Source organism: Papaver somniferum, chromosome 10, assembly GCF_003573695.1.
Source record: "Papaver somniferum cultivar HN1 chromosome 10, ASM357369v1, whole genome shotgun sequence".
Lineage (NCBI taxonomy): Eukaryota > Viridiplantae > Streptophyta > Magnoliopsida > Ranunculales > Papaveraceae > Papaver > Papaver somniferum.
Window position 1 is genome coordinate 33,603,971 of NC_039367.1, and position 144,179 is coordinate 33,748,149.

Below are 144,179 nucleotides of genomic sequence, written 5' to 3' on the forward strand. Positions count from 1 at the left end.
CTACCGTAAACTTAGCATGAGTGAGGGTGAAAATGATATGTACAAGATTGCTCGGCTAAGGGAAAGGAGGACGCACGATGTAATCCAGGTAAAATGCATTAAGGATGCGGACAAACGAGTTTTGGTAGAAACGAAGAGATAAGGGAGCGATGTAAGCAGTATTTCGACGTGCTTTTCAACTCAGGGAGATACACTTTTCAAGTTTATCTTTGGGGCCACCCCGGCCTTGCGGACTCGAGATTTAACACCCTTGTCCGAGACATCCACGAGAGCGAAGTAAAGGAAGCTTTAAAAGGGACCAAAAGAGGGAAGGCGTTGGGACCTGACAACATCCCTATCGAGGTTTGGAAGTGTCTGGGAGATGAAGGAATATCAATATAATATTTCATAGAAATTGGATGCCATATGAATGGAGAAAAAGCGTTACCGCCTCGATCTTCAAGAACAAAGGCGATATTCAGAACTGCTCAAATTACAGAGGCATCAAGTTGATGAGCCATACCATGAAGCTTTGGGAAAGAATTATCAATCGACGTCTTCGAAAGAAAACATGCGTAATGAAGAATCAGTTTGGATTTATGCCCGACATATCGACAACGGAAGAAATTTTCCGAGTAAGACAACTAATGGAAAGACATTGGAGCAAAAGCGAGACTTACACATGGTTTTCACAACCTAGAGAAAGCATACGATAAAGTGACGTGCGAGGTGTTATGGTGGACTTTGGAAAAGAATATGGTATCACTGAAGTACATAAACCTAACTAAGGATATGTACGATGGAGCTATTACTGACTTCCGGGCATGCGATGGTATTTCAAGCGACTTTTCGATAATGATTGGGCTACACCAAGGATCGGCCTTGAGTCCTTACTTATTTTCACTAGTAATAGATCAAGTAACACGAGACATACAAGGTGAAATCCCATGGTGTGTGCTTTTTGCAGATGATGTAGCGCTAATTAGAGAGTCCAAGTCAGATGTAAAGGAGAAACTAGAATGCTTGCGACAAACTCTAGAATCGAAGGGATTCAGACTTAGTATGCCCAAGACTCAATATCTGAGCTACGAATTCAATAATTCCATGCAGGATGATATGGATGTTTTGCTCGACGGATATCTAGTGCTTAGGAAGGATTCTTTTCGATAGTTGATATCGATGATCCAAAGCGATGGCGGGATTGAAGATGACATTCGACATCGGACCCAGGCAGTATGGGAAAAATGGAGATTGGATTCGGGTGTCTTGTGCGACCGAAAATTTCCCTTAAAGTTGAAATAAAATTTCTACAAAACTGCGATACTTTATTGCGCTGAGTGTTGGGCGACAAAGGACCGGGACATCAGACAACTGAGTACAACTGAGATGCGTATGCTAAGATGGGTATGCAAATATATAAGGCACGATCGTATCAGGAATGATTACTTGCAAGAAGTTGTAGGTAGCAGAAATTAAGTAGATGCTCGCCCAATATCGATTGCGCTGGTTTGGGCACCTACATCGAAGACCTCCTGATGCACCAGTTCGCGTAGGACGCATCTTGCGCGCTGAGGGTAGGATGAAGTGTAGAGGCCGCTAAAACTTACGTGGGACGTGTCAGTGAAGCGTGACTTGGAGAAACGAAATTTAACGGAAGAAGATGCGTTGGATAGACATAAGTGGAGAGCAGTGATCCACGTGACATAGGTAGGGTTTCAATTTCCGGACTGAGTTGGACCGTCTACGACAACATGTTCGTGCACATCGTGCCCATTCAGAATGATCTGTCTCGGGAGATCGTGTTTCTCTTGTCATCACTGACTTGAGTTGCTAGTTCTTTCCGAGACGGTTGTTGCTCGATGGACAATACGTGTTGGCGTATGAGTGGTGTTTGGTAACTGGGTGCTTTTTGTATCTCCGCACCTAGCGGCGAACGACAAACCAGACTACCTCTTCATGCATGTCCCGTATTCCCATTTGGTTCCTGTGTTACCTATTTATAGAGGAGGTATCAACGGTGTCCCCCTCGACTGTTGCTTAATCTTACCTATCGTTGGTAAGATAAATCTTTCGCGCACAGCGTATCCGCTTGGAACAACTTGTACCTGATGCTCGTGCTTGCCTGGCCTTCAATGGCTTGGATGGCTTGTTCTACTAGAGAATGTTGTTTCTTGATGGACACGTGTTTGCGTATGAGTGGGTTTGGTTCTTGGGTACTGGTTGGCTCCACGCTCCGAGCTTTGAACTACAAGACCGATTACCTTTTCAGCATCTTCCCAGACTCATCTTCGGGAAAGACCCATCTGGTCCCTATGCCTATCTATCGAGAAGGTATCGATTATTGTCCCTCTAAGTTTTGAACATGTGAAACCATAGTAGCATATTGTGAAGGGGGTACTTCCTCCCGTGGCTATGCAGGAAGCATGATTGTGAAATGGGGGACTCTTCCCTGTATCCCTGCAGCACGGACATGGATATAGTGGGTATGCTACTTTAACGGCCGCGAATGCGTAAACCCTACTAGAGTAGTGTGTCCACGACCTGTTCCACCTGCGGCGCAGAATGTGCCAAGGATTTTCTACTGTTTCTGAACAGGTTTCTCAGGCAGGCGAGCCAGCGTACAAATCCAGCCATATTTTAGGAGATAAGATCTTCACGATATATCTCTGCTCTAACCTGACTTTCTCGAGACTAAAGAGCTTGATTTTGGTTTTGGGGTGAGTGAAGCACTCACTACTTGCGTTATTGGGTGACTTTTCAAGGTCCTTTGTGTATTCAGGAATCTTATATTTTCTGGTTCTTCTGCTCCGTTCTCTCCTCGGCTTTGAAGTGCTTGGACTGTTCTTCAAGAGTTGACTCATTTTGTGCATGCCATTCTAACAATTTTTGTGTTATTCTTCTTGAATTTCCAACATTTTTCCTGAACATGTCCCTTACTTCCACAAAAGGAGAAATACATAGAGAGCTCAACATTAAAGGATTCAGCTACCTGTTTATCACAACAAAATGTTTTCTCTTTATACGAACCAACATGAATGAAATAGTTGTTGGTGATTAAGGTCTTTCTATAGAACCCAATGCCATTAGTGTTACCAAAGGACTTTTGCCTAAACAATATAGCTGAGATCTTGTCAGAGCTTCCTGAGAGCCTTTGTAAATCACACTTGAGGGTATTAATCTCATTCTCTTTGATAGATAAGGTTTCAATGAACTTCTCATTAAGTTTCTACAACTCATGATTTTTCACTTTAGCAGATTATTCAATTTTTTCCAAGGTTTTCTCGATGAATTACTTCACTTTTATTCAAGAATTCTAAAATATCCTTTTCTGACTCGGACTCAGATTCAGAATCAGAATCAACATATATTTCTGCAAATGGGGCTAAATTTCATCCTGATTTTCATAAACAAGTTCATGTGTGTTAACAAGAGAAACTGTGAGAGCATTAGTTGATCTTTGAAGAGAATTTCCATATATAATAGTTAAATCATCTTGGGTTCCGGTTCGGGAATCCTGTTTTCCAGTTTGTTTGTTCATTCTCAATATATTTTTGACTTGTTGTATGATCATGGATATATTTTATTCATCGTGATCAACACAAAACTCGTCATCCCAAAACAAGCTTTCCTTCGTGGAAGTTATGCTTGCTTTGGTTGTGGCTTCAAGTGCAAAGGCTTTTTCTTAGCCATATTATGCTCGGGATAAAAAAATCCTTAACTTTCCAACGAGACTGTTTCTGGAAAGAGTTTCAAGGTTATTTCCTTCCATGATGGCATGCCTGTTAGAATCGTACATTGCTGGTAGAGATCGGAGAATTTTTATCACAATGTCTTTTTGAGGGATGGTCTTCCCTAATGAAAAACAAGCATTAATAATTCTACACACCTTTTGATTAAATTCATCAAACGACTCTTAAAAGACATGCGAAGACTTTCGTAGTCAGAATTTAGGTTTTGATGCCTAGATTATTTCTCCGAGGTATCTCCTTCGAATACAGTTTCTAAGATATCCCAAGCATCTTTATACCTATTGCACGAAGTTACATGGTCCTGAAGATCTGAACTTATGGCATGAATAATATCGTTTAACCTATTAGAATTATGTTTTACAACACTTATCTCGGTCTCACTATATTCTCCTAATGGTTTCACAATAGTGGTTCTGTCTCTAACAACTGTTGGTGCTTCGTATCTAATAACTACAAGTTTTCATGTCTCAAAGTCACAGGTTTGTAAAAAGGAATGCATATAAATTTTCCATCATAATTAATTTGTGACATCAAAGGATAGAGGTACGTTTATCGAGATTGTACTCTTGTCCATATAATCAATTGCAATAAATACAGACTTATTATGTCTTTAACGTGTTTGCCTGCTCTGATACCAATTGAAAATGCGAAGGGTACCATAATAGGCCACCAAATTTTTCTAAGGAAACTGTATGGACTAAACCCAAATACAATAGTGAGAGTTCAATTCAATGAATCTCAATTGAGGAATAATATTCAAAGTTACATCTCCAATTCTCATAAATATAATAATCAAAAAGTTTACAGAACCGAAATCGTGAACTTGATTTATATGTGAGAGAACTTGGACGATCTCAAAAATCAATATCCAAGTATCAATCAAGTCGTATCCAACAAACAAGGTTGGATGTATCTATTTTGATTGATTTACGTACAACCTGTGGTATTTCAATTATAAAGATAAACAATATAATGCGGAAAAGGAAATAACACAGACACAAGAAATTTTGTTAACAATGAAACCACAAATGCAGAAAACCCCGGGACCTAGTCCAGATTGAACACAAAACTGTATTAAGACGCTACAGGCAATATCCTACTATCAATTAACTTCAGACTGGAATGTAGTTGAGACCAAATTAAACCCTCACAACAATTATAGTCGCGTTACTTATGCCTCTTGAATTCCATGAGGATTACAGTGAAAAAGCGGGGGTCAAACAACCTCACCCAATATTTCGATTAGCAATCTGTATGGACTAACTCCATTATACTTTCTAGAGAATCAACTAAACAGTCAGACTCAATCTAGAGAAAAGTATACCGAGGAGTTAATATCCCAATCTCTTGATTTGATCTTTACTCAAGCAAATAGAAATCTGCGAGTCCTTATCAAATACAAGGATAAAAACTTGAATGGTTCCAAAGACCAATATCCAAGGATCAATCAATTTCCAATCAACAACCAAAGGTTGGATTTCACAATTGATCGATACAACGCACAACCTGTGATATTTCAATTATATAACAAAATATAATGCAGAATAGAAATAACACGGACACCATAAATTTTGTTAACGAGGAAACTGCAAATACATAAAACCCCCGAGACCTAGCCCAGATTGAACACCACACTGTATTAAGCCGCTACAGACACTAGCCTACTACAAACTAACTTCGGTCTGGATTGTTGTTGAACCCTAATCAATCTCACACTGATTCAAGGTATCGTAACGCTCCTTACGTCTCTGATCCCGGCAGGATACTATGGACTTGATTCCCTTAGCTGATCTCACCCACAACTAAGAGTTACTACGACCCAAAGTCGAAGATTTGATAGACAAATATGTCTCACACAGAAAAGTCTATAGAATTGAATAAATCTGTCTCCCACAGAAATATCCAAGAGTTTTCGTTCCGTCTTTTGATAAATCAAGGTGAACATGAACTAATTGATAAAAGGTCTTATATTCCCGAAGAACAACCTAGTATTATCAATCACCTCACAATAATCTAAATCGTATGGTAGCGAAATTAGATATTGTGGAATCACAAATGATGAGACGAAAATGTTTGTGATTTCTTTTTATTTTGCCCTATCGGAGATATAATCTCAAGCCAATTATTCAATTGAACTCGTACGATAGAAAATGGCAAGATCAGATCGCTCAACTAGAAGAAAAGTAGTTTCGCCTGGCTTCACAATCCCAATGAAGTCTTTCAGTCATTAACCTACAGGGTCTCGAGAAGAAACCTAAGGTTAAAGGAGAATCGACTCTAGCAAACCAGCTAGTATCACACAGGAGGTGTGGGGATTAGTTTTTCCAGATGTTAGATGTCTCCTTTATATAGTTTTCAAATCAGGGTTTGCAATCTAAGTTACCTTGGTAACAAAGCATTCAATATTCATCGTTAGATAAAAAAACCTGATTCAACCAAGCTAATATCTTTCAACCGTTAGATCGTAACTTAGCTTGTCACACACACAAATGAAATGTATTCATTTAGGTTTGAGTAACCGTACCTAAACGTGTACACTTAGTTGGTTCACAAATAATTAACCAATGGTTACCCATATGAGCACTTTCATATTGACCGTATTCAGCTTTCTCATAACTAGTTCAAATGACTTATAAGAACTAGTTGAAGAGTTGTTCAATTGCTTAGGTTTTTATTCATAGACACAATTGAAACAAAATAGGTTTAATCCACTTGAATCAATTCATGAACAATATAGCCATTGTTTTCAAAGATTGCATTCCTTATAATTTATTGTTCTAAGTTCATAAACTACTGATTTGAGATATCACCATCTTGAGTATGCGTACCTTAGCTACCGGATTTGAGTTTACAAACTCAGCAGAAATTTTCGGTTCGAAAACTTCCGTGAGTACGCGTACTTAAGGTGACTGGTTTACTAGTTTGCAAACTTACAAACTCCAACAGAAATTTTCGGTATGAAAACTTTTGTGGGTACGCGTACTCAACCTGTCTCCTTCACCAATACCGGATGCACACATATGCACACACTTGGCTTCCGGCACATGGATTTATACACTAATATGCGAACACACTATATATGATTATATCCATAGATGGTAATCTCAACTGTACATTTCAATCATTGAAACATTCTTCTATAATGCTATAACAATCATTATTCACGACTATCGTCATCAAAGCTATTTTCAAGATTGAAACGTCATCATGACTTTCGTCACGGGTAAAGATGAAAATGGTAAAAGCGAAAGCTTACCAACACATATTTCGAGAAAAACATAGGCGAGTAAACTCGGCTCGAAATAACAAATGTGTATGTATGAAAACTATCATACCTATACGACTTTGTCTCAAGAGTAGGAGATAGAATAGACTTTTGAGTGATAGATAAGTTCAAGTCTCCATATACCTTTTAGTCGGATGAAGTTCCACCGATTCCTCGAGTAGTTCTTCGTCTTCGTAAGATGATCGCCATGGAGTCTGGAGCTTCAACTACACTTAACTATCCTAGACCGAGACTTAGTCATAAGTAAACTATAAATCAAGACATATAGTTTTGATCACTAATATTGACAAACATGCTTGAGATAGCAACGCATGCGAGTTCGACCGATCAATGCTCTAACAATCTCCCCCTTTGTCAATTTTATTGGCAAAACTATCAATACATATGGATTACAAAAAAAGAAAAACTTTGTAACTTCTTGTCCACATGCTTGATCTCCTTGGTGCTTCAACATTACTCAAAATCTTCGTCACTTCCAAGTACTCCAATGATTCCAAAGGTTGTAAGTTTAGCATCATCATTGTTGAAGTTTTGTAGCCATAACAATGAGAAAACAAAATCTGTCGATCATTGTTATACAGTGTCATAGTATTATTACACAACATCAAAGTTCTCATATCACAACTTCGACGACAATACTATGGTGATATGTATCACTCCTCCTTAGTCAATACTTTTTCCCAACACGAAAACCAATCCCCCTTACATAATGATCTATAAAACACGTAAACCATATGTAATTGTAATATGAACTACATATTAATTCTCCATCTTTTTGTCAATAAAATTGGCAAAGGTACGAAAACGGGATCCTAATGAAATTCTCATGGAGACACTTCAAGACCAAAGAAAAGTACATATCAACTTTTTTTGATGCAATCATAAATCCGAAGCTAAATGCATTCATGATGGAGTTTATAAAGATACAAGATAACTCCTCAAATATTCCACAGCCGCACTCCCCACAAAGATATGGAAATTAAGCGCAAGTTCAAAAGAACTCTCCCCCATTTGATGTCATTCCCGAAAGAACAACAAGAGCGACCTTTATTTCAAAATGAAAAGAATGACTTCTTTGGACATAACAAATCTCATACGAATATGAATTTGAATCCAAAAATACTCAGTTAGATTAATCACAATAGAACACCAAATTAATCTAATTAGAAATATACAACCAAATTAACCGCAAAAAATGATGAATTTAATTGGTTATGCTCGACATAAGAGAACTTACGGAGCCTCACAGTATATACATAAAATATGGATTAGGGAAGATCAATACTGCGGAATATACAAGGATTCATTCTATTTTCCATCACTATTCGCACAATTACATACAATAGACATAATCTTTGTCAACAAAATATTTTAACATATCTTCCATCAAAAAATGACATAATAGGCTTAACTTTTGTATTTGTCAAAAGTTCATTCATTCTTTTATCAATACATGCATATCGACTTACAAAAAACTTAACTTTTGACAAGGTATGGGACAATCATAGTTCACGAACGCAAACACACATATCCCATAAAATATTGCAATATATAAACTATAAAGATTAATACTGCAAAAATCATCTTCCAAACAATTTTTTAGAATTTAAATAAATAAACCTAAAAACATGACGATAAAAACGTTGGACATAGTTATGTGCAATAACAATAATGGCTATTCCAAACTCTAGTAATCCTTCTCAAAAACAAGAATAAATTATCATAAGAAGTTTCCTAGGTATCAAGACAAACTCGTAATGCACATGAAAGATGATTTGTCCTTAGAGTGTAGAATCAATCTTTTTCGCCCGGATTTAAACCAAGAATACCTACCAAAGGCATATAAAAAGATTTTCTTAACAAAGAAGAACATACAAAGTCATTAAAATCCATGCATCGTAGTTCACATAAGATGATTGTGAACATTCAAGAATCCCATAGAAATGCGTACTACTGCCTATTCTTGAACTTCCTTCTTTGTGATTCACCAACATCATTCTTGTAAAAGCTATAAGTGATCTTATAAGAGAATTACTACAAGAATTTAAGTTCCAAAGTCCAACAGAAGTAGAACAAGTGCGACGAAACGGAGCAAACTACTCAAAAACAAGATACGAGACAAATACTAACCTCAGCTCATTCAAATTTAGGATTTCATAACCATTTTGAATAGAATTCAAAGAGGAAGAGAATGCAAAAAGAATGAGGTCATTCCGAGTTCGTACGAAGAAGTTACGGCCAAAACAATTTTACCGAATATCGACGTCAAGTATGCATACGGATTTGCAAACAAATTTTCGTATCCTGGAGCAGTATGCAAACGGGTATGCGTACTTAAACCCCTGGATTTTGATTTTAATTGATATTATGCTTACCAGGTAGGTGTACCATGAAGCCCAAACATCCCGAACTACTATTTTCAAACCTAAAATTTTAAGAACCTTAAACACAGATCAGGTTAGGTAGAAATGAGCAATAAGCAAGGTACATGAATCATTATAAGTAGTAAGTACTCTAAGCAAATAAAAAAATGAATCTTGCTCAGGTTTATAGACATACCTTTTTAGAAGAATCCAGTCGAATTCTACAGCCTTACCGAACATAATCTGTGTGCCCCAATTCTCGTGCTTCCCTCACCGTATACATAGCAGGGCATTCCTTGGTGAGGATGCACTTACAACACAATCAAGTTGTGTTGAGGTGAACAATGTCTTGCTCACCATGGCACCAAGAAATAGTTTCTTTCCAGCAACTCTTACATCTCGTAGTGTTGAGAAATACCCAAGGAACTATTTTTATAAGTCTATCAAAGAACTTCAAGAGAACCCAAAAAGATTTGTGTTTCTGATTTCTCGATTTCCAACTTATAAAAACAATTTTTGCAGATAGTTTTTAGTACTGAGAACGGAAACTATTTTGATAAAAAGAGACGTCCTAGCTTCTTCATAAGAGAAGATAATACTACTATCTTGATATGAAGCATCGGGAGTTGAGCAATGAATTGATTCATGCTTTGAGGTGATAAACTCAGAAGACTGAGATTTAAACTCCTCTTGTAATTCGTTTAGTTTTTACAACTAATTGGATTACGCAGAGGAGGAGCATTGCTCTCACTGATTAGTAAATCAATATCAACCTCAACATAAATATTATTCATCATAACTTAATTTATCCTGTCAAGAGATTCTTGTTCTTTCTGGAGATATAAATCAACATCAGAAGATAAGCTTTCAAGTTTATTTTCAAGACCTGAATACACTTCAAGGGATTTTAAACTTGGTGGAGGTTTAGCCAGAATTTCTTCTATGGATTTAATTAAATCATCCATGGAAGCAACTTCTGGAATCCTTGGATTTGGTGGTGCATTTATTGAGATAACACTTCTGTCCATAGATTCAGATTGCTACAAACACAAACTTGTAAGGTCTTTGAACATGTTTGGATGTTCTGATACTAATTGAAAAAGCGGGGGTCTAACAACCTCGCCCAATATTTCGATTAGCAATCTTTATGGTCTAACTCCAGTATACTTTCTAGAGAATCAACTAGACAGTCAGACTCAATTTGGAGAAAAGTATATCGAGGAGTTAATATCTCAATCTCTTGATTTGATCTTTACCCAAGCAAATAGAAATATGCGAGTCTTTATCAAATACAAGGATAAAAACTTAGATGGTACCAAAGACCAATATCCAAGGATCAATGAAATTCCAATCAACAACCAAAGGTTGGATTTCACAATTGACGATACAACGCACAACCTGTGATATTTCAATTATATAACAAAATATAATGCGGAATAGAAATAACACAGACACCATAAATTTTGTTAACCAGGAAACCACAAACGCATAAAAACCCCGGGACCTAGTCCAGATTGAACACCACACTGTATTAAGCCGCTACATACACTAGCCTGCTACAAACTAACTTCGGTCCGGACTGTTGTTGAACCCTAATCAATCTCACACTGATTCAAGGTACAGTTGCGCTCCTTACGTCTATGATCCCAGCAGGATACTACGCACTTTATTCCCTTAGATGATCTCACCCACAACTAAGAGTTGCTACAACCCAAAGTCGAATACTTGATAGACAAATCTGTCTCACACAGAAAAGTCTATAGAATTAAATAAATCTGTCTCCCACATAAATACCCAAGAGTTTTTGTTCCGTCTTTTGATAAATCAAGGTGAACATGAACAAATTAATAAACCGGTCTTATATTCCCGAAGAACAACCTAGTATTATCAATCACCTCACAATAATCTAAATCGTATGGTAATGAAACTAGATATTGTGGAATCACAAACGATGAGATGAAGATGTTTGTGATTTATTTTTATCTTGCCCTATCGGATATATAATCTCAAGCCATTTCTTCAATTGAACTAGTATGATAGAAAATGGAAAATCAGATCGCTCAAATAGAGGAAAAGTAGTTTCGTCTGGCATCACAATCCCAATGCAGTCTTTCAGTCGTTAACCTACAGGGTTTCGAGAAGAAACCTAAGGTTAAAGGAGAATCGACTCTAGCAAACCAACTAGTATCACACAGGAGGTGTGGGGATTAGTTTTTCCAGATGCTAGATGTCTCCTTTATATAGTTTTCAAATCAGGGTTTGCAATCTAAGTTACCTTGGTAACAAAGCATTCAATATTCATCGTTAGATAAAAAAACCTGATTCAACCAAGCTAATATCTTTCAACCGTTAGATCGAAACTTAGTTTGTCACACACAAAAATGAAATGTATTCATTTAGGTTTTAGTAACCGTACCTAAACGTGTACACTTAGTTGGTTCACAAATAGTTAACCAATAGTTAGCCATATGAGCACTTTCATATTAACCGTATTCATCTTTCTCATAACTCATTCAAATGACTCATAAGAACTAGTTGAAGAGTTGTTCAATTTCTTAGGTCTTTATTCATAGACACAATTGAAACAAAATCGATTTGATCCACTTGAATCAATTCATGAACAATATAAACACGGTTTGCAAAGATTGCATTCCTTATAATTTATTGTTCTAAGTTCATGAACTACTGATTTGAGATATCACCAGCTTGAGTACGCGTACATTAGCAACCGGATTTGAGTTTACAAACTCAGCAGAAATTTTTGGTTCAAAAACTTCCGTGAGTGCGCGTACGGGTACGCGTACCTAAGCTGACTGGTTTACTAATTTGCAAACTTACAAACTCCAGCAGAAATTTTCGGTATGAAAACTTCCATGGGTACGCGTATGGGTACGCGTACTCAACCTGTCTCCTTCACCAAGCATACACACATATGCACACACTTGGCTTCCGGCACATGGATTTATACACTAATACGCGAACACACTATATATGCTTATATCCATAGATGGTAATCTAAACTCTACATTTCAATCATTGAAACATTCTTCTATAATGTTATAACAATCGTTATTCACGACTATCATCATCAAAGCTATTTTCAATATTGAAACGTCATCATGACTTTCATCACTGGTATGCGTACTTAAACCCCTGGATTTTGATTTTAGTTGATATTATGCTTACCAGGTAGGTGTACCATGAAGCCCAAACATCCTGAACTACTATTTTCAAACCTAAACTTTTAAGAACCTTAAACACAGATCAGGTTAGGTAGAAATGAGCAATAAGCAAGGTACATGAATCATTATAAGTAGTAAGTACTCTAAGCAAATAAAAACATGAATCTTGCTCAGGTTTACAGACATACCTTTTTAGAAGAATCCAGTCGAATTCTACAGCCTTACCGAACATAATCTGTGTGCCCCAATTCTCGTGCTTCCCTCACCGTATACATAGCAGGGCATTCCTTGGTGAGGATGCACTTACAACACAATCAAGTTGTGTTGAGGTGAACAATGTCTTGCTCACCATGGCACCAAGAAATAGTTTCTTTCCAGCAACTCTTACATCTTGTAGTGTTGAGAAATACCCAAGGAACTGTTTTTATAAGTCTATCAAAGAACTTCAAGAGAACCCAAAAAGATTTGTGTTTCTGATTTCTCGATTTTCAACTTATAAAAAACAATTTCTGCAGATAGTTTTTAGTACTGCGAAGGGAAACTCTTTTGATAAAAAGAGACGTCCTAGCTTCTTCATAAGAGAAGATAATACTACTATCTTGATATGAAGCATTAGGAGTTGAGCAATGAATTGATTCATGCTTTGAGGTGATACACTCAGAAGACTGAGATTTAAACTCCTCTTGTTATTCGTTTAGTTTGTTACAACTAATTGGATTATGCAGAGGAGGAGCATTGCTCTCACTGATTAGTAAATAAATATCAACCTCAACATAAATATTATTCATCATAACTTGATTTAGCCTGTCAAGAGATTCTTGTTCTTTCTGGAGATATAAATCAACATCAGAAGATAAGCTTTCAAGTTTATTTTCAAGACCTGAATACACTTCAAAGGATTTTAAACTTGGTGGAGGTTTAGCCAGAATTTCTTCAATTGATTTAATTATATCATCCATGGAAGAAACTTCTGGAATCCTTGGATTTGGTGGTGCATTTATTGAGATAACACTTCTGTCCATAGATTCAGATTGCTACAAACACAGACTTGTAAGGTCTTTGAACGTGTTTGGCTGCTCTGATACCAATTGAAAAAGCGGGGGTCTAACAACCTCGCCCAATATTTCGATTAGCAATCTTTATGGTCTAACTCCAATATACTTTCTAGAGAATCAACTAGACAGTCAGACTCAATCTAGAGAAAAGTTTATCGAGGAGTTAATATCTCAGTCTCTTGATTTGATCTTTACCCAAGCAAATGGAAATATGCGAGTCTTTATCAAATACAAGGATAAAAACTTAGATGGTACCAAAGACCAATATCCAAGGATCAATGAATTTCCAATCAACAACCAAGGGTTGGATTTCACAATTGATCGATACAACTTACAACTTGTGATATTTCAATTATATGACAAAATATAATGTGGAATAGAAATAACACAGATACCATAAATTTTGTTAACCAGGAAAACACAAACGCATAAAAACCCCGGGACCTAGTCCAGATTGAACACCACACTGTATTAAGCCGCTACATACACTAGCCTGCTACAAACTAACTTCGGTCTGTACTGTAGTTGAACCCTAATCAATCTCACACTGATTCAAGGTACAGTTACACTCCTTACGTCTCTGATCCCAGCAGGATACTACGCACTTGATTCCCTTAGCTGATCTCACCCACAACTAAGAGTTGCTACAACCCAAATTCGAAGACTTGATAGGCAAATATGTCTCACACAGAAAAGTATATAGAACTAAATAAATCTGTCTCCCACAGAAATACCCAAGAGTTTTTGTTCTGTCTTTTGATAAATCAAGGTGAACATGAACAAATTGATAAACCGGTCTTATATTCCCGAAGAACAACCCAGTATTATCAATCACCTCACAATAATCTAAATCGTATGGTAATGAAACTAGATATTGTGGAATCACAAACGATGAGATGAAGATGTTTGTGATTTATTTTTATATTGCCGTATCGGATATATAATCTCAAGTCAATTCTTCAATTGAACTCGTACGATAGAAAATGGAAAATCAGATCGCTCAAATACAGGAAAAGTAGTTTCGTCTGGCATCACAATCCCAATGAAGTCTTTCAGTCGTCAACCTACAGAGTTTCGAGAAGAAACCTAAGGTTAAAGGAGATTCGACTCTATCAAACCAACTAGTATCACACAGGAGGTGTGGGGATTAGTTTTTCCAGATGCTAGATGTCTCCTTTATATAGTTTTCAAATCAGGATGTGCAATATTCATCGTTAGATAAAAAAACCTGATTCAACCAAGCTAATATCTTTCAACCGTTATATCGAAACTTAGCTTGTCACACACAAAAATGAAATGTATTCATTTAGGTTTGAGTAACCGTACCTAAACGTGTACACTTAGTTGGTTCACAAATAGTTAACCAATGGTTAGCCATATGAGAACTTTCATATTAACTGTATTCATCTTTCTCATAACTCATTCAAATGACTCATATGAACTAGTTGAATAGTTGTTCAATTTCTTAGGTCTTTATTCGTAGACACAATTGAAACAAAATCGATTTGATCCACTTGAATCAATTCATGAACAATATAGCCACGGTTTGCAAAGATTGCATTCCTTATAATCTATTGTTCTAAGTTCATGAACTACTGATTTGAGATATCACCAGCTTGAGTACGCGTACATTAGCTATCGGATTTGAGTTTACAAACTCAGCAGAAATTTTTGGTTCGAAAAATTCCGTGAGTACACGTACGGGTACGCTAGCTAAGGTGACTGGTTTACTAATCTGCAAACTTACAAACTCCGGCAGAAATTTTCGGTATGAAAACTTCCATGGGTACGCGTATGGGTACGCGTACTCAACCCGTCTCCTTCACCAAGCATGCACACATATGCACGCACTTGGATTCCGGCACATGGATTTATACACTAATACGCGAACACACTATATATGCTTATATCCATAGATGGTAATCTAAACTCTACATTTCAATCATTGAAACATTCTTCTATAATGTTATAACAATCGTTATTCACGACTATCATCATCAAAGCTATTTTCAATATTGAAACGTCATCATGACTTTCATCACGGGTAAAGATAAAAATGGTTAAAGCGAAAGCTTATAAACACACATTTCGAGAAAAACATAGGCGAGTAAACTCGGCTCGAAATAGCAAATGTGTATGTATGAAAACTATCATACTTATACGAATTTGTCTCAAGAGTAGGAGATAGAATAGACTTTTGAGTGATAGATAAGTTCAAGTCTCCATATACCTTTTAGTCGGATGAAGTTTCATCGGTTCCTCGAGTAGTTCTCCGTCTTTGTAAGATGATCGTCATGGAGTCTGGAGCTTCAACTACACTTGACTATCCTAGACCGAGACTTAGTCTTAAGTAAACTAGAAATCAAGACATATAGTTTTGATCACTAATATTGACAAACATGCCTGAGATAGCAACGCATGCGAGTTCGACCGACTAATGCTCTAACAATCTCCCCTTTTGTCAATTTTAGTGGCAAAACTATCAATACATATGGATTAAAAAAAAAAAAAAACTTTGTAGCTTCTTGTCCACATGTTTTATCTCCTTGGTGCTTCAACATTACTCGAAATCTGTGTCACTTCCAAGTACTCCAATGATTCCAAAGGTTGTAAGTTTAGCATCATCGTTGTTGAAGTTTTGTATCCATAACAATGAGAAAACAAAATTTGTCGATCATTGTTATACAGTGTCATAGTATTATACAACATCAAAGTTCTCATATCACAACTTCGACAACAGTACTATGGTGATATGTATCACTCCTCCTTAGTCAATACTTTTTCCCAACACGAAAACCACTCCCCCTTACATAATGATCTGTAAAACACGTAAACCATATGTAATTGTAATGTGGACTACATACAAATTCTCCCTCTTTTTGTCAATAAAATTGGCAAAGGTACGAAAACGGGATCCTAATGAAATTCTCATGGAGACACTTCAAGACCAAAGAAAAGTACATATCAACTTTTTTTTGATGCAATCATAAAGACGAAGCTAAATGCATTCATGATGGAGTTCATAAAGATACAAGATAACTCCTCAAATATTCCACAGCCGCACTCCCCCACAAAGATATGGAAATTAAGCGTAAGTTCAAAAGAACTCTCCCCCATTTGATGTCATTCCCGAAAGAACAACAAGAGCGACTTTTATTTCAAAATGAAAAGAAGGATTTCTTTGGACATAACAAATCTCATACGAATATGAATTTGAATCCAAAAATACTCAGTTAGATTAATCACAATAGAACACCAAATTAATCTAATTGGAAATATACAACCAAATTAACCACAAAAAGTGATGAATTTAATTGGTTATGCTCGACATAAGAGAACTTACGGAGCCTCACAGTATATACATAAAATATGGATCAGGGAAGATCAATACTGCGGAATATACAAGTATTCATTCTATTTTCCATCACTATTCGCACAATGACATACAATAGACATAATCTTTTTCAACAAAATATTTTAACATATCTTCCATCAAAAAATGACATAATAGGCTTAAATTTTGTATTTGTCAAAAGTTCATTCATTCTTTTATCAATACATGCATATCGACTTACGAAAAACTTAACTTTTGACAAGGTATGGGACAATCATAGTTCACGAACGCAAACACACATATCCCATAACATATTGCAATATATAAACTATAATGATTAATACTGCAAAAATCATCTTCCAAACAATTTTTTAGAATTTAAACAAATAAACCTAAAATCATGACGATGAAAACGTTGGACATAGCTATGTGTAATCACAATAATTGCTATTCCAAACTCTAGTAATCCTTCTAAAAAACAAGAATAAATTCTCATAAGAAGTTTCCTAGGCAAGACAAACTCGTAATGCACATGTAAGATGATTTGTCCTTAGAGGGTAGAATCAATCTTTTTCGCCCGGATTTATACCAAGAATAGCTACCAAAGGCATATAAAAAGATTTTCTTAACAAAGAAGAATATACAAAGTCATTAAAAACCATGTATCGTAGTTCACATAAGATGATTGTGAACATTCAAGAATCCCATAGAAATACGTACTACTGCCTATTCTTGAACTTCCTTCTTTTTGATTCACCGACATCATTCTTTTAAAAGCTATAAATGAGCTTATAAGAGAATTAGTCCAAGAATTTAAGTGCCAAAGTCCAACAGAAGTAGAACAAGTGCGACAAAACGGAGCAAACTACTCAAAAACAAGATACGGGACAAATACTAACCTCAACTCATACAAATTTAGGATTTCTCATCACCATTTTGAATAGAATTGAAAGAGGAAGAGAATGCAAAAATATTGAGGTCATTCCGAGTTCGTACGAAGAAGTTACGGCCAAAACAATTTTACCGAATATCGACGTCAAGTATGCATACGGATTTGCAAACAAATTTTCGTATCCTGGAGCAGTATGCAAATGGGTATGCGTACTTAAACCCCTGGATTTTGATTTTAAATGATATTATTCTTACCAGGTAGGTGTACCATGAAGTCCAAACATCCCGAACTATTATTTTCAAACCTAAACTTTTAAGAACCTTAAACACATATCAGGTTAGGTAGAAATGAACAATAAGCAAGGTACATGGATCATTATAATAAGTACTCTAAGCAAATAAAAACATTAATCTTGCTCAGGTTTGTAGACATACCTTTTTAGAAGAATCCAGTCGAATTCTACAGCCTTACCGAACATAATATGTGTGCCCCAATTCTCGTGCTTCCCTCACCGTATACATAGCAGGGCATTCCTTGGTGAGGATGCACTTACAACACAATCAAGTTGTGTTGAGGTGAACAATGTCTTGCTCACCATGGCACCAAGAAATAGTTTCTTTCCAACAACTCTTACATCTTGTAGTGTTGAGAAATACCCAAGGAACTGTTTTTATAAGTCTATCAAAGAACTTCAAGAGAACCCAAAAAGATTTGTGTTTCTGATTTCTCGATTTCCAACTTATAAAAAACAATTTCTGCAGATAGTTTTTAGTAATGCGAAAGGAAACTCTTTTGATAAAAAGAGACGTCCTAGCTTCTTCATAAGAGAAGACAATACTACTATCTTGATAGGAAGCATCAGGAATTGAGCAATGAATTGATTCATGCTTTGAGGTGATACACTCAGAAGACTGAGATTTAAAATCCTCTTGTAATTCGTTTAGTTTGTTACAACTAATTGGATTACGCAGAGGAGGAGAATTGCTCTCACTGATTAATAAATCAATATCAACCTCAACATAAATATTATTCATCAAACTTGATTTAGCCTGTCAAGAGATTCTTGTTTTTTCTGGAGATATAAATCAACATCAGAAGATAAGCTTTCAAGTGTATTTTCAAGACCTGAATACACTTCAAGGGATTTTAAACTTGGTGGAGGTTTAGCCAGAATTTCTTCAATTGATTTAATTATATCATCCATGGAAGCAACTTCTGGAATACTTGGATTTGGTGGTGCATTTATTGAGATAGCACTTCTGTCCATAGATTCAGATTGCTACAAACATAGACTTGTAAGGTCTTTGAACGTGTTTGGCTGCTCTGATACCAATTGAAAAAGCTGGGGTCTAACAATCTCACCCAATATTTTGATTAGCAATCTGTATGGACTAACTCCAATATACTTTCTAGAGAATCAACTAGACAGTCAGACTCAGGCACGTATGAGATACATCAATTAAATACAATATCGCATGCTACTCCTCTAAACAGAGAGATGATATAGCCATTGACAAGTTATCCTAAGGCGCTAGAGCATTGCTTGGTTGAACCACGAGTTTTTCTATATCAATATTGTTGTCAATGCTAGGTAATCAAAACTATATATTGATTTCCAGTATATTAAGCCAAGTTTCAGATAGGTTATAATTGTAGTTAACTATAGAGATCACCCTTGAAGACTGAAGATCGACGAAGAAATTTGGAGAACTTCTATATCAGGTATGTGAAGACTGAAACATTCTATTTTACTCATTATACTATCGTTCTATCTATTGAGACTATGTCGTATGACTTACAGTAGAATTACAAAGAAGATGTTTCGAGCCAAGCTTGTCTTGTGGAAGATCCTGAAATATAATTTAGTGATTAGTGCTCAAAGGTACTTAACAATATTAGTTCGATGAATTAATTTGTGGATCAATTGAAAAATTCCCATACAAATGATTATATCACTTGGGAATGTTTCAAACATTCTAAGAGAGAAATATGAACTTAATGATATTTTTACTCAGGGTAGGTTAGCGAACCTGTTCGCAAACAATAGATATCTGAGATACAAAAATACAGGAAGGTTGTGAACCAGTTTGCAAACCGTAAGTTCAGTTGAAAACAATTCACGGACCTGGTCGGATAACCCTAATGAATTTGGTTCGCCAGTATGCGAACGAGTACGCATACCTTCCAAACTCAGTTGAATTTACGGAAATGAACTTACGCTAGTACGCATACGGGTATGCATACTAAGTTCCCGGACTTTCATTAAACCAACTAGTACGCATACGATTATGCATATTATGGTTACCCGACTTGGAATAACCTTCAACAGTTAGCATACAATCACGCATACTATGCTATATCCGATCATGGTTAATTGTTCTAAACTCCCATTTCAATCATTGAAACATTCTTTAGGTATGCGTACCCGGATGCATACTTTAGTAGGTTATTTTCTAAAATATGTTTGTTCATAAACTAATACATTTATATATTAAGGAATGAAATATTTTGTAAATCATGGCTATAATGTTCATGAATTGATTCGAGTGAACCAAAATCGATTTTGCTTCAATCGTGTCTTGTATACTTCTATGAGAATATAAACAATTGAACAACTCTAGAACTAGTTTTTAGTTATGGTTAAGATGAATACGGTTGATATGAAAGTGTTCATATGGCTAACTTAGGTTAACTAATGTTGAGCCAACAAAGGTGTACACGTTTAGGTACGGTTACTCATATCTAAATGAAGTCACTTTTCATTTGTGTGTAACAAGCTAAGTTCGATCTAACAGTTGAAAGATATTAACTTGAGTCTAATCAGGTTTTCATCTAACGGTGAATATTGAATGCTTTGTTATCAAGGTAACATTGATTGCAAACCCTGATTTGAAGACTATATAAGGGAGAAGTCTAGCAACTAGACCTCCTATGTGATACTAGTTGCGACTAGAGTCGATGCTCCTTTAACCTTAGGTTTTTCCAGAACCCAGTAGGTTAACTACTTAAAGACTTCATTGGTATTGTGAGGCCAGACCCAACTATTTTCTCTCTAGTTGCGCGTTCTGATCTTGCTTTTTTCTATCGTGTTGAGTATTATCTTCTCTAAGATTTTCTCGAGATTTAATCTCTTATAGGCAAGATAAAAAGTAGTCAAAAACATCTTCGTCTCATCGTTTGTGATTCCACAATATCTTGTTTCGCTACCATACGATTAAGATTATTGTGAGGTGATTGATATTACTAGGTTGTTCTTTGGGAATATAAGTCCGGTGTATCAATTGGTTCATGTTCACCTTGATTTATGAAAAGACGGAACAAAAATCACAGGTATATCTGTGGGAGGCAGATTTATCTATTAAATAGACTTTTCTGTGTGAGACAGATTGGTTTATCAAGTCTTCGACTTTGGGTCGTAGAAACTCTTAGTTGTGGGTAAGATCATCTAAGGGAATCAAGTGCGCAGAATCCGGCGTGGTTCTAGAGGCGTAAGGAACGCGACTGTACCTTGATCAGTGTGAGACAGATTTATCTATCAGAATAGACTTTTCTGTGGGAGACCAATTTCTTTATAAAGTCTTCGACTTTGGGTCGTAGCAATTCTTAGTTTTGGGTGATATCATCTAAGGGAATCAAGTGCGTAGAGTCCTGCTAGTATTCAGAGACGTAAGGAACGCGACAGTACCTTAATCGGCGTGAGACTTGGTTAAGGCTCAACTACATTCCAGTCCGAAGTTAACTTGTAGTAGGATAGTGTCTGTAGAGTCTTAATATAATGCGGTGTTCAAATATGGAAAAGCTCCCGACGTTTTTCTGCGTTTGAGGTTTCCTCGTTAACAAAACTTCTAGTGTCTGTGTTACTTCTTTTCCGCATTATATTTGTTTATATAATTGAATATCACAGGTTATGCGTAGTTCAATCAATTGGTAAATCCAACATTTGGTTGTTGATTGAAATTGATTGACACTTGAACATTGGTCTTTGGTAGCGTTAAAGTTATTTGTCATAATAATCAGGCTCACGGATTCTATCTGTTTAATTTTCTGATTACATTGAGAAACAGAGATATAACTCTTGGATATATTTCCTTGATTAAGTCTGGATGTCTAGTTGATTCTCTTGGAATTATATTGGAGTTTGTCCATACAGATTGCCGAACAAAATATTAGGTGTGGTTGTTAGACCCCCGTTTTTCACTAGGGTACCCCAATCTTAAACTATCCCTAGCATTCTTCTGAAATTGATTTTGCATATAATTAAGCTCAAATATAGTAAGCTCCGTAGAATTAAGATAAAGTAGATTTATTCCACCCCCTGAGTTTAGGTGCAACTAGGTTGAATTAAGTGACTATATTTTAGAACCATCGAGAAAACACCCATACACAAGAACATAAACTTTAGACAAATCATTGTAGGAAGGAAAATAGTTGCCAGTTTAGGTCCAACTAGGTAGAATTAAGTGACTATATTTTAACGTCAATTGGAAATATTTTGATAAATGATCGTGGGAAGGAAAATAATTACTGATTATATAAATTTATTTACACAATATTCTTAAATTCTTGGAGATCTTAGGATTAAATAAGGTAGTTTTAGTCTCTCTAAGAAAATTTTCTTCTGAGGGTTTGGTTGTTAGAGATTTTTCATGATATGAAATCTGTTTTGGTCTTATAGAGTATTCCCTATTTAAATAGATTATAGTATTTTTTTGAGACTCATTTCTCCGTAGATAATTCAAATTCAGATAATAACTTATACCCAGGATAATTTTAGTTTTCTCCCATCCTTGATATTTGGAGTAACAAAGTTGAACTATGTAACTACCCAGCAAAGTCAATAGGAAGATACCATTACACATAAACATAAACTTTAGAAACCAGTACTTTCTAAACACAAAAGATAGACAACAACTTTAAATCCAAAAAGATAGGACTGAACTTAGTAAGATTCAACCAAATTTTCATCATTTAGCTTTAATCTTCTTAAAAAGCTATTTCACCTCTGGCATCAGCTTGCTCAGCCTCCTCAAAGTTTCCTTTCCTTTTCTTCCAGTTATATCTAGCTTCAATTCGCAGAACATAATCATATACATAACCCGGTTGGCATTTCACTATATAAAATAGAAGCATCAATATGAATACCCCGCTCAAGGTCATATTGAATCTCTATCCTAGTCCTTGCATCAAGCTTTTCCTTCTCTTCTAGTCTCGTGTTACAGTAGGCAAGAAGCTTAGCTTGTTCTGCATGAAAAAATTGATCAGTTCCATATAGATAACAAAAGTAATATTGTACCCTATGAAGATGATCCTCCTGCATCGCATCACCCTATAAATGGAAACAAGAGCATTCTCAGGTACTCTGGTGTGATTACAAGCTATTGTTTAAAACTAGTTACTCTCTTTTCTCTAAAATCTCCGGAATAGAAGTGTTTCTCTCTTAGACTATAGAACATTATATATAATGGTAATTAACCTAGTTCTTTCTAGATTTTTGAGCATGCGTGTAGACCCTTGCACTTCTATTTCTTTTAAATATGGTAAACCTCTAGTATTCTTATCTTAAAGATTTGCATTGATTTTTCTCTTACTCAAATCTATTCGATCTTTGTGGTAATCTATGAAACACGCTAAAAATATTTTGAGTCTGTGAAACATTAAGTTTAATCAAATCAGTTAAGTCATATTTTTTTATCTTCTCAATACAAATAGGTTTTAATAGAGTAATACACCCCTAATAAGTTTAGGTATGTTTAGGTTCTTATTTTACAAGATTACTATGCACTCCTTCTACATCTTTCCTTCTCATTGGAAGTGACAGAATGCCTTCCTATATTGTCATAGTCTAGTAAAGAAAATCAGTAACATATTAGCTAGATGAATTATTAAATAATATTCAGCATTAATGAGATATTCAGCATTAATGAGATATTTAGTTTTAAGATATTTAATTTATTCTTTGTATAAATGGAAGAGTTTCCAAAGGTTAAACAGTAGCTCCTTAATTAGGCCTATGCCATGTACTTATAGGACTGCTTTTCACGATTCCCTTTCTATGGTTTTTGAGCTATCAGTTCATAGTTATATCTCAATCTTTAGAATGTAATAGAGTAAGGTAGCATTGGTATTTTGAGGATACCTTGTAATATTTTTAGCTTAATTATAGTGAGGATTGAACACAATAGGACCACCGATTCTATCTAAATTAATTTTCCATGCTTAGGAAGGATCATTCTTAAATTGGACAATGATCAATTAATATTTGTTCAAACCATGGTTTTGGAACATTTCTAAGGTATACCTTTCCTTTATTAGTTAGAGAACCCTACTCTGTCCCGTGTGTACTCCTCTCCTTTGTCTTGCTAACTAGTATCTCAGAGGATTCCAAGGAAAAGTTTAAGAGCTAAATAAATACTACCTTTGTAATATCTTAATCTCAATAAAATTAATTTGTTAAGGGTCTCTCATCCCATAAAATTATTTAGAATTACACTTTCTTTGTATTGTGCCCTTAGCTTGCTCAGCTACCTCACTTTCAAACCTCCCTGATATTGTTTTTCACTTTTCCGTGCATTGTTCTTTTAAGAAAACATAGCAATGTCAGTGTCATCCAACCTCGTATTGTTGGACTCTGTTCCTAGGATAATACATATCCCAATAAATAGTTTAGTCAAAGTCTTGCTACTAACCTTTCCTTAAGGTATCATTCCTATCAGTTTAAATTTGAATCTTGAAGTTGTCGATTGCTGATAGGCTATGATATAAGAAAATCTTCTTCTCGAACTCATCATCATTCACTAGTCCTGCAACATGATAATTCTCATAAATTATTCATCTAAAAATTTATCGTCACTCTCTCTATATAAACCATTGTCATAACATTTAGTTACCAAAAATCTGCTTCCTCCCTGAAATCTAACTTCTTTCTCAATGGGATATCACTTAAATCTCTACAAACACCTCAGTGGCCCCTCATTAGCATAACATTTTGCAAACCACGGTAATACTGGGCTTCTCCCTACTCCACCTTCCTTTATTAGAGACTATAGCATTAAACCATTTAGTATCTTAGCTAGGGTTTTTTCAACATCTATTCTGAAACAATGAGGGGTTAGAGGAGCTTTGAATAACTTATGAGGTGTGCATCTAGGTTTTCAAATAAGGGAAGTAGATCCGAACCTCTTCGTTATCACCTTTAAAACAGAAGATGATTTCATTTGGATCTCAACAAATGGTATGTGGTATCCATATGGTTATGTTCTTGCTGCAACTACTGCTTATCAAGGAATGGGTATTTCAATTGACAAAGTTAAAGAAATCCCGATATGGGCTACCATCTCAAAAACTAAATATGATCATAGGAAAAGTCATGAAATGTTAGGATTATTTTCCAACAAGATTGGACAAGTTTCAAGAGTATGCAAAGGTAGTGAAACATCTAATTGCCAACCTAGATTTTTAGTTTGGGTAAACATTGAAAAACCCCTTATAGATCATTTGTTAGTCAAAGTGGGAAGATACCCAGTCACTTCTATATATTTCAATTACTTAAATCTTCCTTCCAAGTTTTGCTGCCACTGCCTGCGTTTTGGGCACAAAGTAGGAAATTGTGTTATTCTCAAAGGTATCCCTTTAGAAGATATCTATGATATATCAGTCGACTCACCCTATCCAAGTTATGACATGAACTGGTAGAATGATGAGCTCGTTCAAATTTGGACATGAACTGGTTGTTGGCTCAAGTATAGGTAACCGAAGTTAGTCATATGAACACTTTCATATCAACATTGTTCATCTTAACAAAACTAGTTCAAATGACTCAAATGAAACTAGTTCTAGATTTGTTCAATTGTTTATATTCTCATAGAAGTATACAAGACACAATTGAAGCAAAATTGATTTTGATTCACTCGAATCAATTCATGAACATTATAGCCACAGTTTGCAAAAGATTGCATTCCTTGTTATATAAATGTATTAGTTCATGAACAAACCGATTTTAGAACTTAACCTACTCAAGTATCAAACGGGTACGCATACCTAAGTGTCCGTACTTAGTTTGGGTTCGACAATATGCGAATGGGTACGCATACCTCCCAACTCAGTTGAATTTCCGGACATGAACTTACGCCAGTACGCATACGGGTATGCATACTAAGTTCCCGGACTTTCGTTAAACCAACCAGCACGCGTACGGGTATGCATACTATGGTTCCCGGACTTGGAATAACTTGCAACAGTTAGCATACAAGTACGCATACTGTGCTATATCCGATCATGGTTAATTGTTCTAAACTCCCATTTCATTCATTGAAACATTCTCGGAAGACGACAATAGCTGTCTCATACAAACTATTAGCTTCAAAGTAATTTTCAAGTGATCGATAGATCAATACGAAACACTCCAAGTCTACATCAAATGATTGTCTCACACAAATCATGTAAGATGTTACCAGGCGATTTTCACATGATCATCTTTTGACTTTCGTCAAGAATATAAATTGAACTTGGTTAAGACGAAAGCTTACCAACACATACTTCGAGAAATATGTAAGCGAGTTAAACTCAGCTCAAAATACCAAATGTGTATAATCGAAGTTTATATAGATATATGACTTTTGTCTCAAATAGGATATATAGTAGATAGACTTTTGACCGATAGATGAGTTCAAGTCTCCACATACCTTTTGTGGATGAAGTTCCACAAGCTCCCCTTAGTAGTTCTTCGTCTTCAACCGATGAACGCCATGAATTTTAAATCTCAACTACACTTTCTATCCTAATCCCAGACTTAGCTATAAGTAGACTAGAAATCAAGAATTATAGTTTTGGCAACTAAACTTGACAAACAAGCTTGATATAGCAACGCTTGCGAGTTCGGCCGAGCATTGCTCTAACAATCTCTCCATTTTTCAATTTTAGTGACAAAACTATCAATACATATGGATTACAAAATAAATAAACTTTGTATCTTCTCATCCAAATGCTTGATTTCCTTGGTTCTTCAACATTACTCGAAATTTTCGTCACTTCCAAGTAATCTAGTGATTCTGAACATGTTCAACTCAGCATCATAGTTTTGATCATTCGATCACTTGAAAATTGCTTCAAAGCTAATAGTTTGTGTGAGACATATGTTGTCGTATTCTAAGAATATTTCAATCATTGAAATGGGAGTTTAGAAAAAATAACCATGGTTGCATATAGCATAGTATGCGTACTTGTATGATAATTGTTGCAAGTTATTCCAAGTCCGGGAACCATAGTATGCATACTGATTGGTTAATGAAAGCCCGGGAACTTAGTATGCATACATGTATGCGTACTGGCGTGAGTTTCAAGTTCCGGAAATTCAACTGAGTTTGGAAGGTATGCGTACCCGTTCGCATACTGGCGAACCCAAACATAGTCCGGCCATTTAGGTATGCGTACCCGTATGTATACTTGAGTAGGTTATTTTCTAAAATCGGTTTGTTTATGAACTAATACATTTATATATTAAGGAATGAAATATTTTGCAAACCGTGGTTATAATTTTCATGAATTCATTCGAGTGAATCAAAATCGATTTTGCTTTAATTGTGTCTTGTATACTTCTATGACAATATAAGCAATTGAACAAGTCTAGAACTAGTTTTTAATTATCGTTAAGATGAATACGGTTGATATGAAAGTGTTCATATGGCTAACTTCGGTTTACTATTGTTTAGACAACAAAGGTGTACACGTTTAGGTATGGTTACTCATATCTAAATGAAGTCACTTTTCATTTGTGTGTAACAAGCTAAGTTCGATCTAACGGTTGAAAGATATTAACTTGAGTCTAATCAGGTTTTCATATAACGATGAATATTGAATGCTTTGTTATCAAGGTAACATTGATTGCAAACCCTGATTTGAAGACTATATAAGGGAGAAGTCTAGCAACTGGGAAACCTAATCCCCACACCTCCTGTGTGATACTAGTTGCGATTAGAGTCGATTCTCCCTTAACCTTAGGTTTTTTTAAAACCCAGTAGGTTAACGACTTAAAGACTTCATTGGTATTGTGAGGCCAGACCCAACTATTTTCTTTCTAGTTGCGCGTTCTGATCTTGCTTTTTTCTATCGTGTTGAGTATTATCTTCTCTAAGATTTTCTCGAGATTTAATCTCTGACAGGAAAGATAAAAAGTAGTCAAAAACATCTTCGTCTCATCTTTTGTGATTCCACAATATCTTGTTTCGCTACCATACGATTAAGATTATTGTGAGGTAATTGATATTACTAGGCTGTTCTTCGGGAATATAAGTCCGGTGTATGAATTTGTTCCTGTTCACCTTGATTTATCAAAAGATGGAACAAAAAACACATGTATATCTGTGGGAGACAGATTTATCTATTCAATAGACTTTTCTGTGTGAGGAAAATTGGTTTATCAAGTCTTCGACTTTGGGTCGTAGCAACTCTTAGTTGTGGGTGAGATCATATAAGGGAATCAAGTGCACAGAATCTGGCGTGGTTCTAGAGGCGTAAGGAACACGACTGTACCTTGATAGTTGTAAGATTGGTTAGGGCTCAACTACATTCTAGACCAAAGTTAACCTCGAGTAGACTAGTGTCTGTATCAGCTTAATGCAGTGTGGTGTTCAAATATGGACTAGGCCCCGAGGTTTTTTTTGCATTTACGGTTTCCTCGTTAACAAAATTTCTGGTGTCTGTGTTATTTCTTTTCTGCATTATATTTTCTATATAAAATGAAATATCACAGGTTGTGCATAAGTTCAATTAATTGTGAATCCAACCTTTGGTTGTTGATTAAATTGATTGACACTTGGATATTGGTTTTTGATACCGTCCAAGTTATTTCTTCTATTCAATCGGGTTCGCAAATTCCTATTTGTTTGATTGCAGATTTAATTAAGAAATTGAGATATAAATCTTGGATATACTTTTTTTAAGATTAAGTCTGACTGTCTAGTTCATTCTCTTGAAAGTATATTGGAGTTAGACATAAAGATTTCCTAAACGAATTATTGGGTGAGGTTGTTAGACCCCCGCTTTTTCAATTGGTATCAGAGCAGGCAAACACGTTTAAAACCTCATAAGTCTGTGTTTGTAGTGATCTGACTTTATGGACATAAGTGTTATCTCTATAAACGTACCACAAGTCTTCGATGGCTCCAATTACTTATGGTGGAAAATTTCTATGCGTGCCTTTCTTCAAGCGCGTGATTTTCAATCATGGGTTTATGTTGTTAATGGCTATATCCTCTGGTTGTTACGTAAGGCGATGTAACTGTTCCAAAGGATATCGGAGATTATTATGCTGTCGAGATTCTTGTCGCAAAGAAAAATACTAATGGATTGAATGCAATCATCCATGCCATTACCGCAGATCTTCAGCACCATGTGACTATGTGCACACGGTCTAAAGATGCGTGGGATATCATAGAAACCGTATTTGAAGGGAATACCTGTGAAAAAGAATCTAGGCTTCGAAACCTAAATTCTGATTGGGAAAACCTTTGTATAGCAGATGAAGATTCATTAGATGAGTTTAATCACTAAGTATATGAAATTGGTAATGCATATTTTGTGTTGGGTAATATTATTCCTGAAAAGGATATTGTGATGAAAATTCTCAGATCATTGCCATCTTGATACAATTCTAAGAAACATGACATCGTTGAAGGAAATAACCTTAAAACTCTTTCCATAAATACTCTTGTTGGGAAGTTAAAGATCTTTGATCATGAACATGTATCAATCTGGAAAGGATATCGCTTTTAAATCACAAAAGAACACTAAATTACTTGATAAAAGTAAAAGTGTTGGCATCTCTGAAGATGATCCTACTGAGACTGATTCATCAGATGAAGATCTTGACAAGTCAGTCTATTTGATCACAAGACAATTTAGAGATCTTCTTTTGAAGAGAAGTAAACGGTTCACCAGAGATAAACCTAGGTCATCAGTTAAACCACATAATTGTGTTCCTCCTAAAAATAGGGATACTGACGATACTGATGATGAGGATATGCCACAGTGCTTCAAGTGTAAATGATTTAGTCATTTTGCAAATAAGTGTCTGAATCGTAGAAAATACACTGGAAACAAAGGTCTTTCTTCAACTCTTGATGAAATGTCTGACCACTATGATTCTAATAAAGACGAGAAATAAAGTGTTGCACTCCTCTATGAAAATTTTGATTTTGATAATTGTAGCAATACTCATATCAATTTGATATTTTTCTTGGAGAAACTTCTTCAACTATTATGGAGGATAAAATGGATTTTTCTGTTGGAAATCATATTTCCAATGTTTCAGATACCACAATTTGTCTAGCAGCTTGCTCCGCTATGGTGTCTGAACCATCTCCACCTTGACATGTTCTTACTGTACTATTAAGGGACACGGGCTCTCTAATTGTTTCAAGTATAAGCATAAAGTAAGATATGTCAACAAACTTCAACGGAGAGCAAATCGATTAGCAAACAAGCTTAAACTTGTTCAGAAGTCGTCTAAGGTATGTAAACTCAGCTCTTCTCCAAAGAAGTTAATTTCTAAAGAAAAAGTTAGACCACTTTAGAAAAGAACACGGTCTAAACATTCTGTAAAGGAGAATTTTAGGAACTCTTTCCAAAAAGTTCATGGTGTATGTGTTGGTTGTGTATCTTGTCTTAAGTACATGATCCTAAAGAAACAAGAGTTAAGCACTTACAGGTCTTAAGAATTTTTTTTTTTTTTGCTTTGTTTCTCTTTGTTTTGGTTTCGATTGATCTTTTCATATCCTAGATTGGTATTGGAAAGAGGTTTCCATGTTTGTTCATTAAAAGAGGGGTAAAGTCGATAATTATGCCTTATTTAGGGTTGTGAGTTGTGTGTACGTGAGTCTTCTTACTTTGTATAAGGATTCCCTAACCCTACATTCCTTTTTCCTTCCTTGTAAAACTCTTTTTATCACAAGTTTGCTTGTAGAGCTTTCTTTGTGAATTTCTCTCACAAACCCATATTTGTAAGGAGACTCCAAGCATTATTATTTCTGATGGAAAAGTGGTTAATATGATTGTCAAGCCATCAATCATGAAGGAAAATGATAAATCTCCGGTAAGAAAAAGGAGGAATGTGAGGAAACCAAGGGTTGTCCCTTCAAATCTTCAGAAGTTTTCTGGTGTTCTTGAAGAGTTGAAGGAAACAAGAAAGGAGATACTGCCAATAAATGCTATTGTTTTTAGGACTCTTGAAATTCAGAAGGCCCTTTTTCGGCATCAGTCAAGAAGGTTTATTGGAATTGACTCCTATCTTCATGAACCTTATTCCAATGGATGTTGACGACAAGGAGTTCGGGGACGATAAAGAATTTTTCAAATGTCTTAATGTCTAGGAAACTTCTTCTGAGAATTTACTCTTGTGTTTTAATAAGGATAACTAGGGTTTGGGATAGCAATTATTGTGAGTACACATAGCTATTTCCAACGATTTTCATCTTGCAATGTTTTTAGATTTATTTATTTAAATTCTAAAGTTTATTTGGAAGATGATTTTGCAGTATAAATCTTTATTGGTTTTATATATTGCAAAAATTGTTATAGGATATGCGTGTTTGCGTCCGTGAACTAGGATTGTCCCATATATGTCAAAAGTTAAGCCTATTATGTCATTATGAAAATATTGATGGAAGATAGGATGAACTTTTATTGCAGATTAAGTCTAATATATGTCTTTATGCAAATATTGATGAAAATAGAATGAATGTTTGAATATTCCGCAGCACTGGTCTTTCCCTGATCCAATTCTATGTGAAAGTACTGTGCGGCTCCGTAAGTTCTCTTATGTTGAGCATTTCCGATTAAAAATCATGGGTTCTCTTGTGGTTAATTTAATTTAGTTTTCTGGATAAATATTCATGTTTCATGTGATTTGTTAATGTCCAAAAAAAATCCTTCTTTTCTTGTAAAAGTAAGGTCGCTCATGTTGTTCATTCGGGAATGTCATTTTATGGGGTAAAGTTCATAATTGAACTTGTGCTTAATTGCCAAATCTTTGTGGGGAATGCAGCTGTGAAATATTGTAGGAGTTTTCTTGTATCTTTATAAACTCCTTGATGAATACACTAAGTTTCGACAATGTGAAATCATCGAAACAAAGTTGATATGTTCTCTTTTAGTCATGAAGTATCTCTATGAGAATTTCATTATGATCCCACTCGTTTTCGTACCATTGCCAATTTATATTGACGAAAAGGGGGAGAATTAATGTGTAGTTCACACTACATATACATATAGTTTACTGGGGAGTGATACATATCACCATAGTATTGTTGTGAAAGTTGTGATACAATTGGACTTTGATGTTGTGTAATAATACAATGATTGAGAGATATTATTTTCTTATTGTTATAGCTACAGATCTTCAAAAAATATGATGCTGAGTTGAACACGTTCAGAATCACTGGAGTACTTGAAAGTGACGAAGATTTCGAGTAATGTTGAAGAACCAAGGTAATCAAGCATTTGGATGAGAAGCTACAAATTTTATTTAGCACTGCTCGGTCGAACTCGCAAGCGTTGCAATCGCAAGCTTGTTGTCAAGTTTAGTTTCCAAAACTATAAGTCTTGATTTCTAGTCTACTTATAGCTGAGTCCCGGATTAGGATAAAAAGTGTAGTTGAGCATTAGACTTCACGGAGTTCATCGATTGAAGACGAAGAACTACTAAGGGGATCTTGTGAAACTTCATCAACAAAATGTATGTGGAGACTTGAACTCATCTATCACTCAAAAGTCTATCTCCTTTGTCTCATATTTGAGACAAAAGTCGTATAGCTATATAGACTTCGATTATACACATTTGATATTTCGATCTGAGTTTGACTCGCTTACATATTTCTCAAAATATGCGTTAGTAAGCTTTCTCTTTAACCAAGTTCATCTTATATTCTTGACGAAAGTCAAAAGATGATCATGTGAAAATCGCCTCGTAACATCTTACATGATTTGTGAGACAGTCATTTGATGTAGGCTCGGAATGTTTCGTATTGATCATTCGATCACTTGAAAATTGCTTCGAAGCTAATAGTTTATGTGAGACAACTGTTGTCGTCTTCTAAGAATGTTTCAATGATTGAAATGCGAGTTTAGAACAAATAACCATGATTGGATATAACACAATATGTGTACTTTTATGCTAACTGTTGCAAGTTATTCCAAGTCCGGGAACCATAGTATGCATACCCGTATGCGTACTGGTTGGTTACTGAAAGTCCGGGAACTTAGTATACATACCGGTATGCGTACTGGCGTGAGTTTCAAGTTCCGTAAATTCAACTGAGTTTGGAAGGTATGCGTACCCTTTCACATACCAGCAAACCCAAACATAGTCTGGCCACTTAGGTATGCGTACCTGTATGCATACTTGAGTAGGTTATGTTCAAAAATCGGTTTGTTCATGAACTAATACATTTATATATTAAAGAATACAATCTTTTGAAAACCGTGGCTATAATGTTCATGCATTAATTCGAGTGAACCAAAATCGATTTTGCTTCAATTGTGTCTTGTATACTTCTATGAGAATACAAATGATTGAACAACTCTAGAACTAGTTTCTATCATTTGAATTAGTTACGGTTAAGATGAATAAGGTTGATTTTAAAGTGTTCATATGGATAACTTCGGTTAACTATTATTGAGCCAAAAAAGGTGTATACGTTTAGGTACGGTTACTCATATCTAAATGAAGTCACTTTTCATTTGTGTGTAACAAGCTAAGTTCGATCTAATGGTTGAAAGATATTAGCTTGAGTCTAATCAGGTTTTCATCTTATGGTGAATATTGAATGCTTTGTTACCAAGGTAACATTAATTGCAAACCCTGATTTGAAGACTATATAATGGAGAACTCTAGCAACTGGGAAACCTAATCCCCACACCTCTTGTGTGATACTAGTTGCGACTAAAGTCGATTCTCTTTTAACCTTAGGTTTTTCTAAAACCCAGTAGGTTAACGAATTAAGGCCAGACACAACTATTTTCTATGTAGTTGCGCGTTCTGATCTTGTTGTTTTCTATCGTGTTGAGTACTATCTTCTCTAATATTTTCTCGAGATTTAATCTCCGATAGGAAAGATAAAAAATAGTCACAAACATCTTCGTCTCATCGTTTGTGATTCTGCAATATCTTGTTTCTCTACAATACGATTAAGATTATTGTGAGGTGATTGATATTACTAAGTTGTTCTTCGGGAATATAAGTCTGGTATATCAATTGGATCATGTTGACCTTGATTTATCTAAAGACGGAAAAAACTCATAGGTATATCTGCGGGAGACATATTTATCTATTCAATATACTTTTTTGTGTGAGACAGATTGGTTTATAAAGCCTTCGACTTTGGGTCGTAGCAACACTTAGTTGTGGGTGAGATAAGCTAGGGGAATCAAGTGCGCAGAATTCGTCATGGTTCTAGAGGCGTAAGGAATGTGACTGTACCTTGATCAATGTGAGATTGGTTGGGGCTCAAATACATTCCAGTTCGAAGTGAACTTGGAGTAGGCTAGTGTCTGTAGCGGCTTAAAATACAGTGTGGTGTTCAAATATTGACTAGGTTCTGGGGTTTTTATGCATTTGCGGTTTCCTCGTTAACAAAACTTCTGGTGTCTGTGTTATTTCTTTTCCGTATTATATTTTCTATATAATTGAAATATCACAGGTTGTGCATAAGTTCAATCAATTGTGAATCCAACCTTTGGTTGTTGATTAAATTGATTGACACTTGGATATTAGTTTTTGATACCGTCCAAGTTATTTATTCTATTCAATCGAGCTCGCAAATTCCTATTTGTTTGATTGCAGATTGAATTAAGAAATTGAGATATAACTCTTGGATACTTTTCATAAGATTAAGTCTGACTGTCTAGTTGATTCTATTGAAAGTATATTGGATTTAGTCCATACGATCTTTCTCTAAAAGTTCCGCTCGAGAAATACTAGCACTTACTTTGTCCTCAATATTCTGTATATGTTGAGAATTATTTTCAACCTTTGAGGAGGCAAGATCAATAATAAGTTGATAATTCTTAGCTTGCAAACATCTTATATTGTCTAGAATCTTTCCTTCTCTTTCTAATGCATGAATTAGTTTGGTTGAACATAAAAGAAAATTTTCATATAATGCTTTTGACTGAGATGTTTCTATATTTGAAGAATCGTTTTTTTCTCTTCATCAAGAGTTAATTCAAAACTCTTGGTATCTTGTATTATGTTAACATAATCAGTCATTAGATTCAATTCTTATAGGTTGGATCGCACCAAACACAGATTGTTAGATATTTTCGTGTTTTCCCGCGCTGATACCAATTGAAAAGACGAGGGTACCCAAATACACCACAATATTTTTGTTTTCAACCTATAAGTCCTTTTACCGAAAGTGATCGTCTATGGAAATAGTTGAGACAATATAACAAATCGGTATTCACATGTTGTGTGATTGTCTATGGATATGGGATCGAGACAATACGACTACCAAAGTGTGATGCTTGGTAATAGGTTCAGACTTAACCAAACTCTATAGGATCACTATCAAGTATATCAGAGTTAACGTCTGTGTAATTTACTTTAAATTATATAAATAAAAATATAACTGCGAAAAACAAAATTAAATACGTAACAAGATTTTGTTAACGAGGAAAACTGCAAGTGCAGAGAAACCCCGAGACCTAGTCCAGAATTAAATACTCTCATAATTAAGCCGCTACACAAAATCTATACCAACTTCGTATAGTTGAGACCAGACAACTACCCCTAGTTCACTTATTTTCCTCAGTATTCCTGCGCTTCCGACTTTGAAGGTTCCTTTGGATCGTATTCCAAACAGTAAAGAAACAGTAAATCTGTTTGGTAACAACTCTATTGATTATTTCAAGATAAAATATCTTAAGTCATATGCAAAGGCTCTTCTATTTAATCTAATAAACTCATTTGCCTGGTTAGATCAATCTATCCAATAACTACAAAATTAGTTAAGTTTAGATTTGCACTCAATCAAAATAAATCTCAAAGAGATATATTGAGAATGCCGATCTCAAGAAACTAATCAATCGAATAAATATGATTCTAGTTGGACCCCAGCCGATCAAGGTTTGTGCACACACAAATATATGATACTAAGAAATCTTCTTTGTCTTCAAATCTTCTTTAATCTTCAATAATAACCTGCACAACACCACTTGAATCTCTTGTGATCAATCACACACAGAATAGAGTCTGTTAATAATGATTATCACAAGATGTCTTTAGATCTACAAACAGTTCTAAAGATCCTGTCGATACTTCGATCTAGTTTGAGTGAATCTTATATCAGAAGAGAATATTCTCAAGAATAAAGAAACTAGGTGCAATCAAAGTTTTAACATATGTTAGTCAATCAAATCGAAACTAATAACACTGCAATTATCTAGTTTCCCACCAACGATACTCGTACAGCTTCTTGATCCCACAAAAGTTTTTAAACGAGCGGTCGTAAGAGATTTCACCTAATTAGGATACTTTCCTCTCCGATTATACGGCTCCACCAGAAACAACAAGAATGAAGTTTTCCTGGCTCTAGGATAGTTTGCTAGAAATGAAAACTCAGGTATTCATAGACCAAGGATGTTTGGACACCAAGAATTTTCCAAAACCGAAAATATTCTCAAGATATGTAATGAATAAACAAAATTCGTTTTTCCTAATTCCAATAAATGCTTGTCCAAAATTTCCGAAATCTCTCAATAGAAACTCTCCAATTAGGAAATGCATATTACTAATTTTATTCTCTAGAGATATACATCTAATTGCTAGTAATTAAAGCACAAAAAACCAAAAACCTTAATTAAAAGATTCTTAATTTATTTCGGCACATGATCTCCTTAGGTACTAAGGAATATCTTTGAACAATAAATAATAAGAGTTACTGTACGTGTTCAAAGTATGTCGACATCTCTTTACTGTAAATCCTTATTCATATTTACATGGATTTACATTCTTGGAATCGGTTATACCATACTTCCAAACAAGTTTAGAATTGGTTGACCTGTATTCCAAAATAACTATTTGATTGATAAAATCAAATTACATACAAGGGTTCAATCGGTTCTACCAATCACTAGGATCGATTATACCTTAATATGGAAATACTTATGGTCAGTCACACAAGTTACCAGGATCGATTACATCAGTTATGAGGACCGGTTACCATATTCTCATGGTATTGCTTGTGATCGGTTACACCAGTTACCAAGATCGGTTACACCAATTACCATGACCGGTTACCAATTACAAGGATCGATTACACAATATTCTGTGATCGGTCACACTAATTACTAGGATCGGTTACACCAATTACTAAAAACTAGTCATACCAAATCATAAGTCAAGCATTGTGATTAGTTGTACCAAGATACATAACAAAGTTACGATCGGTTCTACCATCTCACACATATTGGTAATCCAAAGATTTGCAATGAATAGCCGTACCAATAAGCCTAATAATTCCCTTTCGATTCATAAAACAAGTTCGTGAATGTACTTCCTTTAAAGGAATGTAAAGCATTGTTTTCTAGGATGAAATCTTCACCATAACCCATTCACATAATCATAACAGTATATACAAGATTATGTCGATGTCATATCTAAGAAGTTCAAAAGATAAGTGTTATACTTTGAAGTCTAATTTCCTAATACTATGATCATATAATTATGACCATGTCACATCACTAGAGTATTATACAATATATATAGCTTCGTAGTTATGTTTTCAATATAGCACGACTTGAAAGATACGTTAGAAATGAAACAGTTCAAGTCAATATTACTAACCTCACGAGGAAGGATGGTGTCGTCGTTGTAGTTCGTTTATTCTTTACATTCTTCAGGTCTTCGGTGTAATACTTGTATGTCTCAACATTCCTAAACTTTCTAGTCTAACCTAAACGAAGTTGACTCTAGTTTTTAATCAAGCGACTTTAGATGAGTTTTGACACACTAAAATATGACAACCAAACTTGACATATCAACGCTTGGTGAATTCAACCGAGCTATGCTCTAACAATTGTTAACTCTGCTTTTGACACCAAACAATGGGCTCTAACATGTTTTTATGGTAGTCTTTATCTCTCTAATAGAAACATAGCTTGGGACTTCTTAGAAGAAATAAGTGTACAAATAATTAGGATAAATATTTTGTGGATAGTTCTAGGAGACTTTAACATGATATTTAATCAATCTGAAAAGTTAGGAGGTCCGCCTTTCAATAAATCCAACAGTGAATACTATTACAACTTTCTAGAAAGAGCTGGCTTATATGATTTAGGTTTCTCTAGTTCAGACTACACTTGGGATAATCATAGAGAAGGAAGTCACAATTAACATTCAAAAAAGGCTAGTTAGAGCAGTAATTAATGCTGAGTGGATCTCTCAATTTCCTAAAGCTGCCCTGAGACATCTTGTAGCCATAGGCTCTGATCACTGCCCTATTATGCTTTCTACAAATAACATAACAACTAAAATGGAATGGGTCTTTAAATTTCACGATACTTGGTTGAAAGAGGGTTACTGTATTCAAGTCATCAAAGAAACATGGAAAGATCATAATACAGATGATAGTTTTCAAAATCTAGTGACTAATTTGAACACTGTAGGAACTAACTTACTGGACTGGAAAAGAAATATCTTTGGGCTTCCCTCAAAGAAGATTAAAAAACTTCTTAAAGACATTGAAAGGCAAAAAGAAGGTGAATATACAGAATATCAACAAAAAATACTAAAAGAAAAATTAATAGAATTGGAACTCCTGAATGATACTCAAGAAGCCATAGCAAAGCAGCAATCTAGGGATAACATTATTGAACTAGAGGAAATAAATACTAAATACTTTCGTACAATTACCTTGAGAATAAGAAAATGGAACAACATATAAAGTTTACTAAATGCTCAAAATATGGCTACTATAAATAGAACCGAGATTAGCACAGTTTTAACTGATTATTTTCAAACCCTTTTTACTGAAGCTCCCCCAGATCAGCACACTAATGATCACCTATTTGAGGACATCATCCCAGTTTTATTTGCTCAAGATAACTTTAGCATCTTGAACCCCTACTAGAGAGGAAATCTTTCTAGTTTTAATAAATATGAAACCTAATAAATCACCAGGACGATGGTTTCCTAGTTAATTTTTCTTGCAAAAAATTGGAACATAGTAGGCCCTCAACTCACTCTGACAATTCAAAATTTCTTTATACATAAGAAATGCATTTTGAAATAAAACAGAACTCATCTTTTTTTAATTCCTAAGATAAAACAACCTAAGACTCCCAGCTATTTCAGGCCAATAGGTCTGTGTAATATTGTATATAAAGTAATAGGAAAGATTATTGCCAATATAATTAAACCCTTTTTGGAAAGAATAATCTCCCCATACCAATTAGCCTTTCTTTCCTCTAGACAAATTTCTGATAATAATATAATTTCACATGAAATTATTCATTCCTTCAAAAATAAGAAAGCCAGAACTGGTGGCTTAGGTTTAAAAATAAATACGTCTAAAGTTTTTGATAGGGGCAATTGGAAATTTCTCCTTTCAGCTTTGACTTCATTTGGTTTTAGTAAGGATGTCTGTCTGCTAATAGAACGATGTATTTCAACAACTACTATCTCTGTTCTTTTAAGTGGATCTCCTGAGGAGGCTTTTAACCCTTCTAGAGGTTTACGCCAAGGAGATCCTCACTCACCATACTTATCCATTATATGTATGGATATTTTTTCTAGACTTCTTATTAACCAAGAGAATAAGAAGATCTTTCATGGGGTTAAGATAACCCCTAAGAGTGAACTTATCTCACATCTCTTCTTCGCAGATGACTGTCTTCTCTTTGTGAGATGATCTTGTAGAATATATGAACTTACTAGACACTATTGCAACCTTTAGTAAAGCTTCTGGCCAACTTATCAACTTTAAAAAGTCAGGTGTTTTCTTTGGTAGGAAAGTACCAAAACATCAAAGAATGATGTTTAAACTCCTAAAATAAAGCATATAAGCCTTAAGTATCCAAGTGCTATATGCACCTTGAAGTTGTTACTATCCCCAATTTAGGAGAAATTGCATAAACCATTATTGTTGATAGTGGAAGATTTTTCCGTGGGTTTTTTACGCTTCGCATTTGGGGAGTTTTTCCACGTAATCCTTGGTTTTGTGTGATTGTTTCTATATCATCTTAGTTGTATTATTCCGCATTGTGTTTCATTGCTTGTGTATGTTTCGTATTGTGCATACAAACTCGGATTTGTAAGCCTCCCTCGACAAGTGGTATCAAAGCTTTTGGGTTGAGCTAATCCTGCGCAATTACGGAATCTAGCACTTGTAATAAATTGTTAGCTTGACCGGTGAGAACTATATGATATGGAAGGCGAAGATGAAAAACTGATTATATTCTAAAGAACTCTATGGTATAATAGAGACTAAGGGATAAAGGTCTGAGAAGACGGAAGAAGAAGAAGTTTGGTGTATTACTAACCATAAAGCAGTTGGTTTTAGTTGAATTCATTGACGCCAAAATATTATTTCAAACCAAAAAAAACCCTGAGAATTCAACTGTCATTTGTGATTAGGTTTTAGATTTTGATTTTAATGAAATTTGAAAAAAAGAAAGATTTTAATCAAAAGTTGGATTGTTAATAGAAATGATTAAAGTTTCTTATTTTAACATATTTTAAACAACCCATATACCCTTTTGTATAATTAATTCCTTTAAAAGCCTAACTCATATAAGCCCCCAAGTTGCGCGGTGAGAATACCCACCCTTTTGGTGGTTTTATGAAATTTGTTATTTTCGATTTTATGTGAGATTTTTGATGAATTTTGTAGCTTTTATTTACTGATTCATGTTTGTATTACTCATCAAAATTGGGTCATTAAGGTTAATTTTTCTTTTTATGTTATCCATCCGCTCTAATGGTTACAAATGGTTCTAGCGACTTGACGGGAACAAGATCACAACTATTGACGCTCTAAAAAGAAACCTTATATGGTCTCTATACAAATGGTACACTACTGTATTTTTCTTTTCTTGTTGTTTAATTAAGAAGTTAAATTAACAAGTGATTTAATGTGGTGTAATTTGATATAAATGGTAGCAGTTTTACGGGTTTTATCATTTAGACGTATTGATAAAAATCAGAACTGCATGATTTTATTTTTCCCGTCTATAGGTTTATTGACAGGAAAGTTTATTCTAAATACTACTGAATCACCGTATTATTAATGAAACATTTTTTAACATCTAGAAGTGCATATTCAGCTATAATTGATGGCGTTTTTTTATATTGTTTGTAGGGTTTGAGGTGCGATCAGGTCCAATTGCATTCTGGAGTTATTGGTGTAAATTTTTTGCTGAGTTGCTTATCCTAGCCACTACTGCTAACCTTGTTCTCTTGAACCTTTCTGTTATTAGCAGAAGCTACTAGGTCAAGACAACTTGGTGGTCGTCACCTATGCAAAACTAAGGAAGGGTTAGAGAAATCTGTTACGTTTATTGTTCACTGCATAAGTTTGTACAAGCTCCTATGGTAGATCGGTTAATATATACTTCATAAAAGCTTCAAGTTCTTTCAATTATAAATCGATTAGTAGTCCGGCTACTCCGAACCTATTCAAGTAATATTGAGTGAAATGTTGTGTAAATATTGGTCCAAATGGCTGATCCACCTGTGGACAGATCTTTACGTGGGACCCACACTAATCACCAAGCGTATGACACATGGGCCGTGACATGGCATCTATACGTTAATAGTTATATTTCTATGGGGATGTTTATCCCATGCTGTAACTAGTATAAATAATCCTCAAGGGTTCGTCTCATGTATGGTTTTTGCGAGAAGTAATAAAAACTTCATTTCTCGTTGACATTTCTTTCATCTTCTCCATTCGCCTTATGCTAATTAAATTAGATTATTTGTCTTGTGTGCACGAGTGTTTTATTTAACTGTGTAACTGAATGAGGTGACTACAGAACATAGAATAGATGATTACGTAAAACGTTATCAGCACGAATTGCTCTGCGGCAATCGGCATGGGGGAGGACGATATGGAAAAGGATAATTCTTCAACCCTTGCATATTTGATTTAACTATTGTTGAATAGTTTTATGCATGTAGTGTTTAACTTTGTTTCCTATTTTGATTAGGACTTGTTAAAGAGAAAGTTAGACATTGTATATGCTATTTGGAGCACATGTAATTATACGGTATATGAAGATATATCCAAAATAGGTACGTATTAGCAATGACTCATATTTGTGACATTATTCGATTTTCCGAACTTAGCCAAATATTTGAGTTTTGTAGCGTTTTGTTATTTTCCTCTTTATCCAACCAATAGAAGGTTTTTCCGCGTCCTTTTTGGATAGCGTGGAGAATAAAATTGCCTTTTGTTGGTACACCAATGATTTATGTGGTGTTAACAGTTTTAATACTGGCAAAGCGAGGAATTGTTGCATCCTAAGGGATAGAAAAATTTTAATATTCCTTTTCTATAGTAATCTCCAGAATTCAAAGTAGTTCCACCTAAAATTGGAATATGATGAAAAATGGACGACGGGTTAACACGGTTAGCCAGTGTGTATCAACGGCCCTTGAAGCGATCTGCAATTGATATCGAGACAGATTCTTTTAAGGTATGAAGAATGTATTCATATTTTAACTTTGATAAATTAATATTTAGTCGACCCTAATAAAAGAATTTGGAGATTCGTCGGGATTGTGTTAGACCGTGTATATTACATTTTTGAATGTTGTCTTCCTTGTTTTCGCCGTTGATTTTTAGAGTAAATAGTTCGTATCGATTTTTAGAGAATCTATATGCACCGTATATAACTTTGCGGCGAGCAATAAGGAGAGTCGCATATTTTACGCTATTACGTGTTCCTACTAGTTTTACGGCGTGCATAATATGCATCGACGAGCAATTTAAAGGGCTAGTGCTTAATCTGCACTTTGTATATGTTGTGACACCATCAATCGAGTGTTGCATGTTTTAACTGCGCCTCGTATGATATACAAACGTCAATCAATAATGAGTGTCGCATTTCTTTAAATGATATTTAGAGTTAATATCAAGTCTTTCTGTCGCCTGAGCTATTACCTAAAATCATGGATTTGGTGAATTAGGTTTTCACTTGTACCTATACAAATATTAGTCTATTTCTCACAGACTAATAGACAAGGCAAATGAGGAAAATACAATTGTGGTAGACATATTTGATTATGGGAACCACAATAGTTATCGGGTTTGAAAAATCTGGTAAACCCCGTACCGCCAGAAGTGGAAAAATATGGGACGATAGCATAATGATTGGTTTGAATAAGCTATCTTTGAGCTTGGAAGAGCTCTGCTATCGCTGTGACATAAAAGACATAGTACGTACATTTGAAATGTTGTTCATTGTTGTTAATCTCTATCAGTCGTCTTGGCAGGACTAGTATTGGTATTGAGATAATGTCTATGGTCAAAAAATTCGTTTACAGTTTACTATTAATTTTACATAGCAATGTAAATTATTAAAATTATTCCAGCTGGACAGTAAATGAGAGAGGAAACCTGATCAGTTACCTCTCCTGGGCTGCGTGTTATTGTTTTTTTCTGCACCCAGTTGCCCCCTTCATAGGTATAGTCCTGCAGAATTGAGTATTCTGTTAATGACACATTCCCGCCTACGGATCAGGGAAAGAATTTTCAACGACATTCGTTAATTCCAATTATGTATCATCTAAATTCTCACACCAAGAAATGCCTGAGGTGTTGGAGATTACTCTGTTGCTAGGTCTATCAAGAGTATGTTTGCTTGATTCGGCGTAAATTAAAAGTCCTTGCAAGTCATGCCATGGAATCGCATCGATTGTTTTGTCTGAAAACATGCTTAGAAGCATAGACTAAAAACCTCTTGTACGAGGTATGCCAATCTAATCAGATAACGTCCATATTCTCTTTGAGTTATGAGTTGATATCTCCTGACGAGGACATGTCCATGAAAATTGCGTTGATATCTCATGGAGAAGAATATCTGCATATTGAATTTTGGTACCAAATGGATTAGAATATCCTCCTACTCGAGAGAATGATGTGAGATCGTTCTTAACTTATTGTTAACTGGTTGTCGATAATGTTCAGAGTAGCTACTGAAATCGATGTGGATGGATATCCCTCCTTTGCAAAGTAATTATCGACTAAGTTCTTATGATTGGAAAATATGGATCTCAATCTATATTGGGTTGTTCTCTCACTTGTATTTGCTTTTAGGACCTCAATCTTAGCATTAACGAACTTTAGTTCGAAATTTGATGTTTATAAGAAAGCGTGATGAGAGAATTAAAGTCGATCGTTGTATAGCGCCAACCTTGACAACGAGTTTCCACGGACACTAACCAGGTTCATGAAAGTATGGTCTGGTTGTCATGCATGACTCGACACATCACCCGAGTGGTAACTGTGTATCTATACTCATATAGATTCTAATAAAACTCATGTTTGTCAATCGTTGATGTTGTATCATTCTAGTGATGCTCTGGGCATTGATGGTGAGTATTTTATTGTTCTTATGCATTCGTTGAATGGTTTTGTTATTCATTCATCAAGCATTTTGAACTTATTATTCATGCAACCATTGTCATGTTTTCTTGTTTGACACGTGCTAAATCCACTATGGTTACTAGTACTACTAAAAGATTTGCAAATTTGATGAGAAAGTCTTCCCACAGTTCGGGGGAGGAAAGGCTGTTGTCTGAAAAATGGCGTGAAGTATTCTGGTTTGCACAAGATAAACCAGGATGTATCTCATCTTGATGTTTTCAGCAATGAAAGACATGCAGAAGACTTGATATCTTCAGAAATTGCTAATCAATTTGCTTCCTTGAGAAGCTGTGAATGTAGTATCAAGTGTGTCACATAAAACACACCTTCAGCGTGGATGACTAGTTGACTTAAAATATTATGCGCCTCCTAAAAGGAAAAACCGGTCATCTAATCATTTAAAGATAGTGCTCTCGAAGAGATTATCAAAATAAGATCTGATTTTTCTTAGTATAGTTCTCCTAATAAGAGAATGTCTGTGCAAAGGCTGTGAAACCTCAAATTGAGAGGATTTCCATAAGGCATGCATACAATAGAGAAATTTGCAGTCGCAATAAAATGATTGTTGGTGACATACTCAAAAGTATCTAATGATGTTGGTGTTAAACCACTCTCTATAGGGGAATGTCATCAAAGGTATGATTGGTTAAATGAGAGTTCGAAGCAGAATAACAACTTTCTTGCAACATGCATAACGTTGGTACTGTAACCCGAACACTCGATAATGTGAGTCACTCTTAGCCATAGGTGGGTGTTTGCAGTTCCGACATCGGATAATGTAACCACGAGTGGGTACGAGTAGGTGTGTGTGCATAATAAGAAAAGTAAAGTCAACTAATGGCACAAAGTCTTTCACAAAAACCTGAGATAGATTGCAAAGAAAAATATTCCCTGTTGTGGATGAAAATACCTCTTTTGGTATTCTTCTGGCAATCCCTATGGACTCGATTTGCATCTAGTTGATGTGGTTACTGCAGATCTGTATGAAAGACTAGATACAGATAACTGCATACAAATTCCAAAAAGATTTTTCACCTATCAGTAGAATTACCATGTCATATCCATTCGCTCAATATAGACGAAAGTGGTCAATCGTCTGAGTGAATGCTTATATTATCCAGGGATATGTGAACCATCTTGTATGCTCATATACTGTGCATTTACTAGATCTGATTTATGCAACATCTATTTGATTGGAACTCCTGAAAAGTTATCAAAGCACAAAAATGCTTAAAGCAGGAGTTCGAGATAAATTCTCGGTAAAACATGGTCTCAATCTGTTGGTTGAGCGTTGTAGCTGGAAGTCCATTAATTTCGTCAACATTAAAGGTTTAGACATATTTAAATGAAAGAGTTGACACAATTGCATCTACGCGATCCCTTACTTTTTAATATTGATCGGTTTACATCTCAGTAAAGGAAATGCATCACTCTGTGGTTCGCATTACACAAAAGATGTGTAAATGGTACATCAACTGAGATATGCTATGGGTACCTGATATTGGGTTTGACTAAACATGTAAGTCTGGTTCCATCCAGCACCAATATCGAGACATTGGTCCGACGAAAGTTCCTCTCATCTTCGTGGTACCATTAAGCTGAATCTTTTGCACAAAAGATTGCAGAATGTCTCCCAGGAGCAAAACTAATCAGACTGTTTGAGTTTTTGAATTTTAGAAGGTTTGTTGAAGCAGCTAAACATTTTCCTAGCTAATAGTCTGGTAATAGAGGATAGTTGTTTTTCCTCCAATCGGTTACGATTGTTCAGACAAAGCTAGTGGAGAATAAAAGGTTGTAATATCAGAATATCATTGAGAAGTTGCACAAAGGAAAATCATACCGACTCTCTTAACTAAACTAAGATGAAGCAGTTGAAGGCATTAGACGATGGCTTGTGATCTCTATGCAATTGAATCGAACAAAATGATAGAATGATCAACTGAGAGGGCTACCCATCAGGGGGAGTAAAGTCATAGAAGACTACGGATATTGGGAGTGTTGGATATTACGCCGTGTACTCTTTTTCTTAGTCAAGGTTTTGTCCCACTGGGTTTTCCTTGTTAAGTTTTAATGAGGCATGCGAGTCCAATATCCACAGTTCGACATGTTGTACTCTTTTTCCTTTGTCCCGGTTTTTGTCCCTCTACGTTTTTCCGGGTAAGGTTTGAACGAGGCAACATCTGCGGGTTTATCATTGTTCTGAGAACTCATGTTTTCCTACGATCAGGTTTTTGTCCCTCTGGGTTTTCCTGATGAGGTTTTTAATGAGATAACAACTTAGAACGATGATCATCATCAAAAGATATGTATATGCGTAGAGTTTCTTGAGATGGTTATTATCCATTTCAGGTTTTTACTGCGCACGGTTTTTCCTGACAAGTTTAACAAGATAACAAGACCACAACAATTTGAAGCTTTGTTCGGATTTTGTCCCAAGCGGTTTTCCCGGAAAACTTTAACGAAGGGAGAAAATTATTCCACCATCGTTTCAAAGACACCAGTATTGTACTCATTATCTTTCGACTAGTTTTTGTTTCAGGCGGATTTTTCTGGCGAAGTTTTAATGGGGCAATATCTTGAATGGTGGATCATCCAGGGGGGGTGTTGTGTAAATATTGGTCCAAGTGGCTAATCCAGCTGTGGACAGATCTTTATGTGGGACCCACACTAATCACCTAGCATATGGAACATGGGTCGTGACATGGCATATATACGTTAATAGTTATCTTTCTATGGGGATGTTTATCCCATGTTGTAACTAGTATAAATAACCCTCAAGGGTTCGTCTCATGTATGGTTTTTGCGAGAAGTAATAAAAACTTCATTTCTCGTTGACATTTCTTTCATCTTTTCCATTCTCCTTATGTTAATTAAATTAGCTTATTTGTCTTGTGTGCACAAGTGTTTTATTTAACTGTGTAACTGAATAAGGTGACTACATAACATAGAATAGATGATTACATAAAATGAAAGATGTTTTTTCTGTCATTGTTTGGTTTGATTCTTCAAATTCAAAGGTTTCCTCTTTATATTGTGTGAATGGGATAACTGGGTTTGCTTGACCAACCTGAGATTATGAAAAGTTTGTTGACCCATCATAGAGAAGGTGATAGGATTCGACCAGTAGGATGTTTCCAGATGTGCTCACAAGAATTATTAATGCCAAAAAGTCCCCTTTGTTGATTGCAGGCTGATACTTACCGAGAACTTGAGAACTGACGGATAGGATTTCTGATTTAACAAATACGGTTGACGCTTTTGTCGTTTTTGTGCAGGCGCTCTTTTTATTGACTTTTTACAAGTGCTTTTGTTGATTGTAAGACTTTGGCCAACTCTTTCCCAAATCATTTTAAAGCTGAAGTTAACAGATATGGAAGCAACCTCTTCTCAGGTAAGACGTATCAGGGACTCAAGGAACCATCTTCTGGTAGCGCAATCTTTTATCCTAAGAAAAACAACAAGCTACTTTAGGAATGGCTTCTCTTCACCAGTTAAGAATTAATATTATGAATTGTATCAGTAAATTGAGGTAGATGACTAATATCTACTCCCTCCGTTTTTAAAAAATAGGGTTGTTTGCTTTTTGGTGGCTTTCTAAAAGAGTCACAGAAATGATACCTGCAAGTGCACAGGGTCTTTTGTAGTGAGTGTGCAAGGCAGGGTCGAACCACAGAGACTTGGGTGTATAGTTGAAGTTTTTAAGCTAGTTATCTAAATTAACAAGGCAGTAACTAAAGCAATGAGGTAACAGTGACAGAGAACAAAGAAAGTGAAATTCAGTGGCAGTGAATAAGAAACATTGAAACAAAGATAAACAAACCAAGGCTGTGAGCCAAGGGCAGTGATAAAGAAACAAAGGAAGGTCCTCCAGCTATGTTCTTGTCCCTTGTTAGTTATCAGTCAGCTTCCAGGCTTTCTGAATAACTAGATGACAATTGTGGTTCAAAGCCGGCTGTTCATCTAAGGGTTGGTCTAGAAAGGAGGCTAAAGGCACTAAGATGAATTCTAAACCTTGTGATAGTTGGGGCTCTCACACTGCAACTACCCGCAGAGAAGCTTGCTTAGTGTTTTAACAACCTATAAGGATATTCAATCCTAGACAATTCAAGCACAACAAGATCAAAGCATGGATAGGATAAAAACAATTGAAATTTACAACATCATTTAAAATAAAAACTAACCCTTGAGGCACTGGCTATTCCAGTCCTCTTGGGTGAAGCACTGGCTAGTCCAGGCATACCCCAATTACATCACCAACACATCTATTTATAGTTACAATCAATTCCCCCAAAACAGGACCAAAACAGTCCCCATTAAGGTTTGGTGAAAATCAAAATTAAATCACAATAATCCTAGCTAATGTTGATAACAACCCTAATAGACTATCCCATACCTCAATTTAACATTCAATTGATTTCCCCCAAAAATTTCCCAAATCAGAAAAATTAGGGTTTTAGAAATTAAAATTAGAAATTTACCTAATCTCTGACTCCAATCAAACTTCGACCCATGCTTAGAATTAGTCTTCTCTTGCTTCCCATACCTTCAATTTGCCTCTAGATCGACCTAATTTACCTATTTCACACTTTAGGGTTTCGGTTGAAAATGTGTGGAATAAGTAAAGTAGACGGACTAGGGAGAGGGGAACAATGATGGGTTATCATTGTTTGACGCTGTGGTAGTTATGGTGGTGATGGCGGAGCAGTTGGGATAGCAGGTGGAGGAGATGGTGGTGACAGACGGAGCAGGTGGTGGTGATGGCGACAGCGTCGCTGTGCAGAGAAGGGAGGAGAAGAAGATGGGTTCGATATTTTTGGAGTAGGGGGTGTTTGGTTGGGTTAATAGATTTGGGTTCTTGGGTGTTGAGAAGGCTCATCAAGTCTTGATGTTTGGATGGTGAAAGGCGTAGGATGAAAAGATGAAAGAATGATCCAACGGCTCGATGGAAATGGATATGAAGCGACCTTTGGATCTGGGATACATCAAAACTGACGGTCTGAGATGAAGTTGGGTGCTATAGTGTTAGACAGGAACATCAAAACTCGATGCACTCTGATGGAGCGACCGTTGGATGATGGAATGGATTCAATCTGACGGTGAAGGAGAGAAACGGGTTTGGGTATTGATTTTAGGCTTAGAAAATGGGTTTTGGGCTTAAACAATCTTGAGCCCACTTCTTCTTTAAGAACAATTTCTTCCTTTGTGAGCCCATTTTCATCCTTGAGTCTTCCATACCGCATTTTGCACTTCTTTTCCTCTAGAGTTTCCGCCGGCTTTCTCCGTGTCTTTGCACTTTTCGCTCCGCAACTCATCTAGTCTTTATTTATTACCTAAAAATGCAAAATTAATTAATAAAAATATTTATTCTTGAAAACAAAGAAAATACAGAATATGGGATAAAATGTAGAATTAATGCACAAAAGATGAGTTAAATGCCAAGAAAAATATATAGAAATATGCACTTTTTAGCACTCATCACTTTTCACAAAAATTAAGAAAACCAATCATTGTAGACATTTTTTCATGTTTTTTTTCTTATCTATCCTTGGTCCCCACTCATTTGATATAAGAGAAAGAAAGAGAGATACAGTGACAGTCCTCTTTTTATATTAAGAGAGAAAATGGAGAGAGAAAAGTGGTCCCTCTATGGGTACACTAGTAAAATCATAACATTTGACTTTCCATATATGGAAAGAAACCTATTTTTTTGACATAACCAAATAAAAGAACAAGCCTATTTTTTAGAAACGGAAGGAATATTATTCTTTAAGAAATAGAGGTTCCTTAGATTCACTGCCAAAGCGGAAATAACTACTTAACTTTCTCCACAAAAATGCCCCATCGCTTAACAAAAGTGACATCCAGTCTGTGTTGAGTATGGGTTTGTTGGATTACTGTCATGTTCTACGACACATTGGATGCTCCTAAGATAAGAAAAGGTTATCTTATTTCTTTTGTTGTTTCCTTCTTCAAAAACCTTGGCGGCGAAAGTTTTTCATTCAAAATGCATTTCCTTATTATCTTTATTTGTTTCTTTTCCATTTGTTATGATTGTTTACTTCTTCTTTTCATGATTTGAACGAAAAATAATTTATTTCCCATTATATATGTGTGCTAACTCATTCTTTATATTTTTTCCGCTCTTTCATTTTATTTTTACAGGTGCAAGTAGGGCTGCACACTAACCGAACCGAAATCGCAACAACCGAACCGTAGCTGCACCGAACCGATGATCCAACGGTCGGTCACGGTTTTCATTTTAATAGTCGTTAGATCTACGGTTCGGTCAACGGTTTTACCCATAACCGCACATTAACCGTATCTATTAACTGAATATATCTATAACCATTGATTTTATAAATTATTTTAATCCTAACCCTTCATTTATTGTATATAAGCAACTAATCTAAACCCTAGACTAACACAGTAACACTCGCTCACTTCTCAGACTCTCTTTTATCTTCTTCTTATCTTCTTCAAAGAGCATCTGCCTCTTTCTCTTTTCTTTTTTTCCCTTCTTTTAGTTACAGTCACTACCATTTAAGATCAAGATCATCACTACAATCACCAAATCCTCATTTTTTTTCTTCTTTGATTGATTCTTTTTCTTCTTTATGTGTACCAACCACATGCAGCATCATCAGCACAACCGCCTGCTACACCACCATCATCAGCACCACCGCCTGCTACAAGTCCATCACCAGCACCACCGCTTTTTTTGATTAGGAAAATTAGAGATTGATTGTTTGAAGATAATAATTTTAGGTTTCTTAGAAAATTGATCTTTTCTTTCTGTTTTGGGTTTCTTTGAGGAGATTCTATGTGTTGATTTAGGATTTTTAAGATTGTATTTTCATTTTCAATTTTACTTTGTTTTCTAATAGGATTTTTGTGTTGGGTTGTTTGAGGAATCGAATTGATATGTAAAATGGAATGATGAATCTATGTCCGTTGGATTTGTTTGAGAAAATAAATTGGCATGTAAACTAATTTGAGTAGATGACATTGAGAGATAAATTTCACCACCGCCTGCTACACCACCATCATCAGCACCACCGCCTGCTACACCACCAGCACCAACACCACCGACTTTTGATTGGGGAAATTAGAGATTGATTGTTTGAACATTATAATTTTAGGGTTCTTAGAAATTGATTTTGTTCTGTGTTAGGTTTTCCTGGGGAGATGATATTGATCTTCTCTGTGTTGATTTAGGATTTCTAAGAAAATTGTATCTTCATTTTAATTTTTACTTTGTTTTCTAATAAGATCTGTGTGTTGGGTTGTTTGAGAAATTAAATTGAGATGCAAAATAAATTGTTGAATCTTTGTTCGATTTGTTTGAGAAAGTGATGTTGCTCCCATGATGATATGTGCAAGGAAGAAGCCAGAGTATTTTTGTTGATTTTAAATCGGCCAAAAACCGTAACCGACTGATTAAATATGGTTCAGTTTTGAAACCGAACCGATTGTTACTCGGTGCGGTGACAGTTTGAGAATTAGTAACCATGCTATACACGGTTAGGTGAACGGTTTTACGCATAACCGCACCATGTGCACCCCTAGGTGCAAGTGCTGTAATTCGATCTAATACATCTTAACTGTCTCCGCAGGTTAACAGATGTCTCTTTCTTTCTGCATATAGGCATTTATATATCTTTATAGTTGTTATTTTTCCCAACTACGGGTGGAAATCACCAAGGTTTGGCTGCTTTTTGGTAATGCAGCTTCGTTTTCGGTTTGCCGAGTTTGTGGGGACCCTTAAATAGCGGGAGGCAATAACTATCATAGAAAATGGGTCATTTGTCCAAATATTTTTAAAACATGGTTTTAATGGTGCATCCTGATGTAAATTAAAATAAGAAAAAATATTTGAAAATGGATAGGATGAAACTGTTGCATCCCGGATATTTTTACATTCTCGTCCATTTAAACAGTACCAAATTTTGTACATCTTTTTCACCTAGAAATTATTGATTTTGATTTTTTTAACCAAATTTGTGTAATTACCATTGGCAAGCTTGCGGGTACTAGAAATGTCTTCCTTAGACCCATGCAATGGAGAGATCGGTTGAGAAGCTGGTGATAGAGGTGTCCTATTTGATGCGGGAGATGCTAGAAATGATACACGTTATGGGGCGAACGGTGATTTGATACTGAATCTAAGGTGGGACGTCGATGGGATTTTGTATTTGGTTGTAGTGATGGTGGTGATTTCGAGAGTTTTAGGAAGTCTATAATTTCCTGTTATGATTAAACAAAGTCATAACTCTACATAATGCGATTGCTTTATATATGCTATAATTTTAGCTGCATCAAAATTATGGGAAAAATACGGGTTAGTTCAAAATTCCATCCAAATGTATTAATTAGTCCTGATCCATTCAACTAGGTATAAGTTAGCCCTTTATTTATTTGAAATATGGAAAATACATAAATAACCTTCTTATTTACAACTTAGTCCAAATGTTTAGATTTCTGAAGTGATTTATCATGACTTCGTCAACTTTAAATAATATAAAAAAGGTTTAAAAAAAATGATTTATCTTCCGAACCGCTCGTCCAAAATTAGCAAACTTTATATATTCGGAAAGCTCTTTCCGAGACGAGTAAAACCCATATGACTATATAATTTTCACTTTTTAAGATTTTTAGTTTACGTTGGTGTACAAATATGTATACAGCTATAAAAATCCTGAAAATTCACATCAATACTCGCGTAACAATCAGTATATCCATGAGAAGGGACGAAGGTGTACAACTATGTACACACCTACAAAATCCAGAAAATCCAACATTCGCGCAACAAAATAGATCACATATTCATGAGACGGGAAAATGGTATACAACTATGTACACGTCTATAAAATCCAGGAGATCCAACATTTATACGCACAAAGTAGCTCGTATATTCATGAGAAGAGACAAGGTGCATGAGTTTGTACACACATACAATTTGAATCGACTACCCAAGCACCAACAACACTATCCACATTGAATAAACATAACATTGAAACTCAGATAGATTTGAACCATCAACCTCCGCGAACCTTGTGATAGGCCGGACGCTCAACCATTTTGAGCTTATGAGTCCCATTACAAACTAAAATTGGAATTTTATGATCATTTCAACCAAGAAAAAGACTGTGCAAGCGATGTCAAATCTAATTTGTGTGGTCGTGTTACATGGATATGAGAAGACAAAAAAGAAAACTCATACACTTGTATCAACCTTAAATAAGAACCAGGGGACTCCTTACTGATCCATCCATGCAACATGTCCATTGTCTGTGTGCACTCATTAACAATCAAAAGGTGTACGATTATTTATTGATCTATCCACGCAACATTCCCATTGTCTATGTGCACTTATTAACAATCAAAAGTGTACAGTTATGTGTATAACTATGTGCACGCTAACGATCAATAAGCGTACAACTCTACGCACATTAAAGATCACATATTGTCAATTATTTACACATTAAAAATCACCATTATACAATTATGTATAGAGATTGATGTAATAATGTAGTAGGCACACGTATTCTGTCACATATTCTGCGGTAATAGCCTAATATACTAAAATAGGTATTGGAAAATAGATTTATCAACCGATACTAAGATGTGTTCGGTGACTCAAAAATTATTTTTGTGTAGCAAGGAAACCCAACTCTTCGCTTAATGTCTAAAAAAAGATACCTAGACAAGCAATGTAATCCACAATGACAAATGAACAAGCAAGACATCAAGCAATATAACGAAGTAGTGGCATTTGTGTTGCACTGCGTATAACTGGTCTACATTCAAATACACCTTGTGTACGAAGTACAAAAAAAAAGTAAATGCATGTAACTGGTGTACAAGAAAATACACCTTGTAGAGCCAGTACAAAAATTTGTATTACATACAAAATACACCTTGTAAAGCCAGTACAAACTTGCCTTAGTAGGAGTTTCCAGCAAACTTTCTCTAAACCTTCTTGCATTCTCCACCACTGCCAGACTCCCTAATCTTAAACCATGATACAAAATTCTCCTAAGCAACACTAGAAATCCTCATTAATTCACCAGAGCTAGTACCTTTCTGATCATCAAAACTCAAAAAATGAATAAAAGATCAAAGGGTTTCAACGAAAGTATAGGTACCACAGGGCATATACATAGTTGTTAATACTAAGTACCTAAAAATTACTACCTAAATAAGACTCGGGGATGATGATATCCGATACATGAATTATACTTTGTTGTGAATAGATAAGTCTAAATACAAGTACTAGTTTGTTAGATTCAGGTTCATAATCAATGCAGAAACAAAGTACACGACTTACAACGATAAAGCTAGTGCACTAAAAAGTACACTGCGCATAACTGGTGTACAAACAAGTGCACCTCGTACAGCCGGTATAATAAAAACAATGCACATAAAGACTCTACCAGTCTTTAACCTTTAGGAAGAATATATTCACAGATCTCACAAGTAAAGGAAATGGTTAGAAAGGGCACAAGTGAATAATTTACCTTGCCGACTTTACTATTCAGAGATGCAACTCATTTTCTTGATAAGCAAAGAAATCTTACAATCACTTTTAAATCAAGTTCTTCTTTCCTTGTTGATGTTCCTGTAGTAACATTATCATCAAGGTGACCTCTAATACGTCTTTTCTCATTAAGAAAATTAGTTCTCCATACAAAAAGAATACAATAAACAACCATTAAGATTATCCCACAAACGAAAGCGACCAATTTTGTTTGATTATCAATGTAGAATTCTGGAATCCATGAATTACCCTTGTCGCTTTGAGTAAAGTTATATGGAAGTAATGAAAGTGTTAGTATGCGTTAACTAATAGGTGTACGACCATGTGCACATTAACGATCAACGAGTGTACAACAATGTGCAAGTTAACATGGGTACAATTATGTATACATTAAAAATCAACATAAGCACAACTGTGTACACATTACCCTAGATACTTAGTATGGTGTTGGTAAGCTAATCATTAACTGAAGAATCAGATAATAAACTAGAAAGCGGAATGTTGCCTAGGATTTTGCAAATATCGGGCACCAGCCCTCTCGAAGAAGAATTTTTTTGTTTTGGTAACATCAAAATTAAGCATATTCAAAGTATTATGCTTTCTACTTTCTAACCTAGAAACTAGATGGTATAGAAAAGTAAAAATATCTGGGTCATAGGCAACCAAATTTGGAAGTACTAAAAGAGATTGAAGTCACCTTAGTTAATCTTTACTTAATCAAGGTGTACAATTATGTACACATCAAGAATCAACAGGTGTACAACTATGTACACATTGACATACAATGAATCTTAAACATTTAATACTCGGGTGAAGCATCAATTTCTTATTGGAACACGAATGTCATTTAAATAAGCATCAAGTATCAAGGCATTGCATGAGGTTACAAATTTTTTTTTGGAAGAAAGGTATCTCCATGATATTAAAATGTGTTCATGTGGTGCGAGGTGGTTTCATTTGCAGAGGAAAAGCAGTCTCCTAGACGTAAGCGTCAACCACTTCGCACTTTAAAGCAATATAATTAACTAACTAATGTTTGAATAAATATATCATGTTACATTATATACTGGTTTTCTTTTCAAGGTTAGATAATTCATTTTTTATGGTTAGACCATTCATTTTTTCTATTGCTATGATAAATTCAAGTTTCTCACCAAATTCCAAAAGAGAGATAATAGTTAGAATTAAAAAAAACACTGGGAAGACCAATTAGGACATTCTTGATTAAAGTGTAGTCAGCTCCACTTACAGGGACACATATATTTAGAAATCCTATAAGGATCACATTCACCTAGCACATAACACAAAACCTAACGTGTTCCTGGCCATTTCTTATAACTAATGATAGTCTGGGGTATTGCAGACATGACATATCCTTTTACTTACGTGAGTTCCTTACAAACTTCAACAGTAGGTGGCTAGTATAAGATTATCTGTGGTCTATATATAATTGTTCTGCCGGACATGCCATACGAAGAATACTTATTATTTTAAATTTGCGAGCAAAAAAATATATTTAATTATCTGGACACGGTAAGCATCAATGGTGAAAGGCAATAATGAGCGGCAATGGTGTCATAAACAACTTTAGCAGGAAGGGGTGATTTTGAGAAAGCCCAATGTGGTATCACTACGCTAATTGAAACTAGAATTAACAAATGAATTCAGCCTATGCAACAAATCAACACTTCTCAACCAAGTACTTAAAATCAAAATACAAAGGACATAGATAAACATCTCTAAAGGAGCTAAAAAATAAGGAAAAACATTAAAAATTGTTAATATGTACAGCTATGCACATAGACCATAAAAATGTGTATAATTATGTATACATTAGTATTCAGCATGTGTATACCTATGTACACATTAATAATTAACGGGTGTACAATTATGTACACATTAATAATCAACATATGTACAACTTTGTGCACATTACCAAAAAAAAGTAGTTCAAAAGCTAATTAAGACGCGATGTAGGCATACTAGCTACAAGGGATCACAATCTCATTTTCAGAAGCTACAAGACAATAGCCATCCTAAGCTTTATTTATTCTCTCCACTTTAGAGTTAAGGTATGAAATTCTTGGCTTTACATACCTAAGAGACGTCAACTGAAGTTGGTATGTTGGTTAACTGGTGCAAGTTTAATTTAAAAGAACTTCCATGTCAAAATGATTGAATACTCTCACCTAAAATCTATTTGAGAAACACTACAGGTCCCCCGCACTGTGCTTGAGTTGTACCTTGGTCCAATCATCACTTGTACAATTTGCTAAATTAAAGCACATAAATTTTCTTAAAAGTTTAAAACACGTCTGCCATTTTATGTAAACCCTCGTCTACAAATCTCCATACTGGAATTAAAGAAGTGGTACAACCAACGAATAGCAAAAGAAACAATCTCCCAAAATAACTTACTAAAGCCCCAAAGTATATGAAACCAAAAGCACAGCAACCACAAAGGAACCCCCTTAAGTCATTATATACGTATCAAAGAAAGTAATAAGCACGGACAAGTCCTAGATCTAAGTCGTTATTGCATTAGAATCTTTCATTTCCACAACCCAATGAGCAGCCTATAACTCCTAATATTAGTAAAGTCATCGAACTCATTTATCAATAAGATTTTTTCTTTGCGTACATAGCTTAAAATGTTTCTTTGTACACTTGTATTACAGAGATGATAAATTATAAAAGGCACAAAAGGGCTTTACTGACATAGTTACCTGAAACTCTAGTTAACTTGATTCTTTAGCCAAACCAACTAACAACAAAGGTTCTTTCAGAACTTACAGATAATCTGATATGTTAATGTTAATTTTAAATATAAGAAATAAAAATACCAGCAAGAAAACCAAAGTGATGCTTCTCAACATAATCAATACCATACTTCCTTGTACTCTTCCAATGAAACCATGCCAACTCATACATTACAGAATTTATCAAGCTAAAATGAGCAAGGTTTTATGAATAAGGTAAGGAAGATGATGACTTTGATGACATAATTATCAAAGCTCGTGTTGGCCTTGTACCTCCACAACACATGGTTTACATGATGTAATTTGGTATTAACATTTGTAACAGTTACCAACATATAAGAAATGAAAACAACAAAGATACTTACTACCATTAAAGCAAATGAATCACAATATTGAAACAGAAGCAAATGAATCACAATATTGAAACAAGATAAATCGAAACAGGATGAATCACAATATTGAGTCTCAATATAGAGATGGTATGTAAGAAACTTTGTGAAATTTTTATATCAAAAGAAATATTAACATGAGATGATTATAGATCTAAACTCTCACCACGAATCGAATAAGAAATTCCAACTGAAATCGAAGGAATTAGGTTTATGAGATCGTTTTTTTTTCTTCCTAAAATCGATTTTGAATCAATAAATTAACGCAATCAAATTAAACAATAAAAGTAGTTTCAACTTATCTTTCGAATAACTTTTAATGACGAAATCTTCGTTTCGGTTTGCTGAAACAGAATCTCATTATCTATTCCCCTCCATTTCAAATTAATCTTCAAGAAAATGAACTTATGATGCAAATCTAGGCTTTTCAAGTAGAATTGATTTGATTGACATGTTTGTTTGATTATCATATGTATGTTTAGGGATTGAATTTTTATCGAGACGAGATTAAGTTTTTGGATTTGTTCTCCGAGAGTCGAGAGAGTTGTTTCGAGTTTCGCCGGAAAAGAGAAACAGAAACTAAATAATGAAAATGGAATATATCTTCTGGTTGATGGGTAATATTGTCATGAAAAGAAAAAGATTTGGACTAAATCGTCTATAAAAGGACTGACTCGTTTATAATTTTTTAAATTTAGACCTCTTAGTACTAGGCTTAAAGGAACAGGACTAGACTGTCTAAAGCCCAACTAATTTGGGATTAAACGTCAATTTCTACCAAAATTAATTATAACATTTTGGCTTTTGTACAGTACTTGGCTCATGTAGTGATTTTGATCTCGGTCCGCGAGTTATAACCCCAAAGGTGTCAATATCCATCCATAAAAAATCCATCAAAATAAAAGTAACACAAAAACCCCAAAGAATTTGATGAAACATCATAGAATTTTATTAAACCAATTTTGGTTTCACCATAAAATTTGATAAAACCAATTATGAAATTTTGGATTTTTGTATCAATTTTTAAAAATTTGGGGTTTTTGTATCAATTTTGTTTAAGATGGAGTTTTAAATCCCAACATTTGAATGAAATTTTTGTACCACAAGTTTGGTCACCTTAGATTTTTATGATTAGTTCTGTTTTGATCTCATCAATTATAAATGATTTTTTTAATGCACGTACAAACTTATCAAGCACTTGCAAATTTATCTTGAGATTCCTTTCGTTGTTTAAAATGGACCAAAGAATTGTGCCAATGATTAAACACTAACCCATATTAGATGATACCATGTAGTTTGAAATAAAGGTTTTATGCACCGCGACGGCCCTACCATAACAAGTCAAAAGTTCATGACATGCCAATTCATGCTAATTCTGTTAAAAGAAAAAGGCGAAGCCACGTGGCACTAAATTAAAATTGGAAGTAGAGTTTAGTGAAGAAATTCAACTACGCGTAGGTGTAAGGAGAAGCCGAGCCACACCAAATAAAAAATGCGAGGCAAAGTCGCGCGACACCATATAAAAAATGCATCGAGACGGGGCGAGGCGAAGCGGAGTCACACCGAACCGAAAATAAAGTTCACAAATTATATGAATCATGAATTCATATACCACTGCTTAATTGCTGATACTAAACTACTCCATTACCGTTATCAACTAAACTATTTACAGGTGCATATAAAGGTGATGGTGGATAGGGCTGCAGAACGGGTAGGATGGGTAGGATATGGCCTATACCCGCCACCCTATCCGTTTACCGGCGGTTAAGAAAATTTATACCCGCCACCCAACCCGCCATTAAACGGATAAGATCCTACCCATCTCATTTTCTGGCGGGTCGGGTAGGATAGAGTGGCGGGTATAACCGTTCCACATTCTCTAAATGGGAAGAAAACTTCAATTTCTTTTCCTTAAAAAATAACCTAATTATATAATTGTGACACCAGCTTTACTTTTGAGTATAACCACAAATGATTTAAATAGTAAGGTAACAAATATGAAAGAGCAAAATGGTGCAAGAATAGGAGCCTGATGGAATCATCACATCTCTGTTCCTAATGGGTGGTAATTTATTGTTGTGTGTTTAAGTAGGTAACGTCAAAGATGAAAATGCTTTTAGTGGTCTCCTCGGATGCTGCTTCAGCTAAAGTATCAGTTCTGTTGCAGGTTTCTCCATGTAGCTCGATTGCATTCAGACAGTTTTGCTAGTTGGGAATTACACGTGTGTGACAAATTTTGCTAAGGCTTTAAGTTTCATAAGTGAGAGAAACACTGTGGCTGACCTCCTTGGAGGGTATACCCTGTTTGTAATTTTCTTTGCATCGCCGTATACTCATAACTTGTTCAATACTTTCTGTACTTGCTTTTGATTTGTGATTTTTATGTTGTGCAGTTGACAAAGTGGTGGATAAATTAATTGGCCATTTACTATGAATAATCCAGGATAGCAACAGAGGCAGTTGGGTTTATTTACCAAATCTGGTTGACCAAAGGAGTCTGACAAAGAGCAAACCAAGTTCTGTATCCAAATTCCAGTCTTTAAATGCAGATATAATATAAATGTGGAAGAAAAATGTTACCTTGAACAGAATTGCTCGATGCCTGCAAAGCCCCGTAGAGAGTCCAATAGGAAGCACAATGCACCTCTTATAATCCCTCAATCTTTTACTTACATACTTCCAGTTCATGTTCAAATAACCTTGCTCTACAGGAAAGGCCCCCCTTCAAATTCCAGCAAAATGAAAAATTATCAGATCTAACCAAAAAGTATGGACTGGTTCAATCAGACTACTAAGAAAGTAGATCAGCTTACCCCATGTAAATTGAAACAAGTTTACCAAGCTTCTCCACCAACACTAAAGAATTTCCTGTAGCAAACTGAAGTTAACGGCGGGTAAGTGATGGACGCATTTATGTGTCTAATATAGCTCATTTGTATATATTGTTAGTACTCGATATTGTACTTATTTGGTTATTTTATGTATTTGTAGGTGTTTTTGGAAAATAATCTCTTGCGGCGAATTTGGCTAAAAATGTGGCATCTGGACCTCCGTTGATAACGTACCGGAAGCGCCTCAGAAGTGTACCGGAAGTATCCCAGAAATACCCCGGAGGAACCCCGAAAAAAGTGCGAAAAATGCCTCAGAGGACACTTTCTATACGGACCCTTGATTTTGGATAAGGGGTAACCTAATTACTAAGGGGTGACCTATTTCCAGGCAGCTGCTAAAGGGAGAACATCACAGGATAAGGGCACCCACCTTCTTCACGTTTTGAATTAAAAAAAATGGCGGGAAAATGCATGCAGCGTCTGGCAGATTTGAAGATCGAATTTTGGACGTGATTTTAGGAGATTCAATTGCTGTATTTGGTACGTATGGACTCTGCATGACTAAACAGGCCTGATACAATCAATTGGACCCAACCAATTGGGCTGGAATGGCCGGGAGAAGTAATCAAAGTTCAAACAGGACACGTACTTTCTGTTCAAGTTTCAAAGATTTGTGAGAGATATTTGGGAGAGTTTGACGCTGGAAATTAATGTATTTAGTCTTTTTCACGTCTTAAGAAGAGTTTGGTACCTATTTTATAGCTAACAGACGCGTACAAACACTGAAGAGGTGATTATTCTCTCAACAGCGCCGAGAAGAAAAAGAAAAGAAAAAGTCGGATTCAGTAGAGATTTTTGGGGATTAAAAGACTATATAAGAGAGGGTTCAAGTCATAGAAGGGTGAGAAACCTTTAGGAGAGAGTTTAGAGTCGATGAGAGCCTAGGAGAAGCAATTATAGAGGAGACAACGCTGCTGCTGCTGCTGCCATTAAAGCTTCTGAAGAACACGAAGAACAGACTCGCAGAGTCAGTCGTTCTTCAGCAGACTTATTTTCATACCACTGTCGTTGTTTCACAGCAGTAGATAGTTATCGTTTACAGCAGTCTTAAATTACCATACTCTTTTGTAACAGTGGCGCTGTAACACCACTACAGCGTTGCTAATTCCTATTTCATCATATAATCATCAATAAAAACATCTATTTTAGCCATGAATTTATCTTGTGAGTGTGTTTTTGGGATGAGGAGCTAAACCCATTAGCCGAGACGACGGAGGAAGCCATTGGTAATTTATTGGTATAATACTAATTTTTATATTTATTTGCAATATTATTATTTGATTATTTGCACGAATTAAAATTGAATTAATAGTTTTTATCGAGTAATTGTGAATTGACTTGATAAAGCATGCTGGGTTTTAGTAACTTTTGATGTTTTATACTTTTTAATTACAATTATTACTTCAAAAACTTATTTGAGGCAAATATTAGAATTGATTTTAAAGATAAAATTGCACAAGAACTATTTAGAGTTTACTATTAAAATGGTCATTGGTGGAATCCTAGTCTTGGTGTTTTTCTCCAAAACTTTGAATTATTTTATTTAGTTGCCTGTTTAATTTAAATCTATAAAAATTGTTTTCTTCACAAGTCTGAAAAGACCCAGTTTTTACCACTACTACAATCACTTTTGATAAACCATCAAATTTTTGGCGCCGCTGCCGGGGACCTGTGTTTAGTTAGCATTTTTTTTAGATTTTTTTTTTTGAATTCTTTTTAGTGTATGCCCGATTTTGTTAATAGGGCTTGGAAAAGAGATACTCTAGGTCGATTGATTAGCGAAAAACCTAGTAGTTCTTCTGATTTAAGCAGGGAGCTCGAAGACTTTTCTTTGGAGAGCCCTATTTTTGGAAACTTCTGTTTTGCGAATCTGTCTCTTTGTGAGGATAGTACCCCTAGTACTTCTGTTGTGCCAGCGATGGCAACTTTGAAAGATTACATGTTCCCAAGTAGGACCAACCGAGCTTCATGCATTAAATTGCCAGCCACTACGGCTAATTTCGAGATAAAACCTAGTATTCTTCAAATGATCCCTATATTCTTAGGAAAAGATGATGAGAACCCTTATTTTCATATTAGGGACTTTGAGGAAATCTGTGGGACAATTAGGATAAAGGACCTTACCGATGAAGTCTTGAAACTTAAGATGTTTCCCTTTTCTTTGAGAGACAAAGCCAAGACCTGGCTGAACAACCTACCATCTGAATCCATTGAAACATGGCAGGAACTTATTGCTGCCTTCTATATGAAATTCTACCCTAAGCATAAAACTGCAGCTGTTAGGCAGAAAATTAGTGCTAGTGTGCAACAAGAGGGAGAGTCTCTTTATAGGTTTTTAGAGCGATTCAATGATCTCCTATCTCAGTGTCCTCACCATGGATTTGATAATATGAAACTTGTACAGATTATTTATGATGGTTTAGACTATTCGACCAAAGCCATGGTTGAGTCTATGTGCACTGGTGAGTTCACTAGTAAAAATGCTGATGATGCTTTTGCCTTCTTAGGAGCTATCGCTGAAAAATCCCAACAGTGGGAATCTTGTGTTGAACCCCCTAAAAGACTCTTGGTCAATAGAAGTAGCACCAATATGGTAGATACGAGTTTTGCGTCAGATGCTAAGTTTGCTGCTTTATCCAGAAGGTTAGAAGCTTTAGAAATGGGTCAGACTAAAAATAGGTCCCTTGTTGAACCTAATAGAGCCTCTCAAGTCTCTAGTTGTGGAATAGAGCCCGATAATTCGTTTTGGGAAGGTCAGGTTAGTGAAGAGCAAGCCCATGCTGTCTATACCAACTCTAGGTTTGAGAACCGTCAGAAGTTTGACCCATACTCAGAAACCTACAACCCTGGTTGGAGAAACCATCCTAATTTCTCTTGGTCTAAGGGCCAGAATCAAGGCCAGTCTAGCAATTCTCAGCCTCCCCCAGGATTTGGTTTTAAGAACTCTTCAGGTCAAACCCAGTTTCAGAACACTTCCGAGAAAAAGATCTCTACTTTAGAGGAAGCTATCACTATGTTAGTAAGTAACCATGACATGCTATCAAAGAACCACATGAGCTTTCAACAAGAAACTAGGCAGGAATTGAAGAATACTTCCCAGAGTCTTGCCAAGTTAGAACTTCAAGTAGGACAAATAGCTAAGTTTATAAGTGAGAGAGAGGATGGAAGGTTCCCTAGTCACACTGATCCTAACCCTAGAGGAGAGAAATCGTACAATCATGTGAATGCTGTCACAACCCTAAGAAGTGGAAAGAAAGTTGACAACAAGGTCGCCATGCCTGATAGTGAACATGCTGTAGTTCACCCTGCTGAGCCAGAAAATGAGGAGACTGATAGAGTCTCCAAAGAGACCAATGAGGGTCCTGTTGAGCCTCACTTTGTTCCCAGAGCCCCGTTTCCCCAGCTGCTAGTTCCGACTAAGAGGGAGTCCAACTTTAATGATATATTGGAGGTTTTTAAGCAGGTTAATATCAACCTTCCATTATTAGATGCAATTAGGCAGATTCCCTCTTATGCCAAGTTCCTTAAGGACTTGTGTACGCGAAAGCGTAAGCTCAGTGTACATAAGAAAGCCTTCATAGCTAGTCATGTGAGTTCTATTATTCAGAATACCACTACTCCTAAGTATAAAGACCCAGGGTCCCCTACCATTTCTTGTACAATAGGTAAGTATCGTGTTGAGAAAGCGTTGCTTGACTTAGGAGCCAGTGTGAACTTACTGCCATACCATGTGTACCTCAAGCTAGGACTTGGTGAGATGAAACCTACCCAGATAACACTCCAGTTAGCTGATAGGTCCGTTAAAATCCCTCGTGGTGTGATCGAGGATGTTCTTATTGAGGTCGACAAGTTTATTTATCCAGTGGATTTCGTGGTCCTAGATACCCAACCTGTCCCCGACCCAGAGAACCAAATACCTGTGATTTTAGGTCGCCCATTCTTAGCTACGTCTAATGCGATCATAAACTGTCGAAATGGTATCATGAATCTATCTTTTGGTAATATGACTATTGAGCTGAATATTTTTAATGTAAACAAGCTACATTCTGAGCTAGATAGCACATGTATTGAAGAGGTGAACATGATAGGAACCTTAGTTCAGGAGTCATTACCAAACATCGTATCGGAAAATACATTGGAGAGTTGTTTATCCCATTTTAGCCTGGATTTCGACGATAATAGTAACATTGAACAAGTTAATGCTTTGTTGGATTCTGTTCCTATGTTAGATATTGATATATGGAAAGATAGGTTCGAACCATTACTAGCTTCTGAGTCTATCTTAATACCTTATTTAAAAGAGCCTCCTGAGTTGGAGTCTAATTATACATTTTTAGGCCCACCCGAGTCTTTCCCTGTGATTATAGCCTCCGATTTGGATAGTGATCAGGAAAGTAGTCCAGAGACCGTGCTTCAAGAAAATAAGGAAGCCTTAGAGTGGACCATAGAAGATATGAAGCAAGCTGAGGATGAACCACCTGATTATGACTTAGAGAAAGCAATTGACCTTTTTCAAGAACCCGATGGTCTAGAAATTAGGAACATTGTGACTAGTCATTGTAGAGGCACCCAAAATTCTAAGTTTGGGGGTAGAGATTGTCAATTATCCCCAATAGAAGTCCCTAACTTGGGACTCAAGCCTAGTGCATCTGAGGTATCGCTTGAGTGTATTCAGACTCCACAACCTGATCCGCCTGATAATGTCCAGGAGAAAATCCAAATGTTAGAGACCCGTTTTTCGGATGAATCTGTTTGCCGAGACACTCATATGAAGCCCAAGTGGGCACCTCAGATAAATCCAGTTGTCTTGCGAGAAACTTTAGATCAGGTTGTGCTCTATCTGCTCATTTTTCTGATCTTGAGCATTTGTCTCCTATTTGTGGCAGTTCTATTTGGTCTTATGGACCCACAATTATTTCGACTATTGGTATACGACTTTGGAAGGTGAAAATTTTTGAGGTATTTGATGTCTAGCTAATGACTATAAATTTAGCATTTACTGGGAGGCTCCCGCGTTCATGTGATACGGTAATATCCTTCCTTATTTCTTTTCCCTCCAGTGGTAATAGTTTCTCCTTGTTCATGCTTTTATTTTCATCCTTAGAACATTGAGGACAATGTAAGATTTAAGTTTGGGGGTGGGGGAAGAAACACTTTTTGTTAGCTTTTAGTTGCAATAAATAAACTCCAGAGCCTAGAAATTTATGCCTATTGAGGATTGCACTAACTAATCTAAGTGGATGGAAGCATTTTGATTGTAGGAGTTTGAGGAACCAATCTGATTAGATGGAAACATCTAAAGAGTCTATTCATAAAAGCACAGAGCTCAGTGTTAGAAAAACATGATAGTTTCACCATATCTCGTTGAGTCCTTTTCACTTCTATTTTTTTTTATTTTGTTTTTAAACTATGTTTCTCTAAGTGATAGGTGGGGCCCACGATTCAAGTTGTTACCAATGCTAGGGTGAATTAGAGTGATTGAGATACCATGAAAAAAAAAAAAAAAAGAAAAAAAAAAAGAGATGAAAAAAAAAAAAGATGAAAAAAAAAGAGAAAAAAAAAAAAAAAAAAAAAAAAAAAAAGAAAAAGAAAAAAGAAAAAGAAAAAGAAATTGAGACCAGACCATTTGACCAAAAGGAATAAATTCAATAAAGTCGACCACTGGTACCCTTGTATATGCCAGTTGTGTTGACCTAGAGTTAGGTTATCGACCTGGTACCCTGTTATATCAGTGTGTTGATGTTAGTCAGACTAGTATCTCAATCCATTAGGATAGGTTCATTTTGGCGGAGGCCTTCAGACAGATATGGGAAACGTCGTTCACTTAGTAAACATCAAAACCATCTATGTTTTCTATATCCATCTTCTTGATCTATCCATGTGATTAGTTTGACTCCGAATATGATGTCCATAGTGCAACTATCTGAGTAGAGCTCTGTCACTTTATATGAATTTTAGTATGCTTGAGTGCAAACTCGTGTACAGCAATTGGAATTTCGCATCAGGGTACTTCTTCCTGTAGTCAATAAGTATGCCAACCAAGGAGATTCTTTAGTGCCTTCCAAGGTTCTGCGTAGATAGCTAAGGTCTGGAGTACAGGTTTTGTGGGTATATCTCTGGTAAGCCCTCCCGAGACTATAACTCGGCCACTAGGGCCACCTAGGGGTTTAAAGGCTTATTGCATACGCTAAATGCAATCGACGATGCCTGCGACAGTGAGTTAGGATTTTATTTTTAGTTTGATTTGCTCGGGACTAGCAAATAATAAGTTTGGGGGTATTTGATAGACGCATTTATGTGTCTAATATAGCTCATTTGTATATATTGTTAGTACTCGATATTGTACTTATTTGGTTATTTTATGTATTTGTAGGTGTTTTTGGAAAATAATCTCTTGCGGCGAATTTGGCTAAAAATGTGGCATTGGACCTCCGTTGATAACGTACCGGAAGCGCCTCAGAAGTGTACCGGAAGTATCCCAGAAATACCCCGGAGGAACCCCGAAAAAAGTGCGGAAAATGCCCAGAGGACACTTGCTATACGGACCCTTGATTTTGGATAAGGGGTAACCTAATTACTAAGGGGTGACCTATTTCCAGGCAGCTGCTAAAGGGAGAACAGCACAGGATAAGGGCACCCACCTTCTTCACGTTTTGAATTAAAAAAATGGCGGGAAAATGCATGCAGCGTCTGGCAGATTTGAAGATCGAATTTTGGACGTGATTTTAGGAGATTCAATTGCTGTATTTGGTACGTATGGACTCTGCATGACTAAACAGGCCTGATACAATCAATTGGACCCAACCAATTGGGCTGGAATGGCCGGGAGAAGTAATCAAAGTTCAAACAGGACACGTACTTTCTGTTCAAGTTTCAAAGATTTGTGAGAGATATTTGGGAGAGTTTGACGCTGGAAATTAATGTATTTAGTCTTTTTCACGTCTTAAGAAGAGTTTGGTACCTATTTTATAGCTAACAGACGCGTACAAACACTGAAGAGGTGATTATCTCTCAACAGCGCCGGAGAAGAAAAAGAAAAGAAAAAGTCGGATTCAGTAGAGATTTTTGGGGATTAAAAGACTATATAAGAGAGGGTTCAAGTCATAGAAGGGTGAGAAACCTTTAGGAGAGAGTTTAGAGTCGATGAGAGCCTAGGAGAAGCAATTATAGAGGAGACAACGCTGCTGCTGCTGCTGCTGCCATTAAAGCTTCTGAAGAACACGAAGAACAGACTCGCAGAGTCAGTCGTTCTTCAGCAGACTTATTTTCATACCACTGTCGTTGTTTCACAGCAGTAGATAGTTATCGTTTACAGCAGTCTTAAATTACCATACTCTTTTGTAACAGTGGCGCTGTAACACCACTACAGCGTTGCTAATTCCTATTTCATCATATAATCATCAATAAAAACATCTATTTTAGCTATGAATTTATCTTGTGAGTGTGTTTTTGGGATGAGGAGCTAAACCCATTAGCCGAGACGACGGAGGAAGCCATTGGTAATTTATTGGTATAATTCTAATTTTTATATTTATTTGCAATATTATTATTTGATTATTTGCACGAATTAAAATTGAATTAATAGTTTTTATCGAGTAATTGTGAATTGACTTGATGAAGCATGCTGGGTTTTAGTAACTTTTGATGTTTTATACTTTTTAATTACAATTATTACTTCAAAAACTTATTTGAGGCAAATATTAGAATTGATTTTAAAGATAAAATTGCACAAGAACTATTTAGAGTTTACTATTAAAATGGTCATTGGTGGAATCCTAGTCTTGGTGTTTTTCTCCAAAACTTTGAATTATTTTATTTAGTTGCCTGTTTAATTTAAATCTATAAAAATTGTTTTCTTCACAAGTCTGAAAAGACCCAGTTTTTACCACTACTACAATCAGTAAGCGGGTAGGGTAGGATAATTTCGAGCTTTACCCGTCACCCTACCCATTTAACGGCGGGTAAAAAATCTTTTAACCGTCACCCTACCCGCAAAATAGTGGGTAGGATAGGATACAGTTAAAATATTGGCGGATAGGGTAGAATTGGCGGGTATGGATATGATATGTTCACCCCTAATGGTGGATGATTTGTGGAGCCGCCCGATGCGTAGCACGGGCAGAAAATCTAGTGGCTGATGAAAATGACAGGCTTTAAACAAAGCGCATAAGACTGGGTCTTATGGGCATGCCCAGCCCCTTCTCAAACACAAAAACCGTGGACGTAAGTCCCTCTTCCCACTAGCCTTCCCTGGTCTCTGAGAATCCCAGCGGGAAGACTCCGAAGACGGATAATGGTTATCCGTTCTCAAAAAATGAAAAACGGAGAACCATCAACTATTTTACATCAAAAAACCGGCTAACGGTTGTCCGTTCGCTTAGAACGGTTATTCATTACCCGTTGTGTTCCCAAAGTTGTCGATCTGGGTGAAATTTGGATATGTAAAACAGCTGAAAGAAAAGTTCTCATCTTTTCCAATGCATACACAACAAAACTGGGATTTAATGTTCTATGGAAACCAGTGAATCAAGTTGGCAGCAGTGAGTTTAAATTAAATATCTCAATTGTGAAACAAGTGCAATAACAATGACGACAAATATATGGGGTTTGTATGCGATCTGGAATTGGGTTGCTATTGATTTGAATTCGTGATTTAGGTGTTGGCGGAATGGTCGTAGTTGTATACGAAGCGGTTATCAAGGAAGAATGGGTTTTCAATTTTTGTAGTCCATGGTGCTTGGATGGTCAGGGGATATAATTGGTTTGGATTTGTGTTTGATTGTTGACATTAGATATGGTGTTGTGATGGAATCTGTTTGGGATATAATTGATTTTCTTGTTGTATTCGATTGTTGACATTAGAGATTAGAGATGTTGTTGTGTTCGATTATTGACAGTAGAGATGGTGTTGTGCTGTGATTTGAATCTGTTTTGGGATAATTGATTTGCTTGAATCAATGGAGTTGAGATATAGATGGTGTTGTAATGGAATTCATATGCATAAGTTCTGAAAGAAATGGTTAATGAGTGACGACATATTCAAAAACGGGCAATTACTATCCGTTCTGAAGGAAATGGTTGATGACTTACCGTTTTTTTTGTTTAGAACGGCTAATCATTATCCGTTCCTGAATTTCTCTGGGAAAAACCGCAAAAGCCAGACCCTTCCCAGGTTGAGGTGTAAAGGTGTTTGGGAAGTGGCTGGGAAAGCCCACTAGACCCGGTCTAAGCCTCAACTAGACAGGAAATTAAAGTTGTAGGAAATACCTATTAGTCCTATAAATAATATATTAGAGACAGCCTAGTCCAATTGACCTAGTCAATTGTCTGTTTGGTCCATTTTGGAAATATAAATTATAGTTTGGTCCTAAAAATTATAGTTTGGTCCTAGGGTTTTGTCCACCCACACATAATATTCTTTTTCTGTTACCAAAACACCCCTGCACGGGCAAAATTTATTGTTTGGTCCTAAAATTTTATTGTTTGGTCCTTTACCGACATATATAACAGTAAACAGCAAGAATCAGTTTCAGTTTTAGATTATTTTTCTCTCTCCTACTCCGATCTGTGGATTTCTTCTTTTGCTTCAGAAAATTTTCTTCTAAGGTTTACGAAATCTTCCTCGATTTCATTTTTGATACCAAAATGGATTCGATTTACAACAAATTAACTTGGTTATGAAGATTGATTTGATTACAGAGTTAATTTGGTTACAGAGTTTGGTTTGGGATTACATATCTTTTGATGATTCGAGGCTTTTTGGAGATTTTATTCGAGGTTTTTGAAGATTGATTCTAGGCTTTTTGAAGATTGATTCGGTTGGAGTTGATTTTTTAGAATTACATATTCGGAGATCGGTGTTTTTTTGGAGCTTTGATTTGAATTCTTCTTGTTGCTAGTGAGTTTTCATGCTAATCCTTTCCTTTATTTGAAGTAACTTTATATATCAACTAAGTTTTTCTTTGAATTGAAGTCGTTCTGTTAAGGCTTCATTCCAAAAGTGAACTCTTCTTTTGTCATTGAATAAGTAGTGTTGCTACTTTTTTTATCTGTTTAGGATATTAACGAATAAAGTCATTCTGTTTTTAAGGCTTCATTCTTGGATTAATAGCGTTACGACTTCATTCCAAGAATGAACTCTTCATTTTTTGAATGAACTCTTTATTTTTGTTAAGGAATAAGCTATTAATAGCGTTACGGCTTCATTCCAAGAATGAACTCTTCTTTTGTCATGGAAGAAATATTGTTGCTGCTTTGTTTATCTGTTTAGGATGTTAATGAATGAATTCATTCTGTTTTTAAGGCTTCATTCTTGGAATGAACTCTTTATTTATCTGTTAGAATGCTATTGAATGAAGCTATTTTGTTAAGGAAGAATCTATTGGTGTTATTTTGTTACGGATTCATTCCGAGAATGGACTTCTTTTTTTATCGTGGAATAAGTACTATTGTTGCTTTTGTTTATCTATTTAGGATGTTAATGAATGAAGTCATTCTGTTTTTTAAGGCTTCATTCTTGGAATGAACTCTTTATTTTGTTAAGGAAGAAGTAGCGTTGATGCTTTGTTTATCTGTAAAAATGTTATTGAATGAAGCTATTTTATTTCAGCTTCATTTTAATGGTGAACTATTTTGTGCGTGTATGTTCATTTTTCAGGTTCAGTATGGTGCTTTCTAAGTGTTATGCAATTGTGTATTGCAAATGGGATGGTATTCCATTGGAAGTTTCTTCAGATACTATGATGCGTGACCTCAAAATATATGTTTGTGATTATTGGAGAAACTTGACTCCTCGGAGCATAAGATTTAGGCATGGGCCGCATGGCCAAGGATCTGATAAAGCTGTCATCAACTATGATTATTCTCTTCATAGTCTAATTGTTGTTACTTGTTCAAAGGAATTGCCAAGTTTTGATTTGTTCGTTGAGGAGGTTTCTAATGGTGGTGCTTCTAGCTCTTCATCTGGTATTTCCACGTAGTCGCTCAGTGACGATGAATCATGTAATGGGTTCACTGAGACTTCAAAGATTAAATACCTGATGGAAGGTTATGAGCAATTAAACCCTCTTTTATCTGACAGTTGGGAGGATATTTTTAAAGGTGTTGGTCAAGTTTTTCATGGTGGTGTTGATGAGGTTCGTTTAGCTGTCATCAAATATTGCAGAAATTCTGGTTATTCAGTTGCAAAGGTTAAGAATGACAGACTTAGGTTCACAGGCAAGTGTGGTAGGGATGCAGAATGTCCTTGGTATCTGCATTGTATTCCAATTGATACCACTAAAAGTGTCTTTGCTATCAAGGAATTCAATGGGAGCATAAATGTGGTGGTGCTTATAAGCTGAAAGAGCCCACTGTGAAGAGGAAATTGATAAAACATCTGTTCAAGGATCAAGTACAGTCAAATCCGTCGATAAAGCCTAATGATATGGTTGCTCAGGTAAAGAGTTTTTACGGTATTAACATAAAATACCATCATGCTTATAAAGGAAAGGAAGCATTTAAGGTAGAGATATATGGCGATGATGTAAAAATTTATACAGATCTTGTTTTGTATGTTGAAGCAATAAAGGCTACTAATCCTGACAGCTATATTAAGTTGGCATATGATAAATAGACAAAACGTTTTGAGAGGCTTTCCATAGGTTTTTCTGCATGTATCGAAGGATACCAGTTCATTCACCCTATGCTTTACTGTGATGCAACATTTCTCACTGGGAGATTCAAGGGAACATTGATGGCTGCCACTGGTGTGAATGGAAACCAAGGTAAATTTTTTTTTTCTTTTCTGTATAACTCATATTAGTTTGTTGTTTGATTCTTAAGAGCAATGTGAATGAATGAAGTTTCTCTGTTAAGGCTTTCATATTAGTTTTTTGTGTTCTTTTCATTTTGTAGGTTTCTTTCCTTTTGCGTTTGCTTTAGTTCCTTCAAAAGATATTGAAGGTTGGGAGTGGTTCATGGAAAACTTGCAGCATTGTGTCGACTCTCGTCCTATCACCTTTATCACTGATCGTCATGAAGGTCTGAAGCAAAGTATTCCTAAGTATGTTCCCAACCCTTATCATAGTTACTGTTTTTATCATTTGAAGAATAACCTCCCCATCAAGAAAGGACATGAGAAATATAAAAAAGTTCTGGATTTGTTCCATAAAGCTGCATACTACTACAGTGTTGCCAAATATGAGTCTGCTTTGAATGAGATGTGCATCATAGGATGTGGTTGGGTTGCCAAGTACCGTAGAAATATCGATCCGAAGCACTGGGCAAATGCTTTCTTCGTAGGATGTAGGTATGGGACACACTCATCAAGTATTATAGAGTCTTTCAATAACTGGATTCATCGTGAAAGGGATTTGCCTCCAGCTTCTCCTGTTGATGAAATCAGGATAAAGATTATGAGGATGAGTTCAGAAAGGCGTGAGCTTGGTAGAACCTATCATGATAGTTTGACTCCCATTTATAAAGCTTTACTCAAGTCACATGTCGATATAATTCTTCCATGGAATGTTACTGAGTCAGGTAATGGTATATATGAGGTCCACTCTCCCAGCTCTCATGTTGTTGATCTGATGCATATGACGTGCACTTGCCAGAGATGGAAAGTGTTTGGTTTCCCCTGTTCTCACACCACTGCTGCTATTACTATGAATGGTACTGAGATTTTGAGGTTTATTCAGATTTACTTTGGTTGAAACCACTTTCACAATTCTTATGCTCCTGTAATTCGCCCCATTCCCAACTACGACAGGCCAGAAGCGTATGAACCTGAAGAGAAAGTCCTTCCTGGTATTCCAAGGCCACCTCCAGGGAGACCACCAAAGAAGCGTATTCGCAATGCTTATGAGAAGGAGAGGAGGCCTATGAAGTGCTCAAATTGCAAGAAGATTGGGAACCACAACAATGCTACCTGTCGTGTATTAATGCTGGAGTAGTATGCCTTAAATTTTATTAGTTTTCTGGTTTTAGTTTCATATGAATTGGTGTTTTTTAGTTTGTTCTCTTCTGGGATATGCACTTATTTTGTTAAATTCACTTTTCTGGAATGAACTCCCTTTTTTTTATAGAACTATTATTTTTGGAATGTTATTTCCCTTTCTTTTTTGGATATGTAGTTCATTGTTCAGAATGGACTGCTATTATATATATCAGTTCATTTTTCTAGACTTCATTCCTGGAATGAAGTCCATTCTATGGTATGAACCGTAGAAGTTTTCCTGTACTTCATTTCTGCAATGAAGTCAATTCTATGGTATGAATTGTATAACTTTTCTAGACTTTATTCTAGAAATGAAGTCCATTCTATGGTATGAACTGTAGAAATTTTCTAGACTTCATTCCAGGAATGAAGTCCATTCTATGGTATAAACTGTAGAAGTTTTCCAGAGGTCATTCCAGGAATGAAGTCCATTCTATGGTATGAACTGTAGAAGTTTTCCTAGAGTTCATTCCAGGAATGAAGTCCATTCTATAGTATGAACTGTAGAACTTTTCTAGACTTCATTCCAGTCCATTCTATGGTGTCAACTGTAGAACTTTTCTAGACTTCATTCCAGGAATGAAGTCCAGTAAAACATCAAAGAAGGAACATTCATGCTACAAAATTCATAAGAAAATAAGACAGTAAGACAAAAGATAAGACATAACATTGATATTATCTACTATCCAAAATATTATAGATGAAAATATAAAAAATATTAGAGTATCAATTACATTAGAAGCTAATCTACTGTCCAAAATACCACATTTAAAAAGTTTTATGTTGCAGTAAGAAGTAATCTACTGTCCAAAATACTATAGTTAAAAGAGTAAACATATCAGATTATATATGACATTAGAGAAGCTACGGTTTAATCATTTCAGTCTTTGCAACCTTCTTCAATCATTTTATTGTTAATATATTCTTCATTAGTTGTTTCACTCCAAACTAATCCATCTTTCTCATCATTTAGAAGCTTGCACGTCATTCAGTATCTCCACCGCTGCATCTTTTTTATCATTTCATCTTTTGGAATCAGATGCTGATATTTCAGGAGCAATGGCTTGCAACTTCGCTTTATCCAATAACATGTATTGATAAGGCAATCTGTATGTGCTCCCTGATCAGGTACCTGCATTTTCTCAAAGTTTAATTCAGTGCATCTTTCTTGATCATGTTTCACCAGCCATTTATCAATGTGTGGTTTACAGTAGGTGGAAATTTTTCTTGCATTCTTTGAACATCTTTCTCCTATTTCTCATTTTTTGAGTGAGTTGTAATGCTCCCACTGATAGTTTCCGATGTTGTAAACAAGCAGGTGCCAATGTAAACCCATATGCCCTTATGATTTGCCTTCAGCAGGCAGGTTCATTGGAATGATTATCTTCTGAGTATTGCTATGCATATCTTCTATGAAGTCATCAATCTCACACGCGCTATCATCGACTTTATTTTCATGGAAATATGTCTGCAAAGATATATATAGATTTTCAAATTCACAATACCATCAAGAAAGCAGTTTCATTGTTCATATTGTGTAATGAACTGACAGGTTAAAATATTGCTAAATGAATCAACTGTTTTTCTTTAGATCACTATGTATCATCAATACTTATAATGAAGAGTTTCCACTAAGTTTCTGGAAGTAAGGACTTACAAATGCAGTATGTGCCATCATCTCAAAGTGGATGTATTTCGGTGGATCTTGGCTGTCTTCGCTATCCATTTTTGCTCCCTCCCTTTGTGCTTCCATCTTCCTCTTGTAACAGTAGTAGAAAAGAATTAGAACATAAAGTTCTTTATTGAACATTAGATCATTAATGTGTTCTCCTTGGATACCGAACTGAGCCTTGTTAGTTGCATCATCTATAACCCAAGCTTCTTGACTGCAGGAGGATAAACAAAAACTTCAACATTAATAAATATAAGTTCATTTATAATATCAACATACAAACAAAAACCTCAGTATAAATTAATAGAAGTTCATTTTCTTTTGTTTTCTTACCTTTGCATAGCGTGTTTGTATAAGGTACCCAACACTCTCTTTTGAGCTATGTCAAATTTGGAGAAGTATGGATACTTTTTCAGGTCCCCCATATTTGGAACGATGGGAATGTACGCTCTCAGCTGCTTTTATTGCTCTCTCTTCTCTGCTGGAGGATTTTATAGTTCATTTCCTCTTTTCTTCTTGCTTGCTGCAGCTTTTTGATTTTCTTTCTCGATAGCAGCAGGTACATTCTTTCTCTTATGCTGCTCAACATTATTCTCCTGGTCAACAGGTTTAGGAGGGGTCTTTGAAACAACTTTATTGCTTGCTTGATTCTTCACCCGTGGTTCCTTCTGCTCAGCATGTTTCTCCTCATTTAGTTCTTCTTTCCTTTGTAGTCTCAATCTGAACTCCAGTTTCGATGCACTGTAATCCGATCCACTGATGTACTCTTTTCCAAGCACATTTGATGGTTTTTTTCTCCTTGTAGTCATCCTTTGTTTATTCAAATCTGCAACTACCTGTGATACTGTCTCAATGTTGTTTGCTGGCTCAAAAACTTCTCCATCATTAAAATCTTGTCTAGGAGGACTACAATTGATTTGATTTGATTTACTGTAGTTTTGATGATGGTGTCAGCTTCTTCATCATTCAATTCTTCATTATTCTCACTCTTGTCATCAATAAGCTGCAGACTCACATGCTCTTCATTGACGAACATATCATCTCTGTCTCTTGCTGCTAAAATAATTCAAAAAACATAAATAAAAAACAATTCAATAATGGTATTGTGCATCAAAAGTCAGATTTCACCCCTCAGAATGAACCCCTATATCTATATTGTATCCAGAGTTCATCCATGAGAATGAACTCCAAACTTTCTAGACTTCATTCCAGAAATGAAGTCCATTCTGTAGATTTCGTTCCAGAAATGAAGTCCAATATAGAATGATGATATGAATCCTAACTTTTCTAGAGCATAAATGTTTACCTAGAATGACGATATTAACCCTAACTTTTCTAGAGCATAAACCTCTAGAGCATAAATGTTTTACAAAAGGGAGAAGCATAGTTGGAATATTTACCTAGGTTCAAACATTCATCCATATTTAAAGGAACTCAGGCGCTGTCTGTTGGAAATGAAGGTAGCTCGTCTTCAACCATCGTATCAAGTAGATTTTCCTAAATATTACTTCTATCAACTTCAGTAGAAGGATTCTCAACAGTTAAGACGAGAAAGATATGAGCAGCTCTTCTAGCAGCTTCCATAGCAGCATCTGATACTGCTTGCGTTCATTCATCCATATCAGCATCTGGTACTGCTTGCATTCCTTCATACATGCCTTCATCCACTTGGTGATTCAGTATATTGTTTATTTCATTACTCAACGATGAACTCTTGTACTCATCAGGGAAAATAGTACGCATGTATTCACAAGCTTGTTATGCCATGAATTTCGCCACATTCCCACCTCTAGCTAGCAATGCATCAACCTCAGGTTGCTTAAAAGATAAGTGTTTTACAAGAGATTCCATCTTTCTGTCAAAAAGTGTCTCTGAAGTTGTTGCTTATGCAAGTGAGTACTCAAGCTCTTGCTGCTTTAACAAAAGATCTCCCATCTCCACTGAATGCTTTCTTGTCAACTCTTTAATCTCTCGAGTATGTTTAACTCTCAGGTTCTCCATCTCACCAACATGTGTAGATTTCAAACTTTCTATCTGACCCGACATAATACTGATTTTTTCCTCGAGAAACTCAGCCCTTGTCTTGGCTTTTTGTTGTTGCAGTAGCTTGTTTTCAACATCAGCATATTCTTCCATGAATTTTTCTGATAGCCGCACACACAAAATTCAAATTTTCAGATAATATCAACATTAATATTTAACATTTTTTTAGATTTCATTTTGTGAAATGAAACCCCAATTGCTTCCTCATTCATAATTTGAATTCATTAAAAGGAATGAACTACAAGTTCACAGCAATCGACATTAACAGTCAGAGTTCATTTTGTATAATGAATTAACAATTTTATCTTTAAAGTTGCTTACTTTCATTTTCAGAATTGAATGCAATATAATAGTATCATTTTAATTTAGTTTTTTACCTCTCCAAAATCATCAATATTCATTTATATGTGATTGCAAAGGTTCTCAATGTCCCACCTTGCAAACCTTGGACAGTAGCCTGCTCTATTCTGCACCTTCCACCTGGGTGTTTTTTTTTTTGAATGCTCAACAAACCAAGGCTGTAAAAAGAAGAAATACACTAGTCAGTTATCAACAGTTTTCAAATGAACTTCCAAAATGAAGAAATATACTAATGAACTACCAAAATAATTATGAAATATACAAGTATCTAACATTTTTCATCTCACCAACAAGTAAAGGTAACATCCTTCATAAGAACCTCTTTTCAAGCTTTCCATCAAATGCTTGTGTATGAGATGCGATAAAGACACTCTACCTACTGACTCTAGGAAAGGTACCTGGAGTGTATGAAACCTCAATCACCAGTAGTAACAAAAATGGTAGAAAAGAGAAAAAGTTCAAACATTGTTACAAGATCTTCAATAGGTCTTTTATTCTTAATCAACTCTATGATATTATCTTTCAATTTTGTATTCTTTATATCAGAAGGTTTCTTTTTTGGTGGATCAAATTTTTAGATTTTCCAGAACCTTCCACAAGTGTAGACTGTCAGGTTTTTTAAGTCCAAGAAAGTATCTTATGTTCCACCTCCGGGGGTGCATGGTATTCCAAATATTAATGACAACTCTTCAGTTGAGGATCTTAGCACATATGTTTCTTTCCCTACTTTGAAAACGAACACATGATCATTTGTTTCAGGAATGAACTGATGTGTGTTGCATATAATTTGGACAGCAGGTATTGACTTAATCCATGTAGTAGCAAAATTTTTCTCTTCCAGAAACACTTTGGCTGCATTACCCAATGGACTCTTATACAAAGCACTTCTCTGTTCTTCATTCAAAGCCTCTTCATCCTTTAGTGCTTTAATCTTAACAACAAGTGCAATTACTCCAACATAGCTACACTTTATCTTCTTATCTACATTTTTAAAAGAAAAACAAAAAAAACACTAATGGTCATTTTTCATAAATATTAGCTGATATAAAGAAGATAAAGTATAGCTTGAAGGACCAATACTACAGTTCATTCTATAAAATGAAGCCAATTTTATGGTATGAACTCTAGAACTTTTCTATGTCATGAACTGTAAAAGTTTCCCTAGACTTCATTCCAGGAATGAAGTCCATTCTATGGCATGGACTGTAGAACTTTTCTAGACTTCATTCCAGAAATGAAGTCCATTCCATGGCATGGACTGTAGAACTTTTCTAGACTTCATTCCAGAAATGAAGTCCATTCCATGACATGGATTGTATAATTTTTTGTAGTCCATTCTATGGTATGAACTATATAACTTTTCTAGACTTCATTCCTGGAATGAAGTTCAACAAAACATCAAAGAAGGAACATTCATGCTACAAAGTGAACTTAGTCAAACATCAAACATCAAATAGATCTACAACTTCATTTCTGAAAAGATTCATTCGATTTAGAACTTCATTAAACAAAAATCAACATGCAACACAACGAATATTCATGTGAAAAATAAACTTCAGAAGAACAATAAACATCGAAAATGAACTTTTATTACTTCGAATTAGGGTTTTATTGTACCTTTCGTCGGTTTCTTTGCTTTGGATTTCTTTGAAACTGGTTCTTCTTCAACTTGATTTACTCCTTCAAACTCAACTAATTGGCTGTTTCTCTCTTCAACTTGTTCAACTTCATCGCCAGAAGATGATTTTAATACTTGTTTTCCCTTCGATCTCCTCATTTTAGGGTTTTGATTTCTCTAATTTTCTAGGGTTTTTGATTTGGGGGTTTTGTGTTACTGATTTGATTTCGATTGTGAAGATTGAAATGATTTTACTGATTTTACTGTTTTGTTCTACTGATTTGATTTCAGTTGATTTTTGTTTGTTTTTCTGGATCTTGAAGAAAAAAAGACGAACCAGTTTCTCTGAAAATGGAAGCAGTTTCTTCTCTGAAAATGGAAACACGAAAGAAAGAGAAGGTTAACGCGTTTTTAGGTAGACGTGTGTTTATCACGGGCGGTTACAGTAAGGATATTAATGTCGCTTTTGTATTTTTTTAATTGTGGACCAAATAAAAAATATTTATTCTAAAAGGACCAAACTGATGTGGACTCAGACATAAAAGGACCAAATGTTATTTTTCCTATTAAAATTTTGGACCAAACCGTATTTTTCCATTGTCAATTAGTTCTGGGCACCCATTTAGGTAATTAATTGGACCACCAATAGTATTTTGACTATTTTCATTTCTCAAGATATTTTTTTTTGGTCGTGTTCACGAGACACTTGAAAGTTTCCATCGAGAATAAATAACCGAAGAAGCGGAGAAAAACATAAAAGAAGAAAAATGGAGAGAAAGGGGAGAAGAAAAATCGAGAGAAAACAGATAAATCGAGTGAAAATATTGTCGTGTATGTTGTTGATTTGGTACCATTAATGGAAGAAGAAGAAGACAACTCAGTGTTAGTTGGGTTTTTTTCCCATCAAAGTTGAAAAATCAAGAGAAAAAGGCTTCAATAGAGATCAGTGGATCATCGTCAAATCGGGTAACTTCTTCTAACCCACGCATCATTTTTCCATTGTATTGGCACACCTATTTATGGTTTAATTGGAACATTCGTATTTAGGGTTTCTGAAAAAAATGATTTTAGGGCTTTGGGTTTGGTTTAATCAAAGCTGTCACATTTGAATTACTTATTGAGTACTATAATTGTGAATTTTGTCAACAAATTCAAAAGCTTCGTCCAGTTACTTACCACAAATGCAACCCCCCACGCGTTAATTACAAGGCTAAGTGCCAACTGTTGCATTCAGCGGAAGCCTAAACCAAAAAATTGATTGATGGTTAAGTGGTTCGAAAATCATTAATTTTTCTATCCATTTATGTGCATATTCTCTGTCATTTTTTCTTTTCTTTTTCAACTTACTTTTTTTCATTTTGAGAAACACTCTTTTGTTCTGTCTTCCATTGGCTTCTTATTCTCAAATGCTATAAATTGGATGATCACCTTGTGAAGAAATATACAACCACTTAAGAAATATACAAAACACAGAAAACATGGGTCTAGTGCTTGTCATCATAGCAGTAATGGTTGTTTATTTCAATAGTTATTCAGTTTCATTTGTGAATTCTGCTTCTTCATCATCTCTTTCAGTGGGGTTTTATGATGAATTGTGTCCTCGAGTTGAGGATATTATATATGAAGAATTAGTGAAAAAGATGTTTCCGATTCCTCGAAACATCACCATACCGGGGGGCGGGGACTCTTAGGCTGTTTTTCCATGATTGTTATGTTCAGGTATATATACATATACATATATATATATATATATTTCTCTTCACAACATTTCAGCTTCATGTGTTTTAACTTTGTTTTCCGAAACTCTATTATTACGATCAACTATGGCCAAATTATGGATTTCTTGAGGTGTCTTTTTTTTTTGATCAACTTATTGTTTTTATTTCTTATTACTGTCATCCATCTTAATTTTGTCTTTCTTTTTCCTTGGTTACTCTGTTGGTAGATGTGATTGTATTGATTTCATCCATCTTAAAGGTTTTTTTTAGCTTTTGGCATTGTTTATTACAGAATTCCTCCATAGTCTTTTTCACATCATTTGGAGAGTTTCGTGCATTGTTGATGTTATTATCCCTCTTGTTGCTTTTACTCTTCATCTTGCACTTCTTGTTGTTTTGGTTACACTCATGGTGTTTTTGTTGGAGTCTGGTTCTTGTTGTTGTTTTGGTTACACTCATGGTGTTTTTGTTGGAGTCGGGTTCTTCTTGTTACTTCGTTTACAACTGTTCCAGTTCTAGTTGTTTTCTCAGTCTTTGTTGCAGTGAGTGCTCTCTCCTTACTCTCACTAGTGGTAATGTAATAATGTTTCTGCAGTTAATGTGATGTGTGGTTGTCCTATTTATGTGGGATGACAATTGAAATTTGGCATGGGTGTCGTTTTGTTCGTTGTTGTGATTTGCAAATTTGAATGTCTTTCTGCCGCTTTTGACATTATTGGACCTGGATGTTGCATTTCTGGTTATTTCCCCATTCTTCCTTCAGAGATAATCAGCTCTTGTTTTCTGAGATTAGTAGACCAATTTGTCATTTGGGCACATTATTTTTTTCAGTCACATCATATGCCAGGAGTTGTAATGTAGTTTGTTTTGAAAATTATTGTTCTAATTAGTTCTTAATATACTGCACAATTGTGGTAGATTCCTTCTACTGTAGTGTCCATAAAAAGTCTACTTGCATGCATAAGCGAAATTTTCATGGAAGAAAGAGATATTGTGTCAAGACCTAACATTATTAAAACCATATACACCGTTGTTGACGAACTAAAACAGTCCATGGCAGTAGCGGAGCTTACAGGAATGAATATCTAATTTGAACTGAATGATGTTATAGATGTTGATATCGATCCGTGAAGTGAACCGAGTTGAATGAACAATGACTTCTGTTCAACTTCTTCTATCTAACTTGTAAAAGTGAAACTTACAAATCAGTACTTTTTTTTGTAGGGTTGTGATGGTTCTGTTTTGATCTTACCAACAGATGACAATAATTCTGAGAGAAACGCATCTATCAACCTTTCTTTAGCTGGAGATGCATTTGACATTGTTGATAAGGCTAAGGCAGCATTAGAAAAAGAATGTCCCTGGGTAGTCTCATGCTCGGATATCCTTGCCATCTTGGCACGTGATGTCGTACACTGGGTAAGTTATTTGCATCTCTTAATGCTAATAAAAAATGTTGATTCAGTTTTATTTTGCAACTTGCCAACATTGGTGTGGCAAAGACGTTGAAGGATTTGACTGTGAATTTATTTGTTGTGCACAGTGGGAAGGTCCGCACTGGCAGGTTGAGAAAGGAAGAAGAGATGGACTCATCTCCAATGCAACAGAAGCTCAACTACTCATGCCAAAGTCTGATGAAAATATAACAACTCTCATCCGTGGATTCGAATCGATTGGACTATCAACTGTTGATCTCGTCACATTATCTGGGGCACACACAATAGGTTTTACACACTGTATAGAATTTGCTAGTCGTATCTTTCACAACGACACCACATTGAACTCTACAATAAGAGAAAAGGTAATCCTTAGCTGTCCATTTCCGAAGATTGACAGAAATGTTGCTGAAGCACTTGACCAAACTTCTGAATTTGTATTTGATAATAAGTTTTAGAAGAGCTTGCGACAACGGAAAGGCTTGCTCTTGACGGACCATGTATTGGCTTTTGGTGAAAATGATGTCTCTCGTAAATTAGTGTATAGGTACTCCGAGGACCAAGAATTGTTCTTCCAGGAATTTGCAAAAGCCATGTTGAAATTGGGAAGAGTTGGTGTTAAGACTGGGAATGAGGGAGAAATTAGAAGGGATTGTAAGAAATTTAACTGATTAGGGTTTTCTGTTGTATTGGCAATTACAATGTCATCGTGAGCATAATAAGAGGGTAATTTACTGTTTGGTAGGAGCTAATACATGTGAATTTTCCATCTATTGAATGTTGCTTTTAAGCTTATTTCTTTTGCCAATACAATCAATGAAAGAGTTAGATTTTGGACACAATCAGAATTCCAATTATAATTTTAAAGCATCTTCTTAATAGAATTGAACACCTCTTCATCCATCTTTGTACTACTTGCGAACCTTTTTGGTATAGTGAGAATTGTGTTCTGTATCTGGTCTATATCTATGCAGGATTTCAGTTACAATTCTGTATTTTGTTCTAATAATATTTTGCAGTTATCCAACAGTAGTTTGTCAATGCAATATTAGTTACAATTCCTCTATGTCTGCAGTCATTTTCTACGCTGCCGCCTGCCGTTTTCTCTGCAGTTACAATTTGTGATCTTGCTTACTGTGATATGCTCTTTCCTAATTTCTGTTCAACTTCAAGAACCTGTTTCTTGTATTAGCATGTAATTGGAATAAAAGGTATGCTGTTTATATCTATCTAGACCGTTGAAATCATTCTTTTAAATAGTTTCATCAAAGAGTAACAGCATTTGCAGACACTGAAACTGAACTTGTCCACGATGTTCTCATATCTATAATACAGCAAGGACTTAGTGATGTAGCTCGTTTGCCTACCTGGTCTGCAGTCGAGGAGATGAATGCTTTTTAATCCTCCAAGTTTCAGTGCCTATTTTCAATCGTGTGTGACCAGAGTTGGTGATATGATTTGCTAACTTCACCTCAACAGTTGGAGCCACTTGCAGAGGGTTTTCTAGCGACTGAATCACGGGAGGCTATTTAGTCTGTTGGCTGCCCTTATCTCAGTTGTAGAAACTGTGATATGAGAAACTTCCAACAAAATGTTTTCCTCAGATTGTCACAACAAGACATAGTATTTAGAATAGTGGTAAGAACTATGTTCTGCTCACATTGGTGGTATTTCAAAGGTACTCTTTTGACTTTTGAGTTTGAAGAGCAACTTGGTCATCTATAAATTTGGATTCTGATATGCGTAATTTTTGATAGGTTTTAAGTTATTTATGATATTGTGATCAAAATCGTCTGCCTTAGCCATTAAATTAAGAAACACCGTCTCTCATTTCTTTCTTTTAGCATCCTTGTTTTGTTATTCAGTTCTGTACACTGTAGACTAGAGATTCAAGATGCTGCTCATTTCTTTGTGTTTATGTACTTGTTAGCTTAAATTAAATGCTGAAAGGGAATGCTGCTTAATTAGTTTTTTTCTCTTTCATTAAACAAGTCTCAACCTTATTGGGAATCATTTGAATTGCAGAAGCTTAAGTGACGATGCTACCTTCAAGAAATTTTTGGATGTCAGCAACAGGGAGCGTGCGAACAAATGCTGGAGCATGTTTATAGTTTGATGTGTGGAACCCGGAGTAAATTTTCATCTACAGCAGTTTTTCAGACCTCAGGAGGGTTATGATTATGATCCTGACTTACTTTGCGTAACACTGATGAAGGGCCTGGGTGTGCAAGAATTTCACACAGAAAGGGAATTCAACTCGATGCTGTTGCACGTGGGGCGCTTATTTGTGGATATTGTGGAACGGGGGAAGTCGGTATTGCTCTAGAGTTGCATAGGGAGATTGTGAAATGGAACTGCAGTCCAAATGTGATCACTTATGCCAAGAGGAAGACATGCAGTTTTGTATTAATTTGCAGTGGCTTATTGGACGTGAGTTTCTATCGCCTATCTCTTGTTTCTAGCTAATTTATTTAAGCTGAAGAAATACCAGTAAGCTCTTAAGATTGATAGCATTACTGACATGACTCTCAGTTCTATATTGCTTTCAGATTCTTTCTTTTTACCGAATTCTATAAATTTGGTTGTCCAATTTACAGTATTTTATACCATAGAAAGTAATCCCTCTTGGTTCGCAGTTGTTGTATAAAATATAATGAAATGGGACCATGGTCCATAACTTCAGAGCTATAAACTGGTGATGTCTAATCTAATTCCCCAGATATACACTTTTGCCTCATTGTTGTGGTCTTATGCTAGCTTTTGCCTATGAAAGACCCTTAATCTAAAGTATGAACCTAATTTACGAGTTATCTTTTTGGTTACCTAAGCTAGTCATAGAACACGAAATGCTGTTATTAAAATTGTTGGTGCTGATGACCTCATAGGCCTCTATATAAAGGTCTGTTTTTAATGTACCTTATTTCAGCTGAATATATTTATAGGGTACCTTATGTTTTTAGGGTATATAAGAGAAAGTTAGGTAGATGATCTATCTATCTTTCTCTTATACCCTAAAAACATAAAGGCCTCCTATCAATATATTCAGCTTTCGGAACTTGTATCAAACAAACTTTCTTACTCATTTTCCTTCTTACTGAGATCTCAAATTTTCTGTTGTTTGATCTGTAGGCTCATAATTGTTTTTTTGTGTGTGCAGTGTTTCTATGAGTCACTTCGCAGTTCCATTAGTCGCTTCCAGTTCTGGTACATGGAGTTGTGTGTGGATGATGTACCTCCCATCCAGCGCAAAGTAACCAGTGGCAAGGTAAACTCTTCATTTCTGATTTTTGTTAGGGCTTTTAGTGCATTTACTTGGTCTATTTATTCCGTTGTTTCATTTTAGAATCCCTTCAAATTTTGGTAATGCGTTTGCGCTTTATTAATGAAATGATGTTAATCTGGACTATAATTTAAGATGTTAAGCTTAAGATTATTAAAAAGGTCAGCTTTATAAGACATAATAGGTTTCTCAAGCAGTAATTTTACTTGGAATAATCATAGAGAAAACGAAAAAATGTACGAGCTGATGTTTGTCTCAGACATCTAACTGGGGTCGAGTCAAATTTAGACTCTGAGTCAACAAGAAACAAACTGAGATTAAATCTACATATAAATGTAATTGACTCAAATGTGATGGTTTAGAGAGGGTTAAAGATGCCTCCTAATATTACGAATAATGCTCATTATGAAGTATGAAAATTGCATTACACTGCTAGGGCAAATATGATGTTGAACTTATGAACTGGTAAAAATGTTTTCTTGACATTTTATAGCTTTTGGCTCAAAAAATTTGGTACTAATCAACTTATCGTTAGTATCATCAAATTCATTAAAGTTAAGATTTCATTGTTACTTTTTGCTCAAGCACAAAATAATCAATTTTTGGTAGGATGCATGGGCTACTACTACTCTTCAAGTTAATTTTCTATTAGGCAGGTGTGCATTTTAAGATCATTGTATATCATTAACCCGAGGAATCTAATAATACCACTATCCTGTACATAGTAGAGAGTTTATGCTACCCTTGGTGTTTAACTGCAAGTTTGTTTCAGATCAATACATATTATATTATATGTACCACCACCTGACCTGGCCCGAGTTCACTGACCACTAACTTTGTATTGAATCAGAAAGAGAGAATGAGTATTCGAGTGTTCTTGTTAAGTTGAATCCTACTACGCATTCTTACATTCGGCTTAGTTGCATGTACTGCAGGCCACTTTAGCAATGCAGCCTTACTTCGTTCAGCAACTATCAGATAAATTACCATTTTGTATGAATTGCTAAGATTATCTCATCAAGTTCCTAATGGACTGAATTGCTTGTCAGCTTTCAAATGGGATCTTAAATTATTGAGGTATCCTTTCGGTTGCCTAATTAGCTGGTCATAGAGATCCTTCAAATAATCTGGACTGTTATTTGAGGATGTTAAGCTTAAGATTAGGTTGTTATCTGATATATGTATAGGTTTTTCTGTTGTTTCATTAGTCTTTCCACCCTTTTCCTGATAAATGAAGTGTTTGGCGAAACAAATCTGACATTGTCGGGAATCATTTGAATTGCATAACTTAAGAAACTTTTGGATGTCAGGAACAGGACATAGTATTAAAAACTATGTTCTTCTCACAGTGATTGAATTCGTCTTTGGTCTTTTGGATTAGTATTATGTTGTAGAGGGTATCCTTATCATTCGCACTTTTGAAAGATATCCCAAATCTAAAAACAAATGGCTCCACCTAAAATCTCTTCAACAACAGCAAGATTTGGAAATATCTGTTAAAGAAGAAGAATGGGAAAGATTGCAATGACCATCTATGCTATTGATTATACCTATGCAAATTCCAAGCTTCACATTTTGATAGGAAGCTCTATGCTCATTTAAACCATATTATGTATGATATAAATGTACAAGGAGAAACTTTTCCTGAATACTGCCTTTTGGATTGGGTTGTTGACTACACAGCGGAAGAAGAAACATGAATGCATACTTTGATTCTTAGCAATTCATGAATGAACTTACCTGACGAAGAATGCATCTATGTTTTCTTCCACTGTTTATATGACACCCCACACTTCTTGAGCTTGTTCAGAAAAGACAAGGATATCACTTCATTGCTCTGCTCATAAGCTATGATCCCATCTGCATCTTGTTGTGTTTGTGTTCTGTAGCATGTATGCTTGTCTTATTGTGTTCTGTAGCATCTTGTTGGGCTTACGAGTGACGGTTGCAAAGACTTTCCTTGTACTTAGAAAACCTAGTTTCTTCTTCATTCTTAAGATTTCCCATTTGATTTTCATTGCGATTGATGTCCGTTTGATTTTCATTTTGTTTTATGATCTTCTGTGCTCCCAATGAGGAAGCAAACCCAGAAGATAGGAAGTGCTGTATGACACTCTTAAACGCAGCAGTTTGATTTTGTTTCTTCCTATTAAACCAAGAAACTTCTATTGAAATTTGGATTCGTTTTCGGTCTGTTTGATTATGAACTAGTTCAATCCTTGGATTAGTATTGGCAGTGGTGGTTGTTCCGCTTCTTTCTGCTGTGTGTATGATTTGGAAAGGAAATCTGAGGGTATTTATCTCTCTATTTCTTGTGATTTTCTCTAATTTTTGTAGGCATCTTTCCTAGTTTCTTTTGCTGTGGAAAGGGAATTGTATTTATTCTGTAAATTCACGCTTTGGTCCTGTTTAGGAGTTTCACTGTTGATTATTAATGATGATATGTCTGGAAAAGAGTACCAAATCAGGTGAGAGGAAAATATCATCATGCTTTGTGAGTATGAACAAAATCAGCAGCAGCACAGATCAGGATTGAAGTTAGTGTAAATTGATGTTTGTATTCACCGTGCGTGATAATATTCCTCCCATCATACCGGGTATATTTCTGGTTTATCTGATTTTTAGTCATCTGTTTAGGAACTTGTATGATATACGCTGGGGACATTTTGGCAAAAATTCCCTCTTTCATAGATTGGAGTAAACCTGTTATGTTCGTAAAATCCATTTGTAAACGTCGTATAAAAACTTGAGATGTTGGGAGCTGCATTGTGGCCTTACCTCTTGGGACTGGCCACGAGACATGCATTTTGTCATGTTCTTTTTAACAAATAGTAGTAGTTTAGATGCCTATGAGGATATCAAATATAAAGAACACCATCTTGCCGGACTGAATGGCTTTAACACCTTGGTGACTTATTCTGCAATTCTGAGGCTTTTAACTTTTAATTTCGTTGTTCTTAGTATTATTTGCGCTTTCCATTGATATGGTTGCTTCCTTACTTGGTAGTCAATGTATCAATGACCATCAATGCTATGATTGAGCCTTAGCAAATTTCATGGTAAAGAGCAAATTGTACTAGTAGTTCAAAGGTAATCTTTTGATTTTGAACTTTGAAGAGCAATTTGTTCATCTCCTTTTCATATCATCGGATTCTAATATGCGTAATTCTGGGAAGGTTTTAAGTTATTAAGTATTTAATGAGATTGTGATCAAGATTGTTAGTCTTTACTTTTAGAGTAAGAAACAATGTCATGCATTTCGTTCTTTTAGCATCCTTGTTTTGTAATTCAGAGTGTTTACTCTAGAGACAGGATGGTGCTCGTTTCGTTTGTGTTTTATGTACTGATTAGTTTGAAATAACAGCTGAATGGTATGCAGTTTGATGAGTCTTCACTCTTTGACGAAACAATTCTTATTTGTCTTAAGTGGCGACATTACACCCAAGAGCAATAGGGAGCGTGAGAACAGACGATGGAGCGTGTTTATAGGTCTGTGTGGAACCCTGAGCAATTTCTCAAAACCTCTGCATCAATTTTCAGACCTCGCTGGGTTATGATCCTCACTCGTGAGACATTTACACTGATCAAGGGGCTGTGAGTGCACCAGTTCTCGATGCTGTTACATGTAGGTCACTTATATGTGCATTTTTAAACTGGAGTTGCAGAGGGAAGTTGAACTGCAATCCAAATGTGGTTAGTTACCTCTTTGTTTTATGGATTTTGCAAACTACTTGAATCACAAGTTGAAAACTTGCAGATTTGTATTATTATGCTGTGGCTTATTAGCCGTGGGTTTTTATCCTGTGTACTTAAACCTATTAACAAATTTGAATTTAAATGAATACCAATGATTAACAGCATTAGTGATTGGTGTAGCACACTCAGTTCTAAATATTTCTTTTACTTGGACATCTTCTCTGGTTTTCAATTTCCATTGTTGAGCTTTAGGGTAATGGGATATTTGAAATGTCTGATTGTTGATTTCATTTCTTTGCACTCATTTCATTCTCATTCATCACTTATACTACTCCTCATTAGCATAATTTTCAAGGTATCCTTTCAGTTGCCTGTTTTCTCCTAAGCTAGAATGCTACTTTGAATTGCTTTGTACCCGGCCTGTTTTCTCCTAAGCATGACCCCAGATTTTCTTAGCCAATTTGAACGTTAACAGTCGGAGTTTTTTCTTAGATTCAGGTGGGGGCGATTTGTGAACAGTAACAGTAAGAACACCATCTAAGCAAACAGCTGAAATTCTCGGGAAGTCTGAGTTTCCTCGTAAATTTCCCAGTTCTTCTTTCCGTCCTAGTAAAATGGTGGGGGACTACTAAGTGATAAAATATCTACCCTATAATTATAAGGGGTGTCCAAAAGTGTGGAAATGACTAACCTATCCTTAACTTATAAATATATATTTAACCACCTCCTCCCATCACCACCACCTACATATATAACCACCTCCTCCCATCACCACCACCACCTACCACCACCGACCACCACCACCACCGACCACCTCGAACCACCACCACAGCCACCTCTATATATAACTTAATTTAAATCATTAACAAAACAAAGTCAAAATCAAAATTATAACAAACCCATTAATTGTCATTCGTTTTTGGCTGAAAAAATGAGAAGTAATCATTAAAATGAATTGAAAATGGAAGTTGTAGAGAGAAGTTCGGCTAGGAATTAACTGAAAAACTTTGTCGAACCAGCCGAACTCAACTTTAATGGAGGTTTTTTTTTATTTTTCAGAGAAAATTTCGGTTGCGTCGCAATTTTTTTTTCCTAGCCGAACTTTTAGTTCGGTTACGTCGCAATTTTTTTTCTCCTAACCGAACTTTTCTATGAAAACCTATATATTGAGTTTGGTTACGTCGAAAATTTTTTCATTTTATTTTCCCAATCGAACTTTTAGTTCGGTTACGCCGCAATTTTTTTCTCCTAACCGAATTTTTTCTGAAAGAAAAAACTCCATTAAAACTGAGTTCGGCTACCTGTGTTCTTAGAAACATTATCCGAACTACACTTGCAGATGAGTTCGGCTACCTGTTCTTCAAATGTCGTAGCCGAACTTTGTTAACCAAACCGAAATCAATTTGTAAATTGTTCATTTTTAGGAATGTTTTGCCTAATTCAAGCACCATTAACTAAATTTGAGTATCCGTGAGTACCCAAAACATCATACTCTTATTATGGCTCTTAAAAAAAGATCTAACTTTTTTTTGTTCCAAAACCCTCATCTTCATTATCATCTTCATCTTCTTCTTCACCCTCTCAATAATTCTTCTTTTTAAAAAAAATCAAATTATTAATTTAATCTCACTAATCATTAATTAACTCATTAATCAATACACTAACTAATTTTATTACCAAGGGCAAGTTTGGTATCAAAAAAAAAATTAGATAAGCGGTGACTCAAAATTACTTCAAATATCCATCCAAAAAATGAAGAGTAGCCCCCTCCATTTTTGAGTAGTGCCCAAAAAATCATTCTTTTTATCAAGCGTCATGTTTTCAAAAATACTTGAAATACTCAACATTTGACCAGGCCCAGGTACCCACTCTTCCAGAACATCTTGGCCATAGTACCTATATCCCTTGAAGCAATCATCATAGAGTGTGTCCACTAGTTCTTCTGAAAATTTATCGGGCTTCATCACCATCTCATAAACTTCATACTCGCCATCTAATAATTGAAACAGTTCCATTTCCTCAGTTGTTGGAGTACCGAAACACTCGCCCAGATGAGCCGAAGCTTGAGGAAGATTTCCTGAAAAATGCACATAACGGCTCAACTTACTGCGCAACTGTAAAATTTCGTTAATAACTGAATACAACACTTCAGAATCCTCCATGATAAAATGCCTAAGTAAATACAACCCCTGATAGGCTACACAAACACGAGAATCATCACCACCATCTGATTCATAATAATTTTCCCGACAACGATGAACGATACCCAAATCCTCAAAATCAGAAACATGATCAAATAATTTGTCATAGTGTGACTGCTAATCTCAGCTGAGGAGTCTGCTGCTAGTAGTTCTTAGGGGTGCCTTTATTAAATTCCTTTATTACTGGATTTGTTAGTAATCGGTCAGTCCGATTGTGACACGTGTGTCCAATCCGTTGGTCTTTGGCTGAGTTTCATTATTGGTATTTAATTTGTAAGAGAAGAGTATTATCTTCTTAGATAGAAAGTCAATAAGAAAAACCCTGTGACTGAGTTCTTCCAGAACCAGATTTGGCTCAATCCCTTGTGGATTTGAGATTTATCTTACCATTTTCATCATTTTTAATCCATCCTGATTGTTACTTGTTGTTACACCATAATAATTGGCATCAGAGCCGTTTCGATTCAGCTCAAATCACTCCAATTTTCTTTTTTCATAATGACATTGAAAGAAGTTGAATCAGAGGTGGAGAAACTCAAGGGTTCTCAAGATCTAATTAAATATGAGCTGACGGATCTTCACAGTAAGTTCGATATTATGATCTCGAAATTTGATACACTGTTCAATCTACTTGGAAGGTAAAGCTGAGAAATGATTTTTAAATTTTAAAGCTAATAGACCTCGTATTACATGGTCGGATCTAGTTCTTCATTTGTGTGCTAGATTTGAAAATCCTATTGAAGAAAATTTCGTGGGTAGTTTTAATAAACTTATTCAAAGCTCAACTGTGGATGATTATTATGAGGAATTTGAATCATTGAAAGCCTTAATGCTTAACATGAATCCTTCTCTTACTGAGACATATTTTGTCATGAGCTTTCTTAGTGGTCTCAAAGAAGAAATTGGTAAGTCTGTTTCAATGTTTCAACCAACTACACTTTCTGAGGCCTTTTCTCTAGCTAGATTACAAGAACAGAAAGTTAACCTCGCTGCTTCCGCTACCAAGCCATTTACTAGATCATTTACCAATTCATTTCACTCAAATAGGCACTACTCATCCCCAAATTTTCCACCAAAGCCTATTCTAACTTCACCTAAATCTATTCTTACCACCCCAAAGTCACTTTTCACTCCCCATCCAAAACCACCAGTACTTATCCTACTATTAAACGCCTAACTCAGGAAGAAATGAATAGAAGAAGAGCACAGGGGTTGTGTTATAATTGTGATGAGGTGTACAAGCAAGGCCACTTATGTAAAGGGAAACATAAGATATTTATGCTTCAAGTTGAAAGTACTGATTCCACATAAACTGAAGAGGAGGAGGAAGTTTTTGAGGAAACAACTGAGTCACCAGTCCAATCTGATATAGAGGTATCTTTACATGCTCTTACAAGCATTGCTACTGGTGACACCATCAGGATTCCAGGTCTACTCCATAAGAGAAAGGTATCTATTCTCATTGACTCAGGTAGCACAACTAGTTTTATTGATAGCACATTAGCTACTTGTCTTAAATGTCCCATTGAGCAAACTCCTTCCATGCTAGTCACAGTTGCCAATGGAGACCAAACTGTAAGCACTGGGATCTGTTCTAACCTCCAATGGAGTATGCAGGGACACACCTTTGTTGAAAATTTAAGACTGTTGCCATTAGGTGGATGTGATATTGTACTAGGTGCTGATTGGCTGAGGACTTTGGGTGATGTTCTTTTTAATTTCTCTAAGTTAACCATTTCTTTCAAGTACCATAACAAGAAAATTACATTACAAGATACTTCTCCATGTTCTTCTTTACTTATGATTAGTGGAGAGTCAGTTAAGAAATTCTTTTCAATAACTTCTCATGGCATTGTGGACCATTTGTTCTCCATATCCTTAACCCCTGACCCACCAACTACTCCTGCCACTCTCCAACCTTTGTTACATGACTTTCATGACGTTTTTCAAGAACCAACCAAACTTCCACCTCAGAGAAGTTTGGATCAAAAAATCCCTTTACAACCCCTTTCTTCACCTATCAATCAAAGAGATTATAAATGCCCTTATGTTCAGAAAGGTGTAGTTGAACAATTAGTAAAGGAAATGCTCCACACTGGAATCATTCAACCTAGTCACAACCCATTTGCTTCCCTAATACTTCTTGTTAGAAAGAAAGATGGTTCTTGGAGATTTTGTGTAGACTATAGGAAGTTAAATAGTATCACTATTAAAGATAAATTTTCGATTCCTATTGTTGATGAATTACTGGATGAGTTGAAGGGGTATACATTCTTCTCAAAGATTGATTTAAGAGCAGGATATCATCAAATCAGAGTCAGTTCCAAAGACATCTTTAAGACAACATTCAGAACTCATCATGGACACTATGAGTTCAAAGTAATTCCATTTGGCCTTACAAATGCTCCTGCTACATTCCAGGCCTTAAAGAATGATATTTTTCAACTATTTTTGAGAAGATTTGTTCTAGTCTTTTTTGATGATATATTGATTTACAGCCAAAACATGGATGAGCATTTGGAGCATCTTAAAATCGTTTTTGGCTTGTTGAGGTAACACCAGCTCTTTGCCAACATGTCCAAATACTGCTTTGGACAACATTCTTTGGAATATATGGGTCACATTATTATAGTTGAAGGGGTTTGTGCAGATCCAAATAAAGTTGATTGTATGCAAAATTAGTCAGTGCCTAAGAACATTAAAGACTTGAGAGGTTTTCTTGGCCTCACTGGTTACTATAGAAAGTTTGTGCAAGGCTACAATTTAATCAGTAAACCTCTGACAAATCTTCTTAAGAATGGCTCCTTCTTTTGGACACCAGCTGCACACATGCCTTTGAGCAACTCAAGCAAGCAATGAGCAATAACCCCCGTTCTAGCTCTTCCAGACTTCACCAAACCATTTGTGGTTCAAAGTGATGCTAGTGATCTCTGTGTTGGTGCTGTCTTACTTCAAGAAGGAAAGCCAATAGATTTTTTCAGCAAACCCTTGGGGGGAAGAGCCAAAGCCCTCTCTACTTATGAAAAGGAGCTTTTAGAAATTGTATTGGTTGTTCAGAAATGGAGACAATATTTGCAGGGCACCAAATTTACTATTAAAACTGATCATCAAAGTCTCAAGTATTTCCTTGAACAGAAACTCACCACTATATTTCAACAAAAGTGTTTGATTAAGCTATTGGGGTTTGATTATGACATACAGTACAAGAAAGGAGCTAACAATATGGTTGAAGATGCTCTTTCTAGAAGACCTACTGAAGGTGTCACTTGTAGTTCTCTAGTTGGTTCTACACCAACATGGGTCCATGAAGTTCTTACAAGCTATTTGGAGGATGCCAAAGTTTCTCATCTCATCTCTCAACTTCTTCTCAGTCCTCACAGTGTACCTAATTATACATATAAAGAAGGCATTCTAAGGTACAAGTCTAAACTCTACATGGTCACATGAGGTAATGTCAGACAAACTCTTTTGGCTTCTCTCCATGCATCTGTAATTGGTGGGCATTCAGGAATTCAAGCTACTTATGTCAGAGATAGAAGTCACTTTTATTGGAAAGGCATGCATATAGACATAATCCAGCTGGTCTCTCAATGTAATGTTTGTCAAAGGAACAAAGTGACAACACCAACAATGCTGGTTTGCTCCAACCCCTCCCCATACCTGAACATGATTGGAAACATATTTCTATGGACTTCATGGAGGGATTGCCAGTTAGAAATAGAAAAAATGTCATATTGGTGGTTGTGGACAGACTAACAAAGTATGCTCACTTCATCGCTCTCTCCCACCCATACACAGTTGCCTATATAGATCATGCTTTTCTCTCTCAGGTGTTTAAACTGCATGGCTTGCCCTCTTCCATTGCCTCAGATAGAGAGAAGGTTTTTACTAGAAACTTTTGGCAAGACTTGTTCAAGGCTTTGGGAAATGCTCTGCATTTGAGTACAGCTTATCATCCCCAGACAGATTGTCAGACTGAAAGGGTCAATGCTTGTCTGTAGACTTATTTGAGATGCCTCACTGGACACAATCCAAGCAAATTGTTTGGCCTTAGCTGAATGGTGGTACAATACTAGTTACTACACTAGTTTAAAGGTCTCTCCTTTACAAGCACTATATGGGTATGTTCCCCCTCACCTTGCCTTTCCATCTTCTGTTACTACTTCAGTTGAGGCAGTGGAGTCCTACATGAAGGATAAAGATTCATTACTAGATATCCTCAAGGAATCTCTCCATCAAGCTCAGGAAAGAATGAAGTTATATGCAGACATATCTAGACAGGATAGATCTTTTGATGTGGGTGATTTAGTGTATTTGAAGCTGCAGCCCTACAGACAAGCTTCTCTGCCTCCCATGAAGAATTTTAAACTGTCCTCTAAATTCTATGGCCCTTTTCCAGTAATACAAAGTAACAAAGAGTAGGCAAGGTAGCTTACAAATTACAGTTTCCATCTCATGCTCGCATTGATCCAGTGTTCCATGTGTCTCAGCTGAAAAAGCACATTGGCGTTAAGCATACCCCATCTCCCACTCTGCCTATTATGGATCATGCAGGTGAAACCATCATGCTGCCTGAAAGGATTTTGCGCACCATAACCGTTTTGCAGGGTAACGAATTGGTCAAACAGTTGCTGATTCAATGGAATAATTCATCTCCTGAGAATGCAACATGATAAGATTTCTCCACTCTCAGAGCTCACTATCCAAAGTTCATCCTTGAGTACAATGATGTTTTTCAAGGGAGACAATGCCACAATGTGACTACTAAACTCAGCTTAGGAGACTGCTGCTAGTAGTTCTTAGGAGTGCCTTTATTAAATTCCTTTATTACTGGATTTGTTAGTAATCGATCAGTCCGATTGTGACACGTGTGTCCAATCCGTTGGTCTTTGGCTGAGTTTCATTATTAGTATTTAATTTGTAAGAGAAGAGTAACATCTTCTCAGATATAAAATCAATAAGAAAAACCCTGTGGCTGAGCTCTTCCAGAACCAGATTTGTCTCAATCCCTTGTGGATTTGAGAGTTATCTTACCATTTCCATCATTTCTAATTCATCCTGATTGTTACTTGTTGTCACACCACAACATAATTCTTCAAGTTTATCTGAACGGTGAGTCAACTCAAATTTAGGACCATACCCACCATCTAAAGCCAGTTGCAACGCAGCTCTAATCGCTTGTAACTCAAAAAAGAAAAGTGATCCTTTTGGAGAGAACCCAACAACAGCCACTTTTGGCCTCGCATAACTATCAATAAAGATAACTACATAACCCCCTTTACCTCCTTCATCTATAAAACTATCTACTATTGCAGTGTTAACACAAGTGATGATCAGCCCGAGTAGGAACAGTTCCCAACTAGTTGGGCTTTCCCTCTTGAGACCAAGAAGCTTTCCACTCATTCTTATCTGGTATAGGTGCTGGTTTATAAAATACACCAAGATCCTTGAACCTTTGATAAGATGTCAACCACTTCCGAAACATAGCATCAAAATATAAGTTATCCAACCCAATATGCCTATAAACGTAATCACTACAAAGATGACAAAGACAGTGAGAAATATCAATTGCACAGATACTATTGATAAGTCATGTATTATCACATACATGATAATAAAAATGAGTGAGAAATGAATGAATAGGTATTATGCTGGCTCTCTAGGATACAAAAACTGTCTCAATTGATGACGATTTCTACCTGTATAAGTTTCTTAGCCAATAGTCTATATTTTTAACTTGGATGTAATCAGTGGCAGAACCATGACTTTACCAAACCCACACGGATGACTGAACCTGAGAGTTAAAAACTCGTAACCAACCAAGAGCTACAAAAGCAAAATACAACTGACTTGTCTACCCTAACTGGAGGTTTTCTCTTTCTTTTGCTTTGTTTGAGAGTGACTGCCTTCACCTCACTTGGGCACATGAAACAACAGGGTATACATGTGCTAACACAGAAATCAGAAGCATGTTAACAATGCCGTCCCACACATTATAGTGATGTGCTAGTTACTAATTCAAACACACTAGTGTATAGAGCATAGAATCTGAAGCACATCTGGATGTGGGTTAATGGAGTTATTTATTTTGAAAACTCACGCCGTTCCCAGCATTCTGCTGTGGCTCATGATGCTCTGATTGGAGTACCCAAGTTCTTTCCGGCTTACAGCCTATTCGTCTTGTCACTTAGTTACTTATAATCTCATAACAGAGTTTTTCTGTCTTTTAAAATTAATCAGTCCTTAGTTTCTTATGTCACGAGATTTTGAACTCGTATCTTACTGAATTTGCCAATGCCCATGTTTAACTGAACTTTCACCTGATGTGATCAAACCTAGGCCTGTACCTAACATGGAGCGACTCAATCTCTACCTTATATAATGCAGAAGTTGGTCTCAACATGCTGGCTAATGAGGTCATACCTTTTACCAGGCATATAAATCTAAACTGGTGTACAGATTGACAGTACTACAAGATTCATTGTTCCTGAACTACTACAGTGTAGTTTTGAGTAATTAAGACTAAAGTTATAGTATAGCCAACGGTTCCTTTATCTAGGAATCAGATTGCCCAACGCTTAATACACTACCTTTAAAATCCACCGTAATTTGTAATGGATCGTCTAACAATAAGAAAAAGCAAAACATGCATGATAAATAAAGAAGGAATATCATACCCTAATACAGATCGCACCAACTTTAGTGTCTCATATGCCTTTTTGCCCGACCAATTTTTCTGCCCAAGATTGAAGTCAAGCGCTTGCTGCGAAAAATTAATAATTAGAAGAAAATTGGTATGGATAAGGAAGCAACAACAAGAGTATGTAGAGGATATATACTACTCACATCTCCAGGTTGATAAAGATTCGCCAATAAAACACTGTCTGGTGGACAGCGTTCGGTCTCTAATGTAGACCTAAGGTAAGTTGGATGATGAAATGATATCTTCCTCGCAGGAGATGATAGCAAGGAATCACTTAAGGAATGGGGTATTGTAAAAACTGTTGACACCATTCTTCGAGAAGAGGCAAGTTTGTTGAAAATTGAAGAACTGTTTGCCCCCAAAAAAAACAAAATCAAAATCAAAACATAGAAACTAAAATAATTTGGACAGAAAAATTAACGAAAACGATGCATGGGAATCTAAATTTACCTCATGGAAGGAATCAGAGATATACACCCTTATTCTTAAGACTGGTTATATCCACTTGTCTATTCTTCTTCCCAAAGAGCTCCTCTCTAGAACAGCGGAACTATCCGTCTCTCTTTTGTCCTCTTGGAAAATAACCCCATAGTCATCACTGAAAACCCCATAGGCTAGTCTAGAACAGCAGTCCACGTCAGTTAGGGCAACCTCCTAAGTTCTATGGGAATATTAATCTAGTAGCTAGATTAGCAGTCCATGTCAGCTGGGACCACTGCCCAGTGCTGTTTGCTTCAACGCTTTAAATTTTAGCCTTCAGATATAAATATAATCGCCAAGCGCTGAACCATTCAGCTAAAAGGTGACTTTTGCAGAGCTGAACCATTTAGCGCTACTATCTCGCTGCTAGTTCAACTGCGATAAAATGTTAGAAGAGAGAACTAGTGTTAACAAATATGCCACACTTTTTTTTTGAATTGCAACACTTAACTTCCAATCTAGCAGCTCAATCTAGCCCATATGACTTAGCCTTAGTACATATAGACGTTGAGTGACACTCGTCCCGATCCGAAACAGTAACCTCGTACATGGGCTTACCAAGAGAGAGGCTTCACATCTTAACCAATAAGGTCGCCCATTAGGCCAAGTACAACTTCGCTGGCTATAGATTTATTTTTATTTTTATTTTTATTTTATATAAACGAAAAGAAGAGAACTAGTTGTATCCGGTCATACAGATATTATGTGCCTCCCAGATTTGAAGAATTTGATTTTTGCCTCCAATTAAAGAGAGATGCCGGAGGTTAGAGAAATTTATGGATTGTAAATCCTTACAGTTGACCTTTTCAAAAGTACTTAAAACAGTTAACAACTTGTCTATTATAGAATTCGTCTTTCAAGTTGTCCTTCTTTGGGAACCTTGCAGGGTGCTATTCAGATTCCTATTGTTGCATACTAGGTTGAAGATTCTGCAATGCAACCTAGAAGCCCACTGGAGAGCATCTTGAGCAGCTATGCAATCACCTTCTTCTTTGCTTTGATCTCTAACTCCTCTCGTTGATCTTCCAATTGTTTTCCCTGAGGGTCCTGTAATGGTTACACCAACACCTGTTACTCCCGTAAAAAGATTAAGATTGTACATATAAGCAAAGATTACATTCAGATTAGGGACATTATCATCATATCTAGTGATTCTATTTTTTCTATTACTATTGGTCATGGTGGTAATTTCTACGATAAGTTCAAATGGTTCATGATGAGAGCAGCTGTGGGTTTAGGATTTGGTTGAACCTTTTGGAAAGCTACATCAATCTGGCTTTCCAGATAAACCAGCACAGAGTAGTAGCTATAGTCTCCCAAGCACCCTAATATGTTGGAGGATGGTTTCTGGAAAACCAATAGGAGCACCAGTCAACTATAGAAGTGAAGTCTAGTGTGGAGGCAGTCAAGTTTAAAGAACAATGATCCCAAACAACTCTGGTGAAGTTGCATTGCATTAGTAAATGTTCTCCTGTCTCAATATGAGTCATGCACATCACACAAAAATGGTTAATATGAGGAATATAGGTATAAATGTGCCCACCAAAAGGCAAAATGTTTTGCTGCATTTTCCAAGTAAAGAAACTGATTCTTGGGATAACATTCATATCCCAGATTTTCCCATTTAAGGTATCATTTTGTTGGTTATTTTTCTTATCTAGAATGTCATATAGACATTTACTAGTGAAAAGTTCCTGGGGGTTGTCCAAACATCTTAAAGTATCCTCATTATCTATGTTGCGTTTTATATTAAGGATTCTTGTTATAACCTCCCAGTCAAAGTAAAGTTGAAGGGCTTGGATATTCCATCCAGTTGCAGAATGAGATGAGAGACTAGGAAATGCCCACTATCACTGCCATCCCAATCGAGAGTAATTGGATTGCCTTCTAAGTCAGGGATCCACTTGTCTCTCCAAATGTGAACATTTTTTCCATTTCTAATTTCCCAAATATTGTTATCTTTAATCAACATTAGACCCTTATACACCCCTTTCCAAGCCCAAGAGGACCTAGTATTACAGGTGGCATGTAAAGGGTTAGTATCAGGATAGTATTTCCCTTTCATATTCTTAGAGTATATAAAGTCTGTATAGTAAAAAAGACGCCAACCATTTCTAGCAATAAGAGACATATTAAAGTGAGTAAGGTCTTTGAGACCATTACCACCCTTCTCTTTAAATTTACACAGACCTTTCCAGTTTTTTATATAAAAGCCTTTCCCCCATCATGTTTGCCCCACCAAAAATCTCTTATTATAGAAGTAGCTCTCTGAGTAGTCTTTTTAGGGAGAATTAAAGAAGACATACTATGAACAGGTATAGTTTCTAAGACAGCTTTTACCATGATGCCTCTACCAGGAGGGGACAAAGTTTGACCATTCCAACCTTTAAATCTGCCCTCCATTTTATCTAATAAATTTTCAAAACAATCAATTTTGTTAGTAAATAAGGGACCCCCTAAGTATTTATCATCAAGTCTAATTTTCCTAATCTATAAAATGTTGATTATATCTTTAACAAAGCTATTACTTACATGAGAGGTGAAAAAAATACCTGACTTAAAGAAATTGATCATTTGCCCAGAAGTTTTACCATAATCATCAAACACTTTCAGCAGATTGTTACTTTGTGTAATGGAAGCCATGGTAAAAATCAGACAATCATCTGCAAAGAGAAGGTGGCTGATAGAAGGGAAGTTCTTATGAATTTTAAAACCTGTTATAAGACCACATGACTCAATATGTGCGATAGTTCTAGAAAAAGACTCCATACACAGAATAAATAGGTACGGAGATAGAGGATCTCCCTGCCTTAGTCTTCTAGTAGGTTCGAATCTCCTACCAGGTACCCCATTGATTAAAATAGCCGAAGAGTTGGTGATGATGCACTGGTAAATAAGGTTGCACCATTCATCACAGAAGCCCATTTTCTTAAGGATGAATATCAAAAAATCCCATTCTACTCTATGGAACGCCTTAGACATATCAATTTTTAAAAAGTTATCATTCTTATTCTTTTTCCTCATGGTATGGATTATCTCATGAGCAACTGTAGATGGGGAAAAACAATTTGCTAGTTTTTATGGAATTAAGGAGATGACCGTGCGGAGGAGACTCCTTGAACCGAGCAAATGTTCAACCTCACACAGATGCACTTCAAGAATGGAGTGCTTTAAGTTCGAGAGATCAATCTGTAAGATTCCGTCCTAAACCAAGAAAATGGTCGTTCCAGAGCCAATTCGGTCACAAGAGAGGATGGGTCGATCTGTAGGAGGGAAGCTGAGAAATGTGTGAGATCAATGGTGATCAAAAATTGTAGGTGTATTGTGTATTCTTCGTGAAGAAAATAAGATAAGTTTTGATTGATTGAACACTGAGTTCTTAATCTCTTGTTTTTCTGCTTGACCAGAGATTGTCCGTTGTTTCAATCATGATCCAGAGACTTATTTATATTGCTAAAATTGTAAACACCTTGATCCCATGAAGTGTGACAGTTGTTGGAGTCAAAGAGTGCGGAAGTGGAAATCGTGTTAAAACCAGTTGCTCATCGTGCAGAGACTTGGTTGATTTTCTACCCACTACTTTGCTAACTCCCCCAACTGATTGCACGACTTGCTCACATTCTCGTCGTGTGTATGAACATACGTGTCGTAGACCCCCAGACCAAAAGCCTAGTTAATATCCCCCATGTGACACGATTGATGTCTCGTGATTGTGGAGTCAGTTTCCGACTTTATGGGACGATGAGTCCTTGTATTGCTGAGTCGAAAGTGATTTGAAAATGTTCTGAGACTCATGAATTGAACATGTCTGTTGAGATAAAGTTATAATTGTCGATTTGTTGATAACTTAAGGTGAGGAAATGTTGTTGAATCGTTGAATATTGATAGTTGAAACAATATTCCTTAGTCTGAGAAAATATTTCTCGTCTGAGAAAATGTTAATTTAAGATGCTGACATCTGAGTCGAGAAAAATTATTAAAGTGTTAATCACGGGATCAACGTAAAATCGTAAAATTATTAGTGTTTGAATCTGCTCAGAGTTATGTTTTTGCTGAGCTCTGGATTCGAAACCCTAATTTTTGATCAATTGATGATTTATTGAAAATCGACCACAGAGTGAAGGAGGGACCAGCTACATGGGATGACGAGTCGACCATGTTATGCCCAGATGCTCAAATGAGCAAAATACCAAAGTCTCTTGAAGACCAGTTGGTGAAAGGATGATTAAATGCTGGTTTAATCATTTATTAAAATGGTCGTCCCAGCTTTAGGTGATGAAACATAATTATGAATAGATGAGGGACTGGACAAGAGGGAATGATACCGGCCCTTGGTGGTCGTGGGACCAGCTGATGGTCCTTTGAGCAAACTCCAAGTTGTTTGAGAAGAGTTTGGACCCAATATGAGCAATTGAGCAAATTAGGTCAAAATTGTTAAAACATGTGGGACCGGCTATTTGCAAGCCCTAGGGTCGACCTTGGTCTGTCAAGGAGACATGCCCGTGTCACCATAATGTTCGTGTCCCAGTCCTGAGAGTTTCGATATTTTCTGATGCGCGTTTGAGCAACATTTTGTGAAAATATGAAGGATTCAGGGTTTTGCCGAGACTGAGGAATCTTCATGAGATGATGAAAATAATTAATAAAATAGGGGATTGTAAGGTGTGGGACCGGCCACGGCTAGGGCATGGCCGGCCGGCTAGCAAGCTTGGTCCCACAACACCTTTCCCAATATTATGTATTTTCCTTGATGTGAAGGAAATACCATAAAGCTGAGGAATTTCATGATGTTAAGGAATTTCCATGAGATTATGGAAATAATAATAATAAAATAGGGATTCATGAAATGTGGGACCGGATATGGCCAAGGCATGGACGGCCGTCCAATGAGCACGGTCCCATGGCACTTTCCCTAATTTTATATTATTTTCATGATTTTAGGGAAATATCATGAAATCAAGGAGTTTGTTGAAACTAAGGATTTTTCTTGAAGTGAAGGAGTTTCCATGAGATGAGGGAAACAAATAATATTAAAATAATGAGACAAGGGCGTGTCGGACCGGCCAAAACTAGGGCATGACGGCCGGCCAATGAGCCCGGTCTCATGAGTTTTTCCCTAATTTTATATTATTTTCATGAGTTGAGGGAAATATCACGAAATTATGGAATTTTCATGGGATGAGGGAAATAATAATAAAATAATGAGGAGTCATGAGGTGTGGGACCGGCCACGGCTAGGGAATGGCTGGCCTACTAGTGGGCCAGGTCTCGCGACACCTTTCCTACTTTTTATTATTTCTTTGATACGAGGAAACAACATGAGACTGGGGAGTTTCCTTGAGACGAAAGAGATTTGTTCAAATAAAGGGATTTTCATGAGATCAGGAAAAATAATAAAATATGATAAAATATAGAATTGGCTTGGGACTGGCCACGACATGATTGGCCGGCCGGTGAGCCCAGTCCCCTAGCGCCTTTACTAATAATTTATTATTATTATTTATCTTCCTATTTTGCATAGGTTCATCGTTCCTTCGTGTTTTGGAATGCTCTTTCGTGCATTCAGGTCCCCGTTTGTGCATTATTGCTGAGTACACTTGTACCATTTTGGTCGGGGCTTACTCGATAGCGGTTCAGATGCCCGTTCGTTGAATATTTATTACTAACCCATGGAATTCTGATGGGAAAACCTTTAATTGAAGTAATGAAATATTATGAAAAACATAGAATGTTTCCAAATATTCAGTTAATGAATTTAAGGATTATAAACAATTAATTGATGGCTCTATACTAGCAGGAATGCTGTCTAGGAGTGTTAGTTATCTGGGATTGAGCGATATGAGCTTGTTGAAGCGTCATATTTTCTTTACATAGTCAGGGAAAACATTGTTACATTCTGAAGACGTTATTTCTCTATACTATCAGGTAAGTCGTCTAGGAGCCGTCTAATCTTTCGATTTTATATAGAAGTAGTTACTGAAATTGCTCAGTATTCATGAGATACGCCGTTGCCTCAGCTGAGAGACTGCACATCTGTATATACTCTGAGAGATAGTATTCTCATTCAGAGATTCATGCGGCATGAGCTTTCATGCTTCGATGAGAGACATGAGCCTCAATACTCATCTGATTTCTGGATCAGAAGCATTATAAATATGGTTTTACGATTTTAACCCTTGCAGAAAATCCACCATCTATATTAAGTCCCATGCTTAGTGAGGGACAACCATGTTCCTCAGTCAACACTGGATGGTGATTTTCTAATTATAAACGAAATAAGTGATTGAACTTAGTCGTAAGGTAAGATGCTACCGGATTTTCAATTGCGTGAGAAAAACCATGGCTTGAAAGAAGATCCCAGTGCCATGTTAGAGCGTCGTCCAACGAGTCTAAATTGATGTAGGCCCGCTGATTTGGTGATGGAACCTTGGTCGGTTTAGTATTCATGAGTCCGGGCCCAAGAAAGGAAATCCTTGGGAAATTAGGTTTTGGAAACAAAATTTGATATAAAAGGAATTATTCCTTTTTTTTTTGTTTCTCCTCCATAACCGACCACCACCTTCATCCTTCACCCCCTACACGTCAACAACAGGAAGAAGAGCGGAAAATTCTGACGGAGCCGCCAGCGTCGACCACCTCCGCCACCGTCCGGCCAACTTCCGGCCGACACCGACCAGGTAAGCGTTTTTTTCTTCCAGAAGTTTGGTGATTTTTTCATGAGTTGTTCATGCTAAAATCATATACATGTGGATATTTTAAGTGTGAGTTTCGTAGAAAAGCCCTTATTTTATTAAACATATGTTCGTTCGATTGTTAGTTCAAGAGACTAGCAATAATCCCTAGCTTGAGAGATTTTTTATTTTAAAATAGACCTGTGTCCAGGGATTTATGAGCTTTCATGGAAACCAAACCTTGATCTTAAAATGTGTGTTAACCAAAACTTCGTTTCAAAGAAAGACGATCGTACGAAGGAAAAGAGATTTTTTTTTAAACCGTGGAGCATCCATAAATTTTTTTTTGATAAAATCACGTGAGTACGTCAATTTTTTTTTTATTTTTTACGTGAGTTAATCAAGTTTTTATTTATATATATATATTAGAAAATCAAAGCCTGACTTTGAGCAATATTAACAGCAAACAATTATTTATGATGAAATATTTGTATAGTTTTCATAATTCGATGATTAATGTTCGTATGATGTAAGTGTTCATGATTTTATGAAAACCTGAGTTTTGCTCGTCTTATGTAGATTCGAAGAAACGAGCAAATTTGGAGTGTTAACTCTTGCATTACCATCACTATTGTTAGTGGAAACGTAAAAGGATAAGAGTTAAGAATTACCATTTCATTGTGAAATTGTCATTGGCTTATCCATAACTCTGCGTCTCTGGTTCCAGACAATGGTCACTTTTAGAAGCAACAGTGATTATGATTGCTATTACTCTTCTATCTCCTCTGAAGAGGATTCCATAACTTTTGCATCCAAAGCTCGTGCCAATATGGACCAATCATCAAAGAATGCTAAGAAAGTTATGAATGGAATACACCTCGATAACTCAAAATCTACTCATGATAACTTCTTGAAGAGAATGGCTGAGGACGATATGTTAGCTGATTATCGACAAGAGAGGGAACGATTCCAGCGCAGGAAGTTAGCAGTTGTGGAGAAACTTCAATCTCGTGCTGATGGTGTGGCTTCGGATTCAGATGCTTCAGAAGACGAACTCGTGTGGGTGCCATGGGATCGCAAAATTAAACCAGACCGACGTACCAGGGAGATTGAGCGATTGGTTGAAGCTAACCTCGAAACTGAGCGTGAAAAAGAAGAATACTGGGATATGATGTACAACGATCCCGATGAGAGACCAGAATTCATCAATGGTTCTAACGATGACTCTGAGGGAGAATCTGATGAAGACTGTTCGAAAGACAATAATGACGACGAATCTAATAAGTCTGACAAATATGATGAAGAATCTGATGCATCTGATGATTAGTATTATTCGCGAGTCTTTCTAAGATTATTTATTTTCCACTGCAGTAGATATTTTCTGGTTTCTTGAGCAGTTTGGCTGTAGAGATGTTGCGTTAGAAATTATTTTTGAACAATAATCCCTTATATCTTTTGCCAAATTTTCTTCACTCCCCAACTGAATAGGATGGACCAATGTTCCATGTAGGAAATAATTATATATCCACGAAGTACGATTATACGAGCTGGCTGGGAGACACGCGGCCTGCCAGATCATCAGTTCACAGTTGCGACGTTGGTTACATCCAAAGTGCCGGCATTATCGTTGAAAACGCTTGAACCGTCAGTCCCCAGTATTGTTACACTTCTTCTATGTTGCCGGATACACTCTGATTCGAGAGTTAGGGTTTCAATAAAAACCGCAACAGATTTGACTATATCTGCTATAGGATAAGCATCCAGACCTTCAATTTTTAGGTTTTTCTATTTAAACAGCATCTCGTCTCCTGCCTTGTGTATTATCAGAAGGAATTTTGATCACAATCGTACCTCTCATCGCCATGTCCAACAGTTGTATTTCTTCTCGAAACGAACCTCAATCAAAGCATGAAGTAGAAGCGTCCGTCTCAGTAAGTGGTATACTTTCTTCATCTCCATTTGATCAGATTTATTGATCATAAGAAAATGATTTGTTACAGGATAATCAGAAGAATCCATCTTCTTCTCATAGTTTAAGGCCTAAGCGGACTGTTAAAGCTCCTGCCCCGTACAAGTCATCTCATACTGAAGCCGGCACATCTGTGAGTAACTCCATGACTTCTCGACTGAAGTTTTACTCAACGGTTTATCAAATCTTCATTTGAAATTGAAAACTTCTTCATCACAGGTTGATGTACGTTTTGTTGTTGATGCTAGAAAGAGAAGGAATGGGAAGTCCGCGATTGATGATGACGTCGACGAAAACTCCACCATTTCCGTGGAAACTGGAGTTAGAATTCACTACCCGATAGCTGGACTCCCGTTTGAGACTCCCATGGTTAACACTTTCCCGGATAATGAGGTAGTTGGTGGCTTCGTCATTCCCAAGTGTCACGTGTCCTGGTATAACAAAATATGGAGACGATGCGGACACATTGCCACTACCGAAGTGTGGAGAGGATTCCTGCAGACCTTCCTGACTACAGTCGCCGGGTTACTATCAATCATCGAAGAGATGATGGAGATGAATCTGCGAGACATCAAGAATCATGAACTTCATAGATGGGATGACATGATCTCGAATTGCGATACCTAGAGTTTCAACGTAAGTTGGCTCTTCCGTCGTCTCGAGATGATCAAAATTGACAGGGAAGCGGCTGCTGCTGATGCGATTTCTACCACAACTTCTTTCTTGGAAGAGGAGAAGGCACTTGCCTTGAAGTCTGCAAGAGTTGAGAAAGATGTCCAGGACTTGAAAGTGAAGACCCAAGACTTTCAAAAGAAGCTTGACATGGTTGTCTATAAAAATTATCCATTGTTGAATGGTTTGCTCTGAGTGAGTACTTGAGAGGGTTATAGGTTTCTTTTGGTAAGTTAGAGTAACTGACAATATTAAAGAATTTGAAGGAACAAATGAGCATATGGCACGCTCTTTGAAGGAAAATAAATTACATTTTGAAATGTGTTTGAATGATGATAAAATATTAATTTACTCGTTGTTGATCAGGCGTAATAGGCCTTGAGCCATTTGTCGTTGATTATATTTCCTTCTACTCCTCCATCAATAGATAAGATCTTGTAATATCCACTGGATACTGCCTTGATGACTACATATGGTCCTTCCCATTTCGGAGAGAACTTGGGAGCATACATGTCTTGTTGAATGTGTTTTGTTGTCTTTAATACCAAATCTCCTACTTAAAATGTTCGGGGTCTTACCATTTTTTTGTAAGCCCTGAAGATCCTTTTTTTGTATGCTTACACATATTTTTCTACCTTAGCCCTCATCGACTCAAGCATTTCCAGTTCAACGATTCTTAAGTTGGACATTTCGTCTTCATCCCATTGTACTCCACTAGTTGTTGCAATCCTTGCTGAAGGAATTTTAATTTCTGCTGGGAGTATGGTGTCAGCTCCATAGACGAGAGTATGGTGAAGTTACAATCGAGCTTCTTGGTGCGGCCCGATAGGCCCATAAAGACATAGGCAGTTGTTCATGCCACGTTCCAGGATTATCATGAATTTTTCGACTGAGAATTCAGATCAAAGTCTTGTTGGTTCTCTCTGCTTGTCCGTTTCCTTGGGGGTAGTATGGTATGGAGAAAACTTGTTTGATGTCGTATTCCTCAAGCAATTCTGTCACATGCTTGTTGGCGAAAGAAGTTCCGTTGTCAGTGACAATGTGTTTAGGAACACCGAATCTACATATTATGTATTCTTTGATGAAGGATGCAATCGTGACTCCAGTGGTGCTTCGAAGAGGAATAGCTTCAACCCATTTGGTAAAATACTCTGTTGTAGTGATGATGTATTCATACTGCTTCGAATATGCTGGATTGATTTTTCCGATGATATCCAGTCCCCAGCTATAAAAGGGTCGTGGACTATTCACAGAGTTCAATGGGAGACAAGGAGTGTGGATGAGATTACCATGGATTTGGCATTGATGACACCTCTGAACGTGCGCAGCTGCATCGTCTTCCATGGTCGGCCAGTAATATTTCTCATGGATTTGGAGAAATAATTTCCTTTTACCTTGATGTTCTCCATCGTGCATCTCTTTCAAAATTGTTGGGATTTCGTGCTCAGCTAAGCATCTCAGTAAGTTCCCACCAAAGCTTTTGCGGTATAAGATTCCATCAAGAAAGACAAATCTTTTAGATCTCTGAATGAGTTTGATTGTTTCTTTCTTTTCCAACGACAATTTGTTGTCCCGAAAGTACTTGATGTAAGGTTCCCTCCAGTCCCCAGTGTGATGGACTGTCAAAGCTTTCAAGTGATGAGGAGGCGCCTGGCAATTGGAACAAGTTCTTTGCAGAGTTCTTGATTGAGCCTCCATGGAAGGCCAATATTATCCCATCCTTTGAAGCTTTCTGTAAAATGTTACTACTAACGTCTGTCCGCATATTTCTTCATGTATGCATTTGAGTTGTTCGTCCACTTCGTCGTTTCCGAGGCATCGTGATAAAGACCCATCAGGATTTCGATGGTATAACGCCCCATGAAGCAAGAAATAATTCTTTAATTCCTTGAGACTGAATTTCCCTTCTGAAAGAGAACTGCTCAGTTCATAAATAATAGGTGCTCACCAATCGTTTGCTTGAACCTCTTCAACTTGAGCAAGCCAGGTAGATGACACGGCATGCCTTTGTACTGTGATTGTTTTCTCTGCTCCTTCGAATTGCAGCTTGGAATCAAGAGTATCCAGGCAATCAGCATGCCTGTTATTAGTTCGTCCAGTGTGGACAATCGTTGCATCAACAAAATGAGTTAATATCCGTTGCGCTTAAGTTCTGAATGGGGCAAGCGTGATATCTTTGATAGAGTATGCTCCATTCATTTGATTGGCCAGTAGTTTTGAATCTCCTCTTATCTCAAGGTGTGTTGCTCCTTCTTTCTTGGCCAGGGACAAACCTAGTAAGAAAGCTTCATATTCTGCCGAATTGTTGGTGCAATGGAAATCCAACTTGAACGAGTGTGAGAAGACTTCGCCAGATGGATATACTAGTACTATGCCCGCTCCTCCAGTATCGTTGTTAGGAATGGCGGATCCTTCAAAGTATAAAATACACGTCTCTTCTTTGATAACTAAGACATCTGGAAACTCTCCGGGCACATCTTCATGTAACATTGTTGCATCTTCTCCTGGAAAAGCAGCGAGCAAGTCCGCAACTGCTTTACCTTTGATTGCTTTAGGTGGTACACAAGCTATGTCAAACTCTGACATCTGAAGTAGCCACTTTGCTGGTCTCCCTATCAAGGTTGGATTTGATAGTAAAAACTTTATAGGGCCAGCCTTGGAAACGAGCACGACTCTGTTGGATAGCAAGTAATGCCTCAATTTATGGATTGCATGTACCAATGCTATACATGCTCTTTCGTCTTTTGCGTATGAGCGTCTCTCATCGTGCGACTGAAGTAGTAGATTGGACGTTCGATACCTTCTTCGTCTTCTTGAGCAAGAAGTGCTCTGATAGCAACATCACAGGAAGCTGTGTAAAGTATTAAAGAACGTCCTTGCACCGGAGATTTCATGGCAGCGGGTGATAACAATATCTGCTGTATTTTCTGGAATGCTTCTTGTTGGGCGGTCGTCCATGTAAAGCTTGCTCCTTTTTTCAACAGAGGGGTGAACGAAGCAACGAGTTGAGCAAATCCAGAAATGAAGCGTCGAATATAATTTACCTTGCCCATAAAACTCTGGAGTTCCTTCACAGTGCGTGGAGGAGGCATAGTAGTAATGGCTTTAGTCTTGTCTGGATCGACTTTGATTCCTTCTGCAGTGACTAGGAACCCTAGAAACTTTCCAGAGGAAACGCCAAAAACACACTTCAGAGGATTCATTTTTAATTTTTATTCTCTGCATCTTTCAAAAACTTGTCTCAGAACTTCAAGGTGGGATGATCGAGTCTTCTACTTCACCACCACATCATCAACCTAGTCTTCCCCTAGCTTGTGCATCATGTCGTGGAATATGGAAGTCATGGATCGTTGATAAGTAGCACATGCATTCTTTAATCCAAAGGGCATCACAGTATAGTGAAAATTCCCAATAGGAGTACGGAATGCGGTCTTGTTGGAATCATGCTCATACATCTTGAACTGGTTGTATCCGCTGTAACCATCCATGAATGAGAACATACCATGACCACTGGTTGCATCAACGAGCATATCGATGTTTGGTAAGGGAAAATCATCCTTCAGACAACATTTATTCAGATTCCTGAATTCAACACAACATCTGATTTGACCATTTTTCTTCTTGACAGGAACAACGTTTGCGAGCCATGTTGGGGGTTGAATTGGTTTGATGAATCCTGCTGCTAGTAGTTTTTGAATATCGACTTTGATTTTCTCCTCAACTTCGTGTCTGAACTGCCTAGGTGGTTGTTTGACAGCTTTGGAGCCAGGAGTGATGTGCAGATGATGAGTAACTAATTTGTCGTCTAGGCCAGGCATTTCTTCCTACGTCCAAGCGAAGACATCCTGATACTCTTTCAGCAGATTTATCATTAGTGGTGAAAACATGGAACTAATTAAAATTGTCCTTGGATCATCCTCCGTCCCGATGTTGATTGTTTCGATATTATCAGTGGTGGAATTAGTGCCATCTTGCAATTATCGTGGAGCATCTTGAACTTCTTCGTCATCGAGTGATGGTTCGCTCTGACATTATTCTTCGGGGCGGAGAGACTTTTTATCGTTCTCCCCTGTTAATTGCTAATCTTTGCGTCGGCGGTAAGTGATCCTCCCATACGCATCATGGCTAGCTATGAAATTAGATCCTGAAGTTGAGACCTAATCCTTACGGCGCTTAATCGGTGTAGCAAATAACTTGATCGACTTAGCACCTTAGGATGATGGTTTGTTGGCAACTTCTTCAATAGACTTCCATCTTGGGAATGGGATACTGTAAATCTTGCTTGGAGGTTCGGGGATATCCTTTTGAGACTCAAGGAATTCAACATCATAGACTGTAGCATAAGGAGATGATGAAGCCGCAATACGAACAATTTTGTTGTTGAGCAAAGCCTTTATGCATTGATGGTATGTCTACGGAACCACCTTGTTGTAATGGAGCCACGGTTGTCCGAGTATCATGTGATAATCATGCTCGTGTTCGATCACGTGAAATTTGTCCTTTGATTGAATAGGCCCTACCTTCAAGTCTATGTATGGATCTGGCTTCCTTCAAAACATGTCATCAAGATGGGACGGCGAACAATTTTACTCTGTGGGAACTTGGCCGCTTTGAGAGTCTTCATAGTAATAATATTTGTGGAAGCACCCGTATCTACTAGAGCTCTCTTGAATTCAAAGTCTTTGATAAAACCAGTCATGTACAAGCCTCGATTATGCCCTTCATCTGCCATGCGGTCTTCTTCTCCGAACGTGATATTTTTAATCGAATGTTCAGACATCATGGATGTTTCTTCAACTGCTATACATGATGGAGTTAGTTGCACGTCTGATGATATTTGGTTGAGTGCAGTGAACGTGTTCGTACGTTGATCTTTTGAGAAGTATAGGAGTTCACATAGATTTTCAATCAAGTGTCTGACTTCCTGGTTCACTAGCATCTCGTAAGTAGTGAAACTGTTGGTTTGAGGAGCATCAGTTGTAGTAGATCTTAGATGTTCCACTATTTCTGCTCCCAAAAGTCTTGTCAACTCCACCATACAGTTGAATAGTTCATCGATCGATTCTTTTAATCGATTGATGCTCCCAGCTAAAATTCCTTGCCTCTGTGCCAATTCAACCAATGATGGGATTTCTTCGTCGGATGCATCAATAGAGGGAAAAAGATTAGTAAAGTAAGAATGAAGAGCAATACCAAAGTCGTTCGAACGAGCATGCAGAGCATTACCATTTGAAATACTCTGGTTAGGATCCGGAGTTTCTGAAGTAGACCTAAGACCGACCATTTGTGTGAGAATTAAATTGCAACCGAGAGAATGATCTCCCACTATGGTCGCTAATCTGTAGATGGGGAAAAACGATTTGCTGGTTTTTACGGAATTGAGGAGATGACCATGCGGAGGAGACTTCTTGAACCGAGCAAATAATCAACCTCACACAAATGCACTGCAAGAAGGGAGTAATTTAAGTTCGAGAGATCAATCTGTACGACTCCGGCCTCAACCAAGACAATGGTCATTCTAGAGTCAATTCGGTCACAAGAGAGGATGGATCGATCTGTAGGAGGGAAGCTGAGAAATGTGTGAGATCAATGGTGACCAAAAATTGTAGGTGTGTTGTGTATTCTGCGTGAAGAAAATAAGATAAGTTCTGATTGATTGAACGCTGAGTTCTTAATCTCTTGTTTTTCTGCTTGACCAGAGATTGTCCGTTGTTTCAATCATGATCCAGAGACTTATTTATATTGCTAAAATTGTAAACAACTTGATCCCATGAAGTGTGACAGTTGTTGGAGTCAAAGAGTGCGGAAGTGGAAATCGTGTTAAAACTAGTTGCTCATCATGCAGAGACTTGGTTGATTTTCTACCCACTACTTTGCTAACTCCCCCAACTGATTGCACGACTTGCTCACATTCTTGTCGTGTGTATGAACACACGTGCCGTAGACCCCCAGACCAAAAGCCTAGTTAATATCCCCCATGTGACACGATTGATGTCTCGTGATTGTGGAGTCAGTTGCCGACTTTATGGGACGATGAGTCCTTGTATTGCCGAGTCGAACGTGATTTTCAAATGTTCTGAGACTCATGAATTGAACATGTCTGTTGAGACAAAGTTATAATTGTTGATTTGTTGATAATTTAAGGTGAGGAAATGTTGCTGAATCGTTGAATATTGATAGTTGAATCAATATTCCTTAGTCTGAGAAAATATTTCTCGTCTGAGAAAATGTTAATTTAAGATGCTGACATCTGAGTCGACAAAAATTATTAAAGTGTTGATCACGGGATCAACGTAAAATTGTAAAATTATTAGTGTTTGAATCTGCTCAGAATTATGTTTTTGCAGAGCTCTGGATTCAAAACCCTAAATGATTTATTGAAAATCGACCATAGAGTGAAGGAGGGACCGCCTAAATGGGATGACGAGTCGACCATGTTATGCCCAGATGCTCAAATGAGCAAAATACCAAAGTCTCTTGAAGACCAGTTGGTGAAAGGATGATTAAATGCTGGTTTAATCATTTATTAAAATGGTCGTCCCAGCTTTAGATGATGAAACATAATTATGAATAGATGAGGGACTGGCCAAGAGGGCATGATATCGGCCCTTGGCGGTCGTGGGACCAGTTGATGGTCGTTTGAGCAAACTCCAAGTTGTTTGAGAAGAGTTTGGACCCAATATGAGCAATTGAGAAAATTAGGTCAAAATTGTTAAAACATGTGGGACCGGCTATTTGCAAGCCCTAGGGTCGGCCTTGGTCTATCAAGGAGGCATGCCCATGTCACCATAATGGTCGTGTCTCAGTTCTGAGAGTTTCGATATTTTCTGATGCGCGTTTGAGCAACATTTTGAGAAAATATGAAGGATACAGGGTTTTGCTGAGACTAGGGAATCTTCATGAGATGATGAAAATAATTAATAAAATAGGGGATTTTAAGGTGCGGGACCGGCCACGGATAGTGCATGGCCGGCCGGCTAGCAACCTCGGTCCCACAACACCTTTCCCAATTTTATGTATTTTCCCTGATGTGAAGGAAATACCATAAAGCTGAGGAATTTCATGAGGTTAAGGAATTTCCATGAGATTATGGAAATAATAATAATAAAATAGAGATTCATGAAGTGTGGGAACGGATATGGCCAAGTCATGGCCGGCTGGCCAATGAGCACGGTCGCATGGCACTTTCTCTAATTTTATATTATTTTCATGATTTTAGGGAAATATCATGAAATCAAGGAGTTTGTTGAAACTAAGGATTTTCCTTGAAGTGAAGGAGTTTCCATGAGATGAGGGAAACAAATAATATTAAAATAATGAGACAAGGGCGTGTGGGACCGGCCATGGCTAGGGCATGGCGGTCGGCCAATGAGCCCGGTCCCATGAGCTTTTCCCTAATTTTATATTATTTTCATGAGTTGAGGGAAATATCATGAAATTAGGGAATTTTCATGGGATGAGGGAAATAATAATAAAATAATAAGGAGTCATGAGGTGTGGGACCGTCCACGTCTAGGGCATGGACGGCCGGCTAGTGGGCCCGGTCCCGGGACATCTTTCCTAATTTTTATTATTTCTTTGATACGAGGAAACACCATGAGACTGGGGAGTTTCTTTGAGACGAAAGAGATTTGTTCAAATGAAGGGATTTTCATGAGATCAGGAAAAATAATAAAATATAGAATTGGCGTGGGACTGGCCACGACATGACTGGCCGGCTGGTGAGCCCAGTCCCCTAGCGCCTTTACTAATAATTTATTATTATTATTTTTCTTCCTATTTTGCATAGGTTCATCGTTCCTTCGTGTTTTGGAATGCTCTTTCGTGCAGTCAGGTCCCCGTTTGTGCATTATTGCTGAGTACACTTGTACCATTTTGGTCGGGGCTTACTCGATAGCGGTTCAGATGCCCGTTCATTGAATATTTATTACTAACCCATGGAATTCTGCTGGGAAAACCTTTAATTGAAGTAATGAAATATTATGAAAAACATAGAATGTTTCCAAATATTCAGTTAATGAATTTAAGGATTATAAACAATTAATTGATGGCTCTATACTAGCAGGAATGCTGTCTAGGAGCGTTAATTATCTGGGATTGAGCGATATGAGCTTGTTGAAGCGTCATATTTTCTTTACATAGTCAGGGAAAACATTGTTACATTCTGAAGACGTTATTGCTCTATACTAGCAGGTAAGTCGTCTAGGAGCCGTCTAATCTTTCGATTATACATAGAAGTAGTTACTGAAATTGCTCAGTATTCGTGAGATACGCCGTTTCCTCAGATGAGATACTGCACATCTGTATATACTCTGAGAGATGGTATTCTCAGTCAGAGATTCATGCGGCATGAGCTTTCATGCTTCGATGAGAGACATGAGCCTCAATACTCATCTGATTGCTAGATCAGAAGCATTACAATTATGATTTTACGATTTTTACCCTTGCGAAAAATCCACCATCTACAACAACAAGAATGTTGTCTGAGATAAGCCGTTGCTTAACAAAGGCCGACTGAAAAGGGGAAATAATCCTATCAAGGAGAGGTCTTAATCTATTAGCAATGATCTTAGATATTATCTTGTAGACCACGTTACGTAAACTGATAGGTCTATAGTCACCTGGGTTGGCCGGGTGAAGCACTTTCGGAATTAAAGAGATGAAATTCTCATTAAGTTGACTTAACATGTGACCACTAGCACAAAAGGATTAGACAGTTTTAATAACATCAATTTTAACAACAGACCCATTTTTTTGGAAAAAACGGGCAGAAAATCCATCCGGGCCAGGGTTAGAATTAGGTTGCATACTGAATATAGCATCATGAATTTCAACATCAGTGGGGCGGTCATGAGTTTAACATTCTCATCATTAGTGATAGAAGATGGGACAAGATTTATGATATTATAATTCAAAACAGGAGCAAGTAGAAAGTAAAGATTCAAAATGATTATTCAAACAATAAGCTATTTCATCTTTCCCTTCCATCCACCTGTTATTATTATCATAGAGTCCATCTATCTTACTTCTTCTTTGCCTCTTCACAGCATTCTGATGGAAGAAATGGGTGTTTTTGTCGCCTAATTGAATAAATTTCTATGCGCCCTTTATTTTCCAAAGTTCCTCTTCATAGTCTTGGAGTTTATATATTTTAATTTGTGTCCTTGATTCTAGAATCATTCAGTCTGATATTGGGTATTAAAAAAGAGGGGTCTAACAACCACACCAAATCTTTCGCTTAGCAATCTGTATGGAAAAACTCCAATATACTTTCTAGAGAATCAACTAGACAGTCAGACTCAATCTAGATAAAAGTACATCAAAGAGTATTATATCTCAATCTCTCGATTTGATCTATACTCAAGCAAATAGAAATTTGCGAGTCTTTAGGAAAGAAAGATGACTTGGATGGTACCAAAGACCAATATCCAAGTGTCAATCAATTTAAATCAACAACCAAAAGGTCGGATATTCTAGTTGATTGAACAACGCATAACCTGTGATATTTCAATTATATAACAAAATATAATGCGGAAAAGAAATAACACAAACACCATAATTTTGTTAACGAGGAAACCTCAAATACAGAAAAACCCCGAGACCTAGTCCAGATTGAACACACGCTGTATTAAGACGCTACAGACACTAGCCTACTCCAAACTAACTTCGGTCTGGATTTTAGTTGAACCCCAACCAATCTCACACTGATCCAAGGTACAATTATGCTCCTATGTCTCTGATCCCAGCTGGATACTACGTACTTGATTCCCTTAGCTGATCTCACCCACAACCAAGAGTTGCTATGACCCAAAGTCGAAGACTTTAATAAACAAATCTGTATCACACAGAAAAGTCTACAGTAATAGATAAATCCGTCTCCCACGAATATACCTACGAGTTTTGTTCTGTCTTTTGATAAATCAAGGTGAACATGAACCAATTGATAATCCAGACTTATATTGCCGAAGAACATCCTAGTATTATCAATCACCTCACAATAGTCTTAATGGACTCAGCGAAATAAGATATTGTGGAATCACAAACGATGAGGAGAAGATGTTTGTGATTACTTTTTATCTTTCCTATCGGAGATAGAAATCTCAAGCCAATTATTACAATTGTCCTCGTACGATAGAAACAGCAAGATCGGATCACACAACTACAAGAAAGTAGTATCGGCCTGGCTTCACAATCCCAATGAAGTCTTTAAGTCATTAACCTGGTTTAGATGAAGAAACCAAAGGTTAAAGGATAATCGACTCTAGATTAGCACAACTAGTATCATACAGAATGTGTGGGGATTAGGTTTCCCAGTTGTTAGATTTCTCCCTTATTTAGTATTTCAAATCAGGGTTTGCAATCAACGTTAGCTTGGTAACAAAGCATTAAATATTCACCGTTAGATGAAAACCTGATTAGATTCAAGCTAATATTTATCAACCGTTAGATCGAAAACATAGCTTGTTATACACAAATGAAATGCACATTTCTAGGCTTGTGTAACCGTACCCAAACTTGTACATTAGTTGGTTCAACAATAGTTAACCAAATGGTTAGCAATATGATCACTTTCATATCAACCATATTCTTCTTCACCATAACTAGTTCAAATGACTCAAATGAACTAGTTAAAGAGTTGTTAAATTGCAAGGAAATCTTATGTACTACACAAGACACAATTGAAGCAAAATCGATGTGATTCACTCGAAACGGTTCATGAACTATATATCCACGGTTTTCAACTGCATTCCTTAGTTAATATGAATAAGTTCACAAACATCGCTTTTAGATATAACCTACTCAAGTTCGCAGACTGGGTTTGCGGACTTAAGTTCCCGGATGGAGTTTACAACTCCAGAAGAAATTTTGGGGTTTGAGAACTTCGCCAGTTCGCGGACTTAGCTCACGCACTACTCCAGTTCACTTGATCAACAAAGTTCGCAAACTTTGGTTCAAGGAATAAGGACTTATACATATATGTGTTTCCACAACAATGCTTATATCCTCCAATGGTTATATAAACTAAACTCTCATTTCAATCATTGAAACATTCTCAGAGGACGTTATATAGTTGTTATTCACAAACCATTTTTCGTCAGAGCAATTTTCAAAGTGATTGAAACATAACATGACTTTTGTCACTAGGTAAAGATGAACTTGGCTAAAGCGAAAGCTTACCAACACATATTTCGAGAAATAGATAGGCGAGATAAAATCGGCTAGAAATACCAAATATGTATAATCTAAATCTATATAGCAAAACGACTTTTGTCTCAAGATAGGAGATAAATAGACTTTTGAGTGATAGATAAGTTCAAGTCTCCATATACCTTTTAGTCGATGAAGATCCACCAATTCCTTGAGTAGTCCTTCGTCTTGTATGATGATTGCCATGGAGTTCTTGAGCTCAACTACACTTTCTATCCTATTCCGAGACCTTAGCTATAGTAGACTAGAAATCAAAACTTATAGTTTTGATCACTAACATTGACAAACATGCTTGAGATAGCAATGCATGCGATTTCGATCGAGAAATGCTCTAACATGTATGTCTAAAAGGTTGACAAGATCATGATTAAGGGAGACTAGGTTGGTTTGATAACTACCGAAGTCATTTCTATTCCATTTCCCAACATCTATCCTAACGTAGTTTAGTTTATTAGCTAAAACAAAAGTATTTGAGCCAATAACTCTGGACTCCCAAGCAAAATTGATTATTTCCCTACAGGCCAATTCATCATTATAGAAACCAAAGTACTTGAAAGGTCTAAATCCTTTGTGCACAGGAATATCAGTAACAATAAAAATTTGAGAGTGGTCAGATCCTATTGGTGGAAAATGTTTAACACAAGCATTAGTGAAAAGAGTGAGCCAAGATCTATTGGCCATTCCCATGTCCAGTCTTTTTTCAACTAAGTCAGAACCAGCCTGTAGATTGGACCAAGTGAAGGGAAAGACTAAGAAACATAAGAAACTTAAACCATGCATCCCTATGTTATTAAAATCTGTATTGAACTTTCTAATCTCAGCGCTATCAGGGGGCTTTCCCCCTTTCTTTCCTTCAGGATTGAGAGTGACATTTAGGTCTCCTAAAACTAACCAAGGTTTAAACATGTTCTATCCCATGAGATTTACCGTTTTCCAAAAATTTTCTTTCCTTATATCTTTGTAAGGGCTACCATACATGTATGTGAGAACCCAGTCGAATTTTATTCTTTCATCCCAGATAGTACAACTTATCTGGTTATCATCTTGATAGGTGGAAGTTAGTCTCACAAAATTACCCCAGGCCACTGCAAGCCCCCCAACAATCCTAATAGAGGCTTGGCAGACAGCATTATAGAACAAAGACTCGCTTAAAATTTGTTTTACAAAATCATTTTGGTTTTTAGTTTCAGATAGAAAAAAAATATTAAGTTCATGAGTGGTGATCATTTTCCTGAGTTGTTGGCTAGTGGTTTTATTTCTAATCCCTGGTAATTCCAAAATAAAATACTAATGAATTGCCAGAAATATGAAATCGTCCTATAAGAGAAGGGCAAAAAATTTAACGTTTTTGGGTAAAATTTTATAACCCATTTCCTTGGCAAAGAAAGTTTGAAAGTCAAGAGAAAACAAAAACAGGAAAAGATTAAACGGATAGAAAAAACCTGGTTAGCTCCCATATTAAGGTAACAAGAATGAAAGTGCAATTGAAGCAGCTCAGCCATCACACTAGAGTCACCTTGGATACCTCTGACGAGAATCTTTGATCCACCTACATCAATGATGAAGTTGCATCTCTTTCCCTTGCTCCTAGTTATCCACCTGTGATGAGAAAAAGCAAAAAGATTTTAACAAAAACCATAATATTAACAAGGGATACCACACAAATTTTTGCTGTCATGGTATTTAAGACTCCTCTCTTGAGCTCAAAAATGTGCAATCCTGGTGATTTAAATTCGTGCATCTCTTCAAAACTCTTAAGATTTTGAGGAGTAGATGATCTGTAGGTTGTCACGAAGCCTGGTATTTCTCCAGTAATAGGGATGTTGATGATGAATTTGGATTTAATCGTGGAAATTAAGAAAATAAATATATAAAATAAAGCAGCAGTTGGTCTCCATTTTCTATTGCCTCTCCACCTTTTACTAACATGACTTGCACAAATCCCCTTTATTGTCATTTTCTTTGCATAGATAGAGTTTCTATTATCCTTGCAGCATAGATAGAGTTAGCTATAGCGAAGTGAAATGTAACACTATTGTGATTGGCTTTATAAATTCATAAATCCCATACCCAATTAATTTTTGTAATGATTAAACTGCCTTTGCTTAGTTAATGTTAGTAATTTAGTTAGGATAGATAATTTAATTTTAATTATTAAATTAGATTAATGATTTTGATTTATAATTTTTTTTCAATCAAGATTTTGATTTATAATCAACGATAGAAAATTAGAGTCAGTGATTTAGATTTTAGAAGGAAAAAGAAGAAAAAGAAAAAAAAGAGATTTTTGAAAAATCTTAGAATTTGATTCCCTCGATAGCAACTGAAAATAGTTAGGTACATCTATAACTTATCTCCAATGTACTCTTTTTTCACTTATAACAGTTAAAAATTCGTTAAAGAATTTATTTTAGTAAGCTTTTTAAACATATTTACTGGCAGGTCCGAGCTTTAAAAGCCAGCCGAAAACCAACATATGGCTGAGAAAAGCTTTAAAAGCCAGCCGAAAACTCACATATGGCTGAGAAAATGATGAAATCCTAGTCGTATCTGGGTAAAATTGGTGAAACTCAATCTCAAGGTATTTAATACCCTAACCTAGGCATAACTAATACTGCTAGGTTGAGGATATAGATTCCTAGCAGCAGAAAATACTTAGTGTTAGAGCATCGCTCGGTTGAACTCACCAAGCGGTGGTGTGTCAAGTTTGGTTGTCATATTTTAGTGTGTCAAAACTCATCTAAAGTCGCTTGATTATATACTAGAGTCAACTTCGTTTAGGTTAGACTAGAAAGTCTAGGAATGCTGAGACATACAAGTATTACTTTGAAGACCTGAAGAATGTGAAGAAGTAGCGAACTACAATGACAACATCATCCTTCCACTTGAGGTTGGTAATACTGACTTGAACTTGTTTCATTCCTAACGTATCTTTCAAGTCGTGTTGTATGGAAAACATAACTACGAAGTTGTATATACTGTACATACTGTATATGATACTCCAGTGATGTGACATGATCATAATAGTATGATCACAGTATTAAGGAATTAGACTATGAAGTATAACTCTTATTTTTTGAACTTCGTAGATATGACATCGACATAACCTTGTATATATTGTTATGATTATGTATATGGGTTATGGCGAAGATTTCATCCTAGGAAACAATGTTTTACATTTGTTTAATTTCATGACCTCGTTTCGTGAATCGAAAGGAAAATCAATATGCTTATTGGTCCGGCTATTCATTGCATATATTTGGATGACCAATACGTGTGAGTTAGTATAACTGATCTTAACTTAGATTATATATTTTGGTATAACTAATCACAATTCTTGACTTATGATTTGATATGACCGGTCTTGGTAATTGGTGCAACCGATCCTAAGTAATCACCATGTGATTGTATGATCGATCCTTGTGAATGGTGTGACCGGTCTTAGTAATTGGTGAGACCGATCACAAGATTGTGTGACCGATCCTTCTAATTGGTGTAACCAATCCTAGTAATGGGTGTGACTGATCACAAGTTGATACCATGCATAGATGTGACCGATCCTTGTAATTGGTGTAACCTATCCTAGTGACTGGTGTAACCGATCACAAGTAGGTGACATGTTGAGGTAACCGATCCTAGTCATTGGTATAACCGTTCGAACCCATGTATGTGACTTGGAAGGACCGATAACAACTAACCATTGTATCTTGGGATGTACAATCGCATAGTAGTCTTGAAAAACAGGCAAACCAGTTTCAAACTTGTTTGGAAGTGTGGTATAACTGATTCCAAGAAGCAAATCCATGTGAATATGAAATAAATATTTGAAGTGAAGAGATGTCAACATACTTTGAACACGAGCAATAACTCTTATCATTTATTGTTCAAATATATTCCTTATTACTCAAGGAGATCCCGTGCCGAAATAACTTTAGAATCTTTTAATTAAGGTTTTTAGTTTATATGCTTTAATTACCAGCAATTAATGCATAGCTCTAGAGAATGAAAACTAGCAATATGCATTTAGTAATTGGAGATTTTCTATTGAGAGATTTTGAAAATATTGGACAAGCATTTATTGGCATTAGGAAAACAGAATTTGCATTCATTGCAAATCTTGAGAATATTTTCGGTTTTGGAAATTCCTTGATGTCCAAACATCCTTGGTCTATAAATACCTAAGTTTGCCTTTCTAGCAAACTATCTTAAGAGAAACTTCAATTCTTGTTGTTTCTGGTGGAGCCGTCTATTCAGAGAGGAAAGTATCCTAATTAAGTGAAATTTCTTACGACCGCTCGTTTAAACACTTCTGTGGGATAAAGAAGCTCTACGAGTACCGTTGGTGGAAAAACCAGATAATTACAGTGTTATTAGTTTTGGATTGATTTGGTTAACTAATGGTTGTTGAAACTTTGATTTCACCTAGTTTGTTTATGCTTAAGAATCTTCTCTTATGATATAAGATTCACTCAAACTAGATCAGAGTATCGACGGGATATTTATAACTGTTTATAGATCTAAAGACATCTTGTGATAATCCATTGTTAACAGACTCCGTTTTGTGCGTGATTGATCACAAGAGATTCAAGTGGTGTTGCGCAGGTACATTGAATATTAAAGAAGATTCAAAGACGAAGAAGATTTCTTATTAGTTTTGATATCTTGTGAATTTGTGTGCACAAACCTTGATCGGCTGGGATCCAACTAGAATCGATTTATCGATTGATTAGTTGTATAATATCGACATTCTCTATATTTCTCTTTGAGATTTATAATAATTGAATGCGAATCTATACTTGACTATTTCAGTAATTAAAGTTAGATTGCTATAACCAGACAAAGGAGTTTATTGTATTAAACGGAAGAGCCTTTTCCAAACGACTCATCTATATCTTTAGCAAGATTGATTAGAGTGGTTACCAAACAGATTCTTTATTTTCTATTTGGAATACGATCCAAAGGACTTGCTATTCACGTGCGTGTCTCTAGAAGTCGAAGGCGCATGGATACTGAGGGAACTAAGTAGCTAGGGGTAATCTTCTTGGTCTCAACTATACGAAGTTAGTATTAGATTTTTTATAGCGGCTTAATTCTGAGAGTATTCAAAACTGGACCAAGTCCTGGGGTTTTTCTGCATTTGCAGTTTCCTCGTTAACAAAATCTTATTGTTTATTTTACTTTTATTTCTGCATTATAATTATTTTTTATAATAAAGTAACATAAACTTGTACGTTAACTCCGGAATACTTGATAGTGATCCTATATATTTTCGGTTATCACCGAACCTATTATCAAGTACACATCGTTGTCGTATCTTCTCGATCTTGTATCCATAGTCAATAACACAAGTGATCTTGTTGTTGTATCATCTCGATCTCATATCCATAGACGATTACACGAAGTGTGAACCGAATTGTTGTATTTTCTCGACTTTGTCCATAGACGATCACATTCGGAAGAAGACTTATAAGTTGAAACAAAAAGATTGTTGTGTATTTGGGTACTCTCGTCTTTTCACTTAATAATTCTTTTATAAACATAGATAATTCTAAGGTTGAGAATAACTAATTGCAACTGAGAATTTTGTGGAAAAATTTAAAAACCTAAAATATTTTGGATTTAAGTAAGGTCTGTGATGAAAATACCCATGCGTAAAAATTTTCCAACCAAGCTACGGTTAGGAATTCAATATTTCCAAGACGTAAAAAGTAAAAAAAAATAAAAAAATATACATACAGCTTGGAAATTGGTCTTCTACCTAGTCCTAGGAGACCCTCTAGTCTTTTATTTTTTATTTTTTTTTATCCTAATCAAGTGAGTGTAACATATTTTTTTATCTTAATCAAGCCCCTATATTAGGCTTCTATTATTAACGGTGTGTCCTGAGTTTCAACTAAATTTTCCCGTACCGCACCAAGTTATTCATCTTCTAGCCATATCTTTGCCCCAATAATTCAACGCCTAACACGCAAAGCGAAAGGCTAGATGACTAAATGCCTAAATCAAGCCGGAAGATTCGCACTAAAAAAATCGTCTCTTATCCCTACAGCCAATAATTTCATGCAAACACAAATGCTTCCTTCACACATTCAAAATAGTATTACGACAAACTTCTGGGGACATGAATATTCTATCCAGAAGATCCACCCACTAGGAAGGGACAAGATACACAAACCCAAAGCTCAGGGTGGAGTAGGCATCAAAAACAACAGAAAACACAACAAAGCACTTCTCATGAAACGAATCCGGAACATTCACGAAAACCTACTTCTGTATTAGCCACATTATACAATGCAAATACCTCAAACAGAACCCCATTTTCGAAAACATCCCTCTCATCAATTGGAGACAGATTAGACTCCCCTATCCAATCAAACCAGATTCCACAATTAAGTAACAACATTAACCCAACCATATGCTATCACATACAATCAGTTGCCGACATCGTCGACCGTCAACAAGGAACTGGAATCATGATATTCTAAATCTTCTTCCCCATCCAATTTTTCAACGAGTCGTCAAGATTCCCATCCCACATAACAACCAACCAGACAAGATCATTTGGCCTTTTACCTAAAGCGTAAAATATACGACGATATCATGATACAACTGCCTCATCAACGACACTGCACAAACCCATCAAAACCCTTTCCCACCAAATACCTTCCCTTGGATACTCCAGTGTCCCCCAAAAGTACAACTTTTCTTGTGGAAATCAATTAATGAGTGCCTACAAACCCTCAACATTCTCAACCGCATCAAACTCACTATAACCAACCTATGACCTTAATGCAGTTCTAGTCCTGAAACGTCCAATCATATTATGCTTCATTGTCAAACAACCATCTACTACCCTACCTTGCAAACAACCAAAACCCCACTCATAACATACCTACCTCATTGCCTCATCAGAAGACAGTCTCTCTACTTCCCAGTCACCATAACTTTTTGTTTCCTTTTTTGTTCCTTATGGATAGCCAGGAACGACACAGTCCATCGCCATCAAAAACCAAATCCAACGAATATAACGAAAATGGCCATCAAACTCTTAGCCTCTTTCTCTTTTTCCTTCGCTTTCATCCTCTCAGCACGAGCTTGTTGTTCTCTATTGATTACAAGAAGATGACTAGTACCTTGATACCACTCCATAATTTTCGAAACATTTGCTTGGATCTTTATTTAAAGTTATACGACCATCCAGCGATAGATGGTAGTCGGTAAAGTTGTTCCAATTATCTACGCATGCAGTTCGTTCATGGTTTGGGACAAAGTAATTTTCGGTATTCTTGGTTCCCACAACCGAAAAGTTGAAGTTTTTTTTCTCCATGGTGGGTATAATTTAGAGATAAGAAAGTTGTCTTAGTACTCTTCGTGGATTATACATTGATTAATCGTTAGAGTACCACAATGTTCCATAGTAACTTAGGCTTTCGGGAAATATTATATATCGAGTTCCTCTTCATCTTCATCCGAGGGTACACCATATGGGTGAAATACCACATCTTGAACCGTCACTCTATCCAATATCTCTCTCAACGATATCAACTGTCTCTCTTTTGACTTTTTCTGTACGTCCACTTCCTGGTGTATGTGTCCCATAGCGAAACGATGTCTTCACTGAAGCCAATTCCAATCCGGGGAAGTGGTCGTAAACCTAAACCTATGTGAAGAACCTATAATTTTGGGTTAGCAGAACATGTAAAAATATTAATAGCGCGTTTGTATTCCAGAACCTATATTAATCCGTGGAAGTGCTTCTGCTTCTCCAGAAGTAGAATTCAGAAACAAAATCAAAAGCAAAGATATATTGCTTCATAAAAAGTCGATTTTTTTGCTTCTAGAAGTCAATCTGAAATTTTACACCCAAAATAACTTCTTTCTTTCTGGCTTATAGAAGTTAAAAAGTTACTTCTGGATGTGTATCCAAACGCTCTATAACCACACCTATGTTCGGCTATTAGATCAAATGTTCGGTTGAAGAAAAATAATTCAGATAATATGATATTTTACAGTGAATGTTTCCTGAATGAGAGTGAAGTAGACACAAATTTGAGTTTTCTTACTCCTCGAGGCTTTGTTGAGCTCTACTCGAATAAATGCAAGCACCCTAGTGGTCCAATAGTAGTGGTTGACCGCATCGAGGTCCTCCAAAAGTTAAAGATAATGTACATCCACCCTATTTCCAGAAGTGTCAGGAAAAATAATGGTTTATAGATGATATAACAAAAAAGATATGTCATGATGCTTAATCTTCTCATCGTCCATCACCAACTTTTCTTTTATTACCTTCTCTCTTGTCCCTCCAAATGATTTCTTCAATCGTGCCAACTTGAACTTTTTCACCTCCTTCTTAAACGTGCCATCTAGCTCATTGGCCACATACTCCTGACCCTTCTCAGGATCTTTCACATCACATCTAAACTCACATTGCGACTTACTTGCATCCAATCCTAGATATTTTTAGACCAATACTTCAATAACTTCATAACTCATCGCGTGGTTATAGCCATTTCAAAGAAATTTACCTTCCATTGGCAAGCCGATGATTCTCATGCAATCATCGAGAGTAATTTTCATCTCGCCAAATGGAAGATGCATGATAGACGTCTCTTGATAATGTCTCTCGGTAAATGTAGATACAACCACACTGTCAAATTCCTTATGTGTGTATTGAATCGCATTCCATAAAACACATTCTTTAACCATCGCTTGCACCTCATTACACACCTTTCTGGGCTCCCATGAGGCCACCTTTTGACGTCTCAAAAGACGAACTGCATCATTATGATCCTACAAAAACAACATCACATATTATATATTAATATCGCACAAAACATATGTCCAAAAAATAACCAAAAAACGTTCGATAGTAAAGACGACAATACCTTTGCCACAAAGATTTTGGTAGCTCATGAGTGCTTGTAGCCAAATAATACATCTCCTCCATCATTTTGAGTAACATAAGTTGGGATCTTTGGTGAAAAACACAAATTAGCTGGAGGAAAGTGTGAATATCTAGGACAGGGAGGCTTATTTTTCTCTTTCACCAGAACTATTTCATCTTCTTCTTCTTCCCCTTCTTCATCTCCTTCCTGTTCTTCTTCATCTATTTGTTTTCCTTATTTCCTTCTCCTTCTCCATTTTGATGTCCTTCATTTTCTTCCGTGTCTTCTTCTTCAATGGCATGATCAGTTATATCCTCCATCACCTCTCTAATGGAATTTTGGATCACATCATGAACATTCTCTTAGTTGACTTTATCGTGGATAACAACACCCGGTAAGCTCCCCTTTCATGCTTAGCATTTTTAGTATCACATTTTCTGGTACCTAAGTGTACTTTGACTAGCGGTTGATTAGCTTTGTTTTCTTTGCCCCTAATGAATGAAAACCAAAATATTAGCTTAATAGAGAGAAGTTAGGCAATATGATAATATATGCGAAGTAACCGAACTCTACATTTGGTGTTATAAGAGAAGAGTTCGGTTAAATTTTTTTTTTTGCGATGCAACCCAACTTAACATTTCCTTATATAGAACGAGTTCGGTTAGGAAGAAATTATTTGCGAAGCAACCAAACTCAACATTAAGTGTTATCAGAGAGGAGTTCAGTTAAGATTTTTATTTTATTTTTGCGACGCAACCGAACCCAACATTTTCCTATATGTAACGAGCTCGGTTAGAAATAATAATGTGCGAAGTAACCAAACTCTCTCTTAACCGAAGTGTTCTTAAATTCAGAAACTTCGGTTAGCAAAACTAGGCTTTTGAAAATATCTCCTAACTGAACTTGATACTGTAATTACCATTTTCACCCTATTTTGATGACTCCTACTTAATTTTTCAACAAAAAAAAATCCAAAGTGAAGGGTATGACGGAAATTACCTATAAATTTGCTTATTGTTCGATTCAGGGTTCATGTTTCCGCTTCGATGATCGATTTGGACTTCACCTTGTGGTTCAACTTGTTTATCAATTCCAAATTGATTTGGGAGATTTGCTAGATGTGTGAGTCCTGGATCTACTCCCATATTCCTTGAGGTATTCTTACTACGCATTGTTTATAACCGATTGATTGATCAACGATGAAAATATTACGAATCGACGATTAATGAACGATGACGAGTAACGAAAAAAAAGGAAGAAGAGAAGAAGATGAGAAGAAAAAAAAAATTCCCTCTCCACAGATCGGCTAGGGTGAAGGGGTTGAATTAGGTTAAGTTAGATATATTTAGGTGGTTATTAAGTCAGTTATAATCTTAATTAGGGCCAAAAAGCGGATTAGTCATTTCCGCACTTTAGGACACCTCTTACAACTTTAGGGTAGATAGCCTAATTACATGATAACGGAGTGGTTCTCACAAAATCTAATTCAAGTTCAAGAGACGTGGGTCCATGTAGATAACGGTCCATTATCATGAATTAATATTTGTTTTTTTGATTTCTTTTGGAGAAAATGGTCAAATGCCTGGACATCCTTAAAATCAGGTCAAGGAAATACCAATTGGTCCTACAAATTAATATATTAGAGAGAGTCTAGTCCAATTGACCTAGTCAATTGTCTGTTTGGTCCTATTTGGTAATATACATTATAGTTTGGTCTTAAAAAATATAGTTTGGTCCTAGGGTGATGTCATGGATGATGTAAATGTCATCTTGTAGTGGCAGAAATACCCTTTTGGATAAGGACCATATATATAGTCAAAAAAGTAAGAGAGAAGAAATCATTCTCAAATTTACTTTCTCTCTCCTATATTTTCAGATCTAGAATTTCTCTTTTTTTTTATCTTTTTTTTTTTATATTTCTTCCTGCTAGTGATGAAGATGATGATGAACGATTCTCTATTCTCTCTATTTTTTCTCTGCTAGTGATGAATATGAAGATGATGATGATGAATACGATGAAGGTTTTGCGTTTTTTCTTTTTTCTTTTTGCTGTTTTGCTCTGTTTTGATGATGAAGACGGTGAGGTTGAAGATTCTGCTATTATTTATGATGATGATGAACCTTAATCATCTTCACATGCTTTGGTAAGTTTCGGATCTATAAAAGAAGATGGATATGACGAAGTTCATTTCTGGAATGAACTCTGGTTTGTGATGAAGATTTTGATGTTTCTTCGTCTGTTGTTGCTGCTGATGATGGAGAGGATGAAGATGAGTTGTTGCTGCTGATGAAGAAGATGAAGATGACGGAGTTCATTTTCAGGAATGAACTCTGGTTTGTGATGTTGCTACTGTTGAAGTTCATCTTCGTCGCTGCTGCTGCTGAAGATGTAAACTAGTTTTTTCTTGATTTTAATCTGCTGCTGCATCCGTTTTGATAAAGACGACGATGAAACAGATCTGTTTGATAAAGAAACAACACGAGTTGATGAAGACGACGATGAAACAAATATGTTTGATAAAGAAACAACACGAGTTGATGAAGACGACGATGATGAAAACGAGTTTTTTTCTTGATTTTAATCTGTTGTTGCATCTGTTTGATAAAGACGACGATGAAAACGAGTTTTTTTTCTTGATTTTCTTGCTACTAGTGTTGTTGAAGATGGTGGAGACGATGCAGATGATGAAGACGATGAAGATTTGTGATGAAGATGTTGTTGGTGAAGATGAACTCGTGCTTTGTTGTTGAAGACGACGAAGATGATGATGTTGCAGTTCATTCCATAAATGAACTCTGTTTTTTTAGGTTTTTATATGGAGTTCATTTATAGGAATGAACTCTGTTTTTTTAGGTTTTTATATGGAGTTCATTTCTAGGAATGAACTCTGTTTTTTTAGGTTTTTATATGGAGCTCATTTCTGGAATGAACTCTGTTTTTTTAGGTTTTTTTATGGAGTTCATTTCTGGAATGAACTCTGTTTTTTTTAGGTTTTTATATGGAGTTCATTTCTGGAATGAACTCTGTTTTTTTTTAGGTTTTTATATGGAGTTCATTTCTGGAATGAACTCTGTTTTTTTAGGTTTTATATGGAGTTCATTTTCTGGAATGAACTCTGTTTTTTTAGGTGATTTCTGAAAAAATAAGTAGAAATTAACAGGAGTTCATTTTGAAGAATGAACTGTTACAAAAAAAAATTAACACGGAAGGGTATTTTTGTCCATTTAAATATTTTTAAATAATTATGGACCAAACAGTAAAGGTGTTTGACCAAAGGACTAAACAGACATGGGCCCACCTAAAAAAGGACCAAACGATATTTTCCCAAATCAGGTTGTAACTAACGAGTAAACTATTTGGCTGGGTGAGATGGACGAGAATAATTAAATGTTTGAAATGACTATTGTATCCTTGATTTTTCTTTATTCTTATATCTATTTTATTTCTTCGTATCTCTATCATCATCTTTCTCCCAACTAAATAGAGAAACCAGAAACTCCGTATTTATCATCGTTTCCACCATCCTTTCTACACCAATAGAAAAATCATAGCTCTTTCTCCACCATCGACCCCATTAAAATCAATATATCATCCCCACCATCACCGTAACACTAACACAAACTTGATTCGATCGACACAACCACCGATAACATAAACTCAACCATTTTTACAGATTTCAATGTCTTATTTTCATTATAATTTCTCAATTTTATCATTTCATAAGAACAAGAAGCTGATTTAGGTTTTGAATCTTCAACATAGCTTGATAATCGGAAAACATGCAAGTTACCTAATTTGATTGAATTCCAGAACAACGTGTATTGACCAATGTAAAATTTCGTTCAAAATTGATTGAATTTGGTTTGGCTTCGAAAATTGTTGATGGAATCAAAAATTGATGATCGAATCAACAATTGGTTGATTCCTTGATTTTGTTTTCATCTTAGTCTAAGTACAGATGGTTTAGATTGGATTGAATTTGGTTTCGTCCATTTTTAAACTAGAATGGAGCTGGTTTCATCTAGGTTTAGATTGGATTGAATTTAGTTTCATCATATTTTTAAATTAGGATGAAACTGGTTTCATCCGTTTTTACATTGGTTTGAATTTTCTTTCACCCATGTTTAACTCAGATGATACTGGTTTCATCCTGGTTTGGATTGGAATGAATTTGGTTTCAACCAAGTTTAACTAAGATGAAACTGGTTTCATCATATTTTGGATTGGGTGAATTTGGTCTCACCCACTTTTAAAGTACGATGAAACAAGTTTCATTCTTTTGTAATTTAGGTTGAAATTGGTTTCATCTTATTTAAACTGGTTCATGTTTGGTTTTCATGTTTCATAAACTGTATTATCAAAATGATTTTAGTGTTGTTTGGTTTATTTTCTAATCATGAGAGTGTTGCTGCTCTTTACATTTTTCCAATGTCATGTACTTTGGACCAACACGATCACTGATGTAATTTTATATAATGGTAAATAGGATGTCGTTCACTCGGACTTGATGAGATTCGATTTCAGACCTAAAATTAAAAAACACTAAAAATAAAGAAAATATATTCACAAGGTTGTCACAAATATCGAGAGGTATTGAGACTCAGGATTCCACCATATTGATTCTTAACAATTATAGCTCTTTTATGGACTCTATTTCATTGCCAAAGTAGATTTCTAAAACATTAGATGTAAATCAAAATCATAATGTATCAAAAGCTCTTACGTCTAAGCATACACCATCAAACAAATTCACAGCTAATTAATGAAAATCATAAATCAATTAAAATAAGTGCAAAAATTCATAAACAATCAATTATAGTTACCAAACAATTGTGATAAGGCTTCCTCCGTCGTCCCAACGTTGGGGTTTAGCTCTTCATGAAGAAAACACGCTCGAAATAATAATACATGGATTAAAAGGTGTTTTTATTGAAGAAATATATGAAAAAGAATAAAGCAGCTCAATTGCAACGCTCAATCTTCTTTACAGAAAGCCGTTACAAGAAGTGTTGCAGATTCAAATTATCTGTTGCAAAGCGGGTGTTACAGGTACTATTGGAAAATGACTGTTTCTGGCAGTTTGTTCTTCGTGTTCTTGAATTTCTTCCTGCACCAACAGAAAAGTTTTCTGCAACTCCTTCTGTTCTTCACTGCAACCTCCTGCAATGCTCTGTCTTCACCCAAAACTCCCGATCACCCCTTTAGGTATTCTCCGATCACTATTTATATATTACATGTTGTAAGAGTGTGATGTATTGTATTGAAGAAGATAAGAAGAAGTACAAAAGACAGGGTCATTTATATAGACAGGACTAACACAGAATACATGTGACTCAAGAAAGCAATAAAAGAGTTGTCCGTACAACTAAGACGCTGGCAAGTCATCTGTGATGACATATCGTGACCACTGGATTCGCTAATATCATCCCTAAAATTGATGTCCGTACAGAAGGCATAGTTTGGCTTTCAACACACTTAAATGAGTTCTGGAGAGACCTTTCGTGAATAAGTCGACTATCTGATGTGAAGTATGAACATAGGAAACACGAAGGAAACCAAATCGAACAAGATCACGAATCATGTGGTAATCCACCTCAATGTGTTTTGTGCGAGCATGAAAAATAGGATTAGCAGTAAGACTGCCAGCACCTTGATTGTCACAAAATAATCTGCAGGGCAGATAAAGAGAAACTGATAATTCTTCAATAGGTACGAAAACCATAAGATCTCCGCTGAAGCATTAGCTAAGACACGATATTCTGCTTCTGTGGAAAAACGAGAGATAGTTTGTTGCTTCTTGGATGACCAAGAAACAATATTGCCACCTACAAATACACAGTAACCAGAGGTAGACTTCCTAGTATCGGGACAACCTGCCTAATCACTGACACTAACAGCTTGTAAATCTGAACAGTTTCCAGCACTGAGTGTGAGGCCTTGACCAAGAGAACCTTTAATATAGCGTAATATGCGTTTGGCAAGCTGAAGATGAACATCTATGGGACAATGCAAGAATTCACTGACATAATTGACAGCAAAGCTGATGTCAGGTCTAGTGAGGGTTAAGTATTGAAGACCACCCACCAAACTTCTATAAGAAGCAACATCAGATAAAGCATTACCATCACAAACTGATACTCTTTGTCCCTGAGGAACTGGATTTTTACAGGGTTTACAACCAAGCATGGCATGTTTCTTCAAGATTTCAAGAGAGTATTTATTCTGAGTTAATAGCATCTTCTTATCCTTTGAATCAAATGTAGCCTCAATACCTAAGAAGTAGTGTAAAGGGCCTAAGTTTTTTATGGAAAACTCAGTCTTGAGAGAGGCAATAAAGGAATCAAGAAGAGCATCAGAAGTCCCTACTAGAATGATATCATCCACATAAACCAGAAGTATAAGTCTGTCATTGCCTTTTTGATAGAGAAACATGGAAGTATCACACACAGAGTAGGAGAAGCCATAATTCAATAGATAAGTACTAAACTTCTCATACCAAGCTCTGGGGGCCTGTTTAAGGCCATAGAGATACTTTTGAAGCAAACAAACATGATTAGGATGTTGAGGATCAACAAATCCTGGTGGTTGTTCCATGTATACAGTTTCAGATAAATTCTCATGGAGAAAAGAAATACTTACGTCTAGTTGCCTAATAGACCAGTTTTGACACAAAGCAAGGCTGAGAACACATCTAATAGTAGTATCCTTAACAACTGGACTAAAAGTTTCATCAAAATCTATTCCATCAACTTGATGATACCTATTAGCAACTAGTCTAGCTTTACATCTCTCAACAGTCCCATCTGCATTGAATTTAGTCTTGTAGACCCATTTGCAGCCAAGTACATTCATTGAAGGCTCATAAGGAACATGTATAAAAGTGTTATTTATAAAGAGATTCATATTCATTATGCATAACCTTAATCCAAACAGGCTTCTTAATGGATTCCTTGAAAGTCTTTGGATCATAAATAGGTGTTTCTTTGCTAAGAAGAGCACAAGGAACTGGATGTTTAAGAGCACTATTGGCTAAAAAATATTTAGATTGAGGTTTATGTAGATGAATACCTGACTGAGATCTTGTATGGATTCTTGAACTAGAAGTATCCTTGAGAGTTGGTAAAGAAGTAGAAGCATCATGTGAGGGCATAGTAGAAGTATCAATGCATGGAGCAGTTGGAGAAGACATATCATGTGGAGGCATAGTAGCAGTAGCTGATGGAGAAGTAGTAATGCAGGAATCAACTTAAGTAGATGGTTGTAATGTAACAGATGCCTCAGTGGGAGGAAAAATATCAGTACCAGTAGAAGGTATAATTAGAGAAGAAGCAAGAGTAGCAAATGGAAAATGACTCTCATCAAAGACTACATTAGTAGTGACATAAATTCTTTGAGTCTTTAAATTCATACACCTGTACCCTTTATGATGAATGTTATAACCCAAGAATACACAAGCTGAAGACTTAGGACTAACTTTGTCTTGTCTATAAGGTACTAAATTGGGTAACATGGACAACCATATAATTTGAGCATACTATAATCAGGAGTTGTGTGATATAAAGCTTCATAAGGAGACTTGTAATCCAAAACTTTTGTTGGAAGTCGATTAATGAGAAACACAGCAGCTAAGAATGAATCAAACCAAAACTTCTTTGACATAGAAGCAGTAAAGGATAAAGTATTGCGAACCTGTGTGATATGTCTATGCTTCCTTTCAGCAGATCGATTTTTTTGATGAAGATAAGGACAAGATATTCGTAAATCAATGTCACATGAATCAATAAAATCTCTAAAAGGGCCTTTAGTTAACTCAAGAGCTCCATCACATTGAAAATGCTTAATTTTGACATAAAAAAGATTCTCAACAAGAGACTTGAAAGTCTTAAAACATTGAGTATTATCTGATTTATTTTTCATAGGGTAAATCCAACTGAACTTAATGCAATCATCGACAAATAGGATATAATATTTGAACCCTAAATGAGATTGCACAGGAGAAAGTCCCCATATGTGACAATGGACTAATACAAAAGGGAATGTGACACAGAACCAGTAGACCGAAAAAGGAGACACTTATTTTTACCCAATTGACAAGCATCACAAACAGAAGTAATGGACTTAGAAGAGAGCTTGATAGCAGCAGCAGCTTCAAGCTTGTGAAGTATCTTGGAAGCAGGATGACCTAATCTTGAGTGCCAAAGTGTTGGAGAAGCAACAAAAGATGAGAAGGCTACATGTTGAGAAGTTGCACCAGTCCTTATTGGATATAGACCATCATGTACCTTTCCTCTAGCCAGTATATGGTTGTTCTACAGTGACTGTATTTCATAGCCCCATGGATAAAAGATAAATGTACAATGATTATCTAATGTGAATTGCGCTACAGATAATAAGTTGTGTTGAATATGAGGAACATAAAGAACCTTGTGGAGATGAAAATCAGTATTTGAGGCATGTAGAGTAGAACAGTCCTGTAAAGAGATAGGAAGAAGCTTACCATCACCCACCATTACTTGATCTTGACCAGTGTAAGCAGTTAAGTGATTGATCAAAGTTGCATTATTAGTCATGTGACTTGATGCACGAGAATCTGGTATCCAAACAGGACCAGAAGCATTATGTCCCCAATAACCTCCAGGTTCAAAATTTGATGGTGATTGAGCATTGTAGTCAAACTCATTGATGAACCATGGTGAATGATCAGAATTGCTGCCACTGTTAAGATCAAATCCAATAAAAGCCTTATGCTGAGGAGGACCACTATTCTTGGAAGGCATATATCGAAATCAACATCGTTTAGCTTGATGACCTTGTTTGAAGAAAATCTGACAAGGAACACTTTCTGGATCAAGAATCTGCTTCTGAGTTGGATTGAACTCAGTCTTTTGGAAACCGGATGATGATGATGAAGGAAATTGAGAAGTATTGGAATTATGAAATGAATTAAAACCAGGAGGTACACTAGGTTTGCGAAAAGAAGAATTTGAATTAAAGTTTTGTTTCTTCACATAAAATGCTGAATTTGTTGGATCAGAAATGAGAGAAGAGAATGAATTTGTTTCTTGTTCCTTTAGAAATTGTTCATGACTGATTAAGCGAGATCGTAACTCTGAGAAGGAAAGAGGAGGTTATCTGTGTTGTACACTTACCTCCATTAGGAACTGGTTCACCAATCTCTGCTAGTGAATCAGAGATAGTCTTGAGTTGATGAAGAAATTCACTGATTGTAGACGTATCTTTCTTCATAGAATGAAGCTGAGATCTCAACATTGACTTTCGAGCGAAGCATTGTTCGGTGAAAAGCTTAGCAAGATGTAGCCATTTTTCTCTAGAAGAAACTTTACCAAGAAGTTTAGATTATGGAGATTTATCAACAGATGCATTTATGCAAGCGCCAACAAATTTGTCAAACTGCAACCACTCAAGATAGTTAGGGTTTGTAACTTGAGTATTGTTGATCAAGAGAAGAGGTTGTTCTGAAGGAATAGATACATCAACAAAACCGTAAAGGTTTGTACAAATAAATATCGACCCCATCTGATCTTTCCATACAAGATAATTTGAATTTTTTAGCTTTTCAGAAACAAAGTTTGCAATGTTTGGAAACGGAATGTTGAATTTGCTTTGAAAAATAAAAGGATTGTAAGTTGATTGTGGAAATTGAAAAGGAATTTGTTGTGATTGAGTTTGTGGTTGAGGTTGGGGTTGATGATAAGAAACAAAATGTTGAAAAGGTTGTTGTATAGGTCTGTATTGTTGAGCAAAAGCATAAAAAGCTGAAGTAAAAGATGGTACTTGAATCGGTGTATGTTGTAGAAAAGGCGGTGATCTGTGAGAAACAATTGGTGTGTGTTGTAGAAAATATGGTGATCTCTGAGAACCAATAGGTGAAGTTTGTGATGGATGTGAAAAAGAAGGTAAATGAGATGAAGATGCAGTTGTTGTTGTTGTTGGTGGTGGTGGTTGAGAGGTAAACAGAGGCGGTGGTAATCGATGTGGATAAGTTAAGATGGAAAACGTACCAATAGGTTGTTCTTGAGGACGAGACTGTGAATGTGAAACAGTGGAAGAAGCTTGAGTCGTTTGAGTAGTTCTCGTCATTATAAAAAAAAAGTTGCAGGTTTAATGGTGGAAAAAGGATCAGAGAGAAGTTAGAATTCTCTTTTCGGTATCTGATAGCATGGAAGAGTGTGTAGTATTGTATTGAAGAAGATAAGAAGAAGTACAAAAGACAGAGTCCTTTATATAGACAGGACTAACACAGAATACATGTAACTCAAGAAAGAAAAATAGAAAACAATAAATGAGTTGTCCGTACAACTAAGACAGGCTGGCAAGTTATCTGTGATGACATATCGTGACCATTGGATTCGCTAACACAGGTGAATATCTTGCGAGTAAATTCTTTATTTTTTTCTTTCACCTTAAGTTAAGAGATTTCCTTCATTTTTATCCTCCTGCGCATCCTCTGATTCATCCAAAATTCTTTGAACTCTCTATATTTTGTAGATATGTATGTTATCCGTGTTTATCCCCCACGCAGTTTCCAAACTTAGTAGAAAATCTCCGAGTATACACCTTCCCATGCTTTTTCGAGAATCACTCAAAAGTCCCTTATTTTTCGAATCCAAACTCTATGATAGTCATGTTTCACCATAACAGGCCCGAATCAAACCACTCTCATGACTATCTCCATTAAATCTCTTCCCAAATCGCGCCTGAATGTCTCGTAACTCTGTTTAGCTTGATCTCGATGATTCAGCCCAGTTCAGTTCGTTACATCACCCATAGTATCCATGTTTAGTTTATTCAAGTCCAGCCCAATGGATATTTGCGATTGAATCTCTTTCAAAACTGCGTAAGAATCAAACCCTAAATTCTGTTAGTGAAACACTTCTTTCCCGCTTTTTTCTGAAATTCAAAATGAAGAGGATGAGTACCCCTTATCCATACTAGGGGTGTGAATAGCATGTGGTTATCCTTTATCATATAGGTGCCCCTTATCCATTTGAGGGTGTGAATAACAGATGTCCTGGGGTGTGAATAATTTCTGGGTGCCTTTATCAATTCTTATGGGGTGCCTTTAGTAATTTTCTCTGGAGGTCCAAATGCTACTTTTCGAGCCAATTTCTCCACAAGAGCTTATTTCTCCAAAAACACCTACAAAAACATAAAAACTCAAAATAAGTACAAAATGAGCACTAACAAAACAGATAATTGAGATCAAAACAGACATATAAATGCGTCTATCAATCACACAACGCGATTTAAATGCACTTTAACGTCGTCATCCATAAAAACTTTCATCCAATTTGACTAGTGCTTGGATAATAATTAGATGTACATATAAGAAACTGCTTGGTAGTCGATATGTAATTCAAACTTTGTTAAAACAATTCATTACTAGGCCTACATATACACACGCACCAAATTTTGCAATCAATATAACTACCAAGTTTTGCAGTGGCTAAATCAAGCAAAGATTTATTTTCACATTCGGTCTTTCTGTTTCCTTCGTATGTATAAACTAGTTTGAACTTGATTTCAACCTGTTTCAGAGTGAGTTGAGTTTGGTTTTGGTCATGCTTAAACTAGGATGATACTAGTTTCATCATGTTTTAGACTTGTTTGAAACTGATTTCGTCCTGTTTTATCATATACTAGAAATAACTCATGCCATAACGGCACGGTTTTATCCTGAAATATGACTTATATATGTATATTTTTCTGGAATTTTTAATCGATTAATTCGAGATATTTTGTTATTTGTTTCAAGCCAAAATAATGTCCGGCATACACTATATAGTAAATTAGTCATATAAAGTTCGGAAAAGTCAACAACTAAAAGTAATAATGTGTATATATGTCCCACTTCCCATCAAATTCACCTTGCTATCGAATCATACATCTACTCATTCTTCCAATTAATGTTATAAAAAAAAATTGTAATGTTTTTCACTTTGATGTATGGTTAGGTATTCTAGCCCCTTGTAATATTTTAGCATTTAATATTTGTTTTAATATCTTGAGTTATGAGGAGATCCGTTAGTTAATCTATAATACAAAACATAAGGGGTTTTTGAGCACCGACGGTCGGATAACATTTTTAGAGAGAAACGGATGATCCAACCATCCCAGTTTCATTATACCAATAGACATCTGACGATCGTGATGTTTGTAACTCTTTTCATTATGAACCTAAATTTATTGACCTTTAATTAATGGATCACATAACTCAAAATATTATTAATGAATAACACAACTCAAGATATTAATTTAAATATTTAATGGTGTGTTTAATGTTTGAGAATTGCTACAAGAAAACGTTGAATTTTCTCATGTCGTGCCATTACGGCACGGGTTATTTCTAGTAACTAATAAATTTACATTCATAATAAAAGAGGTTACAAATCTTATATCCGTCAGATGTCTTTGTTTAGGATGAGACTGGAATGGTCGGACGCAACGTTTGTCTCTCAAAATGTTAACCGACCGTCCAAGACTCAAAACCCCTTCTGTTTTGTATTCTAGATAGTTTTAGAAGTATGAAAATATTCTCTATATATGAACCGAACTAAAAGCCCAATAACGAAATCCTTGTTTACAACCTCTGTTAAGGTGATTGTTACTGTTAATGCTCCAACTGTAGGTACGCTGGTCATGGACTGCCTAGTTAACTCATATCAGGGATGGTCGACTACTTGTGTTCCTCTTTGTTGGTATTATCAATGCATTGTACGTTAATCACCACTGTCCTTTATATTGAATTCAAGTTGGGTTGTAAATCTCCTCTTTTTACAGCTTAAGAAATGCTTTTGTGATATCTTCTGCTGTAACAATTTCCAGTATTTATAAGTAAAAATAGGTGTTGTAAATCTCGCAATATTTTAAACCTCTGAAATTTAAATTCTATATGTTGCTGGAAGTAGGACTGGTAACGGTGCGAACTGGTTGGCTTGTGGCAGAAGGCCTATTGGGAGACAATTAAATGACAAGAATCAATTATTTTGGTGGACTAGGTCTACATTTTTAAGGAAAATAATAACATGTACTATGTGTGTGTGTTGTAAGTGTGCGAGTGAATGTGTGTCTTGTAGGTTGTATGTGCTGCACGTGCAAGTGTAAGAGAGAATGAGGAAGTCGTGTCAACTCAATTATCTTTTCTCTTAATCAATCTATTGATTCAAATTGTTCACAGTTTCAATGTAGACATTCAATTCATTGAATGTTATCATGGTATCAGACTCAGAAATCATGAATTTTCGAGGGTATCGATCCTATCTTCCGCTGATCAAATTTTAAATTCTTTACCAATTTCTTCTGATGCTGCTGTTTTTCATCATCTTCAATTCGGGTGAAGATGCAAGGAGTTCGTACGGAGAGTTGTTACTGGTGATTACTCGGTGTGAAGTTTGATTTGATCCTGATACTTACTGCAACGTCGTCAATCAGGATTAAGCATGTATTTTGGATCTAAAATTCAGTTTTAAGGTTTGATCTCTTGGTTATTTCGATTTCATGTTCGGTGTTTGGATTGAAATCTCTTACCTCATCAATTGTCATCTGAGTCTATGCTGGTAATCTCCATCTTTAATTTTTATATTACTTTAGATTTGATCTCATGTGTTCAACTTCTACATCACTATCTCAACAAAATTCAATTTCGACTTCAAATTTTGTTTTCATCATAACTTGGTATGACTTTGACCTAGTTCTTTCATCAAATCCTACTGGTACTGATTCCTGAATCTATTCGTTCTGAGCATGCTTATTTCTGCTACAATAGTTAGTTAGGAAGAAGCTTAATTTTGTTCCATTGAATAGTGGAGAAAGATTCTTCTTAAATCCAGTAGAATGTTGGGGTACGTATGTGTTGATTGTTTGCTGCACCATTGAGTTCTTAATTTTTCTTCGGTTAGCTCCCCCTCTCAATGTTACTTTGGTACAGTCCTCACAGTAGTGGTATGTAGGTGAGTTGGTTAGTGTGTGTAATGATGGAACTAAGGATGTTGTTTCGGAATTGAAATTGATGAGACATACAAGTATAGATTGATGTTCTCTTTGATGAGTCTAAATTCAATTCTGATATAGCGTGGTTTAGTTATCTTTATTGTTGTTTTTATTTCATTATCCAAGTTATACTTTAAGTGAATAATTCCTGGTACTTTAATAAGTACTGGTGTGTCTGAATAATGCATGGTAACTGCTTAGTAAACTTCTCCTATGAATGGTAATTGCAAGATAGTAGTGCTGCCAATATGCTTGAGTATGACTGCAAGTTTACAAGCTCCTACTGCTGACTTGTTTATCTGGTCACTTATTATTTTCTTGGAGCTAAATTGGATTGCAGCTGGTATTTCTGGTATTGTTGTTGGTTGTGTTGGATATCGGTTGAGATCATCTGTTTCAGGAAGTATGAGTCAATTCATCAAACTGTCATGAGAGTGTTGCTGGTGGTGTATACTTCGTATTTGTTCTCGATACCGACTCAACCTCTTGCATTTATTTCTATTGATAAATGAATGCTTCCTACATCTTATTGGTTCACTTCCTTGTTGAATACTTTAGTGAAAGTGTGTGGGCTTGATGCTTGTTCTGAAATTTAAATGGTATGCCACATCAAGATCTCACCAGAAAGTTGGAGGTGTGTGATGGTGTCAAGTTATGATGCTATATGTTTTCGGTTTGGTCAGCATTGTGCAACTCTTTTGTTATTCAGTTTGCCTGCAACAACTTCAACTTTGAGGGAACTGTACATGTTAGTATGCTACTTGGTGCTGCTCTTCTAGCGCAGTTCATTACTTATGCACAAGTACAGTTTATTCTCCGATTCATATTGTACTAAGGTGCTACTGTTGTTGAGTATAATCTCCAAATTCAGTTGCTTATGGGTTCTTAAGCACTAGACTTCAGTTTTTTTTTTTTTTTTTAGTTTTTACTTATACTCTGCAAGTTCAATTCTGCTGCTATACATTTTGCTTCTGACACATTTTCCGAACCTGCCACAACTTCAGTTGCCATCATATTCTTTATGTGCATTACTGCTGCAACACCTCCTAATGGCGTTATTCCACTGCAAGCTTGCTGAAATCCTGTTGTGGTGTGTGTTTTAATGACAAGATTTTGAATCTCACAATGTTATGAGTGTTGGTATGTTTTGGTCCTTTGGATACTTTTGCAGCTACATCTCGTATTTTCAGATTGGCATACAATACAAGGTTACAAGTTTCTGACCATCTACGTGCACCACCTGGTTACGGTCGGCATAAATTCTACTTAGTTCTGCAATTATCAGTTGTCCACATTCCTCATCTGTTGGTGCAAGAGCTAATATGATACATATCTACTTCTGGTCACTTTTCACTTCTGCACCCTCAGGTATGAGCCGTTTCTGCGGTCTTGCTACAACACCTTCCCACTGCAAAAATTACAACTCTATTTGCATCTAATGTTGCAATTTAGACGATGAACTGATATTACCTATTGTTGTTGTTTCAGTGGCTACCACAGCAACCATATTAGCCAGCATGTT

General features: G+C 36.2%; 3 protein-coding genes, 2 long non-coding RNA genes and 2 other non-coding genes across 8 annotated transcripts in view; 6 read left to right on the plus strand and 1 right to left on the minus strand.

Moving 5' to 3' along the window:
- The first annotated feature begins 71,722 nt into the window (after positions 1–71,722).
- On the plus strand, positions 71,723–73,990 carry LOC113315508. Its single transcript, XM_026563778.1, has 6 exons — positions 71,723–72,033; positions 72,139–72,275; positions 72,359–72,582; positions 72,673–72,823; positions 72,954–73,725; positions 73,807–73,990. The coding sequence occupies exons 1-6, from the start codon at positions 71,723–71,725 to the stop codon at positions 73,988–73,990; spliced, it is 1,779 nt and encodes a 592-aa protein (XP_026419563.1).
- A 6,439-nt stretch (positions 73,991–80,429) lies between these two features.
- LOC113317385 lies at positions 80,430–83,650 on the plus strand. Its single transcript, XR_003343484.1, has 3 exons — positions 80,430–80,693; positions 82,670–82,864; positions 82,989–83,650. It is a non-coding gene; the product is annotated as an uncharacterized LOC113317385 (long non-coding RNA).
- Positions 83,651–84,157: 507 nt separating this feature from the next.
- LOC113317829 lies at positions 84,158–90,005 on the plus strand. 2 transcript variants are annotated; one of them, XR_003344044.1, is made up of 5 exons: positions 84,158–84,559; positions 84,907–84,998; positions 85,097–85,311; positions 86,039–86,146; positions 89,526–90,005. XR_003344044.1 is itself a non-coding variant. In XM_026565954.1 (5 exons), exons 2-5 carry the CDS (start codon positions 84,973–84,975, stop codon positions 89,613–89,615), a joined length of 453 nt encoding a protein of 150 aa, XP_026421739.1. In that variant the 5' UTR covers positions 84,158–84,559; positions 84,907–84,972; the 3' UTR covers positions 89,616–90,005. The 2 variants fall into 2 exon arrangements, 1 of the variants encoding a protein (XP_026421739.1); XM_026565954.1 differs by having other exon boundaries at positions 84,907–85,012.
- LOC113319886 lies at positions 88,229–88,294 on the plus strand. The gene has a single exon (XR_003345862.1). It is a non-coding gene; the product is annotated as a small nucleolar RNA U49 (small nucleolar RNA).
- LOC113319924 lies at positions 89,005–89,096 on the plus strand. Its single transcript, XR_003345895.1, has one exon. It is a non-coding gene; the product is annotated as a small nucleolar RNA SNORD96 family (small nucleolar RNA).
- A 1,807-nt stretch (positions 90,006–91,812) lies between the features above and the next one.
- LOC113317981 lies at positions 91,813–99,318 on the minus strand. The gene is made up of 4 exons (XM_026566101.1): positions 99,212–99,318; positions 98,905–99,109; positions 98,736–98,821; positions 91,813–91,934 (listed from the first exon to the last, which is right to left on the minus strand). Exons 1-4 carry the CDS (start codon positions 99,214–99,216, stop codon positions 91,877–91,879), a joined length of 354 nt encoding a protein of 117 aa, XP_026421886.1. The 5' UTR covers positions 99,217–99,318; the 3' UTR covers positions 91,813–91,876.
- A 42,485-nt stretch (positions 99,319–141,803) lies between these two features.
- Positions 141,804–144,179, plus strand: part of LOC113317530 — a 2,646-nt gene continuing 270 nt past the window's right edge. Inside the window, exons 1-2 of the long non-coding RNA XR_003343618.1 lie at positions 141,804–144,025; positions 144,146–144,179. The exon at positions 144,146–144,179 is cut by the window's right edge and continues 270 nt beyond it. This is a non-coding gene — a long non-coding RNA (uncharacterized LOC113317530). The remainder of the gene's footprint in view (positions 144,026–144,145) is intronic.

What these genes read in the sequence shown, in the direction of transcription:
- LOC113315508 (XM_026563778.1), top strand. Translation starts at nt 71,723, where the DNA reads ATGGTGCTTTCTAAGTGTTATGCAATTGTGTATTGCAAATGGGATGGT. An exon ending in TGACAGACTTAGGTTCACAG is followed by an intron (nt 72,276 to 72,358) that starts GCAAGTGTGGTA and finishes TTTGCTATCAAG; the next exon opens with GAATTCAATGGGAGCATAAA. An exon ending in TAGAGATATATGGCGATGAT is followed by an intron (nt 72,583 to 72,672) that starts GTAAAAATTTAT and finishes TATGATAAATAG; the next exon opens with ACAAAACGTTTTGAGAGGCT.
- LOC113317829 (XM_026565954.1), top strand. Translation starts at nt 84,973, where the DNA reads ATGCTGGAGCATGTTTATAGTTTGATGTGTGGAACCCGGA. An exon ending in TTTGATGTGTGGAACCCGGA is followed by an intron (nt 85,013 to 85,096) that starts GTAAATTTTCAT and finishes ACACTGATGAAG; the next exon opens with GGCCTGGGTGTGCAAGAATT. An exon ending in TTTGCAGTGGCTTATTGGAC is followed by an intron (nt 85,312 to 86,038) that starts GTGAGTTTCTAT and finishes TTGTGTGTGCAG; the next exon opens with TGTTTCTATGAGTCACTTCG.
- LOC113317981 (XM_026566101.1), bottom strand. An exon ending in ATCTTTATCAACCTGGAGAT is followed by an intron (nt 98,822 to 98,904) that starts GTGAGTAGTATA and finishes AATTTTTCGCAG; the next exon opens with CAAGCGCTTGACTTCAATCT. An exon ending in TTGGTGCGATCTGTATTAGG is followed by an intron (nt 91,935 to 98,735) that starts GTATGATATTCC and finishes TGCATTTTTCAG; the next exon opens with GAAATCTTCCTCAAGCTTCG.